The sequence below is a fragment of the Salvelinus namaycush genome, chromosome 2 (genome assembly GCF_016432855.1).
Source record: "Salvelinus namaycush isolate Seneca chromosome 2, SaNama_1.0, whole genome shotgun sequence".
NCBI classification, from domain to species: Eukaryota; Metazoa; Chordata; class Actinopteri; order Salmoniformes; family Salmonidae; genus Salvelinus; species Salvelinus namaycush.
Genome location: NC_052308.1, coordinates 34,456,338 through 34,567,491, shown reverse-complemented (window position 1 = coordinate 34,567,491; position 111,154 = coordinate 34,456,338). Strand labels below are relative to the sequence as shown.

General features: G+C 42.1%; 3 protein-coding genes across 7 annotated transcripts; 1 reads left to right on the top strand and 2 right to left on the bottom strand.

The window, feature by feature from the left end:
* Nucleotides 1-960: 960 nt before the first annotated feature.
* On the bottom strand, nt 961-3,912 carry LOC120025551 (insulin-like growth factor-binding protein 6). Its single transcript, XM_038970113.1, has 4 exons — nt 3,406-3,912; nt 2,658-2,692; nt 2,366-2,488; nt 961-2,126 (listed from the first exon to the last, which is right to left on the bottom strand). The coding sequence occupies exons 1-4, from the start codon at nt 3,746-3,748 to the stop codon at nt 2,013-2,015; spliced, it is 615 nt and encodes a 204-aa protein (XP_038826041.1). The 5' UTR covers nt 3,749-3,912; the 3' UTR covers nt 961-2,012.
* A 1,483-nt stretch (nt 3,913-5,395) lies between these two features.
* LOC120061984 (SPRY domain-containing protein 3-like) lies at nt 5,396-57,779 on the top strand. 2 transcript variants are annotated; one of them, XM_039011774.1, is made up of 11 exons: nt 5,396-5,519; nt 6,041-6,175; nt 9,305-9,380; nt 11,090-11,214; nt 14,311-14,446; nt 14,774-14,959; nt 38,163-38,312; nt 53,791-53,848; nt 56,275-56,394; nt 56,582-56,703; nt 56,967-57,779. In XM_039011774.1, exons 2-11 carry the CDS (start codon nt 6,048-6,050, stop codon nt 57,099-57,101), a joined length of 1,236 nt encoding a protein of 411 aa, XP_038867702.1. In that variant the 5' UTR covers nt 5,396-5,519; nt 6,041-6,047; the 3' UTR covers nt 57,102-57,779. The 2 variants fall into 2 exon arrangements, with proteins under 2 accessions (XP_038867702.1, XP_038867710.1); XM_039011782.1 differs by lacking the exon at nt 38,163-38,312.
* A 2,316-nt stretch (nt 57,780-60,095) lies between these two features.
* Nucleotides 60,096-88,325, bottom strand: LOC120061955 (LIM domain and actin-binding protein 1-like). Of its 4 annotated transcripts, none has more exons than XM_039011743.1 (11): nt 88,135-88,325; nt 80,177-80,310; nt 79,058-79,103; nt 70,758-71,210; nt 65,028-65,082; nt 64,470-64,567; nt 63,612-63,740; nt 63,251-63,302; nt 62,828-62,910; nt 62,540-62,673; nt 60,096-62,210 (listed from the first exon to the last, which is right to left on the bottom strand). In XM_039011743.1, the coding sequence occupies exons 2-11, from the start codon at nt 80,299-80,301 to the stop codon at nt 61,124-61,126; spliced, it is 2,262 nt and encodes a 753-aa protein (XP_038867671.1). In that variant the 5' UTR covers nt 80,302-80,310; nt 88,135-88,325; the 3' UTR covers nt 60,096-61,123. The 4 variants fall into 4 exon arrangements, with proteins under 4 accessions (XP_038867671.1, XP_038867691.1, XP_038867677.1 ...); XM_039011763.1 differs by having other exon boundaries at nt 63,675-63,740; XM_039011749.1 differs by lacking the exon at nt 88,135-88,325 and adding an exon at nt 85,880-85,983.
* Nucleotides 88,326-111,154: the final 22,829 nt, after the last annotated feature.

Genomic DNA, 111,154 nt, shown 5'->3' with positions numbered 1-111,154 from the left:
CACAAAACAGCAGAATTGGTCAGGATCCCGTAAAACGGCCTCTATACACTCCAGCGCCATTGAATGTCAAAACAATCAACTTCTCATTCAACTACCTTAGATTTGTACATAATGAGTCCGTAACAATTGTTCGATATTGTTGACCTATATTTAGATTATCATAAAAGACTAGAATATGGTTCAAATGTAATTACTCCAATGAGACTTATATAGATTCCCAAAAATATAAACATTTGTTTTGTGACATTTAATTCTAATTTCCCCTTTATTCCGGAATGTAGTAGTTACATGAGTTCAGGTCGTCCTTTTTGCAATCTCCTAATAACATTTAAATGACTAAAACAAAGCAGTCTTTGTGTGTGTGTTTGCGTGTGTGTGTGTGTGTGTGTGTTCCATCTGTATGTAAAGTCACAAATGCCAGCTAATTCACTTAACATTCCTGTCTCATGCTGTTTGAAAAATGTGTATTGTGTATCTTTTTATAAGTCTCAGATTGTGCTTTTGGAAGGTGAAGAACATAAAAAAACACACACTTTAAACTTTTAAGAGCAAACTAACTCCAAAGCTCTTTGGCTTTAGATATTGTCATGGTAACTGAGAGCCAGTACTGTTCTAAATCTTCCTGGTCATATGAGAACGATTTCTGGATTAAGGGCACACTGGCCAGCCATTACAGCCATAGCAAGGTTATTTTCAATCACAAACAGGTTTTTGTTCAACTGTAGACCACATGCTGTTATTAGAGGCTGTTATGAGGCTCACATGTTAAACCTCTAAAACGTATATTTTACAGCAGGTAAGTATCTTCACCAGACATCTGGGAAAGATACCCATCAACATAAATTTGCTTCCTGTGTGTTTCCACTCAGAGGCTTTTATTGATAAAATGTCAGATTTACTTAAGTATAAAAGATTGTCAACATAAATAATTACATCAATAAAATATAATGTTCAGCAGGTACAGTTCAAAATACAATGTTTTGTCATGCCCAATAGAAGACAAAAAAACACTTAAATAAAATGTACAATTTGTTATAAAAAATACATACTGATAATTAAATAATACATCAGGTTTTAATTTATATATGTATATAAAAAGACTACATCTTATACTCTAAAAACATGTCTGCTCAGCTATAATGTCAGTAAAAAGGTTGGAGGTGCTCCAGTTGTTCTTGGTCCTGGAGTTTGAACATCAGAATGTCAGATTTAAGTGCATAGTTTCAGAACTATAAGAGCAACAGTGGTAACATCATCAGAGACAATCCTCATCACTAGGCCTAGACCCCTCAAACTCAACTCTGGACTTCGAAGCAAGTTCCACTGCATTTTTTAATTGTCCCCCTATAATCAAGGATTGATTTAGACCTGGGACACCAGGTGTGTGCAATTCATTATCAGGTAGAACAGAAAACCAGCAGGCTGTCGACCTCGTGGCGTAAGAGTTGAGTACCTTGGCCTAGACTGTCATGGGACGCAGCGGGTGAATGGGATTGGGGATGTAGTCTACTACAGGTCTACCCACTTTGAGTTAGGTTATAAAATTAACTCACAACTCTGCATATTTATAACACAGAGTACAGATGTTGAAACTAAAAAGTGCAATAATTCCATACCTATCCAGTCTAAACTCAGGTGAAGCCTATTTAGTAAATAATCTCTGGTTTGAACTGTATCACAACTCATCACTAGAGGGCGCTGTGAGACCAAACATACAGGGATAAATAAAGCGAATGACCTGCCCGAGAAATGCAATTGGAAAGATGTGCTTGTAGGTAGTAGTGTAGTAGGGAATGCATCTGAAATGGCACCCTATTCCCTGCAAAGGGTGCCATTTGGGATATAGATGGGTGAATTGTGCATGTATTGGCCATTTAGTGTCCAGCACTTTGGGCAGCTCTTCTGTTCTTCTTCTATCCCTCTCTTTTCTCCTCATCTTGCTTTTCCTCTCGATCCTCACCCATTGGTCAATATTCCAGACTTCAGGGTGTGTTGGACTGGGCAGTGCCCTCTCATACATTGTCACAGATCAGGGTGCCCTCTGGACTTGTGTGTGATGATGTTGGCATGCCACTCTCATTCACACACCAGCAGTGACCGCGGTGCATGCCCCGAGACGACCGACACTGCCACACAGAGATAAAGCCTATTAGAGATGTGCAGTTTTGTATAGGACACAACAACGACACTCAAACACATACACACAAACATTTCTGACCAGGCATTGACTATCGAGTCCAGCCTGCAACTCAAGATTGAGTTGGTCCACTGAACTCCTACTTAGGCAAGGTTACTCATCATGCAAGCATAGTTTGGCGAACCACCTCTGCTATACATGCATAAACCAGTCTGCTTCTAAACCTACCTGTTTCTTTCTGAAGAAACCACGCTTGTCACAGTTGGGCATATAGATATCGCCACGGTCTGACTGGAAGACCATGGGCTCAAGACCTTTAAGTACAGTTTTCAGCAGCCTACGACACGGAGCCTGGAGAGAGGAGAGAGAGACGGAGAGAGAGCAGGTTTTCATTATTAAAACCCCCGCCACTATTTCAGGTGCATGTTTTATTATCTTTCAATTATATCGCTCAACACAATCCTCCACACATTTAGAAGTACAACATGAATTATGAAATGTCTTAAGTAAAGGATTTTACCTTCTCCAGGTTTTCAGTCAGTGTCGGGTGTGTGGCTGGAAAAAATACATGACAACAGCTTTAGCATAGTAATGGATTACATTACCACAGTAACTGATTACTGAAATATCTGATTAATGCAGTGGCAGAGACAAACCAGTAGGTAGAGTCACATATCATGTTCACAGATTGGCATTAACAGGTTGTAGAGTAAAATTACCAGCTGCTGGTGATTTGAGGTTAACATGCCATAATTGGGATTATTTAAGAGAAGAACATTTCCCATACACAAAACAAATTAATTCCTGGTGGAGTCTGAGCATAAATTTATTTGAAAGAAATCCTAAGTCTTGTGGCTTAGTTTGGAGCACTGCATACTGATCTTGGCTCTGTCACCAATGTAAACTACTGTCAGTGCCAATTGTGTGCTCCATTACGATCTAGCTGTATTTCTTACTTCTGATGAAGCTACACATTTTCCACTTCCACAGGCCAATACAATCTCACAATCGGGACCTTTCTTATCACAACAAAGTCATCAGAGCAACATTTATTTATTTATCTATGATATACAGCGCTGGCGTCATGTCCATATCCTGACAAGGATAAACTCTGGGCCCTTGTTATACAGCCCATAACTAGGTCAAGTGAACTATCTGCAAAAGCTCAATTTAGCATTGATTTTAGTTATAGTTTACAGTACCCCCTCCTCCACCCCACCAGATGTAACTGAGTGGCGTCTCCCTCTGTGATGTAGTAGGTGTCTTACCTTTGGGCTGGGGACTCTCAGAAGGGCTGGGTTCACTGGCGTTGCCGCAGACTCCCCTGCCCTGCAGAAGGGCCTGGAGGGGGCTGGGGTCTCCCAGTGGTGGGGCGCAGCGGAGTCCTCGGGCACAGCTCAGGGTGTAGACCCCACAGGGCTCCCCCAGGAACAGGACGGTGGTGCTGAGCTCCCCAGACTGTTGCCTCTGGTTGGGGGCCCTAGCCCCCTGTAAGCCCTTACTGGAGGGACTCCTTCCTCTGAGAGGAGGCAGCCGGGAGGCTAGTGTCCATGGGCTGGAGAGGGCAAGCTGGAGGAAGAGCAGGGCCAGAAGGTCAGGGTACAGAAGCATGTTTCCCTAAAAATACACGTGGTCCACCAACAAAAGTTAAGTAATAGTCCAGGAGGTTCCTATTCGTTTCAATGTCAGGTAGGCTGTTGTCTGAGATTTGTTCTTATTCAGCTCAGTTCCAGTTGTTGGCTGGGAGACGCGAGGCAGAGTGGATAGGAATCTCCTCCAGCTACAACAGAGTGATAATGAAGCAGACAGACACCACGGACAGCGGCTTTTAAAGAGCCAAAAGGTGGAGTGAGAGGGAGGGGGAAGGAAAGAGGGAGAGAGGAATATTAGTCTCCCTTCTCATTTCCAGATTGCTGAGCACACCCCCACTTCCCCTTGTCTCTGACACACACACCTTTCCTTTACCAGTGCCTGCTGGTGAAATAGGGTTAGCCGTAACCCCATCATGAATGTGTCATTATTGCTGTTTCATATTCAGCATTATTGTTTTTCCACCGGGAATACATTTGATTTCTGTGTTTTACAAGTAAGCATTACTGACACATGTAAAATGACAGGCTGGTGATGAGAACATTTGTTTATAGAAAACATATATGTTTGATTAAGTGTTCTCTTCTGTGTATACAAACGGAGAATAACCCTTGTACATACTTCACCTGTGCTTTGATGGTTATTGATGAAGAAGCCTGATAATGAATTTGGACAGGTTCCAACAGCAATCTTGTTAAACCGTTGCATCAGGCACTGGTCTAAATCCTATTCCTTTACTGTACTTTACGACTGAACACCTGAGCTGTTTAAAATGTGGGCTACCGTCTTTGGAACTTTGGAATGTACAGTCAAACACCAAAGGAATTCTAATCAAGGCATTAGTCACTCACATCCAAAGTTTAATGACCCCATTAAATGAAATGTTTGCATTTGCAGTTGCCATGGCTTAGCTTAAAATAACAAATAATGAACACAAAAGAGTAGCTTGATGACGTAAAAGTGCACGTTCAGACTTTGATCAGAGAGACATTGACGGAGAGGGTGCCAGAGTGCCACTTAACATAGGGGACTTTGGCTGACTAAGCCAAACATGATTAATTCTTCCATGACAGGAAATGCATTCCTCTCTCTCTCTGTGTGTGTGTGTGTGTGTGTGTGTGTGTGTCATGATAATGGACTAGTGAAGAATTTTGTAGGAGGACCACCTCTTTAAAAATGACTTATTTTAGAAAAATGAAGGGGGAAAACTGCTGTTTAATGCTGAAGCCAATCTGGCAACGAATATGTAAAAGCAAGAAACATGTGCTGTCAGTTCTGTATTCCCAGTTCACGATCCGAACGTTGTTCGGTTCAAATGTTTCACAATCAAGACTTATTTTAAAAAAAAGATAGCTATGGAAGCCCTCCCTTTCCACACCTAACAATTACGTAACCCACCCCAAAACTCAGGATTCATCCTTCTAAAAAAAGATACGGCTCCGCCCCATAATTAGGCTCCTTTATTATTTTACTGTCATCTCAAATTCTGTCTTGCTCACTCACACACAAGTTTCATTTATATATATATAAGACAAATGTTCACTGTCAAGTGTAGCCAACTCAATTTAGATAATAATGCTATTTGAAAAATAGCCTATAGCCTAAAATAAACAGCTACAGTAGAGTACTTTATAGATTGCCGGAAACAAATGTTATTGGTATCATGATGTCATTAGAACGCGCCATTTGCACTCAGCAGAATTTGTTTTGATGGAGCTGGAGAGCACGTACGGGAAATTTGTAAACAACAAGGAATTTGGCCACAGATGAAAGACAGTAGCTTAACGATAAGGTGTGCAACTTTTAGTCAGTGTGTGTTTTATAAATAAACAAAAAGTTACCGGACGTGTGAGAGGATGTGCTTCGTACGGACAGAACTCTTCCTCGCTGTGTGTGTGGTTGAGAAGTGCTTGATGTGGATAGCTAGCTAACGTTAACCTACGGCTACAGTAGCTAACAGTATTTATTTCCCTGTAGGTTTTGGCAGATGGAGCTAGATAGCTGGCTAGTTCGCTCTAGACTAGTAACATTTGATATGTGTCTTAAATTGCTAGCTAACTAGGTATATTGTGTATTAACTAGGTAATACGCCGTACATTACATGTGTTATTATTAGACATCCTCGTACAAGCTACTTTGGGAATTTTATATTTTTTTAGTTTGATTTCGATCCAACTGAACCAAACAAATGCAAAACCGACATCCTAGTCCATAACTATTCAGCCTGCTATTCATATGCAGCTGCCACTTCAAAAACGTATATGAGAGTAGGGTAGAGGATCAACACCTCAAGGTTCCTGTTTCTGTCATCAGGTAAGCGATGGACGACATCAACCTCCATTACCGTTTTCTGAACTGGAGACGGAGGATCCGGGAGATTCGCGAGGTGGGGGCTGTGCGGTACCGTGAGCGGTTCAAGAGGATGCTGAGAGACGGAGACGTGCTAAGGTGGGGATGAAAACTGTCAAGTGTAGGATGATGAATGAGGGATTGAATTTAATTCATTTATTTTCCAGAAGGAATATCAGTTGTGGTAAGTCAGATAAGATCAAGATACATAGTATATAAACAGCAACATTCATACATAATAATATATAATGACACTAGCCAAAACATTGTTCCTCTATCCTGGTTCTGGGCAGGGAATGTAAAGAGAAGGAACAGTCAGAGCCTGGTTTCCCAACAATGGCAGAAGATGTAAAATGCGTTTCCAAAAACACCACGCAGAGAGAACGGTCGCTAAGTGCGTTGTTGGAGCATGTGTTGATACTGATAGTATCGAAAGGAAGGGAGCGCTGCTCTCGGATCAGCTTTATCCATTCAAATCTTACCTTAACATTCACAATACTGAAAACGGATCAGCTCCTATTTCAACTTACAGCTGCAAATATTGAGGCGGCTTATTCTAATGCTTAACCAATAAAAATTCTCTAAATCACCGATTTGGCACATCATTGCACACATGTTAGGCCAGTGATTCCCAACCAGAGGTACTAGGACCCCTGGGGGTACATGAGAAGACTCATGAGACTATAGGCTTACTGGTAAAATGCACATGAGAGGCTACTCTGGGCAGAGCGAAATTCAGTTGGTAGTACAGCATATATATTGAGACAAATATATATATATATATAGAGAGAGAGAGGAATTACAGACAGTATCCTACAAGTAGCAAAATATAACTCAATTGATTGAACATGAAATGTATTTCAATATGATTGAAATAGGCCTGTAGCCTACTGTTTATTTTAATGCAGTCATCTTGGTTTCCATTTGAAGCATCTTTTTATACGTCCCTTGTTTGTATCATTTGCAAAGACATTGGCAGCTTTTTATTTATTGTCAACTTTGTTCTGAAGTTATCAGCGGTCAAAGAGAGATTGATACACCATGTGATTCTATGTTTAGCGAAGATCTTCTGTGTATAAAGTGCCGCGGGAAGGCAAAAAAGAATTTAACGACGCACTTAGCTGTTCTACGAGTGGTCTGAGGCAGGCGTTAGATTAAGAGTGATTTCAAGTGCAACGTTAATAACGATGGTTTTGGGAATAAGCTCAGAGTTTTAACAATGCTCTTACGAAGGTTCTAACGATGAACCTATCCTGAAGATGCTTTTTGGAAACCGGGCCCAGATCAGTCAGTCAGACACAATTTACCCACAATGAATCACGACCCTAATATTCTCAAACACAGCCACCCTGTGGCCCTGTCCACAGAACCAAGGAATGTAAAGAGAAAGAACAGTCAGATGCATCATAATATCTCTATCCTTGGTTCTGGGAACCCACAGGCATGGTGGTCTTGTTCGAGAACATCACATCTGTGGTGCAATGTGGGTAAATTGTGATTGGCTGTCTGATCTGCAAATAATAATAGGTAGTTATTATTCAAGGTGAATTGTAGATCAGGCAGTCGGTGACTGCAAGGCAGTCGAAGCCAAACAAGCCCACTGTGAGTGAAGTCTCTTGTTGCAGCCAAGTAGTAACACCGGATTCAAGTCCTTGATGAGCTGACTCAGGTGTGTTAGTTTGTACTGGGTCCTAGGCCCGTATCCACAAAGCATCTCATAAAACATCCTAGGAATGCTGTTAAAACCTATTTTAAGACTTTAAAAACTCCCAGCTCAGAGTAGGTTGATGTTAAGACACTGCTCAGACATACTCTTAGCCAGGAGTAAAATCAACTCATAAAAGTTTATCTCAGCTGGTAATCACAATCACGGCAGTTTGAGGTACCGCAAAGGAAAGATAGTGATGACACTTATTGACATTGTTGCAAATGATGGGGAATAACCATTTGCGATGAGGCATCGCCAACTGTGAATGGGACTGTACATTAAATGTTGAAATGGTCAAACGTTTAATATCACTTTCGCCTGACACGATCACTTTTCCTAGGCCTACTCTTAATTATTGCCTAATATATATGGCATATATATATATATTTTAACAAATTCTGATGGTTGTTAAAAGCAGAATTTTAACAATATTATCTTTATATCAACACACTTGCAATCCCGTTTAACATCTCTAAATTGCTTTTGCAAAGTAGGTATCAAGTCACTTGACGATAATGTTACATACAACATTGTATACTTTTGAAAGGACTATCATTTTCATTGAAAACATTCAAAGTTAACATAAGCACTAGTAGCCAGCAGATCCAACACCTTACACTTGCTTACAGCTGCACTACACATTTCTCATCCCTACACATTTCTCATCCCTGGATTGAGGTACGTTTTCCAAGCCATATCTTGCGCCGGCTCCGCAGTTTCTTAATACATTTTTGAGGTAACTGTAGCCAAGCATAAGGTGTCGGATCAGCTGGCTAAAGCCCTAGATGCGTTCAATTGTCAAATGTATATGCGTGCAGAATAGATCTGTTCTATGCGAGCTATTTCTATGCTTCCCATTCTTAAGTTTTGTTTTTGAGTCTTTTACTTTCGGTTTTGTACACCAGCTTCAAACAGCTGAAACAACAATATTTTTGGTTATGGAAAATATATTTCAGAGCAGTTTAGATGGTATAATGGTATACTAGCTTATTTTGTGACATAAACTGAAATTAGGCGAACTATTAGAGTATTAGCAACCAGGAAATGGCAGAGCGATTTTTGCATAGTGCAACTTTAACAACTGCAATTGCATGTGGTGCAGGAACCACTGACTCACTGCATTTTTCTATTATCAAGACACCTGCTGGTAATTCTTAACTGGTTAGGACAGCTCATGAGGTCTCCTAAATATATTTTGGCTAGGAGGGACTAAAGAGGCTTCATGCATAGTTTTCAATTTTTACCCATAAGAGTAGGAGTAAAATGTATATTCTCAGCACTTATGACTCATTTTCTACTTGCTTTGTGGATACGGCCCCTAGATTGATTGCTTTTAGACTCATACTTTCTTTCACACTGTCCTCCTAGCCTCTCACTGTCTTGGATGACCAGTACCATCCACAAGTTAAAGAACAACTGTATGCTGTGTAGCATACGCTTGTATGTTCGTTGCATACTTTCAAATACTTTAGAAAATATGATACGATTAATATAAAGTAATTTCTGAAATTCTTTTACAGTTACCAAGGGAACTCGGATGAGGTTGGCTGCTACGTGGCTCCAAGGCCGTTATCCAAAGGAAACTGCTACTTTGAGGTAGGCTCTAATACAGATTTAGTTAGGTATCCCTGACTCAGGCATTGGTGGTCTTGTAGTTCATTTTGGTCCATTTATTTAACATTACCAAGCTATTAATCAAATTTGACAGACATATTACACAAGTTGTCGAGTCAAGATGTCTCTTGCCTCTATTGTGTTCCCACACTGTTGAACCCTGTTGTTCCCACACTGTTGCCTAATGTAGTATCGGCTAGTCTTTTGACAGTTCAAGTCAAGAGCATCGTAATTCTGAGCCCATCGCCAGTCACACCCTGTAGATTAACTGCTGTCTGCCCTCAGAGAACTGCACAGCTGCTAAATTTAGCTGACACATTTAAGTAAAAATAGTTTTCAGACCAACCCAAACTGTTATTTTTGGACCCTTCTTTTTTTTTAAACAAATGATCTGACAAATGGATCAAACATGGTCGTTTTTCCAGTGTAAAAGTATGCAGTGTGTAACATAACTCCCCAGTTATTCACCAGTACCTTTTTTAATAGGAGTCCCTCCAGACTAAATCATAAAGACAGCAGACTCGTAAAAAAGCATCCTGGGTTTTGGTAAAGCTCAGGAAAGGAGGACTTGGCTGTACATTCTGGGATAGGGAGAGGTCTGGTTCTGGTGTTTAGTGTTGGCTTCCTGAGCCTACTGTATGCTATGCCAGGACAGTGAGTGGGTAAGTAGAGTGATTCCTGAAGGAGTCCTGCTGGTGTCCATTTGTGAGTCCCAAATGGCACCCTATTCCCTTTATAATGCACTACTTTTGACCAGTGCCCATAGTAGTCCACTATATAGGGGAATAGCGTGCCATTTGGGATGCACACTATGGCGTTGGAGGATTGACTGGGCAGACATAATGAGTGTCTGACTGAACGCCCACGCCTGCTTTAACTTTAATGGAAGGGAAATCATATCCCGCTTTTCATTAACGGTCACACCTTAGAGTGAATTAAACACAGCCTTGTTTATGGAAACAGAAGACTGAAGCCATGACATGATTTTTATTATTTTTATTATTGTCTTACCTACCTTTTGACACATGCACTGAAATATTCCCGTTTTTAGGATGATCATTGCCAAAACACAGATTTTATTTATCAATCATGTAACTGCAAGTTACATGGTTCTTATATGAAAATGTTTGATTTTTGAGGCTTAGACCGTTTAGCAGTGGGCAAGGGGTGCTTTCCCAACCACCTATCAGTCAGTTGTAACCTCAGTCTATCACCAGCACACCTGTGTCCATCTCAGTTCAAGTGTCTTTATGTCCCAAATGGCACCCTATTCCTTTTAGAGTGCACTACCTTTTGACTAGGGCCCATAGGTGCCATTTGTGACGCAGCCCACACCAGTCTGACTGAGGATTAGGGAGCTCTGAAAGGGATTAAGAATGTGATACAGAGAAACAGACTGGTGCATATTCCAGGGACCGTGCTAGTGAGGTCATGGGGAAGAACTTAATGGTTTCCCCTTTTCAGCGCTCTGGATCTGTCAGGGTTCTGATTGCACTCCTTCTACTCAAGCGGCCCTCAGGTATGATGTCATAATTAATTGCTGTCGGTAGGAAAGTGTGTAGTTGCAGGTGCTCGTGAACAGCTGTCTGACTGCCACCCCCACAGGGAAATATGAATGAGGACTTTTGAGCATGTTAGGACCTCTTGCTCATGCTATGGTTTTTAAGTGAAGTGGTCTGTGATGTTTTCAGGTGACCATCGTTGACACAGGGGTGAGGGGGATGATTGCTGTTGGCCTGGTGCCTCAATACTACAAGCTGGACCATCAGCCTGGCTGGCTCCCGCACTCAGTGGCCTACCACGCTGATGATGGCAAGTAAGTTAATTGAATTTAACTTTAATTGATGTTCGACAAATCAGATTCGCGACGCATGTGGCAAGAACAAGAGACTATCACAGACTACAAAGGCAAATCCAGCTGTGTGGTGCCCATCGAAGCCTCCCTACCAGACGAGCTTAACATATTCTACCCTTAATTTGGAAGACTCGCTGCTCCGGATGATCAAGTGCTTTTTCTCTCAGAGGCTGACGTGAGGAAAACTCCCAAAAGAGTGAATACTCACAAAGCTGCCAACCCAGATGGCATCCCTGGCCGCATCCTCAGTGTGTGCTGGACACCACCCTCTGCAACTGGATCCTGGACTTACTCACGGGCAGACCAAAGGCTGTGAGGATTGGCAACAACACCTCCTCCACACTGACTCTTAACAGAGGGGCCCCCCAGGGGTGTGTCCTCAGGCCTCTGCTATATCTGTTCACCCACGACTGCGTGGCTTTGCACGACACCAACTCCATCATCAAGTTTGCTGACAACACCACGGTTGTAGGCCTGATAACCAACAATGACGAGTCAGCCTATAGGGAGGAGGTAAGTGAACTGGCATTGTGGTGCCAGGACAGCAACCTCTCCCTCAATGGCAGTAAAACAAAGGAGCTGATTGTTGACTTCAGGAAGCAGAGGGAACATGCTCCAATCCACATCAACGGGACTACAGTAGAGAGAGTTAAGAGGGAGTAGAGAGAGTTAACAGTTAAGTTCCTCGGCGTCCACATCACCGAGGACTTGTCATGGACCAACAACACCACCAGTCTTGTCAAGAGGGTGCAACAGCATCTACGGCGGCTGAAGAAATTCGGAATGTCACCCTGAGTCCTCTCCAAATACTAACTCTGCAGCATCGAGAGCGTCCTGACCGGTTGCATCACGGCCTGGTATGGGAATTGCATCGTCCACGACTGCAAGACCCTCTTCCGGGTGGTGGAGACGGCCCAGTACATCACTGCTCCCACCCACCGTGCTCCCGGGCTCCCAAGTGGCGCAGTGGTCTAAGACATCCAGGCTGCATCAAATCCGACCGTGATTGGGAGTCCCATAGGGCGGCGCACAATTGGCCCAGCGTCGTCCGGATTTGGCTGGGGTAGGTCATTATTGTAAATAAGAATTTGTTCTTAACTGCCTTGCCTAGTTAAATAAATAAAAATCCAGGACATCTACCCGAAACGGTGCCTGAGGAAGGCCCGCAGCATCATCAAGGACCCCACACACCCCCGCCACGAGCTGTTTTCTCCCTTACCGTTGGGCAGATGGTATCAGAGCATGAGGTCTGATATCAACAGGCTCAGAGACAGTTTTTATCTACAAGCCATCAGACTGCTGAACACTTGAACTGGACTGACCACCTGCTCTGCTTCTCCGCACCTTAGCAAACATGCACGCACGCACCCACACACACACACACACATTCATGCTACACACGCATCACAACTGCAGCTACCAGACTCTTATTATGATTGGTAAATACTGCACAATTTGAACATCTTTCCCCAAACCCCCTTCCCCAAAACACGTGTAAATATTGGGCTATAAATTGTATCTTCCTGTATTATACTAACATGCTTATTCTATTCTACTGAGCCATTTACTTTATGTTTGTATTCCTATCTTTTATTATTGTCCCCCATGATGAAATCGGGGAAGGGACTGTGGATCTGTCTTCGTCCGTCCGTTCATTTGTCCGTTAGTCACACGCAATAATTCAGACAGCACTGGGTCGAGTTTGAAGGGCCGAGTTAGATGAAACCTTGGGGGAATGATGCGTCTTGCAAATCTTTACTGATTGGTCCAAGCCGGGAGCTATAGTAATTAACTGAAATGTGTTAGTTACACGCGATATCTCAATTGGCCCAAGTGGGGGTTCTGCATAACTAATGGGGGACAAAATGTTTACTGTTGCCTTGTTTCTTATTGTTATTGCATTGTCGAGAAGGAACCTGCAAGTAAGGAATTCGTTGGACGGCGTATACCATGTGTATCCCGTACATACTCTAAAATCTCCTATTTTTTAAGTTTTGAATGAAGGCCTACCTTAACATTCTAGCATCAGTTTGCTTTAGAATGCATAGAGATAATTTCAATGGTATGTTCTAGAAGGGAATAGAGAAATAGGCCTAATATTCCTCAACAGATTTATTTTGAACGATCCACAGCACCACTTTACGAACATTCAACCTATGTTGAGAAACACTGCTTGGTAGAGCTGGGCGGCAATATAGACAAAAATCCATATCGCGATAAATTGCTTGAATTGATGCGATAACGATAAATAGAACAATACGTTTATAACATTAATGTGCACCACTTTTAAAAAATCCTTTAAACTACTAATAATATTAGTTATGGTTATAACTATCAATTGTCCCATTAACAATCACACATTTAGCTAACTTATTTCATTTCAAACTTCACATTTCTCTAGTATAGGCTACTTATGGTGATGACAATATCAGCGATAAGTGATTGGTGTGGTCGGTGTCGATCATTTTTGGTTTATCGTCTCAGTTCTACTACTTTGTCTACTGTGGTGAAGGTTGCCAAAATAAAGGAAGGAAACAAATCATGGATACAAAGTATATTGAAAGCAGGTGCATCCACACAGGTATGGTTCCTGAGTTAATTAAGCAATAAAACATCCCACCATGCTTAGGGTCGTGTATAAAATGCCAGTTGCCAATTATTTTGGCTACCATGGCTAGAAGAAGAGATTTCAGTGACATTGAAAGATGGGTTCAAAGGAGCATAGGAGGTTTAAAGTGTGTGTGTGTTTCTGTCTCAGTCACTAGATCTCAACCCAATTGAGCACTTATGGGAGATTCTGGAATGGGGCCTGAGACAGCATTTTCCACTGCCATCAACAAAACACAAAATTATGGGATTTCTTGTGGAAGAATGGTGTCAAGTCCCTCTAGTAGAACATCAGATACTTGTAGAATTCATGCCAAGGCACATTGAAGCTGTTCTGGAGGCTCGTGGTGGGCCAACCCCCTAGACACTTTATGTTGGTGTTTCCTTTAGTAGTCTGCCAGCTGTTGCTCAGCCAGCACGCTCACATCTCACCTCTCTGCCATTCAACAGGCTGTACAATGGGAACACTGTTGGACAGCAATTTGGGCCCAAATGTAACCGTGGCGATCGTATCGGCTGTGGGATCTACCTAGAGTCGTTGGAGGATGGACGAACAACAGTCCTCTTCACCAAGAACGGAAAAGAAGTAAGCTAAGCTCCTAGTCTTATTCTCTTCCACACACCTGTAGACCTACAACATACAATCAACATCTTGCTGTAATTGGAGAAAGATTACCCTACCTTCGTCTGGTATTTATATTTTCTATGATATGTAACGCCTCCATATGCCATGAATGCAGATTGGGCCACAGAGATTGAGTCTTAATTTCGTAGTCTTACTCATGAGACCACGTGTGCAGTCAGGATCAAGGCTTTGGTCTTAGACTGGGTCTAGTACTCAATGGTCCTGGACTGGTCCAGACTCCATCTATCTGTCACCCATCGGACATAGTAACATTGTGTTTGCGTCCAGGTGGGCACGGTCGTGGTCCCAGGGTCTCCAGAGGCACTTTACCCGGCCGTGGGGATGCACTCCTTGGGGGAGGAGGTGCAGCTGGATCTGCAGGCTGAGTGGGGGATGGAGGAGGACGGACTAATGATGGTTGACAGCCACGAGGACGAGTGGGGGCGTCTCCATGACGTCAGGGTCACCGGGACGGTAAGGACCTGGTCTTGCCTGTTGTCTTCTAGGCTACATACTGAATTAATGTTATTCACATGATCTTCTTGTAGTGATTATGTTACACCTCATCTTCTCAACATACATATTATGTAAATTGTGTATGACTATGAATAAACAACCTTTGTATGAAGAAAGAGAGGGTATAATTACGTTCCAATGTCCATACTAGCGTACCACTTAGAATTAGTGTTGTCACGGTACCAGAATATTTACTGGTAACAAGGTTTAGTATCACGATACTCGCTACCATCACGGTACCTGATATCAAAACGTTATCACTTCAAAATGGCACTTGATCCAGACGGATCTTTTGAGTTCAATATCATGACATTTGAAATGTTTGATGTCCATTTTTCAGAGACAGCCATGTATGCATTAATGAATCAATTATACAATCACGCAATCAATTTGACTTTGCTTTTAGCAATCTAACTACAGTGCCTTCAGAAAGTATTCACACCTCTTTTTCCACATCTGTGGATGTGGACACGACCATCTCGATTCGGTCCTATGTAGCAACATTTTCAATGGTGTTTTTGACATTGGATAAAAGTAGAGCCTCAGAGCTAGAAAATGGTATATCATACACTGCAGTTGAGGAACAACGGGAAAGTAATTCTGCTTTGAAAGTTGCTAAACTTGTAACCCCACTTTTGAGAAAATGGCCCTTGAATGTTTTGGTACACCTACTGGAGAGCTCTTCTTCTACACCCATTCAGCATCGTTCACACCCTCTTAAGCCCCAACCATCTTTTTAACGATTCACATGTGAGGCCATGCGCTAAACGGAGTAAGGTAGTGTAGTAAACAACCAAAGATTTCAAGACTAAAAGTGGTGAAAGTAGAAGCAAAAATACACGTTATCTAGTCCTTGGCCTGTATCCTAATCTGACTTTGGTGCAGGTCATGTTGTTCTTCACACTACCGTCTCTGGTAAACACGCACTACATGAAATAAAATCAAAGTTTATTTGTCAGATGCAGGATACAGAAGATGTAAATAGTACAGTGAAATGGTTACTTGCATAGTAGCAATATCACAAATAGAAAGTGTCCAGATAAATATTGTATAAATATTTTATAAATATTAGTTGTCTAAATTGATGGGTCATGTGAAAGAAATGCTATAACCACCTCCCAGCCACATCTAGCTAAGTGGATGGGTCATTATTGTGGATGGGTCACCATGTACACATGTTCATGAAATACAATAGATGACCGTAATCACCCCCAGACACACCTGGCTAACTTGGTGGGTTATGTAATCATCTGTCGAATAGTCTTTGTTTAGACCTGTAGCTAGCTAGCTAAACAATGAACCTAATGGTGCTTTCAAGACAACTGGGAACTTGGAAAAATACAAGGTCAAAACATGAAGTCAGTGGTCTTCGGGTCGGAAAGTCGGGGCTCCCAAATAGGAATCCCGAGTTGTTTGACCGTTCAAAACGATTTTTCAGTTGGAGCTAGTTTTTTTTCTCGAGTTTCCAGTTGTCTTAAAAGCACTGAACTTGGAAGTCAGTTCCCAGTTCCCAGTTGTTTTGAATGTGGCAATAATCCCAACCCATACTACTAGCAATACAAACTGACTGTCATAGCTGGCCATCATGCATGAATCTGTAGGTAGCTAAAGCTAACCAACTAGGTTCAATGTTAGCTAGCTAACATTAGGCAATAACTAGCAATGATTTCTGGGATACAAATAATATTACTACACAGATCATACACATAAAGTTAACTAGCGAGCCAGCCAGCTAACGTACGTTTTAACTTACAATGAAAACAACATTCTGACAGAATTCAAAATGTTTAATATCTGAAATATCTGACATTCTTCCGTGACAACAACACTGTTGAACGCTATTTCTTAAGACTACAATGTCTGGTTCAATGAACATGTTTTGACCTATATCAGGAATTTCCTCATTGTCTGATTCATTTTGGAGAGTTGGAGAGAGTCAGCATGGCACGATCGTCCTCCAGAAAGTGGAGAGCATTAGCAACACTTTTGGAGTTCTTCATGATATCTTTCAAAAAAGATGCGGTAGAAAGTATTACCTACATATACTGAGCAGCTCATGTTATATACAGAAACATACCGCATGGCAGACCAATCCGAACTCATCTTTCGGCATGTCCAGCCCATCCATTATCTCAGCCAATCACAGCTAGTGGGAAGGTCCCTGTCTTTTTCCATGGCTAAACCAAATAATTTATTTTTTTTGGTCATATTTACAGATGGCATACAAGTGTGTCATTAAGGTACATGAAAGTTCACATGTTCCAGAAGGCATTTGTGTTTACGTTCAAATGCCTCTCCTGTGAAGTAGTTACGTGCAACATACGCCTAGTCCTGAAACGAGTCACATTTTGGTATGTTACAGCCTGAATTTAAAATTGATTAAGTTGAGATTTGTTGTATCACTGGCCTATACACAATACTCCATAATGTCAAAGTGGAAATATGTTTTTACATTTTTTTGCAAATTGTTAAAAGCTGAAAAGTCTTGGGTCAATAAGTATTTAATCCCTTTGTTATGGCAAGCCTAATAAGTTCAGGAGTAAAAATGTGCTTAACAAGTCACATAAGTAATGTGCAATTATAGTGTTTAACATGATTTTTGAATAACTACCTCATCTCTGTACCCCACACAATTATTTGTAAGGTCCCTTAGTCAAGCAGTGAATTTCAAACACAGATTCAACCACAAAGACCAGGGATGTTTTCCAATGCCTCGCAAAGAAGAGAACATAATGGTAGATGGATAAAAAAAAGCAGACATTGAATACCCCTTTGAGCATGGTAAAGTTATTAATTAAGCCTTGGGTGTATAAATACACCCAGTCACAACAAAGATACAGGCGTCCTTCCTAACTCAGTTGCCGAGAGGAAGGAAACAGCTCAGGGATTTCACCATGACGGCCAATGGTGACTTTAAAACGGCCAATGGTGAGTTTAATGGCTGTGATAGGAGAAAACTGAGGATGGATCAACAACATTGTAGTTACTCCCCAATACTAACTTAATTGACAGAGTGAAAAGAAGTAAGCCTGTACAGAATATAAATATTCCAAATCATGCAACCTGTTTGCAAAAAGGCATTAAAGTAATATTGCAAAAAATGTGTCAAAGCAATTAACTTGATGTCCTGAATACAAAGTGTTATGTTTGAGGCAAATCCAATACAACATATTACTGAGTACCACTCTCCATATTTTCAAGCATAGTGGTGGCTGCATCATGTTATGGGTATTAGGCTTGGGCGGTATCCAGATTTTCATATTGGATTTACAGTTTTACCGACATTATAGAATTTGCACAAACTAATAGTGAATCACATAGACGCTGTTAGCTAAATGCTAATGAGCGAAAATTAACATAAATGAATTGCAAATCCAGCTCATAAAGTTTTAGAAGCATAGCTAGTAGCTACCGAATGTCATTTTCTGTGAGTGTGGATATTTATAAGCGAAAGTGAACGAGAGAAATTGTGCAAATGAACAAAGTTGTCATGCATGCTTTTCTAAAGGAAGAGCAGCATGTGTACATGGGAAACGAACAGACAAAAAAAACGTTAGTAGAAAGCGCAGGGGGAAAATGGCAGCTAAACAGATAACTCATCCAGAGCTCTTTGACTTCTGGCAGAAAGCCATTATAAGATATCTGATTGCAAACATTTAGTAGTGAATTGTATATAAGTGTAACTTCATCACCTCATGTTCGCCACACAACAGAGAGTCACCGATAGATACAGTGGGGCAAAAAAGTATTTAGTCAGCCACCAATTGTGCAAGTTCTCCCACTTAAAAAGATGAGAGAGGCCTGTAATTTTCATCATAGGTACATTTCAACTATGACAGACAAAATGAGGGAAAAAAATCCAGAAAATCACATTGTAGGATTTTTAATGAATTTATTTGCAAATTATGGTGGAAAATAAGTATTTGGTCACCTACAAACAAGCAAGATTTCTGGCTCTCACAGACCTGTAACTTCTTCTTTAAGAGGCTCCTCTGTCCTCCACTCGTTACCTGTATTAATGGCACCTGTTTGAACTTGTTATCAGTATAAAAGACACCTGTCCACAACCTCAAACAGTCACACTCCAAACTCCACTATGGCCAAGACCAAAGAGCTGTCAAAGGACACCAGAAACAAAATTGCACCAGGCTGGGAAGACTGAATCTGCAATAGGTAAGCAGCTTGGTTTGAGGAAATCAACTGTGGGAGCAATTATTAGGAAATGGAAGACATACGAGACCACTGATAATCTCCCTCGATCTGGGGCTCCACGCAAGATCTCACCCCGTGGGGTCAAAATGATCACAAGAACGGTGAGCAAAAATCCCAGAACCACACGGGGGGACCTAGTGAATGACCTGCAGAGAGCTGGGACCAAAGTAACAAAGCCTACCATCAGTAACACACTACGCCGCAAGGGACTCAAATCCTGCAGTGCCAGACGTGTCCCCCTGCTTAAGCCAGTACATGTCCAGGCCCGTCTGAAGTTTGCTAGAGAGCATTTGGATGATCCAGAAGAAGATTGGGAGAATGTCATATGGTCAGATGAAACCAAAATATAACTTTTTGGTAAAAACTCAACTCGTCGTGTTTGGAGGACAAAGAATGCTGAGTTGCATCCAAAGAACACCATACCTACTGTGAAGCATGGGGGTGGAAACATCATGCTTTGGGGCTGTTTTTCTGCAAAGGGACCAGGACGACTGATCCGTGTAAAGGAAAGAATGAATGGGGCCATGTATCGTGAGATTTTGAGTGAAAACCTCCTTCCATCAGCAAGGGCATTGAAGATGAAACGTGGCTGGGTCTTTCAGCATGACAATGATCCCAAGCACACCGCCCGGGCAACGAAGGAGTGGCTTCGTAAGAAGCATTTCAAGGTCCTGGAGTGGCCTAGCCAGTCTCCAGATCTCAACCCCATAGAAAATCTTTGGAGGGAGTTGAAAGTCCGTGTTGCCCAGCAACAGCCCCAAAACATCACTGCTCTAGAGGAGATCTGCATGGAGGAATGGGCCAAAATACCAGCAACAGTGTGTGAAAACCTTGTGAAGACTTACAGAAAATGTTTGACCTCTGTCATTGCCAACAAAGGGTATATAACAAAGTATTGAGATAAACTTTTGTTATTGACCAAATACTTATTTTCCACCATAATTTGCAAATAAATTCATTAAAAATCCTACAATGTGATTTTCTGGATTTTTTTTCTCATTTTGTCTGTCATAGTTGAAGTGTACCTATGATGAAAATTACAGGCCTCTCTCATCTTTTTAAGGGGGATAACTTGCACAATTGGTGGCTGACTAAATACTTTTTTGCCCCACTGTATAGAACGCTATGGACTCACCAGCTCCGGTTGTGCTATTTACGAACAAACACGTGACTGGCGTAAATGAGGTGAAATTATAAACACAATCTGCTAAGGTATTACACGAGTTGACTGCAGGTAATAGCTAAAACATTTGCAACCAATATTCAAATGTATTGGAAAAACTTGGGGGGGAAAAAATAGTTTTGATGATGTTGAAAAAACATTTGGTGGCTGTTTTCAAATACCTCGGTATATGGTATATATGTTAATGGAAAGGAAAACGACCCAAAAATAATTCAAACAACTTTTCTGTTAAAAATAAATAAAACATCTGATCCCTAGACAGGCTTAAGAGGAACCTTGGAGTGTGGGTCTTCCGGCGCCAAACTTTTCTGCCGCAGCCACAATAATGTCCCGTTTTTTCAACTTCTTTGAGACTTGTGCCGTACAGTTTATAACTGTGACAATGAACGCAACAAAATCCACCTTTTTAACACACAGGGTATCTTTTGTCTGGCAGCAAACATTTACTACAGGCTGTGGCGTATCCACTACCATATTTTCACTAGAATCACTTGTATTCTCAATTATTTTAATCGCCTCCGCATAGGAGATTAGATTTTAAAATTGTATTTATACGTATTGGGTCCGGGTGGGAAAGCCCCAGGTCCATTTCGGAACGGGTCCAACTTTTTGAACCTGTGAAGACCTCTAGGCTAGAGCTAGCAATGAGTAAGTGGAACATGCTCGGTGCTCTCGCGCTATAAGTGGACATCAGCTGCGCTGGCAGACAGACTCGATCCTCTCAATCAATAAAGATCTGAGACACATACTGTATGATAGAAATACCAAACATTTTTAAATTATAGCACTGAACCATTTTTACAGTATCTAAAAAGTACAGAAGTTTCAGTTTAACGTACGACACTACTTAGAAAGCATGCCCAATACATTGCTTTATTGAAGTAGTATGCTATTGTTGATATCGTAAGATTTTCCTTATGTGTTTGTATCTGTCTCTGTTTCAGTCTGTGTGTCTCTGTGTGTTTGAGTGTTTATGTGTGTGTGGTAACTGCTGAGTGGAGACCTGCCTGGTGGTGTTGGCAATGGCATGCTTGCTGGAGGCTGCAGCGTCTCATCTGTCTGGCCCCTCTGGTTCTGTGAAAGCAGCCTTCATACTGTAGCTACACCTGGGATTATGTTAACACACCTGTAGATTACCACAGTCTGTTTAAATAGGAAAACTGAGGTGGGAGGCCTGGAATGCTCGCTGCTTCAGAAGGAACTTTGACATGAGAGCAAGGAGTCTTCCTCTGTTGACTGAACCCTTTACCATGTCCTTCAGAACCAAGAGAAAAGTCATGTGTTGTCAAGGTGTGACCTAATTGTTCACATTGTTTCATCATTGTTTTCTTATCGTTGACACTAATAAGTGTTTAATGGTGTTTAGTGTGGTTGTTTACTGTTCACTTTGGTTGCCTGGTAACAGCAGGGCTGGAAGTTTTGTGGTTAGGTTGACAGACGGTTAAAGATTTCACTGGAAAACCACAACATTTTCTCATATCATTAGGATGTCTTCCTCATATCATTGGGATGGTTACTTTGCTTTTTGAGAAGAAGTGGAGTGGCTGGCAATAGGTATTTTCCCTTAGCTCATGTAAAGGGATAGTTCACTCCAAAATCAGCGTGGACCCCACATTTTGAGGTTTGAAAATGGCAGAAAATGAACTTTAAGCTCAATGACCAGAATAAGAATGTAAAACAAGTCAGTGGAAATCGAATTAGCATAATAACAAAATAGAGATATCTTCTGCATTGGATGCGTCACAATCCACTGTATCTGCCGATGTCGCACTTCCGCATCTGCGGTGAAAGGCGACAGAGCGGTGTCAAACTATGAGACGTCCCGAAAATCGAGATTCTCACGAACACGTACATGTCAGTTGTTTTGCTCTAGTGCGCCTACAGGTCTCACAAGACTCGTCTGAAGGTCCCCGGTACCAGTTGAAAAAATGAATGGAAGTACAGTTGAAGTCGGAAGTTTACATACACTTAGGTTGGAGTCATTAAAACTCGTTTTTCAACCGCTCCATAAATGTCCTGTTAACAACTATAGTTTTGGTAGGTCGGTTAGGACATCTACTTTGTGCATGACAAGGATTTTTTCCAACAATTGTTTCCAGACAGATTATTTCACTTATAATTCACTCTATCACAATTCCAGTTGGTCAGAAGTTTAAATACACTAAGTTGATGGTGCATTTAAACAGCTTGGAAAATTCCAGAAAATTATGTCATGGCTTAGGAAGCTTCTGATAGGCTAATTGACATCATTTGAGTCAATTGGAGGTGTACCTGTGGATGTATTTCAAGGCCTACCTTCAAACTCAATGCCTCTTTGCTTGACATCATGGGAAAATCAAAAGAAATCAGCCAAGACCTCAGAAAAACAATTGTAGACCACCACAAGTCTGGTTCATCCTTGGGAGCAATTTCCAAACGCCCGAAGGCACCACGTTCATCCGTACAAACAATAGTACGCAAGTATAAACACCATGGGACCACGTAGCCGTCATACCGCTCAGGAAGGAGATGCGTTCTGTCTCCTAGAGATGAATGTACTTTGGTGCGAAAGTGCAAAGCAATCCCAGAACAACAGCAAAGGACCTTGTGAAGATGCTGGAGGAAACAGGTACAAAAGTATCTATATCCACAGTAAAACGAGTCCTATATCGACATAACCTGAATGGCCGCTCAGCAAGGAAGAAGCCACTGCTCTAAAACCGCCATGAAAAAGCCAGACTACGGTTTGCAACTGCACATGGGGACAAAGATCGTACTTTTTGGAGAAATGTCATCTGGTCTGATGAAACAAAAATATAACTGTTTGGCCATAATGACCATTGTTATGTTTGGAGGAGATAGTTTAGTACCAAAAATAAGGGGTTAAATACATGTAACACAATAAATAAATAAGGTTTTCTGATCTTTCTTATGTCTCTCAGATATAGGACAGACACTTCCTTTAGATTTTTTTGGGGGGGATTATCTGTTGTTCCATGTAGTGAATATGTTATTCAATGCATTTGTATGAGCTAATAGCAGTAAGGCCAAATACACATTTTCATCAAATAATACATAAAATTAAAAAAAAGATACTTCAAGGGGTCTTAAAATTCCAAATTAAATAGCAAAGTTATCCTTGGTATGACCTTCTTAAAACAATTCCATATAGCTTAGTAGAACCACCACCCCTGGCTTAGCCAGCGCTTAGATTGTAATGGGTTAAACAAGACTGATTTCTTTAGCACACTAGTTCAAGGTGAGTCATTCTAATTTGGTGAAATGTATATCAGTTCTCTGAATTGGCCTTCCCTAGCCTTTCCTCTCTCTCATTCTCTCTCTACCTCACTCTTTTCCAGCCATGTCGGCCGGTGTTCCAGGAATCAGTAAATCTGACACCAATGGAACAGAGCATGCAAGGATACAGTAACAGTACAGGGGGGCCATTCACTGCAGATTCAGTGTGTTGGTAGAACGCAGGGCTGGAAAAGCTTCCCTCATTCAACACAATCTATTAATAGACAAACTACTCACCTCAGAAAAAAGATCTGTTGATTACCTGTTGACGAACAATAGGGGTTTGCTGTTGTTTTTTTCCGCTAAGTTTTACTACAGAGAGGAAAATAATGGGGCGGGAAATGCAGGCTATGAGTAAGGCTGTGACGGTCATGGAATTTTGGATGACGGTAATTGGCCAGCCAAATGACCTCGGTCATCGTAATAACCGTTTGAATAGCAAAAATACATTTTTGTTTAATTTTCTCCTCTTCTCCGCTCCGGACTGCATGTGCTGCCATAAAAAAATCTAAAGAAAAGACCCCATTCAAGTCAGTGATGGCATATTTGGTGGACTGGCAGCCATTGCGAGTGTACCCATAGGACTAAAGCAGGAAGTAAAAGCAAGAAGTGTAACCATCAATAAGTGCTGTGATTTGTGGAATAAACACAACTGACATTACAAGCCACATCAGTTAACATCATTTGAATGAACATTCTACATTTCAGCAAGGAGCAACAAAGTGTCATCACATTGTTAAGAGTCCATGTTACCGCAGAAACGGACTCAACCACACGAATGCACGCCGTCCCGTCTTTAGTCAGCTACTCGTAAAAAAATGAATATACAGTACCAGTCAAAAGTTTGGACACACCTACTCATTCAAGGGTTTTTCTTATTTTTTTAATATTTTCTATACTGTTTAATAATAGTGAAGACATCAAAACTATGAAATAACACATATGGGATCATGTAGTAACCAAAAAGGAGTGAAACAAATCAAAATCAAAATACATATAATATTTTTGATTCTTCAAAGTAGCCACCCTTTGCCTTGATGACAGCTTTGAACATTCTTGGCATTCTCTCAACTAGCTTGGATTTTTTCCCAACAGTCTTGATGTCACGCCCTGGCCTTAGTTATCTTTGTTTTCTTTATTATTTTAGTTAGGTCAGGGTGTGACATGGGGGATGTATGTGTTTTGTATTGTCTAGGGGTTTTATATGTTTATGGGGCAGTGTCTAGTCTAGGTGTATGTATGTCTATGGTTGCCTAGATTGGTTCTCAATTAGAGACAGCTGTCTATCGTTGTCTCTGATTGGGAACCATATTTAGGCAGCTATATTCATTGGGTAGTTCGTGGGTTATTGTCTATGTCAGTTGCCTGTGTCTGCACTGTTTAGCTTTAGCGTCACGTTCGTTGGTTTGTTGTTTTGTTAGTTTGTCAAGTGTTCTTCATTTCGTATTTAATAAATAGAAGAATGTATTGTTATCACGCTGCGCCTTGGTCTTCCTCTCTTCAATGTTACGACGAACGTGACACTTGAAGGAGTTCCCACATATACTGAGGACTTGTTGGATGCTTTCCCTTCACTCATCCCAAACCATCTCAATTGGGTTGAGGTCAGGTGAATGTGGAGGCCAGGTCATCTGATTCTGCAATCCATCACTCTCCTTCTCCATCAAATAGCCCTTACACAGCCTGGAGGTGTGTTGGGTCATTGTCCTGTCGAAAGAAAAAAGATAGTCCCACTAACCCCAAACCAGATGGGATGGCATATCGCTGCAGAATGCTGTGGTAGCCATGCTGGTTAAGTGTGCGTTTAATTCTAAATAAATCACAGACAGTGTCACCAGCAAGCACCTCCTCCATGCTTCACGGTGGGAACCACACATGCGGAGATCATCAGTACACCTACTCTGCGTCTCACAAAGACACGACGGTTGGAAGCAAAAATCTCAAATTTGGACTCATCAGACGAAAGGACAGATTTCCACCGGTCTAATGTCCATTGCTCGTGTTTCTTGGCCCAAGCAGGTCTCTTCTTATTGGTGTCCTTTAGTAGTGGTTTGTCACCTTGTCACAACACAACTGATTGGCTCAAACGCATTAAGAAGGAAAGAAATTCCACAAATTAACTTTTAACAAGGCACATGTGTTAATTGAAATGCATTCCAGGTGCATACCTCATACCTTTCATAGTTTTGATGTCTTCAGTATTATTCCACAATGTAGAAAATAGTAAAATTAAGAAAAACCCTTGAATGAGTAGGTGTCCAAACTTTTGATTGGTACTGTATATATACAGTGCATTCGGAAAGTATTCAGACCCCTTGACATTTTCCACATTTCTGTTACGCCACAGCCTTATTCTAAAATTGATTAAATAGTTTTTTTCTCAGCAATCTACACACAATACCCCATAATGACAAAGCAAAAACAGGTTTGAATTTTTTTGTGAAATTCTGATTATTTACTCAGTACTTTGTTGAAGCACCTTTGGCAGCGATTACAGCCTCGAGTCTTCTTGGGTATGACGCTACAAGCTTGGCACACCTGTATTTTGGGACTTTCTCCCCTGCATCTCTACCTCGGCTAACCTAAACCCCGCACATTAACTCGGTACCGCTACCCCCTGTATATAGGCTCATTATTGTTATTTTATTGTGTTACAAAAAAACTATCATTTTTTACTTTAGTTTATTTAGTAAATATTTTCATAACTCTATTTTCTTAACTGCATTGTTGGTTAAGGGCTTGTAAGTAAGCATTTCATGGTAAGGTCTATTATACCTGTTGTATTCCGCGCATGTGACAAATACAATTTGGTTTGATCCTCTCAAGCTCTGTCAAGTTGGATGGGGAGCATCGCTGCCCAGCTATTTTCAGGTCTCTCCAGAGATGTTCGATCGGGTTCAAGTCCGGGCTCTGTCTGAGCCACTCAAGGACATTCCGAGACTTGTCCCGAAGCCACTCCTGCGTTGTCTCGGCTGTGTGTTTAGGATCGTTGTCCTGTTGGAAGGTGAACCTTCGCCCCCAGTCTGAGGTCCTGAGCGCTCTGGAGTAGGTTTTCATCAAGGATCTCTCAGTACTTTGCTCCATTCAACTTTGCCTCAATCCTGACAAGTCTCCCAGTCCCTGCTGCTAAAAAATACCCCCACAGCATGATGATACCACAACCAGGCTTAACCGTAGGGATGGTACCAGGGTTCCTCTATACGTGAAGCTTGGCATTCAGGCCAAAGTGCATAATCTTGGTTTCATCGTGGTCTGAGTCCTTTAGGTGCCTTTTGACAAACTCCAAGTGTGCTGTCATGTGCTTTTTACTTAGGAGTGGCTTCCGTCTGGCTACTCTACCATAAAGGCCTGATTGGTGGAGTGCTGCAGAGATGGTTGTCCTTCTGGAAAGTTCGCCCATCTCCACAGAGGATCTCTGGAGCTCTGTCAGAGTGACCTTCGGGTTCTTGGTCACCTCCCTGACCAAGGCCCTTCTCCTCCGATTCCTCAGTTCTAGGAAGAATCTTGGTGGTTCCAAACTTCTTCCATTTAAGAGTGATGGAGCCCACTGTAATCCCGTAGTAATGTTTTGGTTACCCTTCCCCAGATCTGTGCCTCGACACAATCCTGTGTCAGAGCTCTATGGACAATTCCTTCGACAACCCATGGCTTGGTTTTTGCTCTGACATGCACTGTCAACTGTGGGACCTTATATAGACAGGTGTGTGCCTTTCCAAATCATGTCCAATCAATTGAATTTACCACATGTGGACTCCAATAAAGTTGTAGAAACATCTCAAGGATGATCAATAGAAACAGGATGAATCTGAGCTCAATTTCGAGTCTCATAGCAAAGGGTCTGAATACTTTTGTAAACATTTCTAAAAACCTGTTTTCGCTTTGTCATTATGGGGTATTGTGTGTAGATTGATGAGGATGTTTTATTTTATTTAATCCATTTTAGAATAAGGCTGTAAAGTAACAAAAAGTCAAGAGGTATGAATACTTTCCGAATGCACTGTATATATGGTTATTTACATTTTTTAATGGTTATGATGGTTATTTTATTTTCATGGCTGGCTTCATCCATAACCTTAGGTTACATGGTAATACGGTAATTGTGCCAGCCCTAGCTAAGAGACAGACATGGCAGGAGTCACGTAGTAGGGACAGACACCTGTATAAGTTGGAGCATGTAGCCAGCCTACTGTATATTAACTGTACAGTACTTGAGTGAGTAAGACTGTCAGAAATATTGTAAAACCGCTAATGTTTAATGGCGTGAATTTCTGTTGTTTTTGGATGCTGTTGGTATAAGAAGGAAGGGATGCCATGGGGGCGTGATTTCAGATTTGTGGTAATTTTTCATGTCTCACACACTCAACAAGCTACTTCTCTCGGCAGCCCTGTTTCTCCCCTTTTTCTGTCTGTCTGTCTGTCTGTCTGTCTGTCTGTCTGTCTGTCTGTCTGTCTGTCTCTCCCTCTGTCTTTCTGTCTGTCTCTCTCCCGCTCTCCCTTTCCTGTCTTGGTCTCTTACCCTCTTTAGGTCTCTTTGTCTTTCATTCTGATGGAGATTTATGATGGGGGTTGTCTGTCTGGCAGTATCCGTCGTGAGGCAGGCTGTAGGGTTGGTGTCTGACTCAGTAGGGAGACACACCATACCTGCTTTAGCATGGGTAGGGGTGGTTGTGCAGGGTTAGGGCGTGCAGCTGAATGGCCCTGGGACAGGCAAGGCAAACCTGCATACCTCTTTCACTTTTAATTATAACCCACTTCCCCAAATACGCCCCAATACCTCGTCACTAGGGCTGTGACAATATCAGTATTGCAATATTTTTTTCCATGGGAAAAATGAAAACACGAAGCAGATCAAACTCTTTGGTCTTTTAAAATCCTGCTGTATGTCAAATATTGTGTGTTGTAGCTTGGAAAGTAAATAAATGTGACTCTGGATGACATGACAACATAATGTTTTTTACCAACATTAGGGCTGTTTTCCTAAAGAAGTCAAATCCGCTTTGTGTTTTGTTTCCTTGCCACAATACTAACGCGTATCGCAATACAGGTATTGACCCAGCACTACGTGTCACAGCAACACCCCAAAAACCATCCGTGCATCCAGTCGCTGTCCCAAACCCCTAATCCACTCCACATTGACCCTGGCAAGGGGCAATCCCAGCCACACCACTCACACACTTCCAAAATGTGGAGACAGCAGCCAAGACCTTTTTTGGCAGGCTAAATCCAAAGCCAGAACAGAAAAAGGGCGATTCCATGCCAGTATAGCCCAAAACATTTTGGGTAACTCAGATTGTTCTGGCAATTCTCACATAGAAAATTCATTGGGAGGAAGGATGTTTTACATACTTTTTACATTTGGATCACAAACAATTTGTGAGATAATCATAACAAAAGTGGGCATTTTAGGCCCTTTTTTAATACAGACCCTTTGATCCATGAACAGTACATGATACAGACAACATATTATATCATTATACTCCTTATTGTGTGCTCAAACATGAAGTATGTCTAGATTCTGAAATACCATTTTTCACATACATAAAAAATATGAATATCTCAAAAGTACCCTTTTTGATTTGGCCTGTTTTCAGACATATTTTTTGGAACAATATACTCTTTAAACATGTTTTTTAAAAGCCTCTAAACCTTGCGTGTCCCAGATTTCCCACAACGGTTGGTATTTAAAAAATTTGAACTTGACGGGAAAGTGTGAGTATCTCCACGCACGTCTCTCAGACCATGCGTACGCACACCTTGTAGTGGTTGAAGAATGGTATTGCAAGCAAATATTGTTATTTTGTGGAAATGGAGGTGTTTGTTGACGGGATTGATTCATAACAATGGTAATGAAAAATATGCGTTTGCAGTTGTTGAGTAGATCGCATAACTGGGCATGCAGTCCTAATATGTTTTTCATTAGCCTATAATATAAAGCGTCATATGGCAAGATGTCTCTCCTTTTCTGAAATGATTGGTTTGGCCCGCTGCTAGGCTATACAACAAACCATTCAACCATCCCTCATTTAGCCAGCAGCATACCACCCTGCATCCCACTGCTGGCTTGCTTCTGAAGCTAAGTAGGTTTGGTCCTAGTCAGTCCCTGGATGGGAGACCAAATTCTGCTGGAAGTGATGTTAAAGGAGGCACCCTTTCCTCTGGTGTCAAAAAAAGAATAACCCAATCCCCCAGAGCAGTGATTGGGGACATTGCCCTTTGTGGAGTGCTGTCTTTCAGCTGGGATGTTAAACTGGTGTCCTGACTCGCTGTGGTCACTAAAGATCCCATGACACTTATTGTAAGAGTAGGTCCTGGCTAAATTCCCAATCTGGCCCTCATATTGTCACCTCATCATCCCCAGCTTACAATTGGCTCATTCCTCCTCTCCCCTGTAACTATTCCCCAGGTCGTTGCTGTAAATGACAATGTGTTCTCAGTCAACTTACCTGGTGAAATAAGGGTAAAAAAAAAATCATGCTTGAAAGTAATAGACTGGTAGCCTATCATAGTCTACAATCTCAGAGCCTATAACAAGGAAGGATATTAACACAATCTATCGATAAATGTAATATTGAGCGGCCAGTGTTTGACACATATAGGTGCCTGCATGCATGTTCACTACAAAAGATTAAATCATTTTGCCCATACCTCTATAGAAATGTAATAATATTTGCCATTGCTTTTTCCTTATAGAAATGGTCAAGGCCCAGTTCCAATATTTCCAAATCATACAACAAATGATACCGTTTTTGTCACCATAAAAGGTGAATGGAGGCCGTTTTCAGGCGGGGTTGTAACACTCATTCACTAGCACACATACAGGTAACTGCCATTATAAAGGAACCACCAACATAAAGTGTCTTAATAGGGTGTTGAGCCAGAACAGCTTCAATGCACCTTGGCATATATTCTACAAGTGTCTGGAACTATTTTGGAGGGATTTTGACACCATTCTTCAATTAGAAATTCCATCATTTGGTGTTTTGTTGGTAGTGGTGGAAAATTCTGTCTCAGGCGCTGCTCCAGAATCTCTCATAAGTGTTCAATTGGGTTGAGATCTGGGATTGAGACGGCCATGGCTTATGGTTTACATCTTTTTCATGCTCATCAAACCATTCATTGACCATTCGTGCCCTGTTGAGGGGATATTGTCATCCTATGAAAGGCACAGCCATGGTAGACAAAATAATGGCCTATCCAAAATGTTTATACATGACCCTAAGCATGATTGGATGTTAATCGCTTAATTAACTCAAGAACCACACCCTGTGTGGAAACACCTGCTTTCAATATACTTTGTATCCCTCGTTTACTCAAGTGTTTCCTTTATTTTGGCAATTACCTCTATATAGTATGACTGATTTATCAATGAAAACATGTGTATATGTTGCGTGCGGCAGTTTTATAAATCAAAATCATTTATTGTGCACACTAATTCTTGAATCACCATTTACGTCAGAATATTGTGAGAAATTTACACACAATTGATAAATGAGGCCCCAGAAGAGGGAGTTCCCTTTGAATCCATTTTCCCATTCACTGTTGGTGACGCTCATAAAATTTATCATAAAGTGTACTTTTCTCAAATAAGTTGATATTTTTTTTTAAATGAAAAACAAAAAAAAAACATTGGGTCACCACACCATGTCATTGGATTTTCAACATTGCGTAATCAATTGTATTTTTGTAAACTTAAGTTAATAATTTTTATTTTGAAAATAAAGACATGGCATGGATAAAATTATTGGCACCTGGAGCTAATACTTTGTTGCACAGCCTTTGGCCAAGATAACTGCCAATAAATGCTTATTGTAGCCATCAATGAGCTTGCTGCACCTTTCTACTGGAAGTTTGGCCCACTTTCCAGCAACAAACTGCTCTAATCCTTCAATGTTTGAGAGGTGCCCTCCACCAACTGCTGTTTTCAGATCTCGCCACTGGTTTTGGATGTGATTCAGATCTGAACAATTGGCTGGCCACTCCAGAACAGTCCAGCAGCTTAAGTTTACACAAATGTAATTGGTTCTGCAATGTTGAAAATCCAATGACCAATTTTTGACCATTTAAAAAAAAAAATATTCAACTTATTTTAAAAGAAGTAGGGAATTATTTAAGAAAAGTGCAAATGTACCAATATATTTGGACGGCACTGTAACTTCAAAATTGTCAGAGAGCCCATTCTGGTAATGTTACTTACAGTCAGGTCTCAAATTATGAGCAAAAAAAAGATGAGCAAAAAATACTGTATAAAATAAATAATAGAAATACTGAGCAATTACAGTGCCTTCAGAAAGTATTCACACCCCTTGACTTTTTCCACATTTAGTTGTGTTACAGCCTAAATTTAAAATGGATTAAATAGAGATTTTTTTGTCACTGGCCTACACACAATACCCCATAATGTCAACGTTTATTTGTTTATTTTTTACGAATGAATAAAAAATGACAAGTTGAAATGTCTTGAGTCAATAAGTATTCAACCCCTTTCTTATGGCAAAGCTAAATAAGTTCAGGAGTAAAAATGTGCGTAACAAGTCACATAATAAGTTGCATGGACTCTGTGTGCAATAATAGTGTTAAACATGATTTTTGAAGGACTACCTCATCTCTGTACCCCACACATACAATTATTTGTAAGGTCCTTTAGTCGAGCAATACATTTAAAACACAGATTCAACCACAAAGACCAGGGAGGTTTTCATCTATTGGTAGATGTGTAAAAAAAAAAAAAAGGGGGGAGAAAAAGGAGTCAATAAATTTTTTGTCTGAATACAAAGTGTTACCTTATGGCAAATCCAATACAACACATTACTCAGTACCACTCTCCATATTTTCAAGCATAGTGGAGGCTGCATCATGTTATGGGTATGCTTGTAATCGTTTTGTAAACAAAACTTCCAGTCAGCTGTGGCATACTTTAGTAGCTAGCTTGCTTGCTCATTTGCAAATCATCATAACACTTGCGAATTCAATGTTTTCGGGCGGCAGCAATATTTTTGGGGAAGCCTGGCTTCCCTTGGCATTCACAAGTACACGGCACTTATCGTCATGCAACATTAGATCAATGACTGTCAACACAATTACATGCTTAGTTCGACATTGAAGGAGAGGACGTAGTTGTCACAAAATATGAGGTATTTTCGTAAGGTAGAAAGAAATTTGAGCAACAACAAAACTATTTTTGGCCAGACTTTATGCTATTGAATTCAATGCTTCGGGTGGTAACAATGTCATACTCTTTTTGTCCAGACAGCATCAGATACATGGGCTACACATACTGAGACAAGGGGTGCTGTTGCGCTCACTTGGATGCTTTCTTCGGTGAGAGACATTCAGCCACTTGCGAATTGAAAGATAATTATGAAACAGAGAGACGAAAGATACATTATTTTATGCGTTGTTTTATTTGTATGTATTTTTTGGGGGGGTTGGGGCTGGCTTCCCTTGGCATCCATAAATACACGCCACTGTTCGGCATGCAAAATTAGATAAATGACTGTCAACACAATTACATGCTTAGTTTGACACTGAAGGTGAGTTGTCACAAAAGATGAGAGGTGTTTTCGGAATGTAGAAAGAAAGTAATTTGAACAACAACAAAACGTTTAACCGGCGATTCGTAACGTTTGAATCGATTTCCTAAACGATGCATTCTACATTTGGATCGGGCCCTGTGGTCCGATGAACATATATGTCTCAAGCATTTGAATCGTTACGTCCCTAATAACTCACTATTTGGATTTATTTATTTTGTACAGTCATTTTTGCTAATCTTTATTAAGGATGTCAATCATTTCGGGCCCCACTGTATAGGTCTAAAAAGAGCCTAAAAATAAAATGTTCATTATGGTAAAAAAAAATCATAAGTGATACAAATGTAAAAAGCATGTCAAACTTCCTTCCTTCCAATTAAGTTTCTATATGATAACTGACAGAACAATCTGTGATACCAAAAATATTTAAGGCTATCCTGGTGTGGAATCGCTCTAAAAATGGATCCTGGCATCTGATCTTAAAGCAGGATCTCGCACCTTGTGAAATATAGTGGAGACCATGATTCGATTTTTCAGAAAATATTCTAGCCATATTCATGTTAGGGTTGGAACTCTGTGACTGTTTGCAGTGCTTGCCTGTGTGACTGTGGGTCTTTGGCTGGATGGCTGCCTATTCTGCATCAAGCCTATGTGTATTGCATATGTGTGTACGTGTTGGCTCCAGCGTAGCAAAATACTGGGGTTAAGGCTAAGACCTGCCTAGAGCGTTTTAAAACAATTATTGTATTAAGAGGTGTTGACTTACCTGAGGAATGAAGGTGTCGACACAGGGCTGCATGGTTTTGTATGTTTTGCTCAGATGATGAAACCGTCTCCCACATAACATTGCTGCTGTGGCAGCCTGCAAAGTTAGGCTAGATGGTGGCTTGACATTAGCTTTTTTAGCTACTCGTCCTTTGGACAAGTAGGACCGATTTTGTTCTTGTCCGATTTAAAAAAGGTGTGTAACACCTTGGGCCAAAAAGGTGACTGTAAATTGTGTTGTATGATTCAAGGAACCACTTCACGGCAGGTAACCTACCGGTTCAGGGTGTTGGGCCAGTAACTGAAAGGTCGCTGGTTCAAATCCCCAAGACAACTATGTGACAAATCTGTGCCCTTGAGCAAGGCAATTAACCCTAATTGCTCCTGTGAGTCACTCTGCTAAATGACTAAAATGTAAAACAATTAGTATTGAATAGAGGAGAATCCCAGCTCTCCAACTGTGTTAGAATTTTTTCTCAAAGCCCAATTTTGAGTGGTTGAGATACGGTTTTACAACCGGAGTATGTAGCATCGGTTTCATCAACTGCGCACCCTTATTAACTGAGTGTTGGCTAGTTGCAGTTATACACGAGTGCCGGTGGAAAGTTATTTTAGAACATCGTACATGACAATGCATTAATACATGCTAATAGGTAAACAGTTAACTAGCGAGATAACCTGCCAAACTACACTATGTTTTGGATTGGCAATCTAGTTAGTCTGTTGTAGGCTATATCATTATTTTACCTGCTGCGCAATGTCTCTCTCTCTCTCCTCTGACAACTGCCCACTCACACTGGCTATAACTGGGCAAATAACTCAATAATTAGACATTAATATCCAGAAATGTGCACATGCAGCTAGGCTCGCGTTGATCTAAAAAAACGCATTTCGCGACTGCATGATTGAAAGACCGTTTGTGCCTGTCAATGCAGGCCTACAATAATTATACTCCGATGCTCTCTGCAGATATTGGGAACACATCGCATCCAGAGGAAACTGATCAATTTCTGATAAGATTCTGAGCCGAATTGTTTGATTGTCCATTCGGACAACTAAATCTATAATCTGCTTGTCCGACAATTGTCTTTATTTGCCCCGGGAAAGTAGACATGTGTTAATGTCGAGTCCTGCTTGCCATCTCCATCTCTTCAGTGCCTCCAACCCTACACCTACCCTCAGGATGAGCTTATTTGCTCTGGTAATGACTGGGTGTTCACTACGGACTGGAGTGATCAGTCAAGCTGACGTGCTAAGAGACATATATTTGGGAACTCCTTAGAAACCTAGACAGGGCAGGTGTTACCAGCATGACATGTACCTACATATATATATATATGAGAGAGAGAGAGAGAGAGAGAGAGAGAGAGAAATCAGATTCCACTCTGCAGAGCCATGGGTAAACTTGCTATTTGTCATGATTAAAGTTTACCAAGGTCAGCCCTGCCACTGCAGACAAAATGACACAGATAGATAAGTAAACGGCCTTCTCACTGCACCTGTTGCTGGGGCAGCGACCAGGTCCAAAAAATAATCCCTTTACCGAGAGAGAGAGAGAGAGAGAAATCAGATTCCACTCTGCAGAGCCATGGGTAAACTTGCTATTTGTCATGATTAAAGTTTACCAAGGTCAGCCCTGCCACTGCAGACAAAATGACACAGATAGATAAGTAAACGGCCTTCTCACTGCACCTGTTGCTGGGGCAGCGACCAGGTCCAAAAAATAATCCCTTTACCTTGCCTTACCGACATCCCTTTACACACACACACACACATCATGAGGATCAGAGAGAGAGAGATTTAGGGATATCACACCCACCGGATCCTGCTGACTGCCACAGGGAGGGCAAGCTACGGTAAATCAGTGACCACACACACTCTATTACTCAGCATCAGGAAGGTGTCATTAGACTGTACCTAGGAGCCCTATTTGGTCTTCAAAGACGCAGGCATGATAGATGGAAAAATAAAAAACTGAAAAAATATAACATATCACATCCATCAATATTGTATTTTTCTTTTTTATTCAAAGTTCAGGAGGTCAAGGTGAAAGTGGGAGGAATAGGAAGAGAAAAGTGAAAGGCCGAAAGAGAGCTATCTGGTAAGCCGGTAATTGCTCTACAGAGAGGAAAGAGAAAAGGGTGGCGTTGACAGATTGTCGTAAAGTAATAATAATGATAATTATTTTTTCCCTGCGTTTTATTTACAGTGCTTGTCTGCTCTCTTTGCTAGTCAGGGCAGAGGGAAAGGGTCACACACAGTGTATCCTGGCACAAATCACACACACACACACACACACCATGTACGTTAATCCTTTTACACCTCACAAGCACAAATGTCACGGCTGTTTTTGTCAAATTGTTATTTTTCCTCTCTCTTGATGTGAAGTATTTGTTTGAGGTGGGAACCATGGTTCTCTGGCAGACGTAAAGCATGTCTAGAGAGTCGGGTCTACCCATGACTGATTCAGGTCACATTGGAGTAATTATCAGTTATATATGCTGAATGTAGTTAGCGAACGACAAGGAAACTAGGCTATGACAGGATATGAGGTCATGAGGCAGATAGACTACCTTATTGAATTGTGTTGATATGACCGGGACCTCAGTGTGACCTCAGATAAATGTTTGTTTATGCTTGTTTTGTACTCTATCAATGAGATGAGTACCTCAGTCACCTTTGACCTCATAGCTCCTCTGTTTTGTCATCTGGACTGGTAAGTGATTGTTTTCTTAATGGCCACCACATGTTCGCTAGTCGACCATTTCATTCGTCACATTAGCTTTAACCTGCGAACACTTTCCTGGTCAATTACAGTACTCTACTTTCTACGCTGATGTGTTCCTGTCAGCCCTACAGATTCTGATCAAGTCACGCCAGAGGGCTCCTGGCCCACAAGTCTGGTTGCAATCAGAGAGTCTTTCTTATGTTTGAGAGGGTTTTACCTGGCGGGTCTTAGTAGCCTTATGCCTGTTCCAGTTGGATTGTCTCTATGATAAATGGTTATAAAAAGCACTTTAGGATGAGTCAAGCGGAACTGTTAAATTGAATAGACAGTCGAAAAGATTCTCATGTCTCTCACCCTCATGACCTGGCCCCTAAAAGCCTTCAAGAGCCCATGGCCGCATCAACCTCTCCTGCTGAAATATTCCTATGTGATAAAATTAAATCAAATGTTATTTGTCACATGCGCCGAATACAACCAGTGTAGACCTTACAGTGAAATGTTTACTTACAAGCCCTTAACAAACAATGCAGTTTTAAGAAAAATAAGTGTGAAGTAAAAAATAGAGAAATAAAAAATAAAAGTTTTTAAAAATTCAAGAGCAGCAATCAAATAACAATAGCGAGGCTATATACAAGGGGTACCGGTACAGAGTCATTGTGCGGGGGCACCGGTTAGTCGAGGGTATATGTGTGAGTGTGTCTGTACATGTCTGTCTGATTCTGTGGTTTCATAAGCACCACAGAGAGAAGATCTATTGTTACCTAAATCCTAAATTCGGCCAAGGTACAAATGTTACATTCACCCTGAAAACTGTTTTGAGGTATTGTCTTCATTATAACTGACCATAGTTTAAGGTAATTAATACAACTCTATATCCTGGTTGTTTTTATTTCTTCCTCAGATTAAATGAGAATTAACACATAGATTGCTGGTTTTGATGCTGAGCCAAGAGTGTGTTTTTACCTTTCAGCAGGAAAGGGCAGAGGGAAAGGGTCACACACAGTGCATCCTGGCACAAATCACACACACACACACACACACATACCCATACCTGGGGCGGCAGGTTGGGCCAGTAATCGAAAGGTTTCTAGATCGAATCCCCGAGCTGACAAGGTAAAAATCTGTCGTTCTGTCCCTGAACAAGGCAGTTAACCCACTGTTCCTAGGCCGTCATTGTAAATAAGAATTCGTTCTTAACTGACTTAGTTAAATAAGTAAGGTTCAATTAAAACTTTTTTTTATTAAAATATCATAAATTGTCTATTGTTCTTGTCCTGGGGTTTTGTGTGCTGAGAAGAACGTGCTTATTCTCTACATCCCTGGCCCTGTATCATTAGTTATGTTAAATGTTACTGAATGTACTTTGTTGAGCTAGTGGGTTTGTGCAATGTTAATTTCAATTAGTTTATTTATTTGTAGATACAGTATTTGCCTTATTGTGATGTGCGATGCCATCCTCCTCCTCAGTTGCTGGAGTACGTGGGTAAAGGGAAGAGCATTGTGGATGTGGGTTTGGCCCAATCCCGTCTACCCCTTAACACACGCTGCCACTACTACGAACTGGAGATCACCGACGCAGGAGAGAAGTGCTACATCGCCCTGGGACTGGCACGCAGGGTACGTATCCTTATCATAGTATTATTTATGTCTTTTTTTGGCAGTAAAGAGCAAAAGGGAAGTAAGGAAGAGAAATGGTGTGCTAGAACGGCGGACATCATCTGGATTCGAACCCATTCCAGAGCACTGGCCTACATGTGTGCTCTGAAGGCAGCGGCAGTAACCGCTAGATCACCTCAGGCCACTTCCTCATACATTATCATCATCATTGTCATCATTCATTGCTATTATCACTAGTCATTATCTTCAGCATAATGAACATCAAGAACACTATTATCATCATCATTATCACCCTACATCCTCATTATCCAGCCTATAATGAGTCTATCTGAGTTTGTGAAACATGTTATACTTCCATAGCATTCTACGGTTCTTAATACAGAAATATCTAATTTACATAAGTATTCACACCCCTGAGTCAATACATGTTAAAATCACCTTTGGCAGTGATTACAGCTTTCTGGGTAAGTCTAAGAGCTTTGCACACCAGGATTGTACAATATTTATACAAACATTCTTCAAGCTCTGTCAAGTTGGTTTTTGATCAGTCATTTTCAAGTCTTGCCATAGATTTTGAAGTCGATTTAAGTCAAAACTGTAACTAGGCCACTCAAGAACATTCAATGTTTTCTTGGTAAGCAACTCCAGTGTATATTTGGTCTTGTGTTTGAGTTTATTGTCCTGCTGAAAGGTAAATTCATCTCTCAGTGTCTGGTGGAAAGTAGACTGAACCAGGTTTTCCTCTAGGATTTTGCCGGTGCTTAGTTCCATTCAGTTTCTTTTTTATCCTGAAAAACTCCCCAGTTCTTAACTGTAACGGCAGCCTTCCTCCTCTTCGTCTGAAGATGGTGTAGCAGGGATCGGACCAACACGCAGCGTAGCCAGTGCTCAACATGTTTAATAAACGAAACCGTGAACACTTACAAAAATAACAAACGTGGCAAACCGAAACAGTCCTCTCTGGTGAAATGAACACAAAGACAGGAAACAACCACCCACAAACCCCAACACAAAACAAGCCACCTAAATATGGTTCCCAATCAGAGACAATGACAAACACCTGCCTCTGATTGAGAACCATATCAGGCATACATAGAAATGGACAAACTAGACACACAACATAGAATGCCCACCCAGCTCACGTCCTGACCAACACTAAAACAAGTAAAACACACAAGAACTATGGTCAGAACGTGACATTAACGATTACAAGCATAACAATAACATGATGCAGCCACCACTATGCTTGAAAATATGGAGAGTGGTACTGAGTAATGTGTTGTATTGGATTTGCCCCAAACATAACACTTTGTTTTCAGGACAAAAAGTGAATTGTTTTGCAACATTATTTGCAGTATTACTTTAGTGCTTGTTGCAAACAGGATGCCTTGGAATATTCTTTATTCTGTATAGGCTTCCTTTTTTTTACTCTGTCTATTAGTTTAGTATTGTGGAGTACCTACAATGGTGTTGATCCATCATCAGTTTTCTCCTATAACAGCCATTAAACTCTTAACTGTTTTAAAGTCACCATTGGCTTCATGGTGAAATCCCTTAGCGGTTTCCTTCCTCTCCGGCAACTGAGTTAGGAAGGACACCTGTATATGTGTAGTGACTGGGTGTACCATCCAAGGCTTAATTAATAGCTTTACCATGCTCAAAGGGATATTCAATGTCTGCTTTTTTATCTACCAGTCTATCTACCAATAGGTGACCTTCTTTGCGAGGCATTGGAACACCTCCCTGGTCTTTGTGGTTGAAGCTGTGTTTGAAATTTACTGCTCGACTGAGGGACCTTATAGATAATTGTATGTGTGGGGTACAGAGATATGGTAGTCATTCAAAAAGTCATGTTAGACACTATAATTGCACACAGAGTCCATGCAATTTATTATGTGACTTGTTAGGCACATTTTTACTTCTAAACTTATTTAGGCTTGCCATGAAAAAGGGGTTGAATACTTATTGACATTTCAGCCTTTCATTTTTAATAAATGTGTAAACATTTATAAAACATAATTCCACTTTGACATTATGGGGTATTGTGTGTAGGCCAGTGACACAAAATCTCTATTCAAACAAAATGTGGAGAAAGTCAAGGGGTATGAATACTTTCTTAAGGCACTGTGTGAGCCACCCCCCCATCTGTTGAACAAATTCTGGATGTGCATTTGAAGATATTTGCAGGCCTCAATCCCGAAGGAATGGGTACCAACTGAAAAGATGGAATTAGGCTAGATGCCAATTAAACCTTACTTTTGGGGTGAAAAGGAGGTAAAAGGAAACTGGGGTAGGCTAGTTGTTTAACCAGTCAGTGTCTTTGGTCAAATGTTGCTGTCATGTTGCTTATCTCGTTAGCCCAGCCATGACGATCCTATCCTCTTTCAACTATTTCTCCTCCGCTTCAGTACCTACTTCCACCCCATTCCGAGTGATGGATGATGGAAAGGGGAAAAGTGAACAACAAATAAATAATGTGTCATTTGAACCCCTCATTTGGTTTTCCACAGAAAACACAGGCTGTTCCATTTACATGCTAACCCACCGTGCTAACATGACAGCAACACTGATTGAAGTGGAGTGTGGGAAATGTGCTGAATCGGACCAGGTCTCCACCTCACAAGATTACATACACTTATCGACCCTTCTTTTTCTTTTTTCTTTCTCTTTTTCTCTGTTCTCTCTAATTATCCATGTATCTCAGCTTTTTTCTTCTTCTGTTACTCAAGGCAAGCATTGTTTATTTCACTATTTCCAACTGAATGACAACTTTCACGGTGTGACAGTTTTCTAACCATGGCTATTTAGCCGCTAGGTAGCTGGGCATTTTTGTCTGTTGAGGTGGTTACCACTGAGTAGCACCATAAAAAGCAAAGTATACAGCAAAGTGTTTGCGTCCTCTGGGTTAGAAAGATCAAGTTGATAATATCATAGAAAATTCTGAAGCTGATATCCTAAATTAATTAATTCGGACCCTTTTCAACGGTGTGTCTCTCTTTATAATTTTATTACAGCGTTTATCTCCATATTGTGAAAATATCATCTGTCAGGCCGTTAAGAGGGCTTGTGTAATGACTGTCTGCTCAACACCGAGACACCTGAACTTGTTATGACATCAGAGATTTAATCAACATGGAATCTTCACATCCTGTTTAATGTAAATTAAAGTCCTCTTACTTCAGATATGTCAGTTATTTGATCAGATAAGAGAACCTGGAAATAAGAGCCCCTAGATACTGCTGGATCCTTGTGGAACTTTTGACTGCATCTGGAGCTCCCATTCTTGCAACATCATGAAGAGTTTCAAATAGGACACAGTTCAAATAGGCCTCCCCATTTCAGAAAACGAAGGAGAGTAGGGCTGCTCAACAACAAATGTCAGGAATTCCATAATAGGGCTTACCCAGGAAAAAAACACAAATTACTTACTCAGAGGAGAAACATCAGGATATCTGTGCTTCATCAGAATATGGAACAAAGCCTGAGGGTAAGAAGTAAATCTCAGCCTGTTTTTTGAGTGCTCCAACTCCTGTTTGTCATGAATTAGTCATTTTGGAAGTTTGTTCCATGTGTGTTGTAAGGATGTGTTGTACCCAGACAATGACAATGACTGTAAATCATCCATTGGGTGTTGCGGTAAAACCGTCCTGATGTTACGTTTGGCCATCTCATCTACCTTTGATCACGTCCACACCCTGAGAAGTGCCAGAGCAATGTTCATGTGGACGAGGACAAAAGAATAGAGCTCTGTGATTTCACTGATTCGTTTTCCTATGAATTGTTTTCTGGAGCAGTTTGCTGTTCTGGTGGGGCATCTTAAATCTATCAGTCTGCTATTCCTGAGGTTTCAGACTTCTCCACCTCCTATCAGGTCCAATGAGCCATCCTCTCATCACCGTGTTTATGTGAACCATTGTCTTTCACAGGAAAAAACAAAAGAGACGGACGTCATCCCCGTTCAGAAACCATTTACATTTTAGTAATTTAGCAGACTTTCTTTTTCAGAGCAACTTGCAGTAGTGCATACAGTGCATTCGGAGAGTTTTCAGACCCCTTGACTTTTTCCACATTTTGATACGTTACAGCTTTATTCTAAAATTGATTAAATAAATAAAAAATCCTCATCAATCTACACACAAAACTCCATAATGACATAGTGAAAACAGGTTTTTACACATTTTTTCAAATTTACTAAAAACAGAAATACCGTATTTAAATACAGTACATTCAGACCCTTTGCTATGAGACTCGAAATTGAGCTCAGATGCATTCTGTTTCCATTGATCATCCTTGAGATGATTCTACAACTTGATTGGAGTCCAGCCGTGGTATATTCAATTGATTGGACATGATTTGGAAAGGCACACACCTGTCTATATAAGGTCCCACAGTTGACACTGCATGTCAGAGCAAAACCAAGCCGAAGGAATTGTCCGTAGAGCTCCGAGACATGATTGTGTCGAGACACAGATCTGGGGAAGGGTACTAAAACATTTCTGCAGCATTGAATGTTTGGAACCACCACAACTCTTCCTAGAGTTGGCCGCTTGGCCAAACTGAGCAATCGGGGAAGAAGGGCCTTGGTAAGAGAGGTGACCAAGAACCCGATAGTCACTCTGACAGAGCTCTAGAGTTCCTCTGTGGAGATGGGAGAAACTTCCAGAAGGACAACCATCTCTATATCACTCCACCAATCAGGCTACTCCTCATTAAAAGGCACATGAAATCCCACTTGGAGTTTGCCAAAAGGCACATAAAGGAGGTGTGATGGTGTGGGGGTGCTTTGCTGGTGACATTGTCAGTGATTTATTTAGAATTCAATGCACACTTAAGTTAACCAGCATGGCTACCACAGCATTCTGCAGCGATACGCCATCCCATCTGCTTTGCGCTTAGTGGGACTATCATTTGATTTTCAACAGGACAATGACCCAACACACCTCCAGACTGTAAGGGCTATTTGATCGAGAAGGAGAGTGATGGAGTGCTGAATCAGATTATCTGGCCTCTACAATCACCCGACCTCAACCCAATTGAGATGGTTTGGGATGAGTTGGACCGCAAAGTGAAGGAAAAGCATCCAACAAGTGCTCAGCATATGTGGGAACTCCTTCAAGACTGTTGGAAAAGTATTCCAGGTGAAGCTGGTTGAGAGAATGCCAAGAGTGTGCAAAGCTGTCATCAAGGCAAATGGTGGCTACTTTGAAGAATCTAAAATCTAAAATATATTTTGATTTGTTTAACAATTTTTTGTTTACCACATGATGTGTTATTTCATAGTTTTGATGTCTTCACTATTATTCTACAATTTAGAAAATAGTAAAAACAAAAAATAAAACCCCTTGAATGTGTCACGCCCTGACCATAGAGAGCCCTTGGTTCTCTATGGTGTTGTAGGTCAGGGAGTGACTAGGGGGGTGTTCTAGTTTTCCTATTTCTATGTTGGTGTACTTGGTATGGTTCCCAATTAGAGGCAGCTGATTATCGTTGTCTCTAATTGGGGATCATACTTAAGTTCTCCATTGTTCCCACATGGGTTGTGGGATATTGTTTGTGTTTGTGCTGGTTGCACCACGTGAGTCATGTTTTGTTGCTTGTTTATGTATTTTGTTTGAAAGTTTCACTTAAATAAAAGATGTGGAACTCAACACACTGGTCTTGGTCCGACCTTTTCAACAACCGTGACAGAATGAGTAGGTGTGTCCAAACTTTTGACTGGTACTGTATTTTTAATAAATTGGCCAACATTTCTAAAAACCTGTTTTTGCTTTGTCATTATGGAGTACTGTGTGTAGATTGATGAGGGGAAAAAACAATAATAGCGTAAGAAAGTTTTGAAAAACTGTACATTTTTGATATTGGTCCCCTGTAGAAATCGAACCCACAACCCTGGCGTTGCAAGCGCCATTCTTTGTCAACTGAGTCCTATGGGACCACTTGTGGTAAAGGCAGATCATTGACAACTTTGACTCCTCTTTTTATTAGAGAATGACGGGATGGTGTGATACACATTCCTGTGTCACTCTCTCTGTCCCTCTGATTCTCGGTGAACATTTTGTTGATTTGCACTTGAGCAAGGATAAGAGCGTCTGCTAGCTAAATGACAAATATATATTTTTAATCCCTTGGTCATAATATCACTCAATTTTCTCTTCCTCCCATCTCTCCATTTCTCTATCTTTCTCCCCCTCCCTCAACCTTCCATTGCCTCACCTGTCCATCTCCATACGTCTCCACTATCCTACCCTTTCTTTATCAACTGTCCTCTCCCCCCTGTGTCTCTATCTCTCCATCTCTACCAGTAAAGCCCTTGGCACAAAAGTAGCTCTCTTCTCAATCTTCGCAATAAGAGTTAGCATTAGTCATTATCTAGTGGCTCCACAGTACGTCTTTGTTAGTGTGTGTTACAGTGAACAATACCAGCATAGAGGATAGGGCTGTTAGCTCCGGTGTCGTCATCCCCAGGTGAGGTTACCCACTGTGTGTTAAAGATTAGCATCTGAGTGTTTTGAGAAAGCTGTTTTATCAATGGATAGCGGTTTCTGTTAACGCCTATTAAAAAACAGTGTCTTCAGAGTAGCAGTGACTCATCAAAGTGTTTTATGGCTGCAAATCCAGACCCTTTTAATGGCTATTATCTGTATCAAAATATATTGCAGAGATAGAGGTGGAGTAGAGTGGGATGGGGGAAGAACTAGAAAGAATGAAGGGTTTCAACCTAATCTAAATGTTCTTATCGGTCCTGCATGAGGACATCCTTTGTATGGGCTGATGGACAGGGTGCACCCTGGGACTGGGAAAGACTGTGCCCCATTAAGTGTGACTCATCCTCAGATCTTATCAGAAACAACACTTGGCCTCTGTAGGGATTTCTGTTAAATCACCTGGGGGCTCAATGGAGCATTTGCAGGAAACTGAATCAATGAATCACACACACACACTATTAATCAGTATCAGGAAGGTGTCATTAGACATACAGTACGCACACCTCGTATGAGGGTCTTTCCACCTCAAAAAGCACAAGAAAGAAGATTCCAACACCCATCATCTTAGATTGGTCTGAAATTGTTTCTGTAGTTAGTAACAGATATGATTAGCATTCTTGAAATTTTGTTTACATTTTATTTTTGAGAAATTAAGCTAATCAATGGTATCCAAATTGTTAATTTTAATATTTTGGATACAGATAATATTCAATAAATATAGTACCCAAGATCCGATTTGGACCAAACTTCTTCCTACCAATGAATAAGACATAAGGAATCCCCCCAACAATTCAAAATCCACCCACGGAAGCCCCACACTCCATGCCAATCCCACCCCAACAAACAGTATATAATATCAGTTCTCTATGTTTGACAAGTAGTATGAAGCTGTGGCTTGGAGTATGGCTTCGCCATACTATGTCATGTATCCCCTATGAATCTGGTGACATTTTTTCCCCCAGCTCAGAGAAATTAGTAATTGAAGTCACTTGCATTATTTACCATAAAGTAGTGTGAATGTACCAGGTTTTGACCACTAAATGCCACTGATCTTACTATACCGCCACACTCTTTTATCCATTTTGCTGGTCTCTTGTGTTTATGAAATAGATCACAACATTTCCTTTGCAACTTGGGCAGAAAACCAATAGATTTGTCTAATTATTGAAAGAACTTGTGGTCATCCTCACAATTCAAGCCAGTCCTCCATTCAAGCAAATCTGTTTGTCTTTAACGCTTAATCTGTTTCCAGGAAATGGCCCCTTGGGTGTGTTGAGTTTATTATAACAGAATACACCCCTGATCACATGCAAACACAGTTCACTTTCATAGCAGCCACATACAAACAGCACGATCCCTTTGCTTGTTGTAATGCCTTCTCTTATCTACGCGCTCTCCTTCTCTCTCACCTTTTCTCTTTGCTTGTGGGCTTCAGTGCAGAACACATCAACAAATAAACCTTTCCAAGCCAAACCTTCATATCATAACCGCTAACTGCTACACACAGCCTACATCGTTTTCATCATATTATCTTACATCATAGTCAACATAGCTAATAGAACTAACGGATTAGTAAACCCGCTACAATCATGTAGTACAGTGTACAGTCATCGAGCACTTTAGCAGTTACACCGACGGGTCCTGGTGGCAATAAATTCATTAAATCAAAAGCTGGATTTAAGATGGCGCCGAAGAGGATGGCTGATGTTTTACATGCTCCTAACCAACTGTGCTAGTGTTTTTGCATTGTTATTTTTTTTACTTATTTTGTACATAATGTTGCTGCTACCGTCTCTTATGACCGAAAATAACTTTTGGACATCAGAACAGCGATTACTCACCTCAAACTGGAAGAAGCTTTTTCCTTTAACGAGTCCGACGAGAAGGATATACTGCTTTCCCAGGAACAGGCCCGAATCCCCATCATTTGCGTGAAGAAAAGACGGAGGAAAAAGTGGCGCAGGTCGGGCTGCCTTCTGAGAATCCGTAGGCGAACAAGTAAACTCCCACTGCCATCCGTTCTACTGGCTAACATGCAATGATTGGAAAATAAAATGTATGACATACGATTGTGATTATCCTACCAACGGGACATTAAGAACTGTAATATCTTATGTTTCACCGAGTCATGGCTGACGAAGACACGGATAATATAGAGCTGGCGGGATTTTCCATGCATCGGCAGAACAGAGAAGAAGCTATGTCTGGTAAGACGAGGGGTGGGAGTGTGTGTCTATTTGTCAATAACAGCTGGGACGCAATGTCTAATATTAAAGAAGTCTCGAGGTATTGCTCGCCTGAGATAGTGTGGTCTCCAGCTTATCATAAGGTACTCTATCTACCAAGAGAGTTCTCGTTTATATTATTCGGAGCCGTCTATTTACCACCACAGACCAATGCTGGCAATAAGACCGCACTCAACCAACTCTAGGCCATAAGCAAACAAGAAAATGCTCATCCAGAAGTGGCGCTCCTAGTGGCCGGGTACTTTAATGTAGGCAAACTTAAATCAGTTTTACCAAATTTTTACCAGCATGTCACATGTGCAACCAGAGGGAAAAAAACTCTAGACCACCTTTACTCAACACACAGAGATGCATACAAAGCTCTCTCCCGCCCTCCATTTGGCAAATCTGACCATAATTCTATCCTCCTTACAAGCAAAAACTAAAGCAGGAAGTACCAGTGACTCGTTCAATACGGAAGTAGTCAGATGGATGCTACGCTACAGGAGTGTTTTGCTAGCACAGACTGGAATATGTTCCGGGATTCATCCAATGGCATTGAGGAGTATACCACCTCAGTCATCGGCTTCATCAATAAATGCATCAATGACGTCCCCAACCGGAAGCCATGGATTACAGGCAACATCTGCATCGAGCTAAAGGCTAGAGCTGCCGGTTTCAAGGAGCGGGACACTAATCCGGACGCTTACAAGAAATCCCGCTATGCCCTCAGACGAACCATCAAACAAGCAAAGCGTCAATACAGGATTACGATTGAATCCTACTACACCGGCTCTGACGCTCGTTGGATGTGGCAGGGCTTGAAAACTATTACGGACTACAAAGGGAAACCCGGATGTGAGCTGCCCAGTGACGCGAGCCTACCAGATGAGCTAAATGCCATTTATGCTCGCTTTGAGGAAAGCAACACTGGTTCGTGCACGAGAGCACCAGCTGTTCTGGATGACTGTGTGATAACGCTCTCGGTAGCCGATGTGAGCAAGACCTTTAACAGGTCAACATTCACAAACGGATTACCAGGACGTGTACTCAAAGCATGATGTGGACCAACTAGCAAGGGTCTTCACTGACATTTTCAACCTCTCCCTGACCGAGTCTGTAATGTGTACATGTTTCAAGCAGACCACCAAGCGAAGGTACACTGCCTAAATGATTACCGCCGCGTAGCACTCACATTGGTAGCCATGAAGTGCTTTGAAAGGCTGGTCATGGCTCACATCAATAGTATCCTCCCGGGTACCCTAGAACCACTCAATTCATATACCGCCCCAACAGAGCCACAGATGATGCAATCTCAATCGCACTCCACACTGCCCTTTCCCAACCGGACAAAAGGAACACCTATGTGAGAAGGACCCTGGGACTAAACACCTCCCTCTGCAACTGGATTCTGGACTTCCTGACGGGCCGCCCCCAGGTGGTAATGGTAGGCAACAACACATCTGCCACGCTGATCCTCAACACTGGGGCCCCTCAGGGGTGTGTACTTAGTCCCCTCCTGTACTCACTGTTCACCCACGACTGCATGGCCAAACACGACTCCAACACCATCGTTAAGTTTGCTGACAACACAGCAGTGGTAGGCCTGATCACCGACAATGATGAGACAGCCTATAGGGAGGAGGTCAGAGACCTGGCAGTGTGGTGCCAGGACAACAACCTCTCCCTCAATGGGAGAGGTTGACAAAGGAGACAAAGGAGCTGATCGTGGACTACAGGAAAAGGCGGGCCAAACAGGCCCCCATTAACAGCGACGGGGCTGTAGTGGAGCGGGTCGAGAGTTTCAAGTTCCTTGGTGTCCACATCACCAACAAACTATCATGGTCCAAACACACCAAGACAGTCGTGAAGAGGGCACGACGAGGATCGGTCCCCAGACCCTCAAAAACTTCTACTGCTGCACCATCAAGAGCATCCTGACTGGTTGCATCACCGCCTGGTATGGCAACTGCTCGGCATCTGACCGTAAGGCGCTACAGAGGGTAGTGCGTACAGCCCAGTACACGACTGGGGCCAAGCTTCCTGCCATCCAGGACCTATATAATAGGCAGTGTCAGAGGAAAGCCCATAAAATCGGCAAAGACTACAGTCACCCAAGTCATAGAATGTTTTCTAGTCTAGGACCAAAAGGCTCCTTAACAGCTTCTACCCCCAAGCCATAAGACTGCTGAACAATTAATCAAATGGCCACCGGACTATTTACATTGACACCCCTCATTGTTTTGTACACTGCTGCTACTAGCTGTTTATTATCTATGCATAGTCACTTCAACCCTACCTACATGTACAAATGACCTCAACTAACCTGTACCCCCGCACACTGACTCGGTACCGGTATCCCCTGTATATAGCCTCGTTATTGTTATTTTATTGTCACTTTTTATTATTTCTTACTTTAGTTGATTTGGTACATATTTTCTTAACTCTTCTTGAACTACACTGTTGATTAACCTCTCTAGGGTATGTGGGACGGTAGCGTCTCACCTCGTCAACAGCCAGTGAAACTGCAGGGCGCCAAATTCAAAACAACAGAAATCCCATAATTAGAATTCCTCAAACATACCAGTATTTTACACAATTTTAAAGATACACTTGTTGTAAATGCAGCCACAGTGTCCGATTTCAAAAAGGCCTAACAATTATGTTAGGTCAGAGCCAAGTCACAGAAAAACATAGCCAAAGTGAGGAGTCACAAAAAGCAGAAATAGAGATAAAATTAATCACTAACCTTTGATGATCTTCATCAGATGACACTCATAGGACTTCATGTAACACAATACATGTATGTTTTGTTCGGTAAAGTTCATATTTATATCCAAAAATCTGAGTTTACATTGGCGCGTTATGTTCAGTAGTTCCAAAACATCTGGTGATTTTGCAGAGAGTCACATCAATTTACAGAAATACTCATAAAAAACATTGCTAAAAGATACAACTGTTATGCATGGAATTTTAGATCCACTTCTCCTTAATGCAACCGCTGTGTCAGATTTCAAAAAAACTTTACGGAAAAAGTACACCATGCAATAATCTGAGTACGGCGCTCAGAGACCAACACAACCCAAAGAGATATCCGCCATGTTGTGTAGTCAACAGATGTCAGAATAGCATTATAAATATTCACTTACCTTTGATGATCTTTATCAGAATGCACTCCCAGGAATCCCAGTTCCACAATAAATGTTTGTTTTGTTCGATTAAGTCCATCATTTATGTCCAAATAACTCCTTTTTGTTAGCGCGTTTAGCCCAGTAATCAAAATTCATGATGCGCGATCACTAGGTGCAGACGAAAAGTCAAAAAGTTCCGTTACAGTCCGTAGAAACATGTCAAACGGTGTATAGAATCAATCTTTAGGATGTTTTTAACATAAATCTTCAATAATGTTCCAACCGGATAATTTCTTTGTCTTCAGAAATCTCTGGCAGACCTCTGATTCAATCCCCTCTCATTCGCCCCCACTTCACAGTAGAAGCCTCAAACAAGGTTCTAAAGACTGTTGACATCTAGTGGAAGCATTAGGAAGTGCAACATGACCCCATTTCCACTGTATCTTGGATAAGCAAAGAGTTGAAAAACTACAAACCTCAGATTTCCCACTTCCTGGTTGGATTTTTCTCAGGTTTTTTCCTGCCATATGAGTTCTGTTATACTCACAGACATCATTCAAACAGTTTAAGAAACTTCAGAGTGTTTTCTATCCAAATCTATAAATAATATGCATATCCTAGGATCTGGGCCTGAGTAGCAGGCAGTTTACTCTGGGCACGCTTTTCATCCGGATGTGAAAATATTGCCCCCTACCCAAGAGAGGTTAAGGGCTTGTAAGTAAGCATTTCATGGTAAGGTCTACATTTGTTGTATTCGGCGCATGTGACAAATAATGTGTGATTTTATTTTTGTTTGACCTTGACTTGGAAGAGTTTCAATGTTTGTGTCAGGCTGGTGCGTGTAGCTGGTGAGTAAAGTCAGGCGCAGGAGAGCAGAGATGAGTGAAACAACGCACTTTACTCGACAGCACAAATTAAACAATTTACAAAGTGCAAAAAAGAACGGTTGCCACAGCATGGGTGATAAACAACACCCGGTACAAACCAGCCGGAACATACCGACCTGAACAAATAAAAATCACACACAAAGACATGGGGGGAAACAGAGGGTTAAATACATGACCAGTAATTGGGAAATGAAAACCAGGTGTGTGGGAAAACGAGACAAAACAAATGGAAAATGACAAATGGATCGGCGACGGCTAGAAGACCGCCGATCACCACCCGAACAAGGAGAGGCATCGACTTCGGCCGAAGTCGTAGCAGTTTGATAGCCGTAGTCAGCTAGCTAACATAGCAGCCATCTCTGTTTGAGTAGGCTAAACTAGCTAGCTAGCTAATTAAGTGAAAGTGAAAAAATACTATGAAATATAGCTCTCTTTCTCTCCCTCTCTTGATTCTCCTTCATTTTTTAAGAAATGTAAACTCAGCATAAAAAGAAACGTCCTCTCACTGTCAACTGCATTTATTTTCAACAAACTTAACATGTGTAAATATTTGTATGAACATAACAAGATTCAACAGCTGAGACATAAACTGAACAAGTTCCACAGAAATGTGACTAACAGAAATGGAATAATGTGTCCCTGAACAAAGGGGGGGACGAAATCAAAAGTAACAGTCAGTATCTGGTGTGGCCGCCAGCTGCATTAAGTACTGCAGTGCATCTCCTCCTCATGGACTGCACTAGATTTGCCAGTTCTCGCTGTGAGATGTTACCCCACTCTTCCACCAAGGCACCTGCAAGTTCCCGGACATTTCTAGGGGGAATGGCCCTAGCCCTCACCATCCGATCCAACAGGTCCCAGACGTGCTCAATGAGATCCGGGTTTTTCGCTGGCCATGGCAGAACACTGACATTCCTGTCTTGCAGGAAATCACGCATAGAACGAGCAGTATGGCTGGTGGCATTGTCATGCTGGAGAGTCATGTCAGAATGAGCCTGCAGGAAGGGTACCACATGAGGGAGGAGGATGTCTTCCCTGTAACGCACAGCGTTGAGATTGCCTTCAATGACAACGATCTCAGTCCGATGATGCTGTGACACACCGCCCCAGACCATGACGGACCCTCCACCTCCAAATCGATCCCGCTCCAGAGTACATGCCTCGGTGTAACGCTCATTCCTTTGACAATAAACGCGAATCCGACCATCACCCCTGGTGAGACAAAACTGCGATTCGTCAGTGAAGAGCACTTTTTGTCAGTCCTGTCTGGTCCAGCGGCGGTGGGTTTGTGCCCATAGGCGATGTTGTTGCCGGTGATGTCTGGTGAGGACCTGCCTTACAACAGGCCTACAAGCCCTCAGTCCAGCCTCTCTCAGCCTATTGCGGACAGTCTGAGCACTGATGGAGGGATTGTGCATTCCTGAAGTAACTCGGGCAGTTGTTGTTGCCATCCTGTACCTGTCCCGTAGGTGTGATGTTCGGATGTACCGATCATGTGCAGGTGTTGTTACACATGGTCTGTCACTGCGAGGACGATCAGCTGTCCGTCCTGTCTCCCTGTAGCGTTGTCTTAGGCGTCTCACAGTACGGACATTGCAATTTTTTGCCCTGGCCACATCTGCAGTCCTCATGCCTCCTTGCAGCATGCCTAAGGCATGTTCACGCAGATGAGCAGGGACCCTGGGCATCTTTCTTTTGGTGTTTTTCAGAGTCAGTAGAAAGGCCTCTTTAGTGTCCAAAGTTTTCATAACCTTGACCTTAATTGCCTACCGTCTGTAAGCTGTTAGTGTCTTAACAACCGTTCCACGGGTGCATGTTCATGAATTGATTATGGTTCATTGAAAAAGCATGGGAAACAGTGTTTAAACTCTTTACAATGAACATCTGTGAAGTTATTTGGATTTTTACGAATTACCTTTGAAAGACAGGGTCCTGAGTTATTTTTTTGCTGAGTTTATTTGTTCAAAACTGTTTAACTATTGTCTTTATCTCTTTGAGTCAACTACCCACAACGTTTTATACACTGTAGTGCTAGCTAGCTGTAGCTTATGCTTTCAGTACTATATTAATTCTCTGATCCTTTGATTGGGTGGACAAAATGTCAGTTCAAGAGCTCTGATTTTGTATTGAAGTCAATGCACCCAGAGGAGGACGGAAACAAGCTGTCCTCCGGCTACACCATGGTGCTACCCTACAGAGTGCTGTTGAGGCTACTGTAGACCTTCATTGCAAAACAGTGTGTTTTAATCAATTATTTGGTGACGTGAATATATTTAGTATAGTTTTATCAAAACATAGCTTTTTTAATGTTTCACTATAAAAAAAAATATGAAATTCACTGAGGAGGATGGTCCTCCCCTTCCTTCTCTGAGGAGCCTCCACTGGTTGTTGGGCTGGGTTTGGCATGGGTGTGTGGAGGGTCCGTGGGTGGCTTTTTACAATTTTTTTTACTCATTGGTAGGAAAAAGTTTGGTCCACATCGGATCTTGGGTACGATATTTATTTAATATTATCTGAATCCTATCAATTAAAATGCCAATTTTTGGTGCAATCAATTAGCTTAATTTCCCAGAGATAAAATGAAATTTCAACAAAATAATGTTTCAGGACTGCCAGTCTTACCATCTCAGATTGTTCTGAAGTTGTTTCTGTAGTTAGAAACAGTTGGGTGTCATGGCTTGCTGAAATGACGATTCATGAGTAAAATGAGCTCCTTGACTTTGTATTGACGTGTTATATTCATTTCACAGAATTATCCCAAAAACAGACACCCTGGCTGGAGCAGGGGTTCCATAGCCTATCATGCAGGTGAGTGTCCTGAGTCATGTAACGTCTGTTTGTCTGTCCTTCTGCAAGTGTTTCTGCATGATGGCTTGGTTGGTTGTTTGTTTGAATGCGTCTGTCTCTGTACCTGCTTGCCATACACTAAACATGTGACTACTGTAGTTTAGCATGATTCTAATTATTGGTCAGACAGACTCCTGCCTTGAGACGTGCACATAAGTCAAACTGTCATACAAATATCCCATAACCCAAACTGTGACACAAATCTCCCATCGATGTCAATGTATGTCTTCTCTAAAGCCATCTTATCCTGGTTTATCTCAAGTTAGAATTCGGCCCACAGTGTCATAGTGGTGAAAGCCTTCAGTTTATAGGGAGGAAGCAGTCAACCTCATACTGTATTGAACAGAATGTATCCTTTCCAAACTGTATGAAAGGCCTGTGTGGTGTAGCCCTTGGCTAACCTATAGAGGGAGACGGAAAGAAAAAGAGAAGTGGTCAAACTCAAAATATATCCTACAGTACATAGTGCACTACTTTTGACCAGAGCCCTATGAAGGGAATAAGGTGCTATGTGGGGCTCAGCCAGAGACTGAGAGAGGAGTTGTTCAAGTCAGCATGTATGGTAGGATACCCCGATCAGTGTGTTTTTCTTATGATAAGCCTGTGTGTTTATCACTGCTTATCTGCCAAAGTGGTGATTAGGTGAAACCCCACCTAGCGATCTCTTCATGTTTCATGTGTTCCATGTCATTGTTTCCATGGGGATACGCCCTTTCTCTTCCTATAATCCACCCTAAGGATGAGACACATTCCCCCTGACCTCTGGTTGATAGTCATCCATTCCACTGGCCAGGGAGGTTGATATGAGGACAAGTGGAGTTTAAGTTCATGTTTTGAGGCCAGGCACACCACCCTAATAAGATTATTTTTTTCTCTTAATCACAATCAACTTTTTAACAGTTGAATGTACACAAATATAATACTTTTTTGTATTCAAATTGTTCTGAAATATTGTATAACATATGCAAATAAGGTCATATCTCATTAATTATGCACATACTGTATTTGCATATACCACAAATACATGTTTCTCGACACTGGAGGAAGTCAGCCTAAATATTTGGGTTTCATTTTGTTAAGAAACTCCATGACCGGACTTACTCAGACAAGATTATGGATAAATACTTTTAAAATCTTTCTATCTGTAAAACACTAAAGACATATATGTAAAATGCTTTTTTGGCACATTTTACAAGAATAATTGCTCTATAATCTTTGGAGAACAACATATCAACAATTCCCTTTGAATAGTTATGGAGAATATATCTAAGGATAACACACAAACTTTTGTCAATGTGTAAATGCTTCTGAAGTTTTTGTTGGCATGTGGGAAGAGAATGATTTTCGGGAAACGGCAGTTAAATATAAGTACACTGAATTAGCCTACCAATCATCAAACGTCTGTTTTGACCCAAAATATTATTTTCTAAATAAGTTACTAAATATAGTCCAGTTTGTAACATTCTCTATGAAATGGGCTTTAAAATTATGTGTGAAATAATGGATGTGTTATACTGATTATACAAGATATTAAAAACACCTACTCTTTCCATGACATAGACTGACCAGGTGAATCCAGTTGAAAGCTATGATCCCTTATTGATTTCACTTGTGAAATCCATTTCAATCAGTGTAGATAATTAAAGAAGGATTTTTAAGCCTTGAGACATGGATTGTGCATATGTGCCATTCAGGATTAATGGGCAAGACAAAATATTTAACGGGGTATGGTAGTAGGTGCCAGGCATACCGGTTTGTGTCAAGAACTGCAACGCTGCTGGGTTTTTCACACTAAACAGTTTCTCATGTGTATCAAGAATGGTCCAAGATCCAAAGGACATCCAGCCAACTTGACACAACTGTGGGAAGCATTGGAGTCAACATGGGCCAACATCCCTGTGGAACGCTTTTGACACCTTGTAGAGTCCATGCCCCAATCAACGAATTGAGGCTGTTCTGAGGGCAAAAGGTGTTCCTAATGTTTGGTATACTCAGTGTATGTCCATTTAAAAGTGGTTAAAATTAATGAAATATTGATTACGGTAGTATGATAAACTAAGTTGTGGACATTTTTATCTGTACTTTTTTAAAGTACTCATATTAAAGGACAAAAATACCCCAAAAATCTCAATTTATAGCTAGATTCAATAATGTAATTTTTTCTGCCTGTGGTATCCAGCCTTAAGCACACAGGAGTAGGAGTCTCACTCATTTTGAAGTTCTGGGTTGGACTCACTTCCTTTTCAATGCAGGAGATTCATAGAAATAGGACTTTTCTTTTTGCCCTCTGACTGAATTTGCATGGAAATGCAGAATGATGGCTCTCATTCACATACACACACGCTCACCCTTTGCTCATAGATCTCTCATTCCTTCTTCTCTCTCAGATGATGGGAAGCTTTTCCAGGGTAGTGGGGTGGGAGACGCCTTTGGCCCTCGCTGTTTTGAGGGGGACGTCATGGGCTGTGGCATCATGTTCCCACGGGACTACATCCTGGACAGTGGAGGTGAGTTGAACAATAGGCTGCTGCCATCTTATACTGTAAAAACTCCCCACTTACATTTGCTGCTTTCTTTTATTCTCCAAAGACATTGTTTGTTTCATGGTTGTCTGTCTCATAAGTTATGTCTCCTCATCTCCATGTCTATCAATCTGTCTGTGTCTGTCTGACCATATTGGTGTGTCTCCCTCAGATGACAGTGACGACGGGGACTTGGAGGTCTGGCCCAAGCAGCGGCGTGTCCAGAACGAACTCTACATGAATGATGAAGACGAGGAGGAGGATGGGGAAGAGCAGGAGGGGAGTAAAGTCATGGTGAGAGACGTATCTTTTGTCTACATCAGCAAACCTTCAAACAGGGCCAGGTCATTAGCTCAGTGGGAAGCAGGGGAGAGGAGTTATGACAAAGTAGTTATGGGGTTTTAATGTGATACTTGGTTTGATATGGGAGTTGTCAAACAGTAGGCACTGAAGTGGAAATTGGCAATTTGTGTTGCTCTCCTGAATTGATTAAAATGAAATGTAGCCCAACCCTGGTGTGAATATTAACTCACTGTCGCCCCCTTGTGTTGTGCCAGGTGTTCTTCACTAGGAATGGGAAGGTGGTGGGCCGTAGGGAGGTGGCAGTGCCAGCAGGAGGGTTCTACCCTACCATCGGCATGATGAGCACCGGGGAGAAAATCAGGGTTGACCTGCACCCCCTCAGCGGCTGAGAGAGGGAGAGGGGGAGAGGGTGAAGAGAGTAGCGACATGATGATGATAGACCAATCCCAAGTCTGCTGTAGGGGAGTGTTTGGAGTTATCACTCCAGTGCAGTATCCCTCCGCTTCACATCACTCCTGGATCCAGCATGTTGCCTGGGATGTCCTACCTCGGTTTAGTTTACTCTGGTTGACTCCTAACATAAAATGAAACTCATGCTACTATATGGTAGGAAGATGGGTATTATTCAAAGCTGACATTACAATATAATACTGCATGGGTGCCTCAAAGTGCTTACTGTTATCATGTCAATAGAAAATACTATAAATGGTTCAAAGGGAGATCGCTGGACCAATCCCAGGTCTTTAAGCAGCAATCAGTCAAATCTTATTAGTTTAACTCTATTTTGAGATTATTAGAGGAATTCATTCAAAATGCTGTAACATAAACCCGCAGCCAAGAAATGCAACTCTCAGGTATGCCAAAATCCAAATGACTGTAACGACTATGATGCTGTGTTATGTCTATTTTTTCTAAGACTCATGATGCCATATCCTTTTATCAAAAGCACTTTATTCTAGATATAGTGGATTATGATGCACTACTTTTTGTTTATCATTTCTCTGTTCTTTCTCTTTTGGGTTATTTTATTGGCGAATGACAGGTTAAATAAAATACTTGATCAACAACATTTGTATTTGTTTTGATTCATCATCTGTAATAACAGAACTGTACTCAAGAAAGCAATGTGCTAATTGATTTGATTTCAAAAGGGAAGACCATGCACTGCACTCACAACTGTTCTTTACAGAGTACCATTTGATTTCATATTAATCACCAATTGGGTTCATTTAATCTTACAGATCATAGATATGAATGCGTCACCTATAAATTGTGCAATTGAATGCAATGTTTAAATGCCTAACTAAAGATGAGAATCTATTTCTATACAACGGCCCGCTTTGTGTGATTTTTATTGTCACTCCATGAGATGGCTGGCTAGTGTTTTCATAACATGTCATTTGGCTAATTGAGCCCGGGATTCAATCGGGACTATGTTAGATCCTTACTGTGATTATTTTTGACTATTTTAATTGAAAACAAACAAATATGTAGCTTCTACGCAAAGAGCAATTTCTCAAGCAAGAATTTTGCTAGGACTGTCGGAGTGGTCTGAGTGGGGAGGGTACAATTGAAAACTAGCTGTTATTGGTAGAAAGGTTTGGAACTCTGTCTTATTGGTCTATTAACTAATTTGTCACCAGGCAGGCCAAAACTCCATCCCACCAAAACGGGCTGAAATGTCAAGCAGTCTTTTCAAACAGCTCTTACACTGAAAGAGCATTATCATTTTCACAATATTATTCCAACCTGTGTGGAAATATACAGTACCAGGTTTGAACACACCTGCTCATTCAAGGGTTTTTATTTTTTTACATTGTAGAATAATAGTTAAGACATCAAAACTATGAGAACACATATGGAATCATGTAGTGTCTGAAAAAGTGTTAAATCAAAATATATTTTATATTTGAGATACTTCAAAGTAGCCACCCTTTAACTTGATGACAGCTTTGCAGACTCTTGGCATTCTCTCAACCAGCTTCATGAGGTAGTCACCTTGAATGCATTTCAATTAACAGGTGTGCCTTGATAAAGTTAATTTGTGGAATATCTTTCCTTCTTAATGCGTTTGAGCCAATCAGTTGTGTTGTGACAAGGGAGGGGTGGTATACAGAAGATAGCCCTATTTGGTAAAAGACCAAGTCCATATTATGGCAAGAACAGCTCAAATAAGCAAAGAGAAATGACAGTCCATCATTACTTTAAGACATGGTCAGTCAATCCGGAAAATGGCAAGAACTTTGAACGTTTATTCAAGCGCTATGATGAAACTTGCACTCATGAGGACCGCCACAGGAAAGGAAGACCCAGAGTTACCTCTGCTGCAGAGGATACGTTCATTAGAGGTACCAGCCTCAGAAATTGCAGCTCAAATAAATGCTTCACAGAGTTCAAGTAAACAGACACATCTCAACATCAACTGTTCAGAGGAGACTGCATGAATCAGGCCTTCATGGTCGAATTGCTGCAAAGAAACCACTTCTAAAAGGACACTAATAAGAAGAGACTTGCTTGGGCTAAGAAACACGAGGACATTAGACCGGTGGAAATCTGTCCTTTGGTCTGATGAGTCCAAATTTGAGATTTTTGGTTCCAACTGCCGTGTCTGAGAAGCAGAGTAGGTGAACGGATGATCTCTGCATGTGTGGTTCCCACCGTGAAGCATGGAGGTGGTGTGATGGTGCTTTGCTGGTGACACCGTATGATGTATTTAGAATTCAAGGCACTTAACCAGCATGGCTAGCGCAGCATTCTGCAGCGATACGCCATCCCATCTGGTTTGCGCTTAGTGGGACGATCACTTGTTTTTCAACAGGACAATGACCCAACACACCTCCTGGCTGTGTAAGGGCAATTTGACCAAGGAGAGTGATGCATCAGATGACCTGGCCTCCACAATCACCCGACCTCAACCCAATTGAGATGGTTTGGGATGAGTTGGACAGCAGAGTGAAGGAAAAGCAGCCAACAAGTGCTCAGCATACGTGGGAACTCCTTCAAGACTGTTGGAAAAGCATTCCAGGTGAAGCTGGTTGAGAGAATGCAAAGACTGTGCAAAGCTGTCGTCAAGGCAAAGGGTGGCTACTTTGAAGAATATAAAATATATTTAGATTTGTTTAACACTTTTGGTTACTACATAATTCCATGTGTTATTTCATAGTGTTGATGTCTTCACTGTTATTCTACAATGTAGAAAATAGTCAAAATAAAGAAAAACTCTTGAATGAGGAGGAGTGTCCAAACTTTTGATTGGTAATGTATATAAAACACAGGAAATCACGTTTTTGACTGCACTGGGCCTTTAAAAAGCTGCACCGTCTACAAGGTCGATTGGATTGAATCCCAGCCTTAGGTCATGTACTGAAACAAGACAACAGATGTATCAATGATAGACCATTTATTATTTATTTCAAACATATTTTGATTTAAAATTCCAAGATACGAAAAATGTTTGGTCCTCCTTAAAGTAAGGTATAAAACATAAGGGTAAGTTTAACAATCTGTGCATTTATCCAATTTTCAAAATTCATTATAAAATAGGATGCTTTTAAAACAATTTAAAACAGGCACTGTGTCAAAGGACAACTAAAAACATAAATCCAGGAAGGTAAAGGACCCAAAAACTCAAAGTACACTGTTGGTTTACTCGGCCATGATCAATTTACCACATTCTTATCACAAGCCTTTTTTGATTCTCAAGTATTATCAAAGAGATGAAGCGACTGCTTGTGATCATTTTAGAACGTCTCTTCTCCTATTATCCATCTGGCAGTGGTATGGACTAGTCCACTTAAGTACCTGTGAAGCAAAGGCTATATAAAGCATCTGATTTGCAAATACAAACATGCATATTTATTTGAGAGGCTTTCCTGTCAGAAGTCCTTAGTCTTTCTTCATCAACAAAAAGCGAAATGTTAACATAAGATAATTTCCAGTTTAGAGAATGATATAGCCGATGTAATCTTTCCTAGATTATATAAAAGATGTGTCATATATATCGTAACTGTATTCACTTCCAGTTTAAAAAAAGACACAGACCAGCCTTAACCAGTGTAAAAAAAAAACATGGAAAACAGTATTCAATGCTTTCAATCTAAATCGGCTACAATCTACCACTCCCTTCTATCAGGCTCCCTCAGAAAACAAAAGAATCAGGCTATTTGGTTTTATGTAGTGTAGTAAGACTGATTTATTGCTAACTTTCCTAGTGTGAATGAAACAAACAATCAAAATGATCACAGATTGTACCCAAGCAGAGAAAAATTCAACAAGTGGGTCCCCATGGTTTTATCCCTGCACTTTTAAAAACTCCCTGGGTTATATATGGTGGACGGGGAGTACTAGGGACAGAATGTGTTGGTGTGCATATCCAGTCTAAATCCAGCCAGATTCAGAGTGGAGTGTCTGTTCAGACATCATCTTCCTCCTCCTCCTCTTCCTCATAGTAGCGGTTCCTCTTGATCATCTCCTCTACGGTGAGCTGCTCGCCCTCCCCCCCCTCCTCCTCGCCCTCCCAGAAGCCCACATCCTGGGAGCTGCGGTTGTGTTTGGGCTGCGGGGACAGAGAGGGAGACGCTGAGATATCCGGAGAGGCAGATTGGCATTTCAGAGAAGCCTCTTCTACTTCTTTTCCTCTCTTCATCGGCTCATCTCTCTTCTCCTCCTGTGCCGCCGGCAGACTCTCCACCTCCTCCTCTGAGCTGGTCTCTTCATCCACCACACTGCCGCTGGGCGGGGCGGGCTTGCGCTCAATTTTGCTCTCCTGCCTTTCCTCCTCTCTCTCCCTCTGGGGTTTTGGTTCTGGTTCCCTAGGCATGGAGCGGCTGTCCTCCAGTGATCCCCTCCTATCCAGCAGGGATTTGAGGGGTCGGCGGGGCTCCCGTGGCCCGAGGGCATTGGTGGTGGTGAGGCTGGGGGCCACCGAGAAAGGCCGACTTCGCTCCTTCAGAGACGAGCTCCTCCTCAGGCTCTTCAGCTCGGTCCTGTCGTGGCTCTGGGTGGACAATGACACCTCGCCCTCTGGGGGCCACTTGGCTCTCCAGGGCCGGCCCACACCACTACCAGCCTCCAGAATTTGAGAGGTCCCAGCATCGCTGTCAGCAGGAGGGGGCCAGGCAACCCTCAGCTTGCGGGCCTCTGGTATTTTCTCGGCGCTGGAGAGTTTCTCAGTGGAGGTAGTGTGGCTGCGTGTCTCCAGAGAGGCAGTCAGGTCCGTCACCTTGGCCAGGGGAGACTCCTCTACCGTGGGGCTGGGCTGCTTGGCTGAGGAGGCTGGAAGGGACACCGCCGCCACTCTTTCTGCCTGCTCCTTTGGCTTCTTCTCCACCTCCCGGTCTACTCCCTCTTCCTCCTCCTCTCCCTCGGCACGGGGTGTCCACAGTTCCTTGTGGGGCCGGTGGCCGAAGCCTTCGTCGTAGTTGCCTTTGGCCTTGAACAGCTGGCTGAAGTGGGGATTGCAGTAGACATTACCGTGCAGAGAGGCGTAGTTTCCCAGACTGTACAGCAGAGGGCAGCAAAGAACCAGAAAAACATACTTTAGATACATGCAGACACAGGTTACTGAAAGCAGTACTGGATTTACTTGACATTTCATACAAATGTACATTCAAAAGTAATGTTTCTCTAATGTTTCTCTTGTGATAAATTCGATTAAAAAAGCATTTTGTTAAGATACTGTATTATGATGCACGATACACAATACTGTTTTTGCATGTTCTTTGTTCTTTCTCCTATGGTTTCTAAATGTTTTGGAATGGGAAATGTGTATAATGTTATTATATAATGTTATTTGAAGTGTCCCGTGGGGAGCGAGTGTCCCAAGTACCTGAGCTTGGTGTTGCAGTGCAGACAGCGGAAGCAGGAGGTGTGGAAGATCTGGGTGTTAGCCACCAGCCTCTCCAACGGGTACACCGTCTTCAGGCATGCAATGCACGTCTCCCTCACGGGCAGGCAGAACTTCTACACACAGACACTAAGAATTTACCTTTCATACACTGCATAGTGTTTGTCAGTAACAAGTCTTGTCGTCAGATTTTATAGCGGTCCTATCGATTTCCTTGATAGAATACATGTTGTACGTGTCATTGTGATGGAGGTTATGGAGGGGACTCACCCTGGCTGCCTTGGGCGGGTCACTGTGGGCTGAGGATGGAGAAGAGGTACTATCCTTAGAGGTAGGTGTGTCCATGCCATCACCTGAAACAGACCAAACACACAACATACCAGTGAGACTACAGGGACTCCATCTTGGCTGCAGAGGAAGTCAGTGTCACAGTTGGGCAGAGCAATATAATAATAAAAAAAGGGAGCCTGGCTTTTCACAAAAAAATCTTGAGACGAGAGAGACGCCTAGACACAGAGCAGTAACTCAGGGTAATAACCCAGTCGGGGTTTCACCCCTCTCTGCCCTTTAACATAGATTACAGAGGACCAATCAGAGGCGAGAGCAGCTGGGTGCGGTTCTGTCCTCAGCATCCCCAGCCGAGAGCTGTGGGGGATGACATCATGGGAGATAGGGAAATTAAAGCTGACTCACCATTGGTCTCTGCTACAGCAACTTTTCTGCTGTAGGACTCTAAAGCCTGGCTCTGAGAGAAAGAGAGAGAGAACCTGTCAGCAAATCAAATATACAGTACAGCTTGTTCACCCATGTACAATTGTACATAAAAATCAATATGAAAGAGATTACTGCCACTGTGTATTCATGTTTTAAAGCAGGATTTTTAGGACACTTGTAGGAGTTTATTTACTTACAGCACACCAGCTTTCATTGGTTTACAGTTTTTATCAGTTTAAACGCTGCTCCCCTATCCAATTAACTAATCTTCACACACAGTGTATCGTTTATTTCACAGACTCACACTGCATGTTCCCTCTGTCGCTCTCTCGCTACACACCTCAACACCAAATTTTTCAGACTCGCCACACGCACGCACACAGACACGCGCGTAGGTACTGACCACAGCCACACCACTAGGGGGCACATTCTCCTTGAGGCTGCCGTCCTCTCCCTCTAACTGACTGGCCTGCAGACGAACAGAGAGGTCGATCAGTAAACAGTGACAAAATGTTTAACAATATACAAAATATTTTACAAAATATGTGAACTAAGATCTGTCTTTCTTTGACATGAAACTTTTCCCATGTACACTATCCTTGTGGTGAGACCAAAGCTTCTGGACTATTAAACAAGAGTAGAGGATCACTTCTTTCTAAAAAAAAAAGATTTTTAGGTCTGGTGACTGAGTCCACAGTGTCTCTAGCTTCTCCTAAACAAAGGAGACTAAACAATGTAAAGAGAGAGGAGTGTTTAAAAGACAACCGACCAAAATCCCACTATTTTACCATGCCTGCTTTTTACTACCAGCTTTCTCGTATATACATCTGAAAGGGGTAGGGGGTAAAAAAGAGTCAATTAAAACCCACCTAAAGACCTAGTCATGATTCCTGCATTTTCACAGACCCTGTAACCAAAGTACAGGTATTGGGTCTGTGTGAATGGTTCTCTGCTTTTTTGCAGGTCAATTCATTAACACTTCAATTGTTTAATGCCTCCCTAATTTGACATCTAAACAGCCCCCATGGTTTAACACTCCCCACCCCTTCCAATTTGCCAGTTACCCACTGGTATGTTTAAAAAGGGAGAAGTGGTAAATAAGGCTGTTTGAAAGGGGTGGGGATATTATATATATTTTTTTTTACAGGTAATATACCACGTCTTCTGTACGAAATGGGTATAATAAATACAAACTCACAGTGCGTGCTAGTGGGCCCTTTTTGGTAACGGCTGACTGGTACTTGGCCATTCTTTCCTTCAGGGAGGTGGTCTCCAGAACTCGGTCAGGGGATAACACTGCGGGGAAGAAAGAAAATCACACACACACACAGGTTAGCATCTACAAGGTTTCTTGATCCTGATCCCCCACCTAGCTCTGCTGCAATGTTGTCAGAAGTCACTAGCCTACATTAGCTGCTATGAAGAAGACAAACAGGGGTAACGATATATAAAAGCTGCCAAAAGTTGACTTGAGTAAATAAAGCTGGTCTTTTTAGATGAAGCAGTGTAGGCACTATGAATTGACACACTGTTCTGCCTCAGTTCAAGCACAGCCATTATCATGCACCCGTGAATGCACACATTGTGTTCCCATCTGTAACCTTCGTGGCTATTATAACTGCAGTGGGCACCTCTCTGCATGGCATCCTTTTGTCAGTTTAGTGCCTAGTAGTGATATCAAATACTGTTCCCTCAGAATGTGATTGCACTATATGGGTCTAGTGCAAATGTGTGTGTGACCGTGCCCATGTATTACCTCCTATTCTCTGGTCCATGTCCTCGGAGGAGCTGCTGTGTAGTCCTGTGCTCACCTGGATGATAACACAGGGGTCAAAGGTCAGGGTTCAGTTTATTACACAACCTCAGACAAGGACTGTCCGATGTCCTCACCGCCACCCCAACAACCACAGTCTCCTCCTGCTTTCTCTACAACTGTCTCTCTATGCCTTTGTAGTTAGTCAGCCTCTGCTTTTATTTTTTTTGCCCATCTCTACACTCAGACAACCCCATCATTGGTCACATTTGACCACCCCCAGACTCATCACAACTTCCCCCTATCTCACAATGGTTTGGCCCATCGACATCAAAACCAGTTCCTGCATATCCTTTACATTACAATGAGCCATTGATGGTTGCTTACACAAACCCCTATTCACACTGGCACAAACACACACACCCATTGGGGCATCTGCCATTTCCCCCGACACCTTGCTCTAGACCTAATCAAATAACAAGCACTCCCATCAGTGATTAATGTCATTTGCCCAGAGAGACTCTGAAAGCAGTAAGGAAGACTTTACTGTTGAACACCAAAACAAAATCACCAAATATCTATGGTGTCCAGGTTTCAGAAGAAGCTCAATTGTCTCAAGTTGCTGAAACGTTTCTAACTTGAACAAGATGGTGAATTTACTGCAGTCGGCTAATCTTGGACGGCAGATGCAATGAAATTCTACAGCTAAATTCAACCAGTCTGTTTTAAAGAAAGCATTCAGCATAATATGTAGTTCATCATGGAAAAGAAACAAATATGACAAGACAAACAACTTCAGACGTATTCCAGCTAAAATACTTCTAGCACCACCCAACGGGTCTGTTAACCATGTAACCAACCACATCATGACTCCCCATATGGTAAAGGGAGACACACACCCCTACACCACACACACACTACTGCAGGGATCATCAACTAGATTCAGCCACGGGACAATTTGTTTCTTGAGCGGATGGTCAGGGGGGCCGGAACATAATTACAATTCATTTGTAGACTGCAAATTGACTGCAGGAAGCCCAAAACAGATATATGACTAAAACGTAATCATTTCAAACCTTGCTTATATTTGTATAGGATCACACATATAGTATCTCTCTAATATGTGTGAGAATACTTTGGAACAGATTTCCTAAATTAAAATCACTTGAAGCTGATTTGCTGGTGTTTTTACAGTCTTGCGTCCATCAACACATTTTTTTTTAAATAAACAGTTGCACAGAAGACTTGGGGGGACAAATAAAATCCCATGTGGGCCAAATTCAGACCACAGCCTGCCAGTTGGGACACCCTGCACTACTGTATGTACACATTAGCGTGCGGACACATGTACACAGTGTTAATCCCCTAATAAGCTCAAGAGGCAGAGCCATTGTCAGACAGGACCGTCTGTCCCCCCACCAACTCCACCATGACAGCCATTTTACTCACCAATACACACACACACAACTGAAAACACATAACAAGTAGGCTATACACATACTTAACACACTCCCCTCTCACCTTAACCTACAAAACACTGAAGATGCCCTATTACGATGCCATAAGAATGTACAGGCTAGGAGAGAGGGCAAGTCACAACAGGGGGGCTAGGGAGAAGGGACACTGTTCAAACACAGACAAAAGGCCCAGTGAGGGGATCAAGGTTAAAGGGATACTTCGGGATTTTGCCAATGATGTCCTTTCTCAACTTCCCCAGAATCAGATGAACTTGTGGATACATTATTATTATTATTTTTTTTAAATCAGCAGATACTCAGACTTCCAGTCATTGCATTTACACTAGTTAGCATCGGCTTGCAAAACTACCTCTAACTTCCTTCATACTGGACACAGAGACATACAAATGGTATCCACGAGTTCATCTGACTCTGGGGAAGTAGATAAAGGGCCTCATTGCTAAAATGCCGAAGTATCCCTTTACCCCCTTAGAGTCGAAGTTACACAACAAAAAAATCCCCATCAAAATCCGTCAGTTTAAGGTAGAGATGTTTTTTTGCATTGGATGCATCTCAATCCACCACATCCACCTATGTCGCACTTCTGCATCTGTGGTGAAAGGTGGCAGAGCTAGAGTGGTGTTTGTCAGACCATGAGACATCCCGAAAATCTGTCTTCTAACACAAACGTCTGTAGCGTCCAAACGGTTTAACCTACAAACTACTACTCTATGGACTAACTACTACTCTACTATATGGAAAGGGGAGGCTCTCACAATGGTGTTCTCCGTTTTGCTCTACGACCCCCACAAGTGTCATGGGACTCGTCTGAAGATAACCGGTATTGGATTAAAAAAACAAAAATGGAAGTAGAAGGTTGTTTTGTGCCTACCCCAAAAAAGTGGTTAAATGTGTAAAAAAATTACTAAATATTTGTGTTTTTTTATTATCTCCTAGATTTCGGACAGACACTTCAAAATCTTGTATCTTACGATGTATTTTTTGCCATTTATGGACGTGTTATTCAATGCGTGGGCTTTAGTAGTAAATGCCAAAATAATTTGTATTATTATTTTTTGATACCTAAAAAGGGTACTAAAATTCTAAATAAAATATCTAAAAGATTAAAAACAACTCCATCTGTCAGTTTAGCCCCCCCCCCCCCCCCCCCCCCCCCGCCCCCCCACCATAGACTCTACAGAATTAACAAACACAAGCGTGTGTGTGTTTATTACAGCCCACTGATGTGTAAACCAGATGGTCAGGCTTAAGCAGTAATCCTGGATACAGATGAGTGGAGGAGGGATCTGGCCAATTAAAACAGACTGGGCCTTCTGGAGTCAGCCATAGCCAAGTCAATAACTTTTTACATTGTACTTGTGGATTGAAGCTACAAGGTGTCCATAATGTTATGTATTGAAAGGTCATTTCCTAGTTCACTCAAAATATTGCTCATACAAAATGTTTTACAAGAGAGTGTGATGTTATGTTAGCACAGAGGACAGCGATACAGCCTGTAGTTCACTGAGGACAGGTTGAGACAGGACCAACTGATTCCACTGCAAATCAAACTGTGGGCCAACAGCTAAATGTTGGGCTAAATCGACCAAAACAACAGCCAAGCAGAGAGGCATGACTCATTTTAAAGAGAGGACAAGCATGTAATCTACACAATTGATCAAACAGGCTAAAGCTCCTACCTTTTTCAAGCAAGCGTGAATTGAATATGTAGTCTACACAATGTGCTGTAGTCTCAAACTGTTCTTTGCATGTGCAAATAGTCTGCGTCTAACCAGGTAACTATGGTAACTAGAATCATTCAACAACAAAAAAACACCAAGCTATGTTTTGAATATTGTGGTAGTAGAGAAGGCTAATGCCAGTGGCAAGCAGTACAGGGTGTAGTTGATTTGGGTGACAGCCAGGTAGTGAAACAGAGCCTTATCTGCCCCATCTAAACCTTTTATGCCCAGGACTCATTACAGCTCATAGTTACAACCAAGGACTATCGAAAAACAGGAGAGACAAAGAGAAAAGGTGGAATACAGAGAGTAAAAGAGAACTAGAAACAAGGAGTGTGTGAGAGGTGAGGAAGAGGTTTTAAAGAGAAAGACAGACAGAAAAAGAGGCGTAGAACTAAGGAGAGGGAAGGAGAGAGCGAGAGAACGTACTGCGAGTCTTTTGATTGGAGAGAGAAAGGAGTTTGTGTTCTGTAGGAGCAGGGTTTGTTGGCCTCTAGTGATTTGGGGGGGGGGGGGGGGGGGGGGGGGGGGGGGGGGGGGGGGGGTGCATACCACTTCCATGACATCACTGCTGTAAGATGGTATCAGCCCAGAGCAGGCACTGAGAGCTAAAGCTGGGGCAGGGCAGGGGGGACACAAGCGGAGGCAGGGGGGGGGGACACTAATGTGTGTGAGTGTGTGTGTGAGAGAGAGAGATGGAGCATGAGTGTGTGTGTACACCTGGAGATGCAGCTCCTCCACCCACGCACAGCCCCACCTCCGCTCTGGTCAGCTGAAATGCACTGGCGTAGCGATAAAGGCTTTTGTGAGCATGTGTAGAGGAAACACACCGAGTAGTGAGCACAGCTCTCAGACCAAGACGAATCGAGGTCGACCTCCTACTGTCTGTCACTCCCCTCTTAAAACCCTGGCAGTAAATTCAGCAGAAGTCCAGAAGCATGGCCATTGTGGCAGGCCTCGTCTGACTGAATGGCTGAGAGGACAAAGACTACAACACTACCACTGTTCTCAGACCAGTCTCCCTGAGGAGACACTGGGGGAATTTCCAACATGTAGAACTAAGTATTGCTAGTGGTCATCATGAACACACTTAACAAAGAGATGAGCACCAAGGCGTGGTGGCAAACTCACTCCAGTCTGAGTCGGACTCCACAGTCTTGCTTTTCCACCTGGACCATGCATCAACACCGGGCTGGCTAAGCTAAGGTAGCCTACACCAGAGACCACCAGGAATATACAAAGTATTATGGTCACAGAGTCACACATTTTTACTCAACTTTTACCAGACAAGAAAACTGAGGAAACTGAAAAATAGGAGAATCAGAAGTGCACAGAGGAGTGCAATCTTGTGTGATGCTGAGAGAAGAGGTGGGGTGGGGACCACAAGGGGTGAATACCTAACTGAAGGGGTGGGGTGGGGGCCACAAGGGGTGAATACCTAACTGAAGGAGAATGACAGGACACAGAGTGGGAGGGAAAATTCCTATGGTGGGTCTTTGAAGAGAAAGACAAGGAGGAATGCGGGTACATTCTTGACCCTGGGCTATTATGACATGAGTGTACACTAAAGAGGAGAAGGTTGTTTAGGAGCGGATAAGGGACAGATGGGCAGTGTGGAGAACTGAAACATAGAAACTTTTTGAGGGGACAGAAAGAGTGTGACTGAAGGGTTGAGTTAATTAGGCAGTAATGGGACAGAGGGCCGGGTCGTTAATATGGCCATTTAATGACTGACTTCTCTGCTAATATCGGAGGAGCCACAGGAGACCCTTCCTCAGTGTCTGGCGCAAAGTATTTCACTTCTCAACTGGGAGCGTCTTCGTCAAGTCAGTGCATGTATGCATGTTTTGAGTTTCTTGGCCTCTAGTATGAGTAGGTAAGCTAGTTTTAGCAAGTATCCTCTACACGTGTGTGTGTGTGTGTGTGTCTGAGTGAATGGGTGTTCTGTCTGTACTTAGTGATGCGCACTGAGACACACAGTAGTCCTCGGGGTGCCTTTATGAAGTCAGACGGGGCTTGTTGAAAGGCACGAATGCATCAGGTACCAAGGCATGTGACTGCTAGCATGACTACACTCCAAAGGAAGGCACCATGAAACTGGCTGGCTGTACAACAGACCAGGAGTTCAGATGCATCCCAGCTGGATATGGGGGGGGGGGGGCGCTAACCAATCACACACAGTCAGATGACTGACCTGACCCCACAACCATAATGAGCCGCTACATGTTGAGGAAGATGCCAAGAGATGGGGTGAGAGAGAATCCATAGAGCAGAGAGGGGAGATACTGTGTAGAGCAGTGGTTCCAAATGTTTTCACTCAGGGCTCCCCCTTCCATCATTGAGGAACACTGCCGATGTACTAGCCAATTTCGAAGTTGCACCTTGTGCATTCTACTATTACCCTCCGACCCAGGGGAAGCGCCCCACAGTTTGGGAACCACTTTTGTAGAGGGATACATACCCACAGTGTGTGTCTGCCTGAATGAGAACGTTTGAGTCAAATGTGTGTGTGTGTGAGTCTCTATCAGTCTTACCCTTCTCTTGGCGCTCTCTCCCTTCTCAAACATCATCTTCAGGCTGTTGAGAGGCACGCTGGGTTTCTCGACGGGGCTGCAGGGGCTGGGTGGCGCCACCTTTTCTTCCACCTGCATCAGCCCTTCCTCCTCCTCTCCCTCGCTTGGCCGCTGATCTTTTCTCTCCATCCTTCTCTCCGCTCCTTCCTTGGCTATAGCTGCTGAGGGATACTGGAAGCGGCTGGCGGCTGTGTCTTGACTACCCTGAGTGCCCGGGGATCCCGGGGATTTGGCTGGGGGGCGGGGCTCGGTCGGTGGCACTGGTTTGGGTACGGCTGGGGGGATAAGGCGGGCGCGGGGTGGGCCGGCTGGTAGCAGGGAGGGTTTGTCTTGGCGAGGTGCCGGCTGCTCCCAGCGCTTCTTCAGAACACTCAGGTTCCCTGAACGCAGAGTGGGAGGCAGGCTCCCCACCGACTGAGAGGAAGACAAGAGAAGATAAGAGAATGGTCAACTGGAAGAATGTCTTGAAGTTACTGACTGATGCAACGTCCTGAAATAGGTTACATCGACAGAAAAGTGAACCACCATGGAAACTGTACCGAGGTAATTGTGTGTAAGAGTAGTGTTGTATGAGAAACTGTAAGAATACCAAAATACAGTACCATTTCTAACAGTTCACAATAATACAAATAGTCTCAATTTTCAACCGTGTGGAATGAAACTATTATCAACAAAATAGTCATCACCAGTGGATTCCAACATTCTACTTCTACCAGTCAATCATGTCCAGTATTATGTCACCCAACTTCAAGCACCCAGACGGCAACCAAATTAAACAGGAAAAAATATAGGAAAAATCTCAAGTTCATAACTCTGTCAGAGTTTTCTTCCCGAGGCCACAGTGGGAAAAGACTGCGGACAGCGGTAGTTACTGACGTGGAAGGAAAGAGAGATTAGATGAGCAGCTGTTCAACCAGCCACGAGAGTAGCTGGCTGGTGGCTGAAGTCAGAGCAGGCAACTATCAGCTGCTGCACACTCCACAGCGTCATACAAAGTCTTGGCTCAAGATGGAGACAGAGCAGGACTGAACACGGAGATCTCATTCTCAACCATATTCCATTCTGTGGAAACCTACCTCACCTTTTCCTGAAAGTACAGGAAGTGCTCTCTGCTCCCAAATCGTAACTTACGGCGAGCAGCTAGCTGAACTACTATGGGACAACAATACTCCACTATGTGATGTCATTCACTGATCTTCATTAGAAGATACGGAAATGAACGCCCGCTTGTAAAACGGTCCGTTTAATATGGGGGAACTTCTGAAAGGTATACGAAACAATACGGCCCTTTGAAAGCAGAACAGAGACAACTAATAAACTTAGTTTACATGGGGTACTCAATGTTCCTTTCAAGGAACCGCACTGGGCTATGGTACACAGAGCTCAGCTCAGTACAAAGTATCTAGTCACACCCAGGAAGAAGAGTAACAATGTGTCATCTATATGGTCAAAACGACATCCATGAGACAAGCTCCAATCAGTAGGTAACCATCAACATTCACAACGCCGTAACGAAGAACAACCTTGTTTTCCCCTTTAACGTGATAATGAGGTGGTCAACCATATAGCAGTGGACGTCCATGCACACTTAACACAGCTATAATTTTAAAAAACTGACACCACTTCCTACTGTCAACACACTGACCACACTTCAACCAAGCAGCAACTCAGGCAAACCTAGCCTGCACATCAAGCCGTGCTTCACCAACAAAATATGTGACAGAAACAATATGGAAACACACATGGAAAAGGAGGAGAGCAGAATATGGGAGGAACAAACAAAGAGAAAGGAGGAAGAGAAACCCAAAGCTGAGAAAACTCAAAGACAGTAGAACAAAAAAAAAAAAAAAAAATTGTTCTCTGTGTGAAAGCAGCTGGAGTACAAGAAGTACGTACAAGAAGTACAAGGAAAAAGGAGCAACAGGCAATGAAAAGTTGGTTCCCTGTTTTTCTAAAAGAAGTGAAACCTGTGAGAGCGAGGCGAGGCGAGGCGTAGTGGGGAGTCTAGGTTGTAGACAGGGAGAGAGTCCTGTTGCTGGAATCAGTCTGCCGTCCTTCCCTCTGGTCTCTGTGCTGAGTAAGGGTGATCAAGCTCTCCCAGATGTTAGCAGTTAGAAAAACTCTGGAAGTAAGAACCAGCCCACCCCCCATCAAGACCAGGAGAAAGACAGAGAGAGAGAGATAGAGAGATGGAGGCAGAGGGAGAAAAAAATATCCCAGGAAACCAGAAAGCAGGAAATGATACATTTGGGAAATGTTTAACTCTTCGCTGACTGAGTCTGGGGTTCTTTACTTTTCACTTCTCAAAGTTTATCCCCAAATAAATATTGTAAATATGTGGTTATTTGTGTGTTTGAATCCAGCAGACACATGGCTGAAGTTTCAGGTATTCCGTTGTTGTGTGAGCCAATGTCAGAGCCATACCAATGTACTGAAGTCATGTCATCACCTAACATGTACCATGTGTCATGTTACGGAACCTCATGCTGTCAGTGTTGAGATCTGTGATCGCCAATCACATCATGACATTCAAATTGCAGACAGTGTTGTACAAAACCAAACTCCCTTTAAGTGATTTATTTCCCTTGAAAACTGGATTATTAAAAGTAGGGAGTCAAATCAACAATGTCACCGCTCCTCCCATTTCACCCTATGTCCTCAAGACACTGCGTAACCTACAACACATGATGTCCCGTTTAACCTATTGAGACATCTCAGCCATTCACCACGATTGAACGAGAACACACACACTTACTTCTAGCTTCTACCACCAAGCCATAAGACTGCTGAGCAATTCAGAAAATCGACACCGGACAATTTACATTGACCCCCCCCTTTTGTACACTCGCTGTTTGTTTTTTACCTATGCATAGTCACTTCACCCCCACCTACATGTACAGACTACCTCAACTAGCCTCAACCCCCGCACACTGACTCGGTACTGGTGCCCCCTGTATACAGCCTCGTTATTGTTATTCTTAGTGTTACTTTTATTTGTACTTTTTATTTTAGTCTACTTGGTAAATATTTTCTTCTTGAACTGCACTGTTGGTTAAGGGGTTGTAAAGTCTACACCTGTTGTATTCGGCGCATGTGACAAATACAATTTGATTTGATTCCTGGTTAGAACACTGAAGGTGACTCAATCTGCCTGACTCAGCAGCAGTAGAAGGGAGGACCTCATGTTGAAAGTTAAGGAGTGGCCATTTATTCCCCCATAAAACTGTCATTAACTTTTGCATGTCTTTTGCGGTTAGAGAACATAATAGATGTGATTAAGTAGGAATAATCATACCTGTAATTATATACAGAACCATTACTGATAATGGTCACAGTTGAAGGGGGAATTATACTGAACAAAAAATATAAATACAACATGCACCAATTTCAATTTTTTTACTGAGTTACAATTCATATAAGGAAATCAGTCAATTGAAATAAATACATTAGGCCCTAGTCTGTGGATTTCACATGAATGGGAATACAGATATGCATCTGTTGGTCACAGATACCTTCAAAAAATATTTATATTAAAAAAACAAATGGATCAGAAAACCAGTCAGTATCTGGTGTGACCACAATTTGCCTCCTTCGCATAGAGTTGATCAGGCTGTTGATTATGGCCCGTGGAATGTTGTCCCACTCCTCTTCAATGGTTGTGCAAAGTTGCTGGATATTGGCAGAAACTGGAACACGCTGCCTTACACGTCGATCCGGAGCATCCCAAACATGCTCAATGGGTGACATGTCTGGTGAGTATGCAGGCCATGGAAGAACTGGGAAATGTTCAGCTTCCAGGAACTGTGTACAGATCCTTCCGACATGGGGCAGTGCATTATCATGCTGAAACATGATGATGAAAATGATGATGAAACATGAGGTGATGGTGGTGAATGAATGGCACGACAATGGGCCTCAGGATCTCGTCACGTTATCTCTGTGCATTCAAATTGCCAATCTATAAATTGCAATTTTGTTTGTTGTCCGTAGCTTATTCCTGCCCATATCATAACCCCACCATGTGGCACTCTGTTCACAACGTTGACATCAGCAAACCGCTTGCCTACACAACGCCATACACGTGGTCTGCGGTTGTGAGGCCGGTTGGAAGCATTGCCAAATTCTCTAAAACGACATTGGAGGTGGATTATGATATATAAATTAACATTACATTCTCTGGCAACAGCTCTGGTGGACATTCCTGCAGTCAGCATGCCAATTGCACACTCCCTCAAAACTTGAGACATATGTGGCATTGTGTTGTGTGACAAAACTGCACATTTTAGAGTGGCCTTTTATTGTCCCCAACACAAGGTGCACCTGTGTAATGACCATGCTGTTTAATCAGTTTCTTGATATTCCACACCTGACAGGTGGATGGATTACCTTGACAAAGAAGAAATGCTCACTAACAGGGATGTAAACAAATTTGTGCACAAAATTGGAGAAAAATAAGCCTTTTGTGCATATGGAACATTTCTGGGATCTTTTATTTCAGCTTAGGAAACATGGGACCAACACTTTACATGTTCCGTTTATATTTTTGTTCAGTGTAGATTCCACACAATCAACATAATGTTAAGTAAGACTGCAGGAGCCTCCTTAGTGCTCATTTGTGGACCACCATGTAATCATTCATTAGGACACTGCTGCTGGTTAACCTGACCAGGAAAAACTCAGGGCCCAAAATAAACCTGAAAAAAAAAAAGTTAAAACTCCTGCCCCCGATTCTCATACCGGAACACAGAGGATTGCATCTCAGAAAGCTGAGACCTCTCTTCCTCCTATGACCCAAATTTACAGCCCACCCTTTAGGACTAGTGCTGCCTGTGGGTCCACGCACACAGACAGCATTGTGCTGACTAGACCTGTTTAACTCAGCACAAACAGGAAGACTGGAGGAACAGCATGCACCACACACAAATACAACCAGTGTGTGTGTGTGTGTGTGTCTTCTCCTCGCTCTGAATGACCTTAAGAACCTTGTGTGTAAACAATGTTTGTCTACAACTACTTGAGCCTCTCCAGAATTCCACAATGTCACGTCACGCAGGGCAACTCCTGTGCTACAATCTAGGTCCAGATTCACTGGCAGCTAGGTACCCAATGATCAAAATACATTCCCCATCGATGAGCCATTGGAAATGTTAGGTAGTTACCTTGTACTCCTGCATGACATCGGCCGATCACTTATTCCCTATTCCCTTTCCACTTCTCCAGCACTTCCCAACAAACAAAGACAATATCCAACAGAGAAGACAACTATCCCAACAGACAAAGACAACTATCCCAACAGAGGGAATTACTTTGGGATTAGTCGACTGAGTCAGGATTATGGGGCTGACCGCCTGCCCATCACAATAAGTGGCCAGGCAGAACTTGGCATGGAATTGTTCGGTGTGCTCCTCAGACGAGATTAGGATTATAATGGGTGTGTGGGAGGTGGAAGTTTTCGAAAGGCTGTCATTTTACCATGTGAATGACAAAATGCTTTATCCCATCTACTCACTGTCAAAAATAAGTAGCCTGAGCAGAGAAGAGAGCACAAAACCACTTAGGCATACAGACGGAGCGGCCTACTGGTCAGATTAGAAGGCGAGCACACCAGACACCGCTTCCGAGCATATTACTCGCCAATGTCCAATCTCTAGTAAAACAAGGTTGATGAAATTAGGGCACGATTTGCCTTCCAGAGAGACATCAGAGATTGTAACATTCTCTGTTTTACGGAAACATGGCTCACTCGGGATATGTTTTCAGAGTCGTTACAGCCACTCGGTTTCTTCACGCATCGCGCAGACAGAAACAAAGAACTCTCTGGTAAGGAGGGTGTGGTTGTATGCCTTATGATTAACGACTCCTGGTGTGACCATAACAACATACAGGAACTTAAGTCCTTTTGTTCACCTGACCTAGAATCAAATGCCGACCGCATTATCTACCAAGAGAATTCTCTTTGATTATAGTCTTAGCCGTGTATATTATTAGCAAGTGCATCAGTGATGTTGTACCCACTGTGACTCTTAAAACCTTCCCTAATCAGAAACCATGGATTGATGGCAGCATTCGCGCAAAACTGAAAGCGCTTTTAATCATGGCAAGGCAACTAGAAACATGACTGAATAAAAACAGTGTAGCTATTCCCTCCACAAGGCAATCAAACAAGCAAAGCGTCAGTATAGAGACAAAGTAGAGTCGCAATTCAACGGCTCAAACACGAGACGTATGTGGCAGGGTCTACAGATAATCACGGACTACAAAAAGAAAACCAGCCACGTAGCAGACATCGACATCTTGCTCCCAGACAAATTAAAACAACTTCTTTGCCCGCTTTGAGGACAATACAGCGCCACTGACACGGCCCGCTACAAAAGCCTGTGGGCTCTCCTTCACCGTGGCCAACGTGAGTAAAACATTTAAACATGTTAACCCTCGCAAGGCTGGGGTTAACAGACAGCATCACTAGACGCGTCCTCAGGGCATGCGCAGACCAGCTGGCTGGTGTGTTTACGGACATATTCAATCAATCCCTATCCCAGTCTGCTGTGCCCACATGCTTCAAAATGGCCACCATTGTTCCTGTTCCCAAGAACGCTAAGGTAACTGAACTAAATGACTATCACCCCGTAGCACTCACTTCTCTCATCATGAAGTGCTTTGAGAGACTAGTCAAGGATCATATCACCTCCACCCTACCTGATACCCTAGACTCACTCCAATTTGCTTACCGCCCAATCCTACCCCAATAGGTCCACAGACGACGCAATCGCCATCGCACTGCCCTATCCTATCTGGACAAGAGGAATACCTATGTAAGAATGCTGTTCATTGACTACAGCTCAGCATTTAACACCATAGTACCCTCCAAAGTCGTCAGTAAGCTCGAGACCACCCCGCCCTGTGCGACTGGGTCCTGGACTTTCTGACGGTCCGCCCCCAGGTGGTGAGGTTAGGAAACAACATCTCCACCCCGCTGATCCTCAACACTGGGGCCCCACAAGGGTGCGTTCTCAGCCCCCTCCTGTACTCCCTGTTCACCCATGACTGTGTGGCCATGCACGTCTCCAACTCAATCGTCAAGTTTGCAGACAACACTACAGTGGTAGGCTTGATTACCAACAATTACGAGACGGCCTACAGGGAGGAGGTGAGGGCCCTTGGAGTGTGGTGTCAGGATAATAACCTCACACTCAACGTCAACAAAACAAAGGAGATGATCATGGCTTCAGGAAACAGTAGAGGGAGCACCCCCCTATCCACATTGACGGGACAGTAGTGGAGAAGATGGAATGTTTAAAGTTCCTAGGCATACACATCACGGACAAACTGAAATGGTCCACCCACACAGACAGCGTGGTGAAGAAGGCGCAACAGCGCCTCTTCAACCTCAGGAGGCTGAAGAAATGTGGCTTGTCACCTAAAACACTCAAACTTTTACAGATGCACAATTGAGAGCATCCTGTCGGACTGGATCACCGCCTGGTACGGCAACTGCTCCGCCCACAACCGCATGGCTCTCTAGAGGGTAGTGCGGTCTGCACAACGCATCACCGGGGGCAAACTACCTGCCCTCCAGGATACCTACAGCACCCGATGTCACTGCCTGTTCACCCCGCTATCATCCAGAAGGCGAGGTCAGTACAGGTGCATCAAAGCTGGGACCAAGAGACTGAAAAACAGCTTCAATCTCAAGGCCATCAGACTGTTAAACAGCCATCACTAACAGAGTGGCTGCTGCCAACATACAGACTCAAATCTCTGGCCACTTTAATAAATGGATTTAATAAAGGTATCACTAGTCACTTTAAATAATGCCACTTTAATAATGTCTACATATCCTACATTACTCAACTCATATGTATACACTGTATTTCAAACCATCTACTGCATCTCACCTATGCCGCACAGCCATAGCTCATCCATATATTTATATGTACATATTCTTATTCATCCCTTTATATTTGTGTAAAAGGTAGTCATTGTGAATTTGTTAGATTACTTGTTAGATATTACTGCATTGTCGGAACTAGAAGCACAAGCATTTTGCTACACTCGCATTAACATCTGCTAACCATGTGTATGTGACCAATAAAATTTGATTTGATATAGTTCAATGGTGACAGAGTCAAAGAGTCAGGGACTTGACCAAGAGGGCAGCTTCACAAGCGTATCATTGAACTGGTGACTGTGTCTGAGGTGATGTCACATCCTGTAATTCCATGAGTGGGTCTCCTGTTGGGGAGCTGAATGGAGATACTCACTGCTTTCTTCTTCTCAGCATTGGCCTCCTCAGCAGCTCTCTGGTACCTATGGAACAGAGGAGCAACACTGACCTCTGCTGATCAAGAACAGAGGTGCACGCAGTAAAGTAGACCAAAGCATTACACTGGGAATGGAAGTTTGCACTGATATTAAATCAATAGTATCTGAACATGTTTTGAAGGTCTAAAGAGATCAGGGAAGTGTAAGCAATATAAAAAGGGTTTTGGGCTATTTCTGACACAGATCCGGTTTCCTCTGGATCTGCAGACAATATGCTGCTTTTCAACAATACACCAGTGTTACACTGGTTTTATCACCCTTATGTTATACTAGGGAAATTGTGATTCCACAGCTAGGGCTGACAGAGAGGACTTGTGAAGAGCAGAATCAACAACCTCTGCATAGTCAAAACAGTTGCTTTGTGAGGTGTTAAAGTTCACAGTTAGCCATAGCTATGTAAATGCCCGCTGAAATGTACGAGTGGCACGGTAGGTCAGGATTGTTGTAAGGTAACAGCTACTTTACATAGCAACAGAAGAAAATGACCTGTACAGGCAAGGTGTATGAGGAAATAGGTCACGGTTGATAGTCAAGTGTAAGTGGTTGATACTGCCTACGATTACAGTTACGACTATGTGATGAAGAGGTGACTTTTCAACCAGAATTTTCTGACCCACAGAGCTTCTTAAAGAGTGGTAACTATTAATAGTCAGAATGATCTCTTTCCAGTTCTGCTGCAAACTCTGTTGACAGACACAAGGGTAACCCAATGACCTGCAGAACAGGATTAATATACAGCTAACATCTGTTACCTCCCTCTCTCCCTCAATTATGTACATTTGGGATGGGAGCACTTGTATAAAGCCTTTAAGCCTGAAGTGTTTGGGTTGACTTTCATTTTGGCTCCCCACTGACACAGACTTGACTGACTGTATGTACATACTGGAGCACCAAAAGGACAAGTGTGATTGGTACAGTATGTACGTAGAGCTGGGCGATATGGAGGACTACCTACAGATAGATGCGTGTTTGGTAGGATGAATTTGGAAGAGAAGTGTCTACGGTAGTACACTCATACAGACAGAAGTGTCTAGTAGAGAGCTGTGCGTGTCACTCACTTGGAGAAGCGCTCTGCGATGGCGTTGGTCTTGCCTCGCGTGCTGACCAATGAGAGCTCCCTGGCGGTGACCCGTAAAGACTGCGACGCCCACGACTTTCTGCTGAACGAACTTCCGCCTTCCATCTCGGCCTCCTAACACACACACACACTAATTAATGACAGAATCAAAATGTCTACTTACATTTTTTTTTAAACTACATTACCTGTTTTACTTGAAATACAAGTCCCAAAATTCTCTAACACCCATCTTATAGAAATGACCTAATACAGTGTATAACACACAGCCTGGAGAGCCTGGATTCAACAACCAACACTGGCACTGTTGGATGACATCATCCAGCTGTTTGTTCATGGTGTGCACAGTGCACTACCTCACTGCTCATTCATCATGAATCAATCAAACCACGACATAGACAATACAGGGTGACACCTTAATTGAAGGGCAATGAATAACATGTTAATAACAATGATAACTTGTGTAAGTTGAAACAAACACGTTTGTATTTTTGTTTGGGGTGTAACGGCCCAGGAGTTTTCCCATGAAAACATTGCCCTACCAGGTAGCCTACAGGTAGCCCATTGATTATTACCAATATAGGCATTTTTTATGCTTTTATTGCTTTATATATACACTAAAGTTATGCCAGTAAAGTGTTCTCTTTAATGGGTTCATAGTCTATTTCACCCAGATCCCCCAGAATAATAGCAGAGTGTTGACAGACAGGAGGGATCAATGCAGCACTGTCTCTGTACAAAGAGGTACTGTCTATCCCTCAGCTTCCCCAATGGTGAGGTCATTGATCTGTGTGTCAATCACCTGCTCTGCTCTCTGTCTAGGAGTCAGTCCGCCCCCGAGATATCATCTACAGCACATACCCTCCCCTGCTGCTATGAGCTCACACACTCAAACATTGCATGGTTACAGGAGCAAGTAGACAAATTCTGCCATCATGATCAAGCGGGAAAGTTCAGACACTTGACTGTGGGACGGGTACACAACTGAGATCAGCAGCAATGTTGTCATTGTGCGAATTCGAGCATATCATCATCTGTTCCGAGACAGCCAGGAGGCCCGTTCCGTGACAGCCAGGAGGCCCGTTCCGTGACAGCCAGGAGGCCCGTTCCGTGACAGCCAGGAGGCCCGTTCCGTGACAGCCAGGAGGCCCGTTCCGTGACAGCCAGGAGGCCCGTTCCGTTCGGAGGAGAAAACCAGCACTCCGACTGCCACTTATCTCAGCCTTCATAATCAACAATTATAGAGGGCCAGAGTATAACATACACCCACATGCCTAAATGCACACAGGAAGTTAGTTACTATAGTTACTGTGCTTTCCGATAGACACGTACACTAACAAAAAAACAGTCTCATAACACAGCTGATAAGCCAGTAAAATAGTCATTTGTCTGGAAGGGAGGAAATTATGAGAATCGACAAAAGCATTTATGAGTTTATACATGGACACACCTTTGGTACACTGCATGGTGTGTATTTGTAGTCATTTTCAGATAAATTCATATCAATAGGCTGTCTTGGGCCTGCCGGAAGGGTGTATGGACCATGCCCTTTCATCTAGCCATTTTCATTAGGGTGTGCTTCGCAGGTATTACATCATTACCCGACAAAGAGACTCAATTTAATTAAGCATTGTCAGAGCAGCTGGTTTTGTGTTGACTCAGACATGACCAAGCACACGCATAAACATAGTAGAGGCAATTCCATGATAATGGAATTACAGACTCAGATTTTTCACTTTATAATGTATACCAAACAAAAAACATCAATTTCAAAGCTTAACAAACCATAGAACTCTTTGCACAGGTACTAGTTTTAACCATTTCCACTGACAATTTTACAAAAATACATTTACAGGACGAACTGTGCAGATAAAGTTCGGTAACAGAATAAAATTGAGTGAGATTTTATCATAATTCTATGACCAAATTTAGCATCTGCACAGTTTTTCAAGTACATTTTTATAAAAGAAAGTTTGCTGTGTAAATTATTCAAAGTAGCCACTGTGCATAGAGTTCAACTTTGAATTCAATGATCTTGTTTGGCATACATTTTAAAGTGAAAATTCTGTCTCAGTGTAATTCCATTACCATGGATTTGCTCATAGGCTACACAAGCAAACCAGCACTACGAGTGTGACCATGACGACAACCATAACAAATGACCAATTCCAAAAGAATCTCCAACACTTCCTGTCTACAAACCATGGGATCCAGGAAAATAATAATCTAATCCACAGAGAGATATCACATGGACTTCTCATAAAGACAGTATTTAGCATGGCCACAGGGGTGGTTTAAAACTCGGCCTTGCATCTCTGTCATATTTCATGAGAAAAACTTTAGAAAATAGGGCAAAGCTTAAACCTTAGCTTAAGAAGTGCATATTGGTTGAAAGCCTGTGCAACCCTGAGGTATGTGTTCAGTGGAAAAGGGATAAAGTGTAATGCGTGTCTGTGTGTCAGAGGCAACGCATCATATTCATGTGCATCAGCACAGCAGGCCAGATCAGGAAGCCAAAAGGCAGATTTCCAGTGGAATTCCTCAAATCATCCTCAGCCTTTCCTCCAAGCTGCCTCTCCAAGCTAAGCACAGGGGAAACTACCTCACAGTAGAAACCAAGATGCAGGGATCGAAGAACAAACTGGATGAGCAGGAAATAAAATCAGTTACTCTAGGAGAAGAATAGAAGTTGAATATAAAACACTTTATTTGGGGTGCTTGTCTATTCAACTTCCATTGTATTCTTATCTCCTGCAGTTGTGCCTTTGAGCAAGTTGCTTAACCCCTATAACTTCTCCAGGGACGCTGTACTGTGGCTGCCCTCTACCCCATCTAGTGCATGTTTTATATGTCCTTCTGAGGGGTTGGGATAGAACAGACAACAAATTGCCGATGGATATTTGTGCATATTGGACAATAAAAAGGAATCATCTTCCTCTAAGCTTACAGAAGTAATGGAAGTAGCAGCATAGCTGCAGCAGTAGTAAGTGGCCATGTGGTTGTGATATGTAGAGGAACAGGTAGCCTAACCAAACAGAGCCAAGGCTTCCTTTTCATTTGGCATTCGACTTCTTGGAAGCAAACTGCAACAGAACAAGTTTAGTTGATCTGGCCCAGTCTAGTCTATCCTCTCACCATATCTGAATAGCACTTGTATGTAGTGATGGGGGATATTATTTCAGATGATATATCATATTGACAATATCGTAATATTATTTTTGGTGCTAGTTTGCTATGCCTGCACCAAAACTCCGGTATTTTTACTTCATAGCACTTTTTATTTTATTTTTAAATAGGGAGCTAATTTGTTTTCAGCATTTTTATTTTTATGATTGATCAAAACTTGTTTTCTCATGGCTCTCTCTTGTCCCTCTGCAGCAGACATTTGGTGAGCAATATGTTTGGAACATCGAATCGCAATAAAATTACAGTCTCAAATCGCAATACATAAGTATCGTGATAAGATCATAGCGCGAGTTCCCTGGCAATTCCCAGACCTACCTGTATGGTGAGCAAGTATATTGATAGGAAATCAAATCTTTATTTCAACATACTTGATTGTGACTGTAAACTTGACATTATCATGTCAAGTTTAGGGACCGGATGTTCGGAATATCTTTTGAACATAAGTGAAATTGACAGATTCTGCAGACGCGCCTTTCCTGAGGCAATCATTATCGTGTTTCAGTCAACTCTGTGTCAACTTCACTAAAGCGGAACAGCCTTTGAACCTTCACTTTCATCTCATTGCAATGCCGTATCCACAACAAACCCAGATATGGAACACAACACAGGATCAGTCTGTATTGCGCAATATAGCCATTTTATCTTCATCAGTGCCTTGAATGACATGGGGGTACATCAGTCCTGAACAGCTCAAATGTAGGAAGGGGTTTATAATTTGCTACCCCCCCCCCCCCCCACAAAAAAAGACATGCAGATTTTTTTCTCAAATTTAAATATCTTTGCAGCTAAGTAAATGCCAGGGACTTCTTTAAGACATATTGAAATAACACAATGTCAGGATCACATTGACTGCACCAGACAGACAGATCTGGGGCAGGAGGGTATACAGTGACTACAGAAAGTCTACACCCCTTTCAACTTTCACATTTTGCCACCTAAAATATACATCTAAAAAGGGATTCATGTAGATATTTTTCCTACGGATCTACACAACCTACTCCACATTTTCAAAGTGAAAGAAAGTCATAGAACATTTTCCAAATTAAGAATTTAAAAAATATTTATATAATCATAATTGGATAAGTCTTCACCCTCTGAGTTAATACAGGTTGAAGTGGTTTTGGCAGCTATTACAGCTGTGAATCATTTTCATTCTACCAGCTTTACACAACTCCTAGGGCAACATATATCCATTGTTTTTGTTAAAATTGCACAGGCTCAGTAAATTTGGTTGGATATCATTGATGGACAGCGATATTTCAACCTTTTATCAGATTTCCTTAAACAGATTTGTCAGGACTGAGACTAGACCACTCAGGAACACTCAACAGCTCTTGGAAAAAAATACAACTATCACAGGTTTAGGTTTTCAGAAGACTGGGGTGGATTTTCCTCTAACCTTTTACCTGGGCTTTGCTCCTTTCATATTTATTTTGATCAGTCACTGGTGGTGACAAGCATACCCATAACATGATGCTGCCACCACAATACTTGAAAATACAAAAGGGATCAACAACATCGTTTTCACTCCCATATTACTGGCCTGTAGGACAAAGTGAAAAGAAAGAAGCCCATGTTAAAAATTCCACTCCAAATCATATATTCTGTTTTCAACAAGGCTGTTAAGTAATACTGCAAAGACAACACAACAAATAAACACACTTTTTGGACTAAATTAAAAACTACAGGGTTGGGTAAAGTAAAACCCTCTCCATTTTCAACAATTGTGGTGGCAGCATCATGTTATGGGTTTACTTGTCAAAAATCTAATTGAATCCCTTTTTAGATTATTTAAGGGGGTGTAGAATTTCTATTGGCACTGTAGCCTAATTTAAACTGTGCTCTTTATGTCATACCATTACCAACCATATGAGACTGGTAACACTTGTGACAAACTCGATTTGCTTGTTACTCTACAATTTGATTTGCAGGTAATGACACTATGTCATTAAACTGAACCATAGCAAAACAAGTACCATGTGGTTTAAAAGCTACTTGAAGTCCGTCTCCAAAACAGACTTTGAAAAAAGAAAACAAATTAATAGTCAATTCTGCCCGGCTCTGAACAAAGAATCATTAAACACTAAATCATTCAAGCTAAACTAGCCGATTGAGTCAGAACCTGAAACACAGGACTCTCCCTCATAGCCGACTTGGCACCCCTCAGCTCATGGGACTGATCAGATGTCACAAAGCCGCCATCCTTGGTTTAACCCGTGTTCAGACAATAGGTCGGGAAAAGTCACATCCATGACATGGATACTGTTGGACTAGCCTTACTACAGTAACACTGGGAGTTATGGTCAATACTCTCAGTGAGAACAGAGATAATGATTTTTGAAACGCTATACACACACACAGTTACAAAAACAATGGCACAAGGGGAGCGGTAACTTAACTTCTCCCCAAAGATTTCAAGTTAACCGTGACACACCTTAAACGTACCTTTTTGAATGGATTATTTTTCTGTTTTCTTCTCGATATAAAGTTATTGTCTTACCTATATTATTTTATAGCACTCCAGTTTCGGTCCAGCCTTTACTTTAAGCACTTCCGGTGTGTCACACTCCCCTGGTGAAACCTTGCGACACCCGACACAGTGTGTATAAGCATGTCTCTAGTGTGTAAGAGTGTAAGGGGTGGAGTGAGGAGAAAGGTGTCATGAGAGTGGAGGAAGCAGGTCACATGATTTCCTGTACCAATGACCTTAGAGATTGGATTCCACCTGCCAGGTACATAGGGTGTGTATGTGTGTGTATGTGTGTCTTCAGCAGAATTTCTAGGAAATAGTCTATACAACTGCTCTACAGTTAAGTGTTTTAACAACCTGGTGAAAAACTCAAAACTGATCTAAATTGTGTGATTCTATGGCACAACTTGATCCCCTTCATGAGGGTGGTAAAGAAGGGGAGGTTGGTGGTTGCGGCAAAGGACAGCTGGAGGAGAGAGGTGAAGAGAAAGGAGGAGGAGGGACAGAGGGGAGAGGAGACGAACAGAGCGTGAAGCTCAGGTTTCTCTGCCCTGTTTGAAAGGTTGAAGCGCGTGGCTGGGCCTGCATGGTGCTGCGGCAGGGAGAGAAAACCCTGGCTCTCAATACACTCAACACATTGCTACTTCACAGACCCTGTCTAACCAGTACCGGTCCTTGCCTCACACCTGGAGGTGTGCACTCGCACGCAGTCGCGCACACACACACAGTTGCGCACACACAGCTTTGTCTGCACCAAGACTTCAAAAACCATACAATTTTACAAATGTTTCACTAGAGCAGTTTACCTATATCAATTTCTGTAGCAAATCATTGGCTTGGCACAGAAATCGACAACTGAATCAAAATGTTGTCCATTTCTGTCTGTGTCTCATTAATAAATCAACTTCAAGAGCATGTCAGAGTTGAGAAAATATATAGTTTCTGTCATGTTTTTTTTTCTGCCCAGCATCTGAACCAGTGGGATGTGTGTAGCATATTTTCTATTTTATACTATTTTATACACAGGAAAGTCCCCTAATTGACATTGTGAAAATGGCTGACGAACCAAATGATCTGACATGGGTAGCATCATCAACGCATTCCACTGAGTCATCTTCACTGGGACATCACCACCTGCCTTCTCTGTGGGCTATCCTTTTCTATTCGCAGAGAGAGGAGGATGAAAAGGCGACATGGTTTGGCAGCGTTTTCTAAGTCTCAGCTGTGCAACTTCCAAGACAGAGAACTGCATAAATAGAACCGTTAAATAAGCATAGAGCTGCATTCAAATGGCCTGTTCAAATGGCCACACGGTGCGGTTAAGGTACAAAGCTGGACAGTCGCCATTGTGTGACAACTGCTGGCACTGAGGTGAATACCAAAGTAGACTACTCATTTCTCCAGGGACAGCCACTGAATACCCAGCTCGTAATACTCAGCAGGAGTTTGAATAGAATATATCCTGGCTATCAGGCCAACAACGAGTAACCTACTTTAAGTAGCCCAAGTCACCAAAATGGCTGTGGTGATATCAGCTGAGTTTTAAAGTAATAGTTCACTCCAAAATCACCATTTGTTCAGATGTTTTCAAAAGTGGTCTAATGTCAAGATGCGTCCATGTCTCGCATGCCATCTGTTGTGCAGATCTAACTATATTCCTCAACCCCATAGGAAAGAAAGGCCTAAGCACCATTTAAAATGATTAAATTAGATGGTGTCTATCTTTCCACTTCATTTGGGTTTGTGATAGCTGGATCTACACAACAGATGGGGTTGTGGGGAGTACACTTATTTTGAAAATGCTCCACTTTTGAGTTTTGAAAATATCTACAAACTTTGGAATCATTTTGTAACATATGGTCATGTAGGCCTCCTTATAAAAAGTGTCATAGGCAGGAAGACATCTTCCTTGGTAGATGGATTATTATAACAATAAACAAGTAGCATATAAGCCTTCTGTATTATATAAATTTATGCATTGTGTCTCCCTCCAATCCTCCATACCCTGAAATAGGTTGGCCAACTGCCATAACTTCCCATGCAACCTCCACCACCAGTAATAATGGTGCAAAATTGGAAGTACCTGTCAAATTGGCAACATTAATCAGCAAACATTTGACTTAGCCTTGGCTAGAGCAAATTCACCATGTGCATACTCACACCACAGCCTAAACTAGCATACTAAAACGCACACATTAAGGCTAGAAATTAACATAGCATTATAATAACTGTATATATCAACACAAGTTTATAACAAAACTCCAGTAACTTTGCTTTGGCCTTACTTTTATGATGTTGCCTACCGCAGTTCCACCGACAGTCCCACAGGTGCACAATAGAAAGAGATACGTTGGTTTGAGTCGATTAGTCTGCTAGTATCTGATATTTTAATTACATTGTTAAACGAACATACTTGACTTGTTTTAATCTCTTGCTGCTAACTCACAGCAATGAGTTTTTCGTCTTCGTGCGCTCCTCAAAGTATGTGCATCTCACGGGGCGGGACAAATCTGTCACCAAATCAAGAGTTCTTATCCATCTCTTAAAGTTGCAGTTCGCAGGGAATAACCATAAAATACTTTTATTCTTCTTCCAAAAAAATGTCTCCACTCAACATCACAGACATACACTGAGTGTATAAAACATTAAGGACACCTTCGTGACCCCCCCTCCCCCCTCCCCCCTTTGCCCCTTAGAACAGCCTCAATTCGTCGGGGCATGTACTCCGCTGGCACGTGAAGTTGGCTGGATGTCCTTTGGGTGGTGGACCATTCTTGATACACAAGGGAAACTGTTGAGCATGAATAACACAGCAGCGTTGCAATTATTGATACAAACCTGGTGTGCCTGACACCTACTAGCATATCCTGTTCAAAGGCACTTCAATATTTTGTCTTGCCCTTTCATCCTCTGAATGGCACACATACACAATGTCTCAATTGTCTCAAGGCTTAAAAATTCTTCTTTAATCTGTCTCCTCCCCTTCATCTACACTGATTGAAGTGCATTTAACAAGTGACATCAATAAGGGATCATAGCTTTCACCAGGATTCACCTGGTCAGTCTATGACATGGAAAGACAAAAAGTTCTACAGGGGCACCATCGAGAGCATCCTGACAGGTTGCCTCACTGCCTGGTATGGCAACTGCTCGGCCTCCGACCGCAAGGCACTACAGAGGGTAGTGCGTACAGCCCAGTACATCACTGGGGCCAAGCTTCCTGCCATCCAGGACCTCTATAACAGGCGGTGTCAGAGGAAGGCCCTAAAAATTGTCAAAGACTCCAGCCACCCTAGTTATAGACTGTTCTCTCTGCTACCGCACGGCAAGCGGTACCGGAGCACCAAGTCTAGGTCCAAAAGGCTTCTTAACAGCTTCTACCCCCAAGCCATGAGACTGCTAAACAGCTAATCAAATGGCTACTCAGACTACTTGCATTGCCCCCCCCTTACTGACATGCTTACTTTTACACTGCTGCTACTTTCTGTTCATTATCTATGCATAGTCACTTTAACTCTACCTGCATGTACATATTACCTCAATTACCCCGACTAACCGGTGCTCCCCCACATTGACTCTGTACCGGTACCCCCTGTATATAGCCTCGGTACTGTTATTTTACTGCTGCTCTTTAATAATTAGTTATTTTTATGTTTTACTTAACACTTCTTTTTATTAAAAACTGCATTGATGGTTAAGGGCTTGTAAGTAAGTCTTTCACTGTAAGCTCTACATCTGTTGTATTCAGCGCATGTGACAAATACAATTGTATTTTATTTTATTTGAAAGAGCAGGTGTCCTGAATGTTTTGTACACTCAGTGTATATCTAGTAGTGAGTCTACACTACAGATGTAGAAAAGATTTCCATCTGCATCCCCGAGCCTTGCAATGAGGGTGTTATTTTATGCTGGCCCTTGTCGAACCGGATAATGGCCCGTCACATCATCGAGCGAAAGCCGGGAGGGAGGAGCATATTCTCAAATCCAACAGTAATCGCAAATCAAATCAAATTTCATTTGTCACATGCGTCCTAAACAACAGGTTTAGACGATGACCTGAAATATTCTGTTTATACAAACTGTTCTGCTGTTTTCAAATGAAACGCAATACCTTGCTCTTGTTAATGCTTTTAGAATGTATTAAACATAACTATGAGCATGGATAGATTGTTGTAACAATAATGATGTGAACTACTCAACCAGTCTTTGCCTCCCGAGTGGCACGGTGGTCTAAGGCACTGCATCGAGGTGTTAGCTGTGCCACTAGAGATTCTGGGTTCAAGTCCAGGCTCTGTCGCAGCCGGCCACGACCGGGAGACCCATGGGGCGGCGCACAATTGGCCCAATGTCGTCCGGGTTAAGTGGGCATTGTGTTGAGAAGCAGTGCGGCTTGGTTGGGTTGTGTTTCGGAGGACGCACGGCTCTCGACCTTCGCCTCTCCCGAGTCCGTACGGGAGTTGCAGCAATGGGACAAGACTGTAACTACCAATTGGATACCACAAAATTGAGGAGAAAAGGGGGGTTAAAAAAAAAAAAAAAAGCAGGTCTCGACAAACAGTGACATGCTTACTTACGGGCCCTTCCCTACAATGCAGAGAGAAAGAAAATATAGAAATAATAGAAAATAAATAACATGTAATAACAAAAGTAATAATAAATGCACAATAAGTAATGATAACATGGCTATATACACGGGGTGCCAGTACCGAGTCGATGTGCAAGGGTACGAGGTAATTGAGGTAGATATATACATATAGCTAGGAATAAAGTGACTAGGCAACAGGATAGATAAAAAACAGTAGCAGCAATGTATGTGATGAGTCAAAAAAAGTTTGTGCGAAAAGAGGCAATGGTTAACTATTTAAGTAACTGTTGAGTAGTATTTTGGCTTAGGAATAGAAGCTGTTGAGGGTCCTGTTGGTTGCAGACTTGGTGCATCGGTACCGCTTGCTGTGCGGTAGTAGAAAGAACAGTCTAACAGTCCACTACAGCCACGTCGATGTGAATGGGAGGGTGCTCGGACCTCCTTTTCCGGTAGTCCACAATCAGCTCCTTTGTCTTGCTGACGTTGAGGGAGAAGTTGTTGTCCTGGCACCACACTGCCAGGTCTCTGACCTCCTCCCTGTAGGCTGTCTCATTGTCGTCGGTGATCAGGCCTCCCACCATCGTGTCGTCAGCAAACTTAATGATGGTGTTGGAGTCGTGTTTGGCCACGCAGTCGTGGGTGAACAGGGAGTACAGGAGGGGACAAAGCCTGCACCCCTGAGGGGCCCCCGTGTTGAGGGTCAGCGTGGCGGATATGTTGTTGCCTACCCTCACCACCTAGGGGTGACCCGTCAGGAAGTCCAGGATCCAGTTGCAGAGGGAGGTGTTCAGTCCCAGGGTCTTTAGCTTAGTGATGAGCTTCGATGGCATTGTGGTGTTGAACACTGAGCTGTATTCAATGAACAGCATTCTCACATAGGTGTTCCTCTAGTCCAGGTGGCAGAGGGCAGTGTGGAGCTCAATAGAGATTGTGTCATCTGTGGATCTATTAGGGCAGTATGCAAATTGGAGTGGGTCCAGGTTGTCTGGGATGATGGTGTTGATGTGAGTCATGACCAGTCTTTGAAAGCATTTCAGTTAGGATCACCACTTTATTTTAAGAATGTGAAATGTGAGAAGAATAGTAGAGAAAATGATTTATTTCAGCTATAATTTCTTTCATCACATTCCCAGTGGGTCAGAAGTTTGCATACACTCAATTAGTATTTGGTAGCATTGCCTTTAAATTGTTTAACTTGGGTCAAACATTTTGGATAGCCTTCCACAAGCTTCCCACAATAAGTTGGGTGAATTTTGGCTAATACCTACCTGAAAGAGCTGGTGTAACTGAGTCAGGTTTGTAGGCCTCCTTGCTTGCACACGCTTTTTCAGTTCTGCCCACAAATGTTCTATATGATTGAGGTCAGGGCTTTATGGACACTCCAATACCTTAACTTTGTTGTCCTTAAGCCATTTTGCCACAACTTTGGAAGTATGCTTGGGGTCATTATCCATTTGGAGGACCCATTTGCGACCAAGCTTTAACTTCCTGACTGATGTCTTGAGATGTTGCTTCAATAAATCCACATAATTCCCCTTCCTCATGAGGCCATCTATTTTGTGAAGTTTACCAGTCCCTCCTGCAGCAAAGCACCCACAACATGATGCTGCCACCCCCGTGCTTCACGATTGGGATGGTGTTCTTCGGCTTGCAAGCCTCCCCCTTTACCCTCCAAACATAACGATGGTCATTATGGCCAAACAGTTCTATTTTTGTTAAATCAGACCAGAGGACATTTCTCCAAAAAGTACGATCTTTGTCCCCATGTGCAGTTGCAAACCGTAGTCTGGCTTTTTTTTATGGCGGTTTTGGAGCAGTGGCTTGTGCCTTGCTGAGCGGCCTTTCAGGTTATGTCGATATAGGCCTTGTTTTACTGTGGATATAGATACTTTTGTACCTGTTTCCTCCAGCATCTTCACAAGGTCCTTTGCTGTAGTTCTGGGATTGATTTGCACTTTTGCACCAAAGTACCTTCTTCTCTAGGAGACAGAACGCGTCTCCTTCCTGAGCAGTATGACGGCTGCGTGGTCCCATGGTGTTTATACTTATGTACTATTGTTTGTACAGATGAACGTGGTACCTTCAGGTGTTTGGAAATTGCTCCCAAGGATGAACCAGACTTGTGGAGGTCTTGGCTGATTTCTTTTGATTTTCCTATGATGTCAAGCAAAGAGGCAATGAGTTTGAAGGTAGGCCTTGAAATACACCCACAGGTACACCTCCAATTGACTCAAATTATGTCAATCAGCCTATCAGAAGCTTCTAAAGCCATGACATAATTTTCTGGAATTTTCCAAGCTGTTTAAAGGCAGTCAACTTAGTGTATGTAAACTTCTGACCCACTGGAATTGTGATACAATTAATTATAAGTGAAATAATCTGTCTGTAAACAATTGTTGGAAAAATTACTTGTGTCATGCACAAAGTAGATGTCCTAACCGACTTGCCAAAACTATAGTTTGTTAACAAGAAATTTGTGGAGTGGTTGAAAAATGAGTTTTAATGACTCCAACCTAAGTGTATGTAAACTTCCGACTTCAACTGTATGTTCAGTCACTGTGGGGACGACGTCGTCAATGCACTTATTAATGAAGCCAGTGACTGATGTAGTAAAGACCTCAATGTCATCGGATGAATCCATGAACATATTACAGTCTCTTCTAGCAAAACAGTCCTGTAGCTTAGCATCCGCTTCATCGAACCACTTCCATATTGGTACTTCCTGTTTGAGCTTTTACTTGTAAGCAGGAATCAGGAGAATAGAGTAATGGTCAGATTTGCCAAATGGAGGGCGAGGGAGAGCTTTGTATGCATTTCTGTGTGTGGACACAGGTGACATGTTGGTAGAAATGAGGTAAAGGATTTCAGTTTCTCTGCATTAATATCAGCAGCCCTATACAACTCATTGAGTGCGGTCTTAGTGCCAGCATCGGTTTGTGGTGTTAAATAGACAGCTATGAAAAATATAGATGAAAACTCTCTATAGTTAAAAATCCGAGCTGCTCTGTCATGTTGTCAACAAGGCAGAATGGTGCATTGTCCAGAAACATACAACATCTCTTTTCCATAAAATAATTGTTAGAATTTTCAAACTAGTTTTCGTTGGAAAGGCAGAAAAAGCATTTTTAGCAAAAGCAATCACTTTCCATGGAAAAACACAGAATCCTACTAATTACTACATGCCTAATTATGTCACTTTTGTTTTGATTTTGCCATTGGACAGCCATGCTTCCTTGCCTGTCCAACATTGCCTCATCTCTCACCCCTTCTAATGCGACTAGCCCCAATGCTCCTCCTTCTTTTCCCCCTGCCCCACTACAAAGTTTCTCCCTGCAGGCAATCACTGAGTCCAAGGTGCTAAAGGAGCTCCTTAAACTTGATCCCAAAAAAACATCTGGGTCAGATGGTTTAGACCCTTTCTTTTTTAAGGTTGCTGCCCCTATAATTGCCAAGCCCATCTCTGACCTTTTCAACCTGTCTCTCCTCTCTGGGGAGGTTCCCATTGCTTGGAAGGCAGCCACGTTTAGTCCTTTATTTAAAGGGGAAGATCAAGCTGATCCTAACTGTTATGGGCATATTTCTATTTTGCCCCGTTTAGCAAAAGTGTTGGAAAAACTTGACAATAATCAACTGACTGGCTTTCTTGATGTCTATAGTATTTTATCTGATATGCAATCTGGTTTCCGCTCAGGTTATGGATGTCACGTTCCTGACCTTATTTCCTTTGTTTAGTCTTTGTTTAGTTGGTCAGGACGTGAGCTGGGTGGGTGTAGTCTATGTTATGTGTTTCTATGTTTAGGTTGTCATTTGGCCTGATATGGTTCTCAATCAGAGGCAGGTGTTTTACGTTGTCTCTGATTGGGAACCATATTAAGGTAGCCTGTTTTCACTGTTTGTTTGTGGGTGATTGTTCCTGTTCGTGCATTCATGTGTTCTATGATCTCTAGTTCAGGACTGTAGCTTCGTTGGTTTTCGTCTGTTTATTGTTTTGTTCGTATTGAAGAAGTATTCTAATAAATATGGATACATACCACGCTGCGCTTTGGTCCTCCTCTCCTTCCAACGACGAAAGCCATTACAATGGATGTGTCACTGCAACCTTAAAGGTCCTCAATGATGTCACCATTGCCGTTGATTCTGTGCTGCTATTTTTATTGACTTGGCCAAAGCTTTTGATATGGTAGACCATTCCATTCTTGTGGGCCAGCTAAGGAGTATTGGTGTCTCTGAGGTGTCTTTGGCCTGGTTTGCTAACTACCTCTCTCAGAGTGTATGAAGTCAGAACATCTGCTGTCTCAGCCACTGGCTGTCACCAAGGGTGTACCCCAAGGCTCGATCCTAGGCCCCACACTCTTCTCAATTTCCTTTAAAACAAAAGTTAACCCTATTTCTCCTCAATTTGTAGTTACAGTCTTGTTCCATCGCTGCAACTCCCGTATGGACCCGGGAGAGGCGAATGTCGAAAGCCGTGCGTCCTCTGAAACCGCACTGCTTCTTGACACAATGCCCGCTTAACACGGAAGGCAGCTGCACAAATGTGTCGGAGGAAACACTGTACAGCTGGTGACCATGTCAGTGTGAATGCGCCCGGCCCGCCACAGGAGTCGCTAGAGCGCGATGGGACAAGGACATCCCGGCCAGGCCAAACCCTCCCCTAACCCGGACGACACTTGTCAAATTGTGCAATGTCCCATTGGTCTCCCGGTCGCGGCCGGCTGCGGCAGAGCCTGGACTCAAACCAGGATCTCTAGTGGCACAGCAAGCACTGCGATGCAGTGCCTTAGACCACTGCGCCACTCGAGAGGCCCTCTTCTCAATTTACATCAACAACATAGCTCAGGCAGTAGGAAGCTCTATCATCCATTTGTATACAGATGATACAGTCTTATACTCAACTGGCCCCACCACGGATTTGGTGTTAAACACTCTACAACAAAGCTTTCATAGTGTCCAACAAGCTTTCTCTGCCCTCCACCTTGTTCTGAACACCTCCAAAACAAAGGTGGTGTGGTTTGGTAAGTAGAATGCCCCCCTCTGAGGGTTTAGAGCTTGGGGTAGTCACCTCATACAAGTACTTGGGAGAATAGCTAGATGGTACACTGACTGCCCTTATCTCAGCACATATCAAAGCTGCAGACTAAAGTTAAAACTAGACTTGGTTTCCTCTATCGTAATCGCTCCTCTTTCACCCCAACTGCCAAACTAACCATGATTCAGATGACCATCCGACCCATGCTAGATTTCAGAGACATAATTTATAGATCAGCAGGTAAGGGTGCTCTCGAGCAGCTAGATGTTCTTTGCCATTCGGCCATCAAATTTGCCACCAATGCTCCTTATAAGACAAATCACTGCACTCTATACTCTTCTGTAAACTGGTCATCTCTGTATACCCGTCGCAAGACCCACTGGTTGTTGCTTATTTATAAAACCCTCTTAGGCCTCACTCCCCCCTATCTGAGATATCTACTGCAGCCCTCTTTCTCCACATACAACACCCGTTCTGCCAGTCAAATTCTGTTAAAGGTCCCCAAAGCACACACATCCCTGGGTCGCTCCTCTTTTCAGTTCGCTGCAGCTAGCGACTGGAACGAGCTGCAACAAACACTCAAACTGGACAATTTTATCAGAATCTCTTCATTCAAAGACTCAAACATGGACACTCTTACTGACAGTTGTGGCTGCTTTGCATGATGTATTGTTGTCTCTACCTTCTTGCCCTTTGTGCTGTTGTCTGTGCCCAACAATGTTTGTAAACTGTTTTGTGCTGCTACCATGTTGTGCTGCTGCCATGTCGTTTTGCTACCATGTTGTTGTCGTCATGTTGTGTTGCTACCATGCTGTGTTGTCATGTGTTGCTGCCATGCTATGTTGTCGTCTTAGGTCTCTCTTTATGTAGTGTTGTTGTCTCTCTTGTCATGATGTGTGTCTTGTCCTATATTTGTATTTAATTTATTTTTATTTTTAATCCCAGCCCCCATCCCCGCAGGAGGCCTTTTTCCGTTTGGTAGGCCGTCATTGTAAATAAGAATTTGTTCTTAACTGACTTGCCTAAAGGTTCAATAAAAAATTAAAAAACAGAGAGGGTCACCTGGCTCACGCCTGAGTGGCAGCCTGGTTCCAAATCAAATGCAATCAACTTTCAGCCAGTCAAAACACACCTACACGGGAGCCTGTGCGAGATTAATCGAACCACCTCAATCACAAGCTATCAGGTGAAAAGGATCTTGGAAAGGTTCTTAGTACCACCTAGTGGTGAAAACTTAAAGGGAAAGTTCATCCAAATGACAAAATGACACATTGGTTTCCTTACCCTGTAATGACTAATGGACAAGGTATGGCGGCAATTCATGCTTTGGACAAGGTATGGCAGCAATTCATGCTTTGGACAAGGTATGGCAGCAATTCATGCTTTGGTTTAGTTTCCCTGGCACTGTTTCCACATGCTAACGTTCAGCAGATGCTGCACAAATCCAATTCAAGTCATGGGACTGATATTAGCATTTTTCTCACATCATGTCCAAATCATCCAAAAGTATCTAAAATGTATTGCGAAGCTCAAAAAAGTAACTTAAAGATGATTTGAAAAATGCTAATATCATTCCCATGACTTGAATGGGATTTGTGCCACATTTGCTAAAACTAGCATTTGGAAACAGTACCAGGGAAACAGACCAAAACATGAATTGCTGTCATACCTTGCCCATAGACTGCTTACATGAAAGGAAACCAATGTCAATGCCAATGCCAATGTAATTTGGGTGAACTATCCATTTAATAAAGACAATAAAGCTTGGCAGTTATAAAGCTTGACAGAGATATTTATTTAAACAGTTTTCAGACAAACAGAGAAATAAACAAACACGCTTCGAAAGAGTAAAATGAATAATAGATTATAAAATTAGAATTAAAAATAAATAACTTGAAAGACAAACCAAATTGTATCCCATCTTTGATGATGTAATAGGCTATGGCAGTAGGCTATAGTAAAATAATTACTACAATTCATATAGGCCTATAATTTGAACTCTAACCCTTGCAAAACCAAAGTGTCGTACAGACAAATACACAATCTTTGTAAAAACGGATGCTTAAGCTACTGTGGGAGTATGCTATCCCTATTAGGCCAATGTAGTATAACAATGACTACTTTTAAAATAGGCCTATACTTTGAACAACATAACAGTTGCAATACAATATGTCATAGACATAGATATATACCCCAATTCAGCAAAACATCTGATGCTTAAGCTACGGGAATATGTTGCAATATATTTTTTTTTCCAAATATATGTGATCTACCTCTCGCCTACCTAGGTTTAATTTAAAAAATGTAATACTGTTGAAGTATTTTCAATCTAATACTTTAAAACTTTATTCACATTTCTGAGTGCTTCAGCTCACTACTGTAAAGTTGAGACAGATTCTACGAGAGGCTATTCGTGAATTGCACTCAACACTATTTTCCAAACCATTCCTTAATTGTACTGGACAGAAAAACTGAAGAATGGAAGGGGAATGCATCATTATCCTCTTTTCCATACCAGATACCTTAAAAGTGGTCAAGCAACTGTTTGGAAGGCATATGCCATTGCAAGGCATAACAAAAAAACTATTTCCTAAAAAAGGTAATCCTCCCCCTTGTCTTAGGAAGCAGCACTAAAATACTTTCCCACACCCATACACGCTTGATAAACACAGATTGGAGAAAAACATGTACGTAAAACTCATATTAAACAGTATACAATTTCCACATGCAATTGGCACTTGATGTTTTAAGATAATAGAATAGGAAGTAATACAATTAATTTTAAAAAAAGTGGACAACTCTACACTGCCAGATATAAAATCTTATTTTTTGAAGTGATATGCTATTGGTGTGTTTACCCAGCTTCTTGTATGAGGGTGTTTTATGTTGTTGACAGAGGAGTTCTATCATTTTGCTTTTGTAAAATAAAAAAAATACCTAAAAGGTGTGAAGCACCAAAGTACAGGCTGGAAGAGAGAGACCTCAGGTAACAAAAGTATCCTCTGTGTTCTAATTCGGATTATCTTTGCTATCCGAAGGATGTTTGTTTTTTCCAAAGTTGCTCGGAATCCTGGCTCCAACTTCCAGCCTCGTTCATGTGACATCACACACTCTGTGTCAGCTTTTGGTGTGCTCCTGAGAGAGGAAACATGCAGTATTGCTTTTAAGTAATTTATTTTGAGTGAGATAATGTGCCAAATAAAACAACACAATTGTGGCATCCCGTGCAATGTATATGTCCGGACAGGGGGGTGCCTCAGCTGAGCACCTATGAGTGCTGCAGTAATTGCCTGATAAGATAAATAGTCCAACTATATACATTATACTTTAAATGTGGTTGAATGAGCTCTTTACCTTTTTTGTACACCTTTTTGCGCAAGCAAATCAAGGCCATGGACAGGATCGAGATAATGAAAACAAGGACCACAAGGGTCACGGTGACACTACAGAAAGACAGGCACACAAAAAGACAGCGAGTTAGCTAAGCATTTTTGGAATCACTTTATTTTAAGGTACACACACACACACACACACACACACACACACACACACACACACAGACACGCACACACATATATATATACAAATGTGTTGTTTATAAGTGTGTATATACAGTGCCTTCGGAAAGTATTCAGACCCGTTGACTTTTTCCACATTTTGTTAGGTTACAGCCTTATTCTAAAATGTATTAAATTGTTTTCTTCCCTCATCAATCTACACACAATACCCCATAATGACAAAGCAAAAACAGTTGTTTTTTAAAAAACATTTTTGCTAATTTATTACAAATAAAAAACTGAAATATCACATTTACATACAGTAAGTATTCAGACCCTTTACTCAGTACTTTGTTGAAGCACCTTTGACAGTGATTACAGCCTCGAGTCTTCTTGGGTATGACACTACAAGCTTGGCACACCTGTATTTGGGGAGTTTTTCCCATTCTTCTCTGCAGATCTTCTCAAGCTCTGCCAGGTTGGATGAGGGGAGTTGCTGCACAGCTATTTTCAGGTCTCTCCAGAGATGTTTGATCGGGTTCAAGTCTGGGCTCTGGCAGAGCCACTCAAGGACATTCAGAGATTTGTCCCGAAGCCACTCCTGTGTTGTCTTGGCTGTGTGCTCAGGGTCGTTGTCCTGTTGAAAACTGAAACTTCGCCCCAGTCTGAGGTCCTGAGTGCTCTGGAGCAGGTTTTCATCAAGGATCTCTCTGTACTTCGCTCCGTTCATCTTTGCCTCGATCCTGACTAGTATCCCAGTCCCTGCCGCTGAAAAACATCACCACAGCATGATGCTGCCACCACCATAATTCACCGTAACCATCACGTCTGGTTTCCTCCAGACGTGATGCTTGGCATTCAGGTCAAAGAGTTCAATCTTAGTTTCATCAGACCAGATCATCTTGTTTCTCATGGTCTGAGAGTCTTTAGGTGCCTTTTGGCAAACTCCAAGTGGGCTGTCATGTGCTTTTTACTGAGGAGTGGCTTCCGTCTGGCCACTTTACCATAAAGGCCTGATCGGTGGAGTGGTGCAGAGATGGTTGGGTTGTCCTTCTGAAAGGTTCTCCCATCTCCACAGAGGAACTCTAGAGCTCTGTCAGAGTGACCATTGGGTTCTTGGTCATCTCCCTGACCAAGGCCCTTCTTCCCCGATTGCTCAGTTTGGCCGGGCGGCCAGTTCTAGGAAGAGTCTCGGTGGTTCCAAACTTCTTCCATTTAAGAATGATTTCCAGTGTGTTATTGGTGACCTTCAATGCTGCAGAAATGTTTTGGTTCCCTTCCCCAGATCTTTGCCTCCACACAATCCTGTTTCGGAGCTCTACAGACAATTCCTTCGACCTCATGGCTTGGTTTTTGCTCTGACATGCACCATTTGCCTTCCCAAATCATGTCCAATCAATTGAATTTACCACAGGTGGACTCCAATCAAGTTGTAGAAACATCTCAAGGATGATCAATGGAGACTCAATTTCGAGTCTCATAGCAAAGGGTCTGAATACTTATGTAAATAAGGTATTTCTGTTTTTTTTAATTTTTATATATTTGCAAGAATTTCTAAAAACCTGTTTTCCCTTTGTCATTATGGGGTATTGTGTCTAGATTGCTAAGGATTTTTTGTTATTTAATCCATTTTAGAATAAGGCTGCAACATACATTTTTGGTGAAAAAGTCAATGGGTCTGAATATTAGGCCTTACTCCAGTGATTTGTTATTCAAACAATATAAAGGTAGTTATGTATTACTGGACCATCCTTAATAACCTTATTGTTAACCATAATAAAGATAAAGAAGCAAGTTACATAACAAACAGATTCTTAGTAAGCGGTCTCAGTGTGGGTGTACCTTAAAATGTGTTGTCTATTCTAAAGTGTGACCACATTTTTACTTGCAGTTAACTTTCTCCAGAAATTACCTCATTGGACAGAAAGGGGCACACCTCCCCACATATACGCAATACAGCCACATTTCAAGTCGCAATTTCATGTAAACAATTAGCAACTAATTGATCAGAGGCATGCAGTCTTACATTGCTATAGATCTCATGCACTCAACAGAATCCAATGGATGCTGAGTTGGACCTGAAAAAAAAAGACAGTGTGGATCAAAACATGACCAATAAACATAGAATTGGGCAGCTTTCAGACATGACGTGAAATCTCTCAGTAGTACATGTGGGCAATGAATGCAATTTGTGGGCACACAAACCAAGTGTTGCATAATACAGAAGGAGTCGGGACTCGGGACAAGAATGGAATTTGTACTGTATGGGCTGTATTTCTAGTCATAGCACATACAATCTCAGACCACATTTGTTGACAACCGGTCTTGTTTACTCAGTAACCATAGCAATTTTAGGCAACTGAAAGCAAACAACAGAACTGCAAAGTACGGTACAATATTAAACTGGAAATTGCATTTCTGTGTCCTTGTGGCTGTAGATAGGAAAGCCATTTAAAAATGTATTATCTTCAAATACAACCGCATAATCACCCAATGCATAATTACCCAATGATTCATGTTTCTGGCAATCACCCATTGAGGATATGTTGTATCCATCCTTGCAGCCACACACCGTGTCTGAGAAGGTTGAGCAGCAACTAAAAGTAATCTTGCCTTCACCTGCCATGGGTCAAACAGACATATAAATACACTTAACAACAGATTGACCAGTCTGCAAGCACATAAGAAAATGAGTTACTGGCATGAATCAGTTCCTAAATCTGGGTTGTAGCAAACAAAGAATGAATGGAATAAAAAAATGTAAAGTAATCTGTATTATCCAGCTCTTCAGTACTGTGTCAGATATATACGTACATTTTAGAATTTTTTTCAAGTCACATCTGTTGGGCATGCCAGTAAGAATACCAGTTAATTTTCTCCATCAAGTTATACATTATGCAAAATAATAATCTTATTTCATTATTTCACATATTTTGTGTGTTTTTTACCTCTACAGTCACTGCATAGAATACAGCTAGGTCCTGTCCACCCCCCATCCAGCTGGCTGCAGTTTTTGACGGTATATCGTCCTAAATGAGAGGACATATCATGAATAACCATAAACATGAGAGGGACTGTGAAGAACAAAACAGATTGAAATGATGATTGAAACATAAAACCATCATTTGTAGGACAATAAAGCTTAGATGAAATGTACCTTGAGGACAGGATGGACAGTGCTGTCCAATGCAGAGATTTACGTATGCTATGGCCAGCAGAGAATGCAAGAGAATCTAGAAAGGGGAAGACAGGGTTAACCCAGCAGCTCTAGTAACAGGCAGCAGAAGAGGTGTGTGCCTGGCTACAGGTAGCTACTTTACTGTCCACTATCAGCAACATGCAGCATTGTAAAATATAGAGGGGCATCTTTAGGCAATTAACATATTTGGGACTAGGACCTAGGCGTAGGGCCCTCACAATCGGCTGATAACCTACTGCAACTACTGCATGTGCACTATTAGCCTTATAGTATAAAACTGGTAATACTAATCCAGCCTACTGTTTTACTAATTCCTACACTATATTTTATAGACCTGTAATTACATGGTTTTTGATTGGTCAATGAATTTAATGTAACAAAACATGGGAGGAACAAATGAAATACAACAATTATTAAAATAAAATGAAGGATAGGGCAGAGGGAAATGTAACTGAACTTCATTTCATAGACAGAGCTATAGATGTAAGGTTGACATATTTTTTAAACTATAGCCTACATTTTTACACAGTCTTGACAACAAAAACATCAACAATATTACAAAATGCAGCCCTAGATCTTGGGTTATGATAGGATAAGACACTTAATTGTATACATAAGTAAAAAATTATCAAAAATCTATGTATGACCATCGAACAGCAGGACTGTGGATTTATTTTGGTTTGGTATGAGCAGCAGAATGCAGGCTATAATACGGTTTGGTTTGTTCTGAGCAGCAGATAGGCTATAATCAATTCGATAATCAATTATGTAGGTTTTGGATGCACTTACATTTCTGAAGAACCACATTATTCCGTTGACATCAAATTATTTTCACCTGAAATGGTCAGGGGTGCACTGTTGCAGACAACCAGTAATGTCCAAATAACTGTATCTCTCTGTAGCCAAAGTGAAGAAGTCCGATATGCTCAGTCTTGACGCACAGAAGTTATATGAGCTCAGACTTGCTCAGATATGAGGAGGTAGTTCGAACCAAACCCAGAGATTGTACCTCATTGGCCAATTTGAGGGAGAAACGACACACGTGGTTTTGTTCATGGCAATGACATATGCGTGTATTTATAGTTGCATTGCGTTATGTTTATTGTTACACTACTGCTTATTAAGTGTGATTCAATTATGCTTTAAAAAGTTGCCACATTTTTATTAGTCGAGACTCCTACAAGTTCTAACCCACTTTTATTTCTTATGAATACTTTTTCACAACTTATACTTGTGACACATCAGGCTATACCTGTTTTTGGACAGTTTGGAATACATTTTTGGAACTTCAACTACTGCAATACTACTCATTTTGCCCAAGAAAAAATATATCACAGTGAAGGGCAACAAATCATATAATCCTTAAGTATGGATAGGTTTGTACAATGCCATCAAGACATTTGAAACCCTAAAATAGTTTCGTTTCACTGTTTGTAGGGAGCCATGAAAACAAACTGCTTGAAATGCAGGTCTACATAACATCAGGAAGAACTGTTGTGGCCATGGCAACCACAGTCGTTATAATCAGGGTGCCCTATCACCATCTGGTCACACCCAGAGCCATATGCCTACACCTAGTTGTAATGTATTGCACAAGACATTGGGGGCGTTCAAGGATTATGGGTACAAACATTTTCTGACTTTCAACTACATTTTGACTGCATGACCTTTACAACAACCATGTGTTTAAAGATCATGAACTTTCAACTGCAGTCGACTGGAAATTTCAGCAGTTGCTCCTCACTAAATGCAACTTGAAGTCGGAACCAAAGCATTATGGGAGAAAAACTTTTTTTCTGTTTATTATGATTATTTTTTATGGTTGATTTTGCCACCTATCTTTGGTTATTATCAGTGCATGTTTACTCTTTTAGGTGGATGACTATTTAGAGCTTATTAAATACATCTTCATCCTTACATCCTTACGATTTAATTACATAGGCCTGCCTACATGTGAACCAAATGTTTAACATAAATAAATAAAATATCCTACTTGAGCCAATATAGCTAATGTATTTATCTATGTCACTGTAATGTTGTGTCCCATGTTATAGCCTACAATTTGTCTTGTCTGTAATATTGTCGTCACCAAACACGTTGTTGTTGATTGTCTATTAAGTGTGAATAAAATGTAATACATATTGTAGGCTACACAAGGGTTATTTTAGGGGATTTCTAGTAGGTTACTGAGAAATGCATGAGGAGGCAAGCAACACACTACTGAAGCTGTACTCGGGAGGGTTAATGAGATCAATTGGGTGATATCACACAGACTGTGTCATTAAGGGGTTAAGCACAAACTAGTCTTTGAAGTTGTTGAGATATACCAAAATCCACTACTCTCTGGTTCTACACGTGAGCGCTTAGGCCTCATGACTGTCACAATACCAGCGTAGCTAAACAAAGTGGAGTAGTGCCTCAAAGGACCTTTAACCAAAGAACAGCTGCTGAGCGCATATTATGACGTTTTCGAAGATCCAGTGGACTCTGTGCTTCATACTGGACATAAATTGCACCACGGAATGTGCCTGTAGCCTTGAGTGAAAGCCCAACTGGAGAAATATGAATGTGATGGACATATCACCCCAGTCACTGAGCCGACTCCCTGAATAAGCAACATGGTCGTAGTTGCCAAGACAGAAAATATCAGATTATGCATGGATCAAATGCTGGTGGATGCCAGAGATGCCTTTCTCAAGTGTGAACTTGATAACGACAGCAACAGGATGACGGGGGAGGATAAGATGGCTGAAACGTCCCTTTGGGTTGTCCGTGGCCCCTGATATTTAACAACGTAAGCAACATGAACTGCTGGGGCACCTCAGAGACATCGAGCCGATTGCAGATTATATTCTTGTTGTCGGATGCGGGGACACTGATGAAGAGGCGGAGTGTGACCACGAGAACAATCTGCATGGAATGATGGACCGGTGCAGGGAGGTGAGACTCAGGCTCAGTGTGCAAAAGCTGCAGTTCAAGCTGTAAGTAGTTAAGTTTCATGGACACTTACTATCCTCCGAGGGACTGAGAATAGACCCAGAGAAGACCACGCCCACTGATGCCAAGGCAGTACAGCATTTCATTGGATTTATGACACACCTGGCCAACCTGTCTGAGGTGTGTACGCCACTTCGCCATCTCCTGGACAAGAACAGTGTGTGGCACTGGCTGCCTAAACATGAGCAAGCTGTACAGGAAATAAAGCGTCTGGTGTCTGTCATACCTGTTCTGAGATGCAATGACGTCCCGAAACCGGTCACTGTGCAGAGTGACGCAAGCAAAAATGGATTAGAGTGCTGCCTAATGCAACAGGGTCAACCCATGGCTTTGTGAGCATTGTTGTCAACAGAGCAAAAGCACGCTCAAATAGAAGGAATTTTTGAGTACTGTATTTGCTTGCCAGAAATGTCATAATTATCTGTATGGCAGAGAGTTAAAAAATGTTTTTTATATAAGGGGTGGATCAGCTTAATATTGCGGAAAGATTGTTGCTTCCATCAATGTAATTGTCTGCATCATTTCCAATCCCCCATATATTTTTTGGGTAAATATATATATCCATATACATACATATATGCATACATATACACATATATACATACACATACTATATAGACATACATACTTTTTTTAGAATATACCTTTATTATTCCCCGCAAACCCTATCACCCTTCCCCCAATTGGAGTAAACTAATAAACAATAACACTTAGGCTTCTACCTTCAGTTTATACATCTTATACACATTTTACAGACACAATCTATTTTACAATAGTTATATTTTGTTTGTTTTTAGTCCTTCCTCTTTTTCTGATCCATCCAGTTTGATTTCTATTTGTAACTGTGCTATTTCACAACATTTCTGAATCTATATACATTTTACAGACCCCGTATGTTTTACATTGGTTATCTTGTTATTAGTCCCATCCTTCAGCTCCACCCCTCTCATCTATCTCGCAACACCATCCATTTTGGATTTCTATTTTCCAACTGTGCTGTGATGCTTGACAAAAGTACTGAACCTTTCTATTCTCATAGCTTCTACAGATTGAAAATTAAAAATATATTTTTTTACTAAAATAATTATTATATTATTGATTGACTATGGCTTTTCAAATCACCCAGTATTGCTATTTGCAGCGTTAGTTCTAGGCAAATGCTGCAATTCTTCAGCCATTCCTGGACCTGTGACCAAAAACGAGCTACATATGGACAATACCAAAATAAATGATCTAATGACTCTGCCTCCTCACAGCAGAATCTGCAGAGCTGGGAAGATTGTATCCCCCATATATATAACATTCTATTGGTTGCAAGAATTTTGTATATTAATTTAAATTGAAAAATTAGAAGTTTTGAATTCGGTGTTGTTATGCGTATCAATTCATTAACTATGTGCCATGGAATGGGTACATCGAAAATCTCTTCCCAACTATTTAGCCATTTATTTGGCACAGCAGTCAGTTTTTTGGTCCTTAAATGAAATTGGTAAATGTTTTTATTTATCACACTTTTCTTTAACCATTTACAGGGCCGACATACAAGTTCCTTACTTTTTTGTATGGCAGAGAGTTAACAACAGCTGAGACAGATCATAAGCCGCTGATTACAATCTTCAAGAAGCCCCTCCTTTGTGGCCCTAAGCGTCTCCAAGGCATGTTAATGCAGCTGCAAAACTAAACTCAGCAAAAAAGAAACTTCCTCTCACTGTCAACTGTGTTAATTTTCAGCAAACTTAACATGTGTAAATATTTGTATGAACATAACAAGATTTAACAACTGAGACATAAACTGAACAAGTTCCACAGACTAACAGAAATGGAATAATGTGTCCCTGAACAAATGGGAGGTCAAAATCAAAAGTAACAGTCAGTATCTGGTGTGGCCACCAGCTGCATTAAGTACTGCAGTGCATTTCCTCCTCATGGACTGCACCAGATTTGCCAGTTCTTGCTGTGAGATGTTACCCCACTCTTCCACCAAGGCACCTGTAAGTTCCCGGACATTTCTGGGGGGAATGGCCCTAGCCCTCACCATCCGATCCAACAGGTCCCAGACGTGCTCAACGGGATTGAGATCCGGGCTCTTCAATGGCCATGGCAGAACACTGACATTCCTGTCTTGCAGGAAATCACGCACAGAACGAGCAGTATGGCTGGTGGCATTGTCATGCTGGAGGGTCATGTCAGAATGAGCCTGCAGGAAGGGTACCACATGAGGGAGGATGATGTCTTCCCTGTAACGCACAGCGTTGAGATTGCCTGCAATGACAACAAGCTGAGTCCGATGATGCTGTGACACACCGCCCCAGACCATGACGGACACTCCACCTCCAAATCGATCCCGCTCCAGAGTACAGGCCTCGGTGTAATGCTCATTCCTCCGACGATAAACGTGAATCCGACCATCACCCTCGGTGAGACAAAACTCGTCAGTGAAGAGGACTTTTTGACAGTCCTGTCTGGTCCAGCGACGGTGGGTTTGTGCCCATAGGCGACGTTGTTGCCGGTGATGTCTGGTGAGGACCTGCCTTACAACAGGCCTACAAGCCCTCAGTCCAGCCTCTCTCAGCCTATTGCGGACAGTCTGACCACTGATGGAGGAATGTGCGTTCCTGGTGTAACTCAGGCAGTTGTTGTTGCCATCCTGTACCTTTCCCGCAGGTGTGATGTTCGGATGTACCGATCCTGTGCAGGTGTTATTACACGTGGTCTGCCACTGCGCGGACGATCAGTTGTCCGTCCTGTCTCCCTGTAGCGCTGTCTTAGGCGTCTCACAGTACGGACATTGCAATTTATTGCCCTGGCTACATCTGCAGTCCTCATGCCTCCTTGCAGCAAGACACATTCACGCAGATGAGCAGGGAGCCTGGGCATCTGTCTTTTGGTGTTTTTCAGAGTCAGTAGAAAGGCCTCTTTACCTGTTTGGGAAAGGCGTGCCGCTAGCGGGACACCTCGACAACATCCGGTGAAATTGCAGAGCGCCAAATTCAAATTAAATTACTATAAATATTTAACTTTCATAAAATCACAAGTGTAATACATCAAAATAAAGCTTACCTTCTTGTTAATCCAGCCGCGTGTCAGATTTCAAAAAGGCTTTACGGCGAAAGCAAACCATGCAATTATCTGAGGACAGCGCCCCGCATACAAACACATGAAAAACATATTTCAACCAGGCAGGTGTGACACGAAAGTCAGAAATAGCGATATAAAAAATGCCTTACCTTTGATGATCTTCTTCTGTTGGCACTCCAAAAGGTCCCAGTTACATCACAAATTGTCATTTTGTTCGATAATGTCCTTCTTTATCTCCATAAAAACTCAGTTTAGCTGGCGCGCTTCAGTCAATAATCCATCCAGTTTCCCTCCATCAAAATGCATACAAAATGAATCCCAAAAGTTACTAATACACTTTTCCAACCAAGTCAAACAACGTTTATAATCAAACCTTAGGTATCCTAATACGCAAATAAACGATAACATTTAAGACGGAGAAAAGTATGTTCATTACCGGAGATAAATAAGAAAGAACGAGCTTTCATCCACTCGCTTGGAAACACTACAGCCAAAATGGGAGCCACCTAGAAGAACTACAATTTCTGGGTCATTTTTCCAAAAACCAGCCTGAAACTCTTTCTAAAGACTGTTGACATCTAGTGGAAGCCCTAGGAACTGCAATCTGGGAGGACTTGGCCTTATAATTAAAGTACTAGCCATTGAAAATAGTGGTAAGCTGAGAATGTTTTGGGGTCCTCGGGGTTTCGCCTGCCATATATCAATTCTGTTATACTCACAGGAATTATTTTAACAGTTTTAGAAACTTTAGAGTGTTTTCTATCCAAACGTACCAATTATATGCATATCCTAGCTTCTGGGCTTGAGTAACAGGCAGTTTACTTTGGGCATGCTTTTCATCCGGATGTCAAAATACTGCCCCCTATCCCAAAGAAGCTTTAGTGTCCTAAGTTTTCATAACTGTGACCTTGATTGCCTACCGTCTGTAAGCTGTTAGTGTCTTAACAACCGTTCCACAGGTGTATGTTCATTAATTGTTCATGGTTCATTGAACAAGCATGGGAAACAGTGTTTAAAACCTTTACAATTAAGATCTGTGAAGTTATTTGGATTTTTACGAATTATCTTTGAAAGACAGGGTCCTGAAAAAGGGACGTTTCCTTTTTTGCTGAGTTTACAACTTGGGTGTCATCTACAAGCCTGGGCTGGAAATGTACATCAGTGACGCTCTGAGCAGAGCAACAACACAAGGCAGGAGGACAGATGCACCACACACACGGCACACTGTGTGCAACGTAGAGATTGAGCATGCTGCATTCACACACATTTACCAGACACAGCATCTCAATGTTACAAACCACAGGTTCTGTCAGATTTTATAGTACACTGAGGTCGATGAAGACTTACAGGACTTAAAGTCAGTTGTTCTCTAAGGATGGCCAGCTGTGAAAGAGGAGACCTCTCTGAGAGTAAGAGATTATTGGTTATTTCGTGAAGAAATCAACGTGGACAACAAGGTGCTGTACAGAAGACAATGTGTTAATATTCCAAGGGCACTAAGGGCAGAAATGCTGAGCCTCATACCTGCTAGCCACATTGGCACGGAAGCATGCTATAGACAGGCAAGGGACACATTTTCTGGCCGAACATGAGAGGGGAAATCAAGGACTATGTAACCAACTACTCAGCCTGTAATGAATATGCACAAGCACAGCAAAAGGATTCAATGATGTCACATGACATCCCAGAGCGCCCATGCCAAAATGTGAGCATGGACCTTTTTGCCTACGCAGGGAAGGACTTCCTTATCATGATTAATCATTACTCAGATTACTGAGAGGTGGAGTCACTGCCAGACGTGTCATCTGACACGGTCGTCACACGCTGCATTGTCCAGTTTGCCCGCCATGGGCAACCAGACTGTGTAATCACAGACAATGGGGGGTGCTATGTCCAAACACACCAAGACAGTTGTGAAGAGGGCACAACAACACCTTTTCCCCCTCAGGAGATTGAAAGGATTTGGCATGGGTCCCCAGATCTTCAAAAACTTACACAGCTGCACCATCGAGAGAATCTGATGAACCTCCTGACCGGTTGCATCACCGCCTGGTATGGCAACTGCTCGGCATCTGACTGTAAGGCGCTACCAATCAGATCAGCTCTGAAAAAGAGCTGATGTGAAATGATCTGATTGGTCAAAATACTAATTAGTGAAAAAAAGATCAGAATTGGGCTCCCTGTCTAAACGCAACAGCCAGCCTAATTATTATATTTTTTCACTAATTGTTTTTTTGACCAATCAGATTAGCTCTTTTGGCAATAATTTAGCAAAATATCAGAATTGGGCTGCCTGTGTAAACACAGTCATTAAAGGTCTCTTGCCTTTGATGTCTGATAAATAGATAGGCATTGCCTGAAAGATTATAGATTATACTGTCACAGCTTTTTCCAGTTTTCTTTTTAATTTAAAAATAACTACTAGACTTGATTTAGCCAGCAGCATACCACCCTGCATACCACTGCTGACTTGCTTCTGAAGCTAAGCAGGGTTGGTCCTGGTCGGTCTCTGGATGGGAGACCAGGTGCTGCTGGAAGTGATGTTGGAGGGCAAGTAGGAGGCACTCTTTCCTCTGGTCTAAAAAATATCCCAATGCCCCAGGGCAGTGATTGGGGAGAGTGCAGTCTTTCGGATGGGACGTTAAACGGGTGTCCTGACTCTCTGAGGTCATTAAAGATCCCATGGCTCTTGTTGTAAGAGTAGGGTGTCTTGGCTAAATTCCCAATCTGGCCCTCAAACCATCATGGTCACCTAATAATCCCCAGTTTACAATTGGCTCAGTTCATCCCCCTCCTCTCCCCTGTAACTGTTCCTCAGGTTGTTGCTGTAAATGAGAATGTGTTCTCAGTCAACTTTCCTGGTATAGGGGCAGAACGACATATTTGTTTACCTTGCCAGCTCAGGGATTCAATCCAGCAA

Bases quoted from the DNA above. Each gene is read 5' to 3' on its own strand.
- LOC120061984 (XM_039011774.1), top strand. From the start codon at position 6,048: ATGGACGACATCAACCTCCATTACCGTTTTCTGAACTGGAGACGGAGG. The intron at 14,960-38,162 runs GTAAGGACCTGG...CCTCCTCCTCAG, and splicing joins ACGTCAGGGTCACCGGGACG to TTGCTGGAGTACGTGGGTAA. The intron at 38,313-53,790 runs GTACGTATCCTT...TTCATTTCACAG, and splicing joins CCCTGGGACTGGCACGCAGG to AATTATCCCAAAAACAGACA.
- LOC120025551 (XM_038970113.1), bottom strand. From the start codon at position 3,748: ATGCTTCTGTACCCTGACCTTCTGGCCCTGCTCTTCCTCCAGCTTGCC. The intron at 2,693-3,405 runs GTAAGACACCTA...TATTTTTTCCAG, and splicing joins TGAGAGTCCCCAGCCCAAAG to CCACACACCCGACACTGACT. The intron at 2,489-2,657 runs GTAAAATCCTTT...TCCTCTCTCCAG, and splicing joins TGACTGAAAACCTGGAGAAG to GCTCCGTGTCGTAGGCTGCT.
- LOC120061955 (XM_039011743.1), bottom strand. From the start codon at position 80,301: ATGGAAGGCGGAAGTTCGTTCAGCAGAAAGTCGTGGGCGTCGCAGTCT. The intron at 79,104-80,176 runs GTGAGTGACACG...TCTGTTCCATAG, and splicing joins ATCGCAGAGCGCTTCTCCAA to GTACCAGAGAGCTGCTGAGG. The intron at 63,741-64,469 runs GTGAGTTTGTAT...GTTCGTCTGCAG, and splicing joins AGGGCCCACTAGCACGCACT to GCCAGTCAGTTAGAGGGAGA.